Source organism: Juglans microcarpa x Juglans regia, chromosome 1D (assembly GCF_004785595.1).
Source record: "Juglans microcarpa x Juglans regia isolate MS1-56 chromosome 1D, Jm3101_v1.0, whole genome shotgun sequence".
Classification (NCBI taxonomy): Eukaryota; Viridiplantae; Streptophyta; class Magnoliopsida; order Fagales; family Juglandaceae; genus Juglans; species Juglans microcarpa x Juglans regia.
The window spans coordinates 33,019,068-33,163,246 of record NC_054594.1 but is presented as its reverse complement, the minus strand read 5'-3'; the positions used below and the strand labels follow the sequence as shown (position 1 = coordinate 33,163,246).

The window sequence follows — 144,179 nt, the reverse complement described above, 5'->3', positions numbered from 1 at the left end:
ACAACACTACACATCATACAACAGAGATACGCCCAACACTTCACTATATGGCACATTATAATTACTAACAGTACAGTCCATAACCTAACCAACCAACTAACATAAATAACGAGGGATAGAGGGTTATACCATAGTCGGGGTTGACCCATGCGTTGTTCGCTGACTGTCATGATTGATGACGTTGGAAGAGTCGTACGTGGCAGCTAACCCATGTACAGTGGCTGTTTGGGTCCTTAAAGATGGCTACGGGTGTGGATCTATTCGTAAGAGGGTTGGGTCGTAGTCTTGGGGTGGTGGTTTCATGGTGGTGCCGAGGTGGCACATGTCGGAGACACGGCGGCTCGTGGAAGAGTTTAAGTCGTGGGTCTCAAGGCATGAAAAATAGAGGGGGAGCTTGGCTAGTCGTGGCTGGCCAGAGAGGAGTTCAGGCAGTTGCTGGTGGAGCTATGGTGGCGAGGTAGAGGCGGCACGGTGGCCCACGGTAGTAGATCTAAGCCATGCGTGAGGGAGAGTTTGTGAGAGAGTGAGAGAGCTTGGGAGAGGTGGAGGGCTTGAGGGCTTGGCTGGCATGGAAGAGCTCGGGGAGAAGTCGCTGTGATCAGGGGAGGTGCTCGATGGGGCTAGAACCGACGCATGGTGGCGCTAGGGTCGTCGGTGGCGGTAAAACCTTGTGAAACCCATTTATGGGTAGTGTGTGTGTGTGCGACGGAGAGGGAGGCTTGTGGTGGCTGGGTTTGTGAGAGGTAGTCATCGGTGTGAGGTGGTAGAGGTGCGGTGGCCTGGGTAACCACGTACGGCGGCGCATGAGGAGAGAAATGGGTTTTACCCATTCGGTTGGCTTACCGTGAGAAGAGAGAGAGGGTTGCGCGTGGGGAAGGTCGGTGGTGGCTGGCCTAGTCGCCAGTGTGAGAGGGTGCAGGTGGTGGCGGCGGTGAGGTCGGGCGCCGGGCTGGGCTGAGGAAGAATCGGGTGAGAGGGAGAGAGGCGTGCGGCATACAATGGAGGAGAGGGAGGAGAGAGAAAGGGAAGGGAAAAGTGAGGGAGAAAGAGAGAGAGGGTCTGGGTTTTAATCCTAACCCTTTATCTTGGGATCTTCAATTTGAAAATGCGTAAATATTAACTTAATTAAAAGCACTGAGAGTAATTAAGGTAGAATATTATTTAAACTAAACTTTAGTTTATAAAATAATATTCATTCATCGAGATTTGGCACGCATAATGAGACTCGCAGTTGCTAGAGAGAAGGGCATAGTGTTACATAATTTTCGTTCTCGGAACTTGCTTACGTCATAAGGAATGAGCGGGGTGTTACATGGGTTACCATCAGTTGTTGGCAAAGCAAAACATAAGGCTTTCAAGGGTATTTTAGATAAAATTCGACTGAGATTGAGTAGTTATTTAGTGAAATTTTTATCCCAAGCGGGAAGAGAGATCTTTATCAAAGTAGTTGTCCAAGCCCTACCTACTTATACTATGAGTGTCTTTAAGCTTCCTAATTCACTCTTGAAAGACATTAATAGTGTTATACAAAATTTTTGGTGGGGACAACAGCAAAAGGAAAACAAAATTCACTGGGTTTCTTGTAGCAGAATGGGAAAGGCTAAAGATGCAGGTGGCATGGGTTTTAGGGATCTTGAATGCTTCAACAAAGTTATGCTTGCTAAGCAATATTGGAGATTAATTCCAATCAGCAAAGTTGGGGAGCTAGTCCTTCTTTTATTTGGAGGAGTTTCATTGCAGTAAGTCCAACTATCTTTGAGGGGTCAGTTTGGAGAGTAGGCACAGGTAAAGACATTCACATTTGGTAAGATGAATGGTTGAATGTTTCCCATCACAACAAGATTCTCAGTACTGCCAAAATAGCAGAACTAATTGACACAGACACTAAAACCTGGAAGAGAGATCTTGTGCAATAGATTTTTTATAGTGCTGAGGCAGAAGCAATCCTACGAACCCCAATTAGCTTTTTGAATAGCAAGGACATATTAATTTGGAAGGGCACTCATAATAGTTATTTTTCTGTGCAAAGTGCTTATCATATGGTGAAGGAGAGGGAATTTACAGATTAGGGTCAATAATCTTCCCGTGGTCAGTTTAAGAGGGTCTGCCATCAGTTTTGGCACTCCAATGTACCCCCAGGTGAAAAGGTCTTTATGTGGAGAGCTTGTCTTGAAGCACTTTCCACTCAGTCTAGTTTATTCAAAAGGAAAATTGTTGAATATCCTTTATGCCCCATCTGCAATTTGGAAGAGGAAACTGTAGTTCATGTTCTTTATGGGTGTGGAGCTGCAATGAATGTTTGGAGTCAATGCTAAAAAAAGCTTCAAAAGTGTTATCTGCCTCAACTTTCGATGCTGCAACTTGTTAAAGCCATTACTATCTCTATAGATCATTGTGTGTTACAAGAGTTCATGGTAGTTGTTGCTAAAAGAATCTGGTGGAGAAGAAACAATTTTATCTTTAACAAAGAATTTACTCATCTTAATTCTTTGGTTAAGGAGGCCAAGCATACACTAGAGTTGATTAGAAACGAAGAGCAGAAAACAGACTGCAGAGTCAATCCTGTGTGCACATCAATAGAGGCCTGGTCACCTCCTCCTTCCAACTGGTATAAAATCAACTGGGATGGGGCTATAGACAAAATTAAAGGTTTGATTGGCATTGGTATATGCATTAGAGACTATGAGGGACTGATTGTTGCTACTTTGAGGATTAATAAACAAATGTTCCCTGATCCATTACTAGCTAAGTCTTATGGTGCATTGCAAGTAATTAAATTTGATCTTGACTTAGGCCTTGGACATGTGGTTATTGAATGGGACTCAATGCAGGTTATTAATGATCTAAAGGCCACTGCAGAGGCTTGGTCCAGTGCAAGTATGTTCGTGAGTGAGGCTAGAGACTTAGTTGTTTTGCTAAGTGTAAAATTTCTTATGTCAGGAGAAATGGTAATATCATAGCACACTTGTTAGCAAAAAATACTCTTTCCATTTCAGATTTCATTATAACTATTCCTCCATGTATTTCTTCTTTGATTTAATGAAATGTAAGAGATGATTTACTTGCAAAAAAAAAAAAGAAAAAAAAGTCATGTATCTAATTTTAATATGGAGGGAAAATATTCTTTGACACGAAAATAATTTGATGCTTTTTATTCAACAATGGAGAGGAACCAATTATGATTACAAAATCAACATTTATGTACAAACTTAAACTTAGATTATCAAATGAGTGTTGGGAGTTAAAATCATGAGTACTGTTTTTCACCGCATAATTTGATATAATTATTTATTTGTTATGACAATTTGATATAGTTTTTTTCTTTTTCGCATAACCTAATAATTTTGCACACTCTTATATTTAATAATTAAAATTTTCATCTTTGACCCTCATGTATCCATACATCTTGACAATAACCTACAATTACTTGTATTTTCAAGGCTTTTTAATGTTGATAGGGACGAGTTAGTAGGAATTGAGGGAAGTTGTGGGAGGTAGGTCAACAAGAGTGGTGGTAATATTGGTAGAGTCACTCATTAAATAGTATATTAAAATGTGCTGCTCTTTTAACTATGATCAGGTCTCTAAAAATTGAAATCGAATTAGACATTAATAACCAATTATTTAAATTGGAGTAATGCTACGTACAGTCGTGGTGTGTATAAATACCGTGCAGTCGCTTTGAATGTTTCAATTTTAAAAGATAAATGCACTAGATTATAAGGTATGGTAATTGTATTATTTTGTGCAATCACAAATTTAATACAAAATACTAATTTATCTCCTATTTGTACTTTTTTTCTCTTCAATTAAATAAAGCAAACACATATTTGTATCCTTTTAATTTTCCACCCATTTTACTAATTGTATGTAGTTTTCTTGTATTTTCATATGAAAAATAATGAATCACATTTAAAATATGAGAAATGATATTTGTTTTTCTAAGATGTGGAAGTCTCGCGCACTTCTGTTGAAAAAAGTAAATAAATATATGACTTGTATGGAAAAAAAAATAATAGATCCCATTTTTTTCAAAACGAATAGCTTGCAAATATTAAAACTGTATCTAGCATTATTTTTAAAATAAAATTCAATTAAGACACATAATTCTGAATCTATTGGAATCGCTCTAAATTGTGTAGATCAATTTGAATCTAACCAATTTTAATTGGTTAATTAGTTTCTAACTAGAACGATTTAAATTGATGTAAAATTAGAAATCAATTCGACTCCCATAATTTTCTAGAGCCATGCCTTCCACCAATATAAGTACTAAAATATAAATGAAAGCTTGAGTTACAAGCACCTGCCTAGCTACCTGTTGTACCGAGAACCTAACTTTGCTGCACATTTATTTACGAAAAGATCAAAACGTCCATAAATTGTCATGCTTAAAGAGAATACAGATTATAAATTTTAATTTATGAATATTAAATAGAAGAGGGCCTATTTTTTTTCATTTCCCACTTGGTTTCTAAGTCCTTGGAAGGACATACAGCAAGCAAGCTACTTATCTACTAAGGCTAGAATCAAATCGATATTTTTTTTTTCAAAATAATAATAATAATAATACTACAAAAAATAATATAGATTCTACTAAAAAAATAACACAAGTTTTTGATTTGATAAAAAATTTTACTATACGTCAGTCACTATTTACTTCCACACCCCACGTTTGACAGTTTTTTTTTCATAGAGTTTGATGTGTTTTCATAGAGAGTAGAGTGTGGAGTAGTGAATAGTGACAGATAAGAAGAATTATTTTTTAATAAAAAAATTCATAACTTAAGATTATAATTTTTTGTTATTTTTTTTTTTAGCCCAATTTCTTAGATTCCTCCCCATTTCGTCCCGTTGGAATAATAAGACACAGCATAGTAGCAGCTTTTAGGCTACTTTATGCACCCTTTCTAACATATATTATGATAAAGATCATGATGTCATACTTTGCATCAATTGCGTACAGCTTCCAACCTTTCCCCAACTCCAAAAACAGGGAAAAGAGAAAAATACAAAAAAAGTAAGTCAAAAATGAAGAACTTTACTCATCATGTTTAATTCAGACATGCACTACTTTTCTTCACCACCTTTTTTTTTCCCTTCTATTTGGGTAACTTCTTGGTTTTCACTTTGCTATCTCCACTTTTGGAGTTTGAAATAGATATATTTTTTAGTTTGAAACATCGTGCAAGAGAGATTCATAATTTTTATAATATTTATTTAATATTAAAATTATAAATTTCTCTTTTTTAATTTGAAACTTAGGCTATAATTATTAAAAAAAAAAAAAAATTTTGGGGACGACATACGGTAGCATGCAGTGGGCGAGCTGATGTAGCCAGCCAACTTTATTGCGTTATGCCAAACAAGTTTCCTCGCATCACGGATTCTTCGAGGCTAAGCTACAATAATAATACAAAACCCTTATTCTCGTACCTAATGCTACGTGTAAAGTACGTAAACGTCGTAATTATTTTAAAAAAATATAAAATTTATTATTAAAAATTTAATTTTTTTTTATGTGAATCTCGTATTTATTTATTTTTTTCAAAAAAATTATATAATTTTTGTACACTCACGACTGTAAATATTATTTCTCTTACCACATATATCATATTGTATTTTTAGAAGAATTTTTAAATATATTTATTAAATTTGTTTATATGCTCCTTACCATTTGTTTAAAATCTCAAATTGCTGGTTTCATCTTTAATCCGCTAACTCAAAAGTGATAAATGCTGATATGACAAAAGTTTTTGATGAGATAAGAACAAATCTACTCTTAAAGGATATTCATGAGTCGTGTTTGTTTAATTATTGCACTAAAAAACATTAATTAAATTTTGTGATAATTAAAAAATTAAAAATACAATCTATATAGAAAAATCTAAAATTTTACTTAATAAACATAAATGTGGTACGTGAATTTCTTTTTTATTTATATATAATTATAATGTAAATTTGATATGCCACTTTAAATGACGTTAACTCATAATATTTTGTTTTTTTTTTCAAAAAAATAAAAAAATACAAAAGGCCAAGCCGTAGAAGACGTTGGATTTGAAGTTGAGATTTCCGTGAATGCGGAAGGACAACGGAACGTAGCGGGTACAACCGCTCAGAAAAGAGCCATCCCCCACGTAACCGACGCCACCATCTCCCTATACGCACTATTTCCACTCCTACTTTCTTTGCTTTCACTGCTCTCTCTCTCTCTCTCTCTGTTTTTCAGATCACCAACTAGGCAACTATAAACATCTCTCTCTGTGCAACTCCAATTTCGATTTCAAAGTGAAGAAGCATCGCAACACGTCGGATTCGTCTCTTTCTTGGTGTGAACTTTGAACTTTGATCCCCGTTTAAAGAAACGAAATCGGTGTGTTTTCTGTATGCATTCTCTGCACAAGCACAATTTTCCTCTGTATTAAGTGTATTCGAGTGTTTAGTGGTTGTTCAGGCGGTTGTTTTTTTTTTTGGACTTTGGCCTACCATTACAGTGCGAAACGGGTCTCGAAAGTTAGGGTTTTGGGACGTATAGGTTTGGATAATTTGGAGGAGTTCTATTTTTTTTTTCTTTTTTTTAAGAGTTAGAAAGAGTTTCGACATTAACGGTGTGTTTGGACTTTACATGAGACGTCGAGAACCAGAATGGCCTTGTTCTGCGACTTATTTGCATTCACAGGGCAATAATGAGCTTGTAATAAGAAGCAGTGCGACTGCAATCTCTGTACCAGATTTATGTGTTTTAATGAAATGCGGCATTTTAATTCATTTTGGGATGTCCAAACAGGCCGCAATCAATGGGTTGTAGACCTTTAATTACATGCCGAGTATAATTAGTTGGCTGTTTAGGTTATAGACCCGTACCTACAAAAAAAAGGTTATAGACCTGTAACTAAATGATGGGTGCACCTTTTAGAAAAAGGCTGCTCCCCTTGTATGTTTTATCATATGGCGAAATCAGTATTATCAGGCTATTCCCTCTTCTTAAGCGTTTGATACTGCATTCAATCCATTTTAAAAGACTAATTGGCTTGTTTTCTGCTGATTTATAGTCATGGCTACGGAGCTTTTGGAGATCCAGCCCCAAGTATTTAAATTTACTTGTAAGTAAATTGGATAAATGTTTTTTTTTTTTTTTTTTCTGTTTGGTTTAAACATATTTCATGTCTCAAATATTGTTGATGATCATCATTTAACCATGTTAAAGGATTGATATCGTATGAGCTGTATACTAAGGTTGTATGGTTTAAGGTAGTAGCTTCCACGGCGTCCTTGTAGTTGTTACTACTGCATATAGTTTGTGTCATTTAGATTTCATACTTTTGCCAGTTAATGAGCAGAGAATAAACTGATATTATGTTTGCATAAAACTTGATTACTCCTTGAAAGTCAATAGTAATTTTTAGTTGCAAGTACGGTGAACATAGCCTCAGATTAGCATGTGGAGTTGGGTTTGTTCTGTCAAATTTCCGTGATCAATCCATATTTTTTTGTTCACACCTTGTCATGCTGTCCCTGTTACGGAAAAGAGATATCCTTCATATTTTAATTATCACAGATATCCTTCATATTTTAATTATCACCTCCACTTTCCTACCATTGCTAGCCCATTGTCAGTGTGGATTTATCTGAAAGGGTGTGATACTGACAAAGCTCTCTCTCTCTCTCTCTCCCAGTTGAGGTGAAGAAACAAAGTTCATGCTCAATTCAACTTGGGAATAACTCCAATCAGTATGTTGCTTTCAAGGTGCCATGACCAGATGCGGCTCATGCAGTATTATTTATGTTTTCAGAATATAGTCATAATTTTTTTATCAACAAAAATCAGCCCCAGTTTTTAATGTGCTATTTATAATCCTTGTGAAAAGAATCCAAGAAATGAAAGTTCGGTTCGATGGAAGTGATTGATGGATAGTTATTAAACTAACAAAATTTGTTGGCAGGTGAAAACTACTTCTCCAAAGAAGTATTGTGTGCGACCGAATACTGGTATTATTAAGCCCAAAGCAACATATGATTTCACAGGTACGCTCGTTTCCTTGTGTTCTTAGATACTGCATTCTGCGGGCTTTTGCTGCTGATATCTTTGACTGATGTTCTCAGTTAATGTATAGATAATTATGTATTATTATGTTATATGTACGAAATAGAAAATCACTTTATGCATGTTAGTGGAAAGTTAGTTTGAATAAAGAAGCAGACAATCCAACTGAAAGATACCGATCTGAAACTAGAAAAATAAAATTTAAAATAAGCTTCTGGAAAGGTTGTTATCAGTGTATGAATAACATTTTCTCGTGTCATACCTTAAATATCTGCTACCATTTACAGTAGATTTTTCACTCTTCACATCTTGGTCAATGCAGTTACTATGCAAGCTCAGCGTGTCGCTCCACCTGATATGCAATGCAAAGACAAGTTCCTGATTCAAAGTACAGTTGTCCCCTTCGGGACAACTGAGGAGGATCTTACCTCTGACATGGTAAAATTTAAGGTTTCCATTTAATTAGGTTCACTCAGTTTAATTAACTAATTTCTTCTTTTGACAGTTTTCAAAAGATAGTAGCAAATATATTGAGGAGAAGAAACTAAGGGTGATCCTGATTAGTCCACCTCCTTCTCCAGTACTTTTACCATGTAATGGAGCCTTGAAGCAAGATCCATCTAGTGAAACTCTGGTGCAAAGACTGCTCAGTGGAGTTGAAAACATTCCTCCACCTCGAAAGGTAATGCATATATGTCAGTTTAAGCTACTTATAAAAAAACAATTGTCAGTTTAAGCTATCTTGAAGAAACTTTCTCTTTTGTTTTACTCTCTCTTTTCTCTCTCTCTCTGCAATTCATCATTATCATGTTACTGGGAATCTTTTATAGAGCTGTTACTTGTGTAGTGTCCTATGGCTCATATCCATGCCAGCCTTTTTGCACCTTTTCATCTGTGTCTGTAGAAAACAATTATTTTGGAAGGATAGAGTATTTGATGTGATCCCTAGCTTATAATGGAAATAATTATAGAATTCTGCCTATACTGATGATGATTTTCACAAACCATTTCTCATGTAATTGTGCCAGGTTGCTGAGGATGCCAAGTTGATTGAAACTGCTGAGGAATTGGATGAGTTAAGAGAAGCCAAATGTGTGGACTCAAGACCTTCTGACGATGTGGAGGGGTTGAAATCAGTGAAGAATGTTGTTGAGTTGAATATTGCTGAGGATTTTGAGGATATGAAATCAAAGCTAAATACTATGGATTCAAAACTCAGAGAGGTCAGTTTCCCATGCTATACATTTAGGTGCCGTTCGGATAGTGAGTTGAGTTGAAATGAGATGATATGGTTTTAGATGAGTTGAATAAAATATTGTTAGAATATTTTTTTTAATATTATTATTGTTTTGGGATTTGAAAAAGTTGAATTGTTTATTATATTTTGTGTGGGAATTTGAGAAAATTGTAATGATGAGATGAGTTGAGATCACTTCTCAATCTAACAGGGCCTCAACTTCTTAGTAGGGAACCTCAAAGACATACTGTGCTTGTACTTGTTTTTTGGTCCATGTGTTTGGGTTAGAAACTTTTCTTTTTCTTTTTAGTGGAGGGGAGGATGCATGAAGGGTGGAAAGGTGTATCATGTGTCAATTTGAATCTTATTTTAGGTAGTAAGAAGACCCTCCGTTATATGGCCCAATACCAAATTGAGTTCCTCAATTTTTTGTATGGCAGGAAGTTCCAACTTCATTATATTATTTTTAAAATCCACTTTTCCTGAATTTTCTCATTGAAGCACCTCAAGAAGAAGGAAGTAGTTAAGATTTTTGGAACTATTTGCAGGCTGAACTTACAATCACAAAGCTGACAGAAGAGAGGAATATGACCACTGTAGAGAAGGATACACTTAAGGATGAATTGGTGAGTAATTCACATGAGTAGATTTAATCACTTTTGCTGTAAGTTATGCATCAATTTCTCTGCCGCCACTTCCTTTTTTGAGCCTATGAAAAATGGGTGAGACAAGCAGACGAGCGAATTGAAACAAATAGCAATGGTCCTAGGTTCAAGTGACAACTCTTTCATACATAGATTAAATGAATGGAAAGGTAAATAGAAGAGGAAAAAAATGGATGGTTGATTGTTGATACCATTGAAAACGCTGGTTGATATTACAGAGCATTCCCTATTTAGAGACTGCAGTCTTTAATTTGAGCTTTTGTCCATTTTTGGCCAAGGTTACTTATAAAAGTTCAATTTTTTGAAAAGCTTCTTAGTGCTATAATTATTTTTAACTATGAGGGTTTAACTTCTTGAAGTTTCATCTAAAACTTCCCTCCTTGATGATTTAAGTAAACTACAATCTCTTTAGTGCAATCTTCTTTTTCATACTAATCTGATTGATGAGCAATTGATGTTGTGATGCTCGCAAGATGCATATAATCTCGTCTTAGTAAATAAATTGCGGCACTATATTGAAAATCTGAAATGACAAATAGTTTGGCTCTATGTTATTTAACATGTGGAAGTTTATACATCCCAATCCTTTGTTTTTTATCTTGTCGATGACCGTGCTTTCTTTGCCCCTCCAGTATTCAGCACAACTCCCATAAATGAATCTCCTGCATTTTTTTTTATGTCAAAACTAATAAATAGCATTATTTTCAGGATTTGTCATGAAATTATTGAACATTCAATAGTGTATGAATAATTAAGAAACACCCACATGCTAGAAATATGAATTAAGCACTTTGGGTTATAGAACTAAGATGTGCAAGCCCCATGCACTCCATTTGAAAAAAACTGAATTTTTCTTATGGGTTCCAGATTTGCCCACTTTTTTAAAAGGGAGTGTGTGAGGCTTATATATGCTATGACTATATCTAGTATTACTGTTTATTTCACTTTTATCATCATTGTAATTAAACTTCACTTACTCCACAATCCGAGTCTTGCTGCTTTTCATGTCATTGCTAACTAACTGTAATATGTCATATCTCTTTTACCACTAATATTAAACTGAAAGATTTATTCTAGTTGCCATATTTGTCATAATTAGAAGTTTAAAGACTTATTCTAGCTGCTATCGTTGTCATAATTAAAGTTTATTCCCCTTCTTCACCCCACCCCCCCCCCCCCCCCCCCCCCCCACCCCCCGCTCGGGAGTCTAAGCGACTTCACATTGGCTTTTTGGCTCTGCAGGAAGTGTTGAGGAAGAACAATGTGAGAAGAATTCAGATGGGCTTCCCCTTATTTTATGTGTGTATGGTTGCTCTTATCAGTGTGCTAGTCGGATACCTTATTCATCCATAAGAGAGAGCACTTTTGTGGCCCTATCACCAAGCATTTTAGAACGATAGATGATCTGAGTTGTTTTTTTTTTTTTTTTTTTTTTTTTTTTTGTTTTGGTTTATTATTAGAATGGGTCTAACACCGCAAATACCCTTTTTTTTTGTACGTGATATGTGATATAGTAACTTCTATTAATTGTGCATATAGAAATAACCAATTCGTTGGTGTTTACCAAAAAGAAGCCCATGTAATGGCATAATGAGGGTTGATATGTGCCACAGTGAATGTTGGTCATCTACTTTTGTGGGATATTTCTGGAGTGTTGGTGTTAGAACTTAATGTAAGTTTATTAACCTGAATAGATCTGAATTTGCAATTTCTTCTGCAGTGCCAACTTATTATTATTATTATTATTATTAATGAATTGTTAGACAGGAAAACTTAAATGTTAAATTTCTATCGACAAGAGGAGTAATGTCTTGATGGTATCCTGTTTCTCATTCTGGACATGGCTATTGATCCACAGTCTAGCTACAACAGGGGGGATCGCCCCTCCTTCCCCTTTCTCTCTGTTGTCTGATTTAAATTGATTCACGATGTTACTTTGTAATATCTGACTAGAATTTGTCCCGAGTACGTACCTGTATCCAATGTTTGCGATCCCCCCTTCCCCTTTCTCTCTGTTGTCTGATTTAAATTGATTCACGATGTTACTTTGTAATATCTGACTAGAATTTGTCCCGAGTACGTACCTGTATCCAATGTTTGATTTGACAAACTGTACCTTCTTCCTCTTGTTCACCATGGTTTGCTCACCAACCTGTTTGCTACTTTGAGACTTCTTTCAAATTCATATTACTTCACTTTAGAAATAAATTTTTAATTGACCCAAAAACCGTTCTTTTGATGATGCGTTTTTCGAGTTCTGTTATATACAGTTATTTTTATATACTCTTTATGTAATTCATTGATATGATTGGCTGTATCAATTATTTTTTATTAAAAAAAAGTAACAGTCAAGTACATTAATAGAGTGCTCAAAGAATACGCAAAAATGACTGCATATAAAATTTTTGTTTAAATATACAAATATAATTATAAACTTCTATTGAAACTTTTTTCACAACTCGAATCCTATCATGTCAACCGTACGAAAGATGTGTTTTGCACACGACTCTTCTTCACGTACCTTGAGGAAGTGGTTCATTTTGTTTCTATATTCAGTTTAGATTTCGTTTGCAATCATATTGGCGATATCTGATTTCAACATGCCGCTTGTGAGTGAGGATTAAACTTAGGGATTCTTTTCTTCCAAAATCTAGACAAAGGGAAGGAGGTTGGGAAAATCATGATTTCCCACGTATTTCGTTTGTCTTCATGACTCCAAGTTGTTCGGAATTTTCGAACGCATTCCACTAACATGCTCCAAATTCCCCCCTTCCCCTTTCTTTGCAGCAGAATTACGTTTTGCAACCACATATATGTATATATATATACATATATATATATGGCCAATAATGAAAATCATGCTTCCAGGGGAAGAAAAAAAAAAGAGAGAACACGAAAATTCCCCATTTATGCCTCATTTGTTTTTACAGATGAGATGAGTTAATATGGAAGTTAAAAAGTTAAATAAAATATTGTTAGAAGATATTTTTTTAATATTATTTTTATTTTGAAATTTTAAAAAATTATAACGATTAGATGAAATGAGATGAGTTGATATGAACTGTAAAAACAAACAGGGCCTTAGAATACAATCAATAAATATTATCTGTAAATCAAATTAAACAATCAGTCAAAAACTTGCAGAGCTACATATTGTCAAGGCCACAATCCCTCTCTTTTTTTTTAAGCAAATCAAGGACACAAACTCATTGACAACCAATGTTGACTTGAAAATTTGAATCACCTCACGAAAATAAAATTACTAGCAGCCCAGGCTGAATAAAAACGCTGTTACCACCCACTGTAAAATCTCTTTTAGTATTAATAAATCACACAAAGCCCCCTTTAATGCCCTGCCTTTCTTTTTATTATTTTTCTTTTTTACCTGTATTTCATGCCTTGCCTACGAGTTTCAGAAATTAGTGCTTTTAGTATCTTTCAGCTGGATATCCTTCTCAATGCCATTGAACATCTTCTTGTTCAGTTGGTGAGCCGGGAACAAAGGGTACAAAACCCCTCCCACCAAAGACAGGCCGCATGAAGGCATTATCGAACTTCCGCCAATAATGGTGGACTGTGTGAGAAGGGCTCAGAAGCATCCGTAGGCTGGTTGGGCGTGGCACATGTTGGCCGCCCTTGTCAGTCTCTGAATCATGTTCATTGCCTAGAAGTGGCAAAGTGAAGGATTTAGGAGAGGATGGCTCGGATGCAATCATGCTGGTGTTCTGTTTTGATTGAGGAAGCAAGATCCTCACAAGTGGTTTAGTCATCAACCCAAACACCTGCACAGATCAATTGATAAGAAATTAGTAAAAACTGATTCTGCGTGCGTGAGAAGAAAATAAATCTATAATGCACTTCAGTTTTCCATGGATTTCCCCAGAATACAACTACACTGTCAAAGTTGGACCATAGTCAACAAAAAGTTTTTTCCTGTGCCATATCAGTGTTCACCAAGCTGTTAAAATAAGATCTATTGCTGGGAAAAACAAAAGCAAGTTTTGATTCTGATCAAAACCAAGTGTGTTTTGCTCACTCTATAAATAATTATTGTCATGAAGAGCATGAGCAATATAATGTCCGAGGAGCCCAGTCCAAACCTCAAAGTGTTTGTTTAATAGAATATGAGAGTTCTAACTTAAAAGCCTCTTGGACTTGTGAACTACCAAATGGCAGTCAGACGGTCTGGGCATGTTTTAAAGTCTGGATACGTGGGCTTGATTGCAGTTTTGCCACTGGTTTCTCTAGAGAAATGAGGTGATGTCTTACCACTGTGCTGAAAAGAACAACTGTAATAGTACTGGTGATCATAAGTGCATTCCCATGCAATTGAGTATGGCCTGACCTGGTAAACTGCATACAAAAAATAAAGAGCTCATTGTCATCTTTATCATAAACTGATTCATAATTATAGTTCCTTGTCTACAATCCAGGCATCCACGAAGTATGAAGGAAGAGCATAAAATCCTCCCCATTATTCTACCATTAAGACAAGGCAAAGACCGGGAACTACAGGAGCAGCATAAACTGAAGTTGGTGACTGTTAATGTTTTCTAGGAGAAGCTCATCACCCAGTAGATTACAACTAATGCAATGCCACTTCCCATATAAAATGGAGAATGTTGATTTTTTACCTGATTGTAAGCAAGTGCCATAGAAACAGCTCCACGCATAAGACCAGCCCACCAAATTGTAACCTGCAAAACAAAGATTCATCATCCATGGAGACATGCAATACATCAATTTCTCTAAAAGCATTGAGACTGTGTAAGAGCATGGTTGCGAAAATCTCATACTTGTTGATTGAAGTTGATTTTTTCATGAGGAGAATTCTTAGCCAGATTCGATAAGAAGGATAATGGGAAGACAAAGGCCGCTCTTCCAGCCAAAACCAGTCCCATCAGAATTGAGCTCACCCCAACTGATTTTCCAGGGCTGAGGGGAAACATAAACAAAAACAAAGCAAAGTTACCTCCACACAAAACAAAAGTTAAACACTCTTTGTGACATTCCACTTATATTCTACAACCAAGGAAGGTGTTTCATGGCACTAATTGCCTTCATACTTATTAACCTTTTACCTATCACTTATAAATCTCCACTTCTCAATATCCAAGGCATCCATGCCAACGTAAAGGAATAGAAAGATCTCAGCACCAAATGACAATGTGGCAAAAGCATGCCTGCAATGATCGACAAAGACTACTGAAACATCAGTAACAGCACATAAGGTTGGATTTTCCTAAATGAAAACAGAATGAAAAAGAATGTGCCAGCTGCTCATGATAGTATTTTTTAAAAATTAACATACTTTGTAGTCACTCTTGAACTTTCAGTCACATTATGCCATGTGTAGTGAGACATGACAATTCCACAAAAGAATACAGTGAGAATAGCACTTAAATAAAATAGCTGCAAGACAAAAAAAAAAAAAAAAGGAGTTTTGGGGTTAGACTGTCAGATTCCTTCTTACGAGAGAGAGAGAGAGAGAGAGAGAGAGAGAGAAGCAATTATAGGTTTAAGTGGTGGAAAATCTTACTTCAGCTAGCATATATGAAAGGTAAGCCATAAGTATCAGAAGAGCAACTTCACGATCTGTAGAGTGCCTGTTTGTGTTATTAGAAAACAAAAAACATATGAAAGCACGACCTAGAAATGCTAGGAATACTCCCCCATCACATTTATTATAACAGCAGACCAGGTGACACTTCCAGCTCTGATTAAAGAATAATTAGGTATTTCCAATATATGACATTACCAACCTGCCAAAATAGAGCCTTTTAATCATATATGCACTAAGCAGTCCAGTCTGCAAGAGATCAACAAAAGGTTATTAAATAATATATAATCACAAGCAAGCACATGCAACAAGAGAGAGACTTACAAAAACTCCGAGCAAGGTGCTTGTGATAAATAGATACAAAAAGTTTCCAACAAACTGCAAAGCAATGCTTGAGCTAAAGTGAGACAGGTCAAAGCTCTGGATTGCATTGAAGAGCACCACTGATGTTGCATCATTTACTACGCTTTCCCCAAAGACTAGGCTGTATAACAAAGGTGTCTCATCCTGATTAAGCACCTGCACAAAAGGAATGGATTGTTTTGAAGCATCTTTTTTATGAATTGTGATAGTACCACAGCTTCATTGCCATTTGTACCTGCAAGGTGCAAACAGAATCGGTTGCAGAAAATATCGCTCCAATTGCTGCAATCAAGGGAATGAATATGTAAACAGGAAGGAAATTGTCCCAAATATAAAACAGAATGAAGAATGATATATATACACAAAGTGTAATAATGATTGTACCAAGAAAATCTCCTATCTTGAGGGAACCGATATTCATTTTCTGGAAGAAGTGTATAGCACCTAGGTCAAGGAAAAAGGGACATGAATATACAGTATAAACCCAATTAAAATCTAGCACTTATCAACCGAAATTAGTATATACATTCTTCATCTTCTTCATCATTAGAAATACAAGTGATGACGCACGTGTAGTCTTTGCTTTTGTTAACTGAACTCCAATTTTGTGAATGGTAACAATTGCATTGTGAGTGGTCACTTGATGACCCCACAAAAGAATGTTTCCATTGGCTGTGACTTCCATAACTTCAAAACAAGTTTGATTGTCTCCATTCAATTGGTCTTTATTCTAGTGTATTAAAAAATGAGCTAGATAACTGAACATGGAACAAACGTTTCATATCATCTGCATGACTGGAATCCCATCCCAGGATATGCATACAGCAGGCATACGCTTGGATCAAGATAGATATCTCCCAACTATGAGGGTAATCACAGTCATTATGGGGCAAATTTTAATGACAGCATGCACATATGATTGAAACAATTATTTTCACTGCATGGGCAGTCCCGCCCTAGTAAGCTTTTGTGATAGAATATCCCAGTAATATGATATATCCATGAACCTAAGCTAAGACAATTAAGGATATCGTGTTCTTGAGGATACCTAATGATACGATGGCGAAGGAAATCAGAGTACCAATTGCACCAAACAGCATTATGGTCATGAAATTGCGGAAAAATTGTTTCTTCTTCACTTGGAACCTGATTAGGAAAAGGAAGAAAAAGATCAATCACAAGAATGGGTCTATGTATCCAAACAATTGAGAAGTTTTTCTATTCGGTGTTCTTCTTTCTTCAATGCTTTTCTTGCGAAGTTAACAGTGTTGCCTACATCTAGGAAGCATTACACAATTACGACCTTTATGAAACTGAGGAAAGCATAACTCCTAGTGTCACATCGAGCATAAATGCAGAGCCTAACCCTTAACTATACTGGCTGCAAAATTCTATATATTAACAAGAAACTATAAATCACACTGGTCAAACAGCAAAAACCCAGCATCAATAACAATGATGTGTTCCAATGTAAACGACCTTATAAAAAATGCAAAATATGACCAAAAATACCAAACTCACCCGGCATTGAAAATAATCGGCGGAAGAAGATAAATAAAGAAAAGATCTTCACTAAATACTAATAAATGCGAGCTTTTTCCTCCTGTGGTGAGCAGTATAACAATTCCGGTACACAAACCCTGCCATCAAAGTCCAATTTTCTTACCCACATATACATACATCCACACATTATATATAAACATATATGCGTAATGTTTACACATGAACTTACAATAGCGAGTGCAGTAATGGATTCGTTCATCCAACGGTTCTCCTCCAGCAAGTGGCCCACGACGATACAAGCGCAAATAAGGGCGACAAAAAGGTTCATCGAGACCACTGAGGAGTGATCAGAGGTCGTCACCATCCCCAATCTCGTGATGAAAGCGCCTGCGTCCACTGCCATAACAGCAGCAGCAGTAGCAATGGTAGAAGCTACTAAGTGTTCCAACTAATTATGAGAGTTTTGGAGAGGGGCAAGAAGAAGAGCGACGAAGAAAACGAAAGTATTCTCTGGTTAAAATGAATTCCAGTTCAAAAGCTTAGACTTCGGATCTCTTAGCCGGCAGTCCAGAAGCTAACTGCTTTCAAATTCCCAGCAAAGTCTACCTGATGAAACGAGATATCAGGAACTAAATAAATAAATCCTCTTCTCCTTTTCTGCGGTCTGTCACTAACCAAACAGAGTTCTTTCAGCTCGCGAAAAAGAGAGAAAGCTGGGAACTTTAGGAGCTGAGACTCGCTCAGTCGCTACCGTCTGGAGCTTTTTGTGTCAAGAACACCGAATACGCTGGCTTAGAAAAATGGAAGAAAATCGATCAATCCTCTCGGTTTTAGGAAAAATGCTGGTTTAAAAGCACATCTGGGAAGAGAAAATATCGGAACTTTAGAGAGAGAGAGAGAGAGTTGGACGAGGACGGGGTTGAAATGAGAAGCCGCGGAAGTTATTTATAGAACAATTTTGAGCTTGAAAGTGTATTGATCGTTTGACTGACGGCATAGAGTGTGATGATGGGAGATCGAACGTCTCTAATTATCTAAGATTATTAGATTTTGTGACACTATTTATTTTTATATTTTATATTTATAGTTTTTTTTATAAAATATAAGAATATTTTTCATAGGCTGTCCAGATATTTTTCATAAGATATTTTTATAAGATATGAGAGAATATTTTCTTAGAAAATATGAGATGTGAAATAGTAAATATTTTTCCTTAGAAGTGAACGGAAGGAGCGGGGCTTTTGAGAGAGTGTGGAAAGGAAATGAAGAGGTCCTCCGGTATCATTTTGTCGTCTACAGAAGTATACATTTGTGGCAACTTTTTGGCTTTAATTAAAAAATAAAATAAAATGAAGTTGGCAAACCAAAAAAAAATAGACAGATTATAAATTAAAATTGATGAAGTTATCTGTACTCATTTCGGACAAATTCAATACTACGCTCACCAACAAAGACATCATCTTAATTTTTATTCATCAGTCTTTAATTATGCTAGAGGAAAAGTATATTACATACAAAAATTGAGTAACATATTGTATACTTATTACTGATTATTTTTTCCAGTGAAACGATATCTCTTAAGATGGGACTAATATTTGTTAAAGAAAATTTCTACCGTCATAAACAAATTTTATAAAATTAAATTTATAAATTGATGCGATTTCGTATTATATATTAGATTTACTTTATAAAAAAAATTTAATTTTACAATCTGATACATCATATCAAACCACGTCAAATTATAGATTTATTTTTACGAAATCTACTTATAACTAAAATATTTATTTTTGTCAAAGTCTAAACATGAACCCATGATTTTAGTTTTGAAGTTATTCATCAAGGAAACAAACCTTATAGGTGCTAACCATGCATGGTACGCAGTTTAAAGGAAAATATATTAATGCACGAGGGGAACATCTTTCAACTGGAGTTCCATTTAAAACAGTGCAATTCAATGATCTGTCCGCGTATACTTATCACTGCCCATACAATCACAGGCACGTGGGGCACAAAGTTGGCAACGACTGTAGTTGAAGTTGCCATGTCATTGGGGGCATCCAGATGTTGCCCTGCAAGAGTTGGAGAAAAAAAACACCAACAGAAATAATGGCACACTAGTCTGTGTTTGGCCGATGATATGAATTAGTCGTAAATAATAATATTTATTTTGATAATTTTTATTAATTTTTATTATTTAATTATTATAATTTTATTAAATTTTTATATAAAATAAAATATATAATTTAATATTTTTAAATTATAAATAAAAATAATATTAAAAAAATATATTTTCATAATATTTTATTTAATTTTTAACTTATTTTTTTTAAAAAAATAAAATAAAACAGATATTAATTTAGTTTAATAATCAAACACAGCCTAAATGCATCTCCTAGTGGTTGTCAAATCTCTGCCCTCCGTTATATATAAAAGTAGCCGGTGAAAAGGACCATGCATTAATTGAAGGAAAAATTAAAGGGTTGGGGGATATGTAGATATATACATACGCGTGGGAATGAATAACTTTTGATATGGGTCGTTAGTGCTGTGCAAAGGTGACCAAGAATATTATGGCAAATTGCTGTTGCTCGTAATTATCAGCAACAGAGAATATTGCGAACTACCGTTTTTTATTTTGGGAACAAAGTTAGTGGTATGTAATTTGTCTGCATGCTATACATCATCTTAAAACGTTGATGATCAGTTTGATGGAATGAAATTTGATTTTTCAACCTTTTATGCTTGGTTATTGTAGTCTTTAAATTGCTTTGAGAGACATTCTACTACGTAAATGTTAAATCACTAGTACTATCTTTTTTTTTTTTGACAATTTAAGATAGCATAGATAAACTAAGCGGTTACAATGATACAAGATTCAATGGGATAGGAGTCTCCGACAATCTTCCCAAAACAAATAAAAAGCAACACCAAAATAAAAATAAAAATAAAGATAAAAAAAAAAAAGAGTAAGTCAAAGGCTTGACAATCCAGTCTCACGAGGGGAAGCCGCTCAAAAGTAGTTTTGACATAGTCTGATAAATAGACTATAAACTTACGACTAAACGCTGTAGTCGAGAGGAGTGCACTACATTTTCTTGATCTGGTCCAACTGTAAGAAATTATCATGACCATATCATCTTGATAGCTGGTTAGGGAAAGCAGGAACATAAGAGAATAGCAACTAGAAGATCTAATACATCGGCAAAAGGCCACCACCGACGACAGTGACCCGTGTAAGGCACGCACCACACTAAGCAAGAAAGGAGCAGGCGGGTCTGAAAGATCCGAGGCCGCTGGCCATTGTGGTGCCGCACGTGACGGCTGTAAACCCCTTCTGGTGTGGTGGTGCGTGGGGTCTACGCGCACTGTAAGCCGCACGTGAGCCATACGCGCCACTGATCTGGACAGATTTCTACCTTCGTCCGACAGATCAGAGGGTGGGGAGACCAATGGAGAGGCGCGTGGCGGTCGAAAAAGGCCGGCAAGCAACAGATTGGAGCAACTAATTACTATCATCGGAAAAAGGTTCAAAAAAATTGGAAAAAAACCTATAAACTACGACTGGGCGATCGGAGAGGGGGAGGAGACGAAGCTCCACCCCTCCTCTGGGTGGCGACGCTGTGACAGTTGGCTTGGTCGAAAAATGGGAGAGAGGAAACGGGAGAGGCTATAACTTGAGACAAAAAACCAGCAGCTTGATATCACTAGTACTATCTATTTTATAAGTTTAAACTAATGAGAATAAATAAATCTCAATATTAATTAAATAAGATAAAATGTAAAGTCAGAACTCGAATTAAAGTCTTTTGATTTGATATCATATTGAATAATCACTTGTCTTCACTTTATATTATATAAAAAAACTAAAAAAATAAAGAAACTTATAGTTATGATAGTTAAGTGAATTGAGATGATTTGTGAATAATAATGAGATTATTTGAGTTAAGATGTTTTATGGGATTGAAGTTGAAGAAAATTATTATAAAGTTAAAATATTATTAGAATATAATTTTTTAATATTATTTTGATTTTGAGATTTAAAAAAATTAAATTAATTTTTATATTTGATTTAGAATTTTAAAAAAATTATAATGATTAAATAATAATTAAATTAAAAAATTTAATATTTAAAATTAAAAAATATTTATATTTATAATATTTAAATATTAAGATGAGATAGAATAAGACGAGCCCTTAATATATTCATAAGTATTTAAATTAAAACAGCTAATAGAATGTTTAATTCATTACATTTATTTTATAAAGTTGTCCATTTTTCGTCTACCGACTCTCGTGTGGAGAGAGACGCACGTAGACGACTCCCAATAGCCGTTGAAAGACGATTTTTGTCTTCCATTTTACAAATATCTAGGTACAATGGGCCCCTTGGTCATGGCTCTGAAATAGGAAAATTTTATTTACAGTCTTTACTTGTAGATTGTATAAATAGATCTTTTATTAAATGAGATAAAATATTATTTTAGTTGAAATATTTTTATAATTTTAAAATATTTTAAAGATAAAATTCTTTAAATTTATATTATAATCTCTAAATAAAAACTGTATCGCTCTTTGAAATATCAATTTAATTGGCGCATCAAGTTAATGACATACAGGCTTACCTCATAGCCTTAAGGCTAACGTGTCATTTCATGCTTATAAAAGAAGATGGTATCAAATTTTTATTCGAATTTAAACATTTTAGCTTTATAATATTTATTATAAAATTTGCTTTACCCGTTTACTTTACTCCATATAAGACTGAGCTTTGCTGTTTTAATAGGATTGAAATATATGAATTTATATATATTTTCATTCACATAAATTTAAAAAATAAAATAAAGGTCATCGATTCCAACCACATATTTAGGCCGGTTTGTAACTTAGATTTTTCAGTTTAGTTTAATTTTAAGATGATTCTAGTATTTAAACACTCAACTCTCAAATTATTAAATTCATCTCAACTCAAAACTTCTTTACACGTGAGATTTATAACATTTTTCAACTTAACACATCTTTATAAATGAGATCCATAATCTTTTTCAACTTCTTATAAATATATCTAAACTAATCTTAACATTCAAATACATTTAAACTCATCTTAAGTAGATTCCACCAAACTCACTCTACTATTTCAACTCATTACTATTTATAAAGAACTTAACTCATCTGAATTCAGTTCAACATCCAAATGAGACCTTAATTACACGGCTCGGAGTATAAAGAGTATGCATACATTTATTCATAAAGTCCCAATTAACTTTACTACAAAGTACTCAAACAAATCAACTTGACCATATATACGTAAAAGACAGCAATGGTAGAATTTTGAGGCGTCTATCTTAATATTGTACGTGGAAATAAGGGGACCCTTTTCTCATAACCACCCCAACCCATTGCTGAAAGCAAGCAATGAATTGGTTTCCATCACTCTGGATGGATGGTTGTTGGTGGAATTATAAGGGCCCGTTCTTACTCTCTTTTTATTAACAAAAAGTACTCTTTGCTTATGTGAAATATATGTTTAACGTGTAGAAATGGTACGGACTGTTGGTGGCTTTGCAGTACAAGGAAGGAGCACTCCTGGTGCTATGTTTTTTGGCCCAGCAAACCCATGATTACTCACCTGCTTAATCCCGACAACTTTTCTTTCTAATTTTATGCATATTTACAGGATCGTATGATGATGAATCCAAGGGTCCATATGATCAGAAAATCTCATGCCACGTGGCTAACTGGGTCGGTGGGGTCCTCCAAATTTTTTTTTTTTACCACTGTTCCGATCTTTATGAGTAGAACAAGTCCGGTCCCACCCACAGGACAGTAGTTGTAATAGTAACATGCTGGGTGCCTGCCTAGGTTAAACTGTGCTGACCCCTTTCTCAATTGATTTTGTTTTTTGAGCCCCTCGCGTGGATCTTTCCGCGATGATAGTGTCGATTACGGATTCAGCTTTGGTATCTTTCGTGTCTGGTTGCGTTGTCGCGAGCAGAAGGTTGCACAGAGGTTCTGTTTTAGCCTTTTCAAAGTTAAATGACCAATGTCTGATAATTGATATCACAAATAATCCGACCAAAAATCTACGAGGAATACGTGCAAAACAAAAAGATATCAATTATCTTGTTAGTTCAAAAACACAAACGGTATCTTATAAAAAATAATTATTAAGAGTAATATTAGATACAGTCTTATAATGTTCATGTTATACACAATGCACACCTTATTTAAAAAAAGAAAAGTAAGATTTACTATTAGAAGATACTTTTTTTATATAAGTCTTAAATTTGTCTATTTTTTTGTTTTATAAATCTCTAAGATGACAAATATCATTTCTATATTATTAAAATGTTTTTTTTTTGTTCGTTTCAAATGGACTCGGAATCTTTAAAATTGGCATGTTGGGTCAGAACCTAGAAGAGCCTAAATAAAGTCATTACGGGGGTCTGGGCCTATTTGAAACTTAAAAGGGAACATGGCGTCCCAGCAATTCCTGTGAGGAAGCACAGTGTCATGGTCCAAACCGATGTGCGCATAATAAATTATTAAATTGCAATGGCCGACGGTTAAAGACAATATGTAATTTATGTTAAATTTTCTTCAATTATATCTATTCATGTTGATATATATTCTAAAATGTTTGATATGCATGTTGCCTAAATGGACACTTACTTATTTAAACGCGGACTGAAAATGATGAAATTTAGGGCTCGTTTATTTTCAGAGATGAGATAAGATGAGATGAGATTAAAGTTAAAAAGTTGAATAAAATATTGTTAGAATATATTTTTTAATATTATTTTTATTTTGAGATTTAAAAAAGTTGAATTGTTTATTTTATTTTGTGTGAGGATTTGAGAAAATTGTAATGATGAAGTGAGATGAGATGAGATGAGATGTTTCCTGAAAACAAATAAGGCCTTAGAATAAAAAACAACATTTTTCTATATTTAATACATGATTTTTAACTTTCAATTTTTTTTTTTTTTTGGCTTGGCGAGGATCAAATTATCAATCATGGCAAGCAAAAAGGATAATATCAATATCAATGTTCATCTTAAACTTTGTTTCTTCCCAATCATAGCAAGTAATATGAGCCAAGTGAGGTGATTTATTAATAAAATTTGCAAGGTACTGTTGTTTCCTAACAAAAGAAAGCTTTTTATCTATATATTTGATGAGCCAACCATGGCTTGAAATTAGAGAGCATAAACTATAAGTCTGATCCCTCAATTAGGCTTGCTGTGCAGGTTCTCCCGTATTCGGCATGCCCGACCCATCTTATTTTTCTCTCTCCACACTCTTATTTCTTTTAGCCACCTCTCTCTCTCTCTCTCTCTCTCTAACCCGATGAAACCTTCTCTTCTTATTCCCTTAACACTTGTTTTATCACACTTTTTTTGTGATTGATATAATATATAATGCAACGTAGTACATCAAAGTGTAACTTGTTTTATAAACAACTTTTTGAAGTTGTTTATAAATATTGTACGTATTCATCAATGAAAGCAAGCAGATTCTATCTATAGAGTTGCAGAATATTTGGAGGTCTTTGGCTTCTCAAATTGCCAAAATTCTTTGTTTTATATTTATTGTTACTACGCCCATAATAAGTGGTTTCAGAGCCACATTCCTACGACATGGCTGAAGGGACTCGCAACGCACAACTCTCAAGAGTTGTGGCTAATCTTAAAGGGGAGACTAACCATATGAAGGATGAACAAGTTTGCCAACGATAATTGATGGAAAAAGTATTGCAACAGCTCAACAATCTCGCAACTAGTTATGATCAATTAGTTCTTACAGTGGGAAATGCTACTCCAGAGAAGGTTTTTCTAGGGGTGGAGGTAGTAATGTGAAGCTCAATGGAAAATCTCTATTTGAAAGACATGGAGGAAGTCACGCTCGTACCTTGAAATTGGATTTTCCTAGATTTGATGGAGCTGAGCCCATCGAGTGGATCCTAAAGGCCTAACAGTTTTTTGCCTATTGTAATACCCCTAATGATCACCGGCTCCAAATTGCACTATTCCATATGGAAAGAAAATCACTTTCTTGGTATTGCTGGCTCATGGATTCTAGTCTAGTCCACACTTGGGAGAAGTTTGTTTCAGCCCTCAAAATTCGCTTTAGGCCCTCAACTTATGAAGATCCAAAAGGAGCTTAGAAAAGCTCATTCAAGTGTCCACTGTTGAAGAATATCAAACCCTCTTATCTAATCGAATCAGTGGACTCATTGAAGAGTTTCGCATCAGCACTTTTCTTAGTGGCTTACATGATGATTTGAGAGTTGTCATCACCATGTTCAAGCCTACAACTCTTTTGGCAGCCTTTGGGTTAGCTTGTGTGCAAGAAGTCCTACAGAGAACTCCACACCGCTCCTTACCTAGCCCACCACCACAACCCAACCTGCCCAGCCTTCTTGCCCCAACTTTCTTATTAAGACTACCTACCCCTCCACCACGCCCAGAACCAAGAAATCAACCAAACCTCACCACCAACAACCAAAACAAAGGCTCCACCTTACTTCTCAAACGAATTTCCCTAGCTCAGATGCAGGAGAGAAGAGATAAAGGCCTTTGCTAATACTGTGATGAAAAGTTTCAACCCGGATATCAATGTAATAGGCCAAGAATTTATTTGCTAGAAGGAATTAAGGGGGACGCATCTCAAGAGGACATGGATGGCAATGCTACTTGGGAAGATTTTGGATGAGCTTTGGCAGAAATCTCCCAGACCTTGAGGGCAAGGTCTTTTGAAGGGGATGAGTGTGTTATGTGCTTCGTTCATGGGCTAGTCTCCGAAGTTCTAGGGTGTCAGTTAGTGGTGTGAGTTTCTTAGTGGAGCTAGTGGTATGGGTCTTGGCCATTGTGCTAGGATTTAGTTGTAAGTTATTTTATTTATTTTTAGTAGTGGCTTGTGTCTGATTATTCTAGAACAAGACTTAGTCATGGCCATGTTAGATGTGTGGATTTTGTGGTGAGTGGGTCAGTAATTTGCTTTAGTCCAGTAGCAATTATTTGAAGTTATTTATAAATATTGCAAGTATTCATCAATGAAAAAGTAGAAGACGACAGTCATGAGGAACATATCTTTGATCGACAGAGGAAGAGTGATAGGAGCTAGGGTTTTAGCACGAGAGAGAAAGAGAGGGAGAAGAAGACGACGAAGCCACAAGTGAGAAACTCGAAAAGAAGAGGAGAGAGAGAGAGAAGGTTGAGAAATGTAAATGCGTATGAAATACCTTGAGAGCCTTTAAGAACTCTGAAGTAACACTCTGTGCAATAGTTCCAAGACAGGCAATAGAGCTTTGAAGTTTGATGGGTAGAAGTGAGAAGAGGCTGCTACGTGCGAGACTTGAGAGAGAGAGAGAGGGGCTGCGGCCAGAAGATGAAGTCCAAAAGGGTTTTGAGAAGGGTTTCAACCTTTTTGATCCTGCAATTTTTTTTTTTAAAACTCAGGTTTCGGGTTTTAAACCTGGTATCCAGCCCAACTATATCTGGGCATCGGTTTGGATTAAATCCGGGCTAGAACCCGTAACCAGAACTCGGATAACTGGGTTCCGGACCAGGCTGAAAAAAAATATGACCCGGATGAACAGTCTTAAACACTAGGAGTGATTCCTTTTATTTTTTATTTTTAGAACTAAATGTGACCAACACTTCAAGGGCGTCAAATTGCAAGCAACCTTTAGTCATGCTAGGAGATTTTATCTATATTTTCTTTTCTGTCATTAAATATTATGGTGGATTTGGACAGAAATTTGGATTCATCTTTCTAGTTTCCATGGTTTTGTTTGGTGGGTCGTTTGTAGTGTGTGAAGATCATCAATGTGAAATCTTTAAGATATATTGCACAAAGAAGGTTTTTGGTATGATGTTAGTTACATTTATAAGTGAAGGTTTAAACAAAAAATCATTGGATCCTGAAATGGAAACAATTATCATAACCATAAAGTCGTGATATCCAAAAGAATAGGAAGACCCAATGCAGACATGATGGGCTGCAGCTTAGAGCAATCTCCTCCCCCTGTAAGAATAGGAAGGATGGTTGGGTTTAAGACCTACAAGGACGTCAGGGAAATGAGTGGGGTAGATTGTAATATCTCTCACAAGTCCCACATTGAGTGGGGGAAGTTTGATAGTGATCAATGAGCATGACAGAGGTGCATCGAGTGAAAAGTGTTACATTGCTTCCGCACTCGGTGGAATTGAACCAATTTGACACTAGCCCAATATCATTTATAACAACTCAAGGAAAGCCCAAAATACACAGGCCGGCATCAATGCACATTTATCATTCTCATTGACCTCTATCATATTTCCCCATCCAATGTGAGATTACTTAGTGGGAACTTAGAGAAAGCTTTCATAGTATAAAAATTTTATGTGTAGTTACTTTTACGGACTCTTTATATACTTTGTTGATGTGATTGACTGCATTATTTTTTTAAAATATAATAAAAACAATGCAGTCAATCACATCAAAAGAGTATGTAAAAGTGACTGTATGTAACAGGATTCTATGGTGTAATATTCCATGCAAATATTTCATTTATATATATATATATATATATATATATATGTATGATACTATGCGGCGTGGCTAGTTGAACCTCTTCATGCAATTTGGCCACGAGGAGTTTTTGATTAAGTGCATGCGATATATTTATTTTGTCAAGTAAACTTCTTGAACATGCTGCTACAGATTTCATGATTTGAGCATGGAGAGCAACTGAATTGAAACCATTACTATTCCCTGAAAAGCAGAGACATATATACACCTTGTCTTCTATACGAAGTCTGATCAAATTCTTGCACAAAGTTCAGGAGTATGCCTGGATAAAATTGGAGGTTTTCTTTCACCCATTAACTTCTCAAATCAGCTCCCTGTTGATAATGTTCTGAAGCCTGAGGCTGCTCATGTTGGATTGATAAGAATCAAATGTCTTTCTAAGCCTTTGTCTTTTGGAGGCGATTCAGGTCGTCCAAGGCTTACTACGGTTGCATTCATGAAATTCTTTCTTGATTACCTGCTAATTCTGAGTATTAGCTAAGCCGACAAATTAGACTGTTGGGGGGAAGTTTGGATCCCAATCCTAACTATAAGCTAAGCCCAAAAGCTAATAGAGTTAGGGCCCCTTGTATTTGGGAATGAGTTCACTTCATTTTGGCCGTAACTGTTCTAACCGTTACGTCCCTTCTACAACTTCACCACTGACAATATTTCACAAAGCTATGCAATGGCATCTATATGGTCCATTTTGCACTTGTTTTCTCTTTCTATATGATTTATGGTGTAAACGACCATGAAGCTAGGAAATAAATTGTATGTGTCGTGTCATGTCTTTGGTTTTGTAGGAAAACCACTGGGGACCATTCAGCAGCCAGATGGAAGTGTTCCTGTTTTATAGGAATCCTGGCGGGGGTTTTGCTAGGCGAAGGTGTGATTATAGCAATACACGAGGATAGGAATTAGAATCCCATTTTGAAATCGATAAAGCAAATCATTCAAATTGCATTAGAAAAAATTTTCTCAACGCTCCTATTCACTATTCCACATCCCACATCCCACAATCTTAAAAAAAAAAAAAAAAAAAATATAGGTGCAACGTGTGAAAGTGAATAGTAGCTGATACAAATAATTCATAATTACATTATAACCTCGTACCAATGTTTATAATCAATGAGGAATTTTATATTTTTATTTATCACCTCATTTGGATTGGAGTAGTAAGAGGGTTTCTACTCCTTTGGTGTTTGCAAGTTCAATTGCTAATAGCACATGTATCGCATGTTTTGATCATGTAGGCCTTTTTTGTTTCTAGATACAAAAAAGGGGAGGCACTAATATTTGGGAAAAAATCAGCCTTTTATAGTGCAACACCGAGCACATTGCCTTCCATATGAGTTAGATTTTTGCTTTCTCTGTTATAACTATTTTATATGGTGTTGGATCTAATGGGGTCTCATAATTGACGAGACCTCATAAAGGAAGAGCATGTCCTTGTCCGGATTTCAAGATCCTTCCAACTTCCCAACCACAGTTGACAAATCTGTACTTCCGGAAATGAGGCACCGGACGTGAGCTTCAAAATAAAATATTTTCCCCGTTTGGGTAAGTTGTGCGGGTAAACCATTCAAAGCTGCAGATTAATGATGATCGAAAATTGGTTCGGTGAGGGGAGTAATCCTCAGGGCCGGCCCCGGGTCCAAGGATAAGAACTGGGTTGGGCCGAGTAGGCCCAAGAAGAGAAGCAATTGGGCATAATACACTGACAATAGGACGAGAGGTAGGGCAGGATAGTCTAACACCACTACTGGCCGACAGTCAGGACATCTCCTGTCCTTGACCCTGTTGTTCAGACAGCGTAAAAGGATGGACGTGCCTGACCAGAATTACGCTGCATTTAATGAAACAGGGACGGACACCCCATAATAAGAGCCACACTGCATTTAATACATCTTGGGGGTCGACACGCCACAGCATGCCCCCTGGGGTGCCAGCGACAGCCGTAATTAGGCCTGGCAGGTTGCAAGGCAGCAAAGAGTTGGTAGGGAGACCTGATCCCAGTACGGAGCCACACACCCGCTTACCCCCACCTTGGGATTCACCTCGATCAGGTATAAATACCATTTTCCTCAACCAAGGGAGGGGTTCCCACTTTTGAATACGAAAACCTTCATCTTACTTGATTGATTATTTCTCTTTTTCTCTCATTCACTGAAACTAACTTAAGCATCAGAGGTACCACGGCCTCCCAACTCTCCATTCTCTATCTCGATAGGAACCAGGTTCGAGTTCAACTGCGTGGAGTTGCCCAGGCCTCGAAACACAACATCAACAGGTTCTCTTCATCCCTGTGAAGGTCCTTTGTTTTTTTCATGTGAAAAAGTTCACTTGAAAGATCTTTACGTTTGTATAATGTCATTGATGATGGCAGCGTTTGAAGGATAATTGAGTTGAAGGCTATGAAAATACGTCCTTTTTTGTATGTGGCTTTTCTAAGGGTTTGGTGGTGGTGCGGGACTTGGTGCTCCAATTCAATGAGATATCAAGTTGGAATCTTGATGAGGCGGGACCTGGTTGGTTGCCACTTCGCATTTATGCAAAATGAAGTGGAATAAGACTATGCGTGACAGCAACAGACTAAAGGAGGGGCAGCTTCTTGTCTTTGTGCTAGGGGGGGTCTGTGAATTTCTCGACTCTCAAAATTAAAGCAGGATACAAGATGACTAGCACATATTTCCGACTTGATTGATTTATTTTATCTTGCATTAAAAAGTTTACATCTAGGTCCCCAGAATGACAAGGCGACAGGGAAAGGTTCATGGCTGGCAGGCAGGCAGGCAGGGTTAGGGCACAAAGAGCAAGCTAATCGGCTGCCTGACATCTCACTCAAAAATGTTCTGCTGTTGATATTATTCTATCTGATTTACATTCTGCATAGCCTCTACTTCACATCAACCTGTGTTCTGACACTGATGACTTGTCTTTTTTTATAAGAGTGGGACTACACCCACCGCTCCCGTTAGGCCAATTCAAAAATTGTTTTTTTAAATTTTTTTATTACATTATTTTTTAATACTTTTAAATTATTTTTTTTAAAAAATTTATAATATTATTAAATAATATTTTCTTAACCCTTAAGTTAAAAAAAAATTTAAAATAAATAAAAAAAGGGAGCCGGAGCTTTAGTAGAATCCCTAACTTTTTTCTTTTTATAAAGAGAAAGTCTACTATGCCGCTCCACTATGACTGTTCAATTTGACCGCTGGTCAAAATAATTTTTTTTACTTAATGATTAAGGAAATGATTTTAAATGTATTGGTGTATTTTTTTTTATTTTTTAAATATATTTAAATATATTAAAAAAAAATACAAAACCACTGAGCGACATGCCCAGCTCACAGCCGCCCCACTCTTTTATAAAACCTTAAATACCCTCCTACTATTATGGATGCACAATAACCATCCACCAATAAATTGTAAGGCTATTATGTCCTTCCACGTAATTAGGGAATACTATTTGATCCCTATTTATTTCACTTGAAATGGACGCATTTTAGTATAAAACATAATTGCTTTGGTCATTGCACTTATTAATCTAATCCTTCTTAGAGATAAACTGGTCAAAATAACAGACGTTTTTGTACTAAATGAATAGTGTCTATTTAAAGTGAAATTGAGATATTTAGAGGGTGAGTGAATCAAATGAAAATTTTTTATTCTTTGATTACCTCATAAACCAGATGTGATGGATTTAAAAAATAAAAATAAATTGAAAAACAGATTGAAGAATGAGATGATATGAAAAATATGTTAATAGTAGTGAAATTATTTGAATAATATGTTTTATTGAATTTTGAGAAAGGAGAGAGAAAAAATTCAATAAAAATATTATAAAATTAAATATAATTTTTTTATATTATTTTTGTGTTAAAATTTGAAAAGGTTGAATTGCTTTTTGCATTTTGTTTAGAAGTTTGGAAAAGTTGTAATGATTAGGTAAATGATTAAAATGAAAAAGTTAAAAATTTGAAATTGAAAAGTGTTTGTATTTGAGTGATGTTTTGAAATAAAATTATGATAAATTTTGAGTTAAGATGAGATGAGATGATTTGAATTCTCAAACGATGCCTTAATGTCAAGTTTTAGTGTTAGTAATGGTTTGACTTTTTAATCGATGGGGGCAAATTGATATCAAAACTTGAAAATAAAGTTCCACTTAAAATATAACCGACCGATCCAAGGAAACAAGATTCTCTCCATTTATAGTGAAATAAGGAAAGAGAGAATCCCATTCCTCGACAGAAAACAAAATATAAAGGTCACTTACTATACACAAAAAAAGTTGTCTTCCTTTAGCTAAGCCAAATAACTCATAGGAGTTGGTTTTTCTGTTTCACCATTGGTTTTAGAAAAAAATTGCATTGAGCATTGCTACGTTCACTGAAAATGGGTCTCGAATAAGGATCCCAAACAGTGTATTTTACTTTTTTACTTTTATTTTTTTTTATTTTTATGTATTTTTTTAATCATCATAAACATTTTTTAAAAAAATAAAAAATTTACAATATCATTAAAAAATACTTCCTCAATTACTAAGTTAAAATAAAAATAAAAATCATTCGGGAAACAAATTCGGAACCCATTCTCGGGACCCAAAGTATTTCTCAATTGCATTTCCACCTTCCATTAAAAGGGATATAAAATAAATGAATTTGAGGTTCAAGTTTCACAGAATATTTTGATGAAGAGGGTTTTTAGTGTATTCTTTGTCCATTTTTTTTAATCTTGTCACACCCCTATTAGATGCTTCAATTGAGAGTGGATACTTAAAACAATATCTCTCTTGTTATATAATAACACCCATAATGGTATCTATCTTTCTCCAATTTGCTCGCCTTTGAGCAATTGAGTAGTGGGGGTGGGGGGACAAGAGAAGTTTCTTTCTTGCTTATTATCATATTGTTCTGGTGATTATTAATAAGGCTGGTATCTATCTTTTCCTTTGTTAGGAGTGTCATTTAAACCTTTGAAAAAGAAAGTCACTTTCCTTATAATTGGTATCCACTTGCATTTTTCAGAGCAAAATGACAAAAGGGGTGGAGATGAATGGTGTGGTATTGTTATCTTTCCTTTACCCGGAAGAATCATAGAGACAGATCCTCTGTTCTTCAAGTTGGGCTTCTATGCTTGTTTTTCATCATTTCTAATTGTGCTGTGGGGAACATTGAAATCTCTCTCTCTCTCTCTCTCTCTCATATGTGAAGAAGTATAACTTAAAGACATGACAGTCCTAACATGAGCCCCCGCGATCATGAGAAAGAATCCATAATTTAAGCATGTTGTTTATGGAATGAAGATCTTCTGGTCAAACACCTTCTAGAAGTTGAATATATATAAATACTAGAAGGGCTTTAATACCACCATAAGGGCTCGCGGGGTGCCACCCTAGGCCTGGGTCTTGGAGGCCCAACAAACCACTTAAGGCCTAAACACCCTCTCTGACCCAATAGGGCTCAGGTCGAATCATTAAAGGGAATGCTCACTCGATTTATCTTGGGACCGTTAAGATGTTCATTCATTCAAAACAAGTGGATAGCCTAAAGGAACTGGAATTCAAATTCCAAATAGTGGGCAAGGTCATTAATCCGGATGATCCTAAGAAGACAAATCCTCTATTTAAAGGGACCAGGTACGCTAATGAAACTCTGGAATATTTTGGCTCTTAAACTACTCATATCATTACTGACTTAGGCATTAGAGGGTCCCCTTTCAACCCCCAAGCCCCCTTATTCTTTGGTTGCTGGAGGTTGGGAGTGCATACCAGTAAAACACATCCTCAACAATTGGCGTCGTCTATGGGATATTCAGTTTTCTTGCAATTAGCATGCTTTTCACATGCCCACTACCACTCGATCTCAGGCAACTAGATATCAAGAGGAGACATTGCGAAACATGGAGGGAAGGCTTCCAAAAATGAAAGAAATAATGAGGAGGCTCACTACCAAGGTCAAATCGTTACAAAAGGAAAATGAGGTTCTCAAGGTAAAGAATGGGCCATTAGGAGAAGACACGACGCCCAATCAGGCTGACAGGATGGAGATGGAGGCTCACAGTGCGAGCATGGGTAAAACCCCTCAGGAGAACGATGAAATGAAGAAGATGCACCATGATCTGCGCAGCCTGATGGATAAATACGATGAAATAGCCAAGAAGATCGGAATCTCGTCTTCAGTTGATTAGCTGCTGACCAACACCAACTTACCATACACCTCGGAGATTATGGCGGTATCACTCCTACCAAAATTCAAGGTTCCGTCGATAGACATGTATGACGGTTCCAAGGACTCGGTGGAACAATTGGAGACTTTTAAGGCCCACATGACTCTCTATGGATTCCTAAGAGAGATCGCATGTAGAGCTTTTCCTTTGACTTTAAAGGGAGCAGCCTGAGGATGGTTCAGAGGACTGCAACAAGGCTCCATTGAGAATTTTGAAGAACTAGGCAGGCAATTCATCACTCAGTTTATGGCCAGCCGACGATAGAGACGGCCAATAGTGTACCTATTGAAGGTGCAGCAGAGGGAGGACAAGAGTTTGAAAGCATATTCGGTACGATTCAATAAGGAAAGAATGACTGTTGACAAGCAAGACGAGAAAATCATGTTGACAATGCTATTTGGGGGGATTTAGTCAAGGAGTCCTTTCATGATCGAGTTGGCAAGAAAAACTCCATCCACTCTGCGGGAGTTTATGGATCGGGCATATGGATTTGTAAATGCCGAAGATACGTTAATCGCCCTCATAATCAGGCCAGGATGAAAGGAAGAGAAGTACGTTGAAGGAAGGCCCTAGGAAGACTTGAGAAAGCAGTCTAAGGCCAAGAGAGAATCAGTATGAGAGGAAACGAGAAACACTCACGGGACAATATAACAATAGCCATGTTCACTATTCTAGTGTGCAAGACCAGGACAAAACGATGGGAACTAGGCATGATGGAGACCGCGAGTGATGAATGCAAAGGTACTGTATGTACCACAAAGCGAATGGTCACCGGACTAAGGATTGTCATACACTCAAATAAAAAATTGAAGAAATGAAGGGTAGCGGAAAACTAGAACGCATTGTTGCCGAAAACACTTCTCCACCACGACATTCAAATGACAGGAGACATGAGCGTAAGCTTAGGTGAAGCGAGAGCCCGATGAGGGGAGAATCACCTAAGAGGGCGAGGAGATCACAGGAACCGAGAAAATCACCGACCCAGGCAAGATACAGATCGGCGTAATCCGCATTTGGGAGAAATCCCTACCATAGCTGGGAGTTATTCAGGAGGTGACCCAACCTCGTCGGGAAGAAATGCCTATATGAAGAAATTTACAGCGTGGAGAGGCCTGTCAAACAGGTGCTGGTGTAGACCTTGCCCCCAATTTCTTTTGGCGATGAAGACTTCCGAGGGGTGGTATACCCACATGATGACGCATTGATGGTAATGATGCTGGTGGAAAATTACACGACAAGGAGGATATTGATAGATAATGGAAGTACGACGGATATCCTATTCTGATATGCTTTTACGAAGATGAGATTAAGTTTGAGTCAACTTCGCCCAGCACCAACCACATTGAAGGGATTCACGGGAGATGTAGTCCAACCCATGAGGTCCATTACATTACTTGTGTCGGTGGGAAATGACCCTTACCACACCACCATGTTGATTGAGTTCTTAGTAGTAAGAACGTAGTCAGCGTATAATGACATTATAGCCCGACCAACATTGTACGCCTTGAGAGCTATCACATCCACTTACCATCTGAAAATAAAGTTTCCCACGAAAGCGGGAATTGACAAAGTACGTGGTGAACAAGTACTTGCTCGAGAGTGTTATGTGTAGGAACTGAAAAAATGAGAGTAGGATGTAAAAATGGTAGAGCTGCGGGAACACGACGATGGCACCTACCCGCTGCCTCCACCTGAAGTTTTCATGACGGAGGCAGAAACAAGGAGAAGTTGATGAGCCATTGGACCTCGTGCCCTTTGATACGACTCAGCAGGATAACCACGTCACGATCGGAACTACAATGGTGAGGGAGGAAAGGACCCGGCTAATACAGCTCATCTTGGAGCACAAAGACATCTTCGCATGGAATCATCAAGATATGTCAGGAATAGCAAAGAGGTAATAGAGCACTGACTGAACGTTAACCTGGACACAAGGCCTGTTAAAGAAAGGAAGAGGAATTTCAGCACCGAGAAGTACAAAGCGATAGCAGATGAAGTGGATCGATTGTTCGCAGCATGATTTATCAAGGAGACTCAATACCCATAATGGTTGTCAAATGTCGTCTTGGTGAAGAAGTCCAATGGAAAGTAGCAGATGTGTGTAGACTTCACGGACCTCAACAAAGCATACCCAAAAGATGGCTTCCCCCTCCCCAGGATAGATCTAATAGTCGATGCCACGACAAGTCACAAGATGTTGAGTTTTATGGATGCCTATTTTGGCTACAACCAAATCAAAATGGGTCGTGCTGATTAGGATAAGACAACCTTCATAACCGACCGGGGCTTGTACTATTACACGGTCATGCTTCTCGGATTGAAGAATGCAGGAGTTACCTACCAAAGGCTGGTCAACAAAATGTTCAAGAATCAAATAGGCTAGAACATGGAGGTGTATGTGGACGACCTTCTTGTGAAGGGCATGGAGTTTGGGCAACATTTGGAAGACTTGAAGGAAGCTTTCGGTGTGATGTGATAGTACAAAATGAGGCTTAACCCAACTAAGTGTGTGTTTAGGGTTTAGTCGGGCAAGTTCTTGGATTTCATGGTGTCTGAGAGAGGCATCGAAACAAATCTTGAGAAACTTAACGCGATCATTGAAATGAAACCGCCCACGACTCTTAATGAGATCTAAAAACTGGGATGGAGAATAGCAGCCTTCAGCAGATTCGTATCCCGCTCAACAGACAAATGCATCCTTTTTTTCCAAGTATTAAAAACGACTCAAGAATGGGATGTGCGATGTGAGGAGGCATTTGTGCAGCTGAAAGAATGCCTAACCCACCTACCACTGCTTAGTCAAACCAAGCAGGGGGAACCTTTGTCACTATATTTGGCTGCCACCCCAGATGCGGTTTTCACTGCTCTAGTTAGAGATGAGGGTAAGGAGCAAAGGCCGGTATATTATATTAGCAAAACTTTGAGAGGGTCCGAGAAGAGATACCCAAAGATAGAGTTGATCGCCTTCGCTCTGGTGACGTCGGCACAACGATTACACCCTTTATTTCCAAGCTCATCCTATAAGGTTCGTCACTTCCACACCCTTGCAGAAGGTGCTTCAAAGGCCTGACACTTCGGGATGACTGGTGAAGTGGTGCATTGAGTTGAGCGAGTACAACATCAGTTATGTTCCCAGAACCGCTGTCAAAGGACAAATCTTGGCCGATTTTGTTGCAGAACTAACGAACTTCCCCGTTGAGACACTGAAGACGCCCGAGGAAGAACCGTGGCTAGTGCATGTCGATGGTTCATCCTGTCGGGCCGGAGGAGGCATGGGCATCCACATGATAGCAGACAATGGCACAAAGTCATTTCACACTGTCTGATTAAATTTCAAGATGACAAACAATGAAGCGAAGTACGAGGCAGTATTCATGGGATTGGCCATAGCTGAAATATCAGATGGAAGGTCGATAATAATGAAGGTAGACTCCTTGGTGGTGGTTGGCCAAATCAAAGGAGAATATTCGACAAAAGGACTTAAGATAATAAGGTACCTCCATCATGTCCAAGAGAAATCTTGTCCGTTCCAGTTTTTTCGGATTGAACGAATTCCCAATGGGGATAATTGGAAGGCGGATCGATTGACATGAGGGGTATCGGCAGGGCAGGAGCAGATGTTGCCATGGGAAGTAACCCTCAGGATAGTAGACACAGTGGCAGTAGGGGATGAAGTTTTTAGGATCAATGGAAGCTTGCCAGGATGGGCAGATGACATTACCAGGTACTTGAAGGATAGGGAGCTACCCGCTTCCTGGGAGGAGGCGAGGAAAGTTAGAAATAGGGCAGTTTGGTTCACCTTGATAGATAGAACATTATACAAATGAGAGTTTTCGGCTAAGATGCATATCAAATGAGGAGGTTGAATACGTGATGAAGGAGATACACGAAAGCGTTTGTGGGAACCATTTTGAAGGAAGATCATTGGCGGTGTAAGTCATGAGAGCAGGTTACTATTGGCCTAACGCCTTGCGAGACTCAAAGGAGTTCATGAAAAAATGTGTTGAGTGCCAGCTGTACACACTAGTCCCGAGCATGCCCCCTGAAGAACTGAAGTCGATAACGATCCCATGGCCATTTGCCCAATGGGGGATAAATTTGGTTGGCTCCATGCCCCCAGGCAAAAGGGGAACCAAATTCATCATCGTCGCCATCGATTATTTCACAAAGTGGGCAGAAGTCGAGGCAATGACAACGGTAACTGCTCAGAGTGTGACAGAATTTATATGGAAGACAATTGTGTGCAGATTCAGAATACCGCAAAACATCATCTCCGATAATGGCAAGCAGTTTGATTCAAAGCATTATCGCAGGTGGTGTTTGGAGCTTGGGGTCAAAGTCAAATACTCATATCTCGACACCCACAGGCGAACAGACAAGTTGAAGCAACCAACAAGACCATTGTATGGGTAGGCGAAAAGAAGGGGTGTGGACGGATGAACTCCCCGAGATCTTATGGGCATACTGGACAACGCCTAAAACGTCAACAGGAGAAGCTCCTTTCGCCCTCGCCTATAGAGCTGAGGCCATGATACCAATAGAAGTGGGAATGCCAAGCCATAGGAAGCTTCACTTCGATGCTGATGAAAGTGGAATAAAATTAGAAGAGCACCAGGACTTGCTAGAAGAAAGGAGAAGGAGTGCTGAGATAAGGGCCACCCATAAGAGGAAGATAAAGTAGTATTTCAACAAGAGAGTAAGACAAAGGTTCTTCAAGGTTGGCGACTTGGTGTTAAAAGAGATCAGGGTGACCACTGCAGAAGAAGGAAAGTTGGGCCCAAGATGGGAGGGGTCATACGTGGTCATAGGTACCAGTCTCCAGGGAGCCTACTACCTAAAGGATACACCAGGGAGTGAATTGCCTCATCCGTGGAATGCTAAATATTTAAGAAAGTTCTATGTTTAAAATATTGTTATATTGTTATGTCTAAGACATTTTTCATGAAATGTTATCATTGCCGAAGATTCTTATTTCTGGTAAGCTCAGTTATTCATATCGTACTCTTGTTCTTATTATTATCTTAAACACTTTAGGACACCCGCCAAGCTCATGCGGTCGAGCAACTCTCCCGCCATACTCCACTCTCCAAAGTTACGCAGTCGTGCAACTCTCCCTCTACACCTTCTTGCCAAGGTTACGCGGTCGAGTAACTCTCCCATTATACCTTCTCGCCAAGGTTGCACGGTAGAAGAACCCTCTCGTTATGCAAGTTGCCAGAATCAGGCAGTCGAACAAACTTCCCACCACACTCCACTCGCCTAAGTTATAAGGTCGAGAAATTCTTCCGCTGCACCTTCTTGCCCATGTTATACGATCGAAGAACTACCACACAACTGGACAGGCCATACAACTGAATTTTAGATAAGTTAAGTCCATCTTTACTCTTGGTTTCTTTGTTTTTATTTAACTTGACCCCAACTATAACCAGTTATATTCAAGCTCCATGAATAAATTCAAGTTGTCCTTAGGAATAAAATAAAGGAACAAAGTCTTCAGTTACAAACATTCATATTACTTAAAGTAAACCGCAGGTCAAAATATACAATTATTGAATAGTAGTTGCCCAAACTTTTACAAAATCAAGAAGTGCTAAAACAATACATCAAGGAAGATGAGGAGGGGGAAAGGCATTTGGCATAACATCTCGACCGATGGAATCAAAGTAATGGTAGGCGGTAGGGCTAGCTCGTATCTCTCACCATTTCAAGTTACAGAGATTTGTCCCAAGATGCTCAAGTAGGAGTTCCTGCAGTTGCTTAATCCTGAGCTTAAAACTGAGGCCAAAGCCACGATCTTGAATTGCACGGGCAAAATTAATTTGAGGAATAAGGCGACTAATCTGCTCCTGCGCGTGACCCAACTTCTTATTCAGCTCGAAGACTTTTGATTCAGAGGCAGCTAAATGGGCCTTGCAAGTCTCCCAACTCTTATTCAACTTCTAGAAGTGGCGATCGTGCTCCTTAAGAGATTCCTTAGCAGCGGCCAGATCCTAATTGGCCTTAGCTCTCTCGCCCTTAGCTATGCTCAGTTGGATATTGGTTTCCTGGCGTTCTGCCTCAGAAGTAGCTAGGCCATTAAGGTAGTCAGTTTTCGCCACCTGCGATTCTTCTACTTCTTTCTCTACCTCACTTAGGCGGGAGGCCAGGTTGCCTCGCTCAGCCTCCCTATTAGCAACATTAGTCTTATACAGCTCAGCTTCTCCTAATGTGCTCGCCAATTGGGATTGGAGAAAAGAGATCCTGAAAAGTAGCTTCGACTCGGGAAAGCTCCCCAACCAGCTTTCCTTTCTCCGCCTGAGCAAAGACAACGGCCCGTGGGCTTTACCAATGAATGAGCACATGGAGTCGTTTTCCTCCTCAAGCTCCATACGATCTTCCACTAGTACAACAACCAATTTTTCAACTCCCTACAAAAACCCAGTAAGAACAAAGAAAATAATAGCCTAGTGAAAAGGCTAAAAAAAAAAAAAGAAAGAGAGAGAGAGAGAGAATGAGGCTCACTAGCGAAAGGATGCTACGTAATTGAGAACAATAGAGCGAAATGCCTCGTCACGACGTGATATGAAGGCTTGGGAAAAGTCATCAGGCTGTGAAGAAGAGGAGGCACTGCGCCGAGCACTTAGAGTCTTAAAGGAGACTCTAGCAGCATCCTCTGTGGCCAACGACTCCCGAGTAATAGAAGGTGACGGCTCGTTGGTCATTAGAGCTGATGTCCCAGATGTTTGGTCAACTTGTTGAGTGGTGGCACCCTCCTCAAGTGAAGAACTGTCAGGAGGGCCAACTTGGAGATGACTGACAAGAAAAGTGGGACAAGGTTCCCCACCCCCTCTCGGTGAAGTGCTGAAGGGCGGGGAAGGAATCAACAAACTGCTCTCGTTGGTGAAGGACAAGTTCGGAAAGACAAAGGGCAACTCAGGAGTATCCTCGCCCGAAGCCGTCGAGGCAACAGGAGACCACTCACCAGCATCTCTAGGAAGAAACAAGTTGCCAAAGTCATCTAGCAGGGAAGGATGGTCGCCAACAGGAGGTGATTGAGAAAGGCTGGGTTCATAACAGAGATAAAGTCATTCCCCTCCTGAGGAGGGGCATCTTCGGGAGTGACTGCTCGCTTAGAAGTCTCGACCTCTCTCAAAGAAGGAGGCTCTGACCTCAGGGTCCCTAAGCTTCCAAAATAAAGTCCAGCTCGGTGTCCACCTGGTCCAGGATGTCATCTAACGAATTGAACCGAGGTACTGGAGGGTTTCCCAACCCCTTTCTTATGCTCACCGGGGGAGGTGGAACACCCTTGGAATTGTGGGACGCATCTGACGACTTCACCAATAGGCGATTTTTTTTTCTTCTTCCCCCCACCCCCCACCTATGGGGGTGGTCCCTTTTTTAAGTTCCCCGCTGGCGAGGGGGCACCAAGAGTTTCACGACCAACCACATGGGCCCAACTGGGTACCATAAAAAATCTATCGATATTGGTGGGCGTCAAGAGGGCATTAGACCACATGGACCTAAGGTTAGCCATCGTCCAAGATTGAACCAAGCAGATGCGAGCTTCCTCTGGGGCAGACAACAAAACCTCAATGTCACGTTCATCAGGAACAGGCAACCAAGACGCTCGAAGGGGGAATTTCCAGTGTAAGGTCTCATCCCCCAAAAATTCCCTCCCCCTTCCCAAAACAAAGACAAATTTCTTTGACCAGTCCTTGGCATGGGAATATTTACGATTGAGCTGTGCTAGTTTGCTACGAGATCTAAAGCTACACAATTTCTCATCCAAACGCCTAAACCCATGAAGGGAAAGGAACTCCCAAGTAGCGAGGTCAGGATAATCATCACCAATAGGCTCCAAGACCCACCTCCACAACGCAACAGGCCATCAAAATATGCCATGCATTGGGCACCAATTGGGCTAGTGCTAGACCTAGAACGTCTAAGACGTCACGAACAGGCCACATGAAGGGCAGACAGAGCCCCATTGAAAACATAGCCAAGTAAAGGACTACAGAGATGACCATACCTCTAACGTCAGCGGCTCCCTACCGCTAGCTGGGCAGTGACAACTCCACTAAATTGGGGACATTGAAATAATCCATGGCACCGTCCAGTTTGCGACGAGAAAGGTTGGAAACCCAGCAGTGGCCCTTGAAGATGGAACGAGAAATGTCCCCTTAAACGCTAGGGTTAGTAACGACACCTTCACATTGGCGAAAGGCTCGCAGGGTCGCGAAGGACCATCGCCTCGAGAGGAGCCTGCATCCTGGTCTTTACCGGAAGCCATGGAAGCACCTAAGACATAAAGCAACGAAGGAAGAAGGAGAAGAAAGCTGGAAGGCACGAAAGAGAAGAAAACAAAGCTTGCGCGAACAGGCAAGAAGTGAGGGAAAATAAAAAGTCCTACCCTGCCACAATAAATACTGATGACAGTTGATAAGGGGGAAGGCGTATCGGTTTTTGATAAACATAGTGGGGGGAATAACGAAGCAGAACCCCAAACATCACCCCAAAAATGGATTGCGCGTGAAAGGGACGAGGTAGCCAGAAGGGGCTTAGGCCCAAATCCCAAGGCCTAACACCTCATGGATTCAAAAGCCTCATTGCGTGGCACACGAAGAGAGGCTCGCGGGGTAACTGGATCATGGATTTAAAAGTCCCATCGTGTGGCACAAGATGAAGGGCTCACTGGGTAATTGGAGAGGAACAAATCTAACTGAGAGCCTAAAAACACTTAATATAAAAGTCTCATCACACAATATGTAATGAGACTTTGTAGAGTAACTGAAAGAGCTTTAATACCACCATAAGGGCTCGTGGGGTGCCACCCTAGGCCTGGGCCGTGAAGGCCCAACAAACCACCCAAGGCCTAAACACCCCTTGACCCAATAGGGCTCAGGTCGAATTGTTAAAGGGAATGCCCGCCTGCTTATCTCAAGACCGTTAAGATGTTCATTCATTCAAAACAAGTGGATAGTCTAAAGGAACCAAGATTCAAATTTTAAATAGTGGGCGAGACCGTTAATCCGGATGATCCTAAGAAGACAAATCCTCTATTTAAAGGGGTCAGGTATGCTAATGAAACATTGGAATATTTTGGCTCTTAAACTACTCATACCATTACTGACTTAGCCATCGGATGATCTTCTTTCAACCCCCAAGCCCCTTACTCTTTGGTTGCAGGAGGTCGGGAGTGCGTAGTAGTGAAACAATGGATTTATTATATTTAATATTTGAGTTCATACTATTCAAGGTCAATATTTATTATTGATTTTCACTAATATGAAATAGAGTGTAAAAGGTCTTTAAATAATTAAAAAAAAAACTGTCTATTTTGACGATTAATATCGAATAAAACATTACAAAAAGGTGAGGTGGTTCCCTTGACTTAAGTTGTTTGTGGTCTTTTATATCTCCCACACACACACACGACACACACACACATGACACAAGGAATTAGGGAACCTTCTTTGGATTTTATTCTGTCTGACCAAAATTTTGTAAAAAAGCAAGTTGATTAAGGAATTCTTTCCTATTTTGATTTCAAATTCATCAGCTTATTCACGTTTATTCTTTGTGAAAATTATTCAGCAGCCCATGTGGATTTAATTAGACAAAGATCCATATAAATGGAGACACGACTTCATCTCCCCCTCTTTCCACTAAGGTAAAGCTGCATATTCTTGTAACGTGCCATTTAAGATTAAAAACAAAAAAACAAAACAAAAGGAACCCTCATTTTTTCAATTGTATGACCGAATCCCCTCATGTCTAGCCACTTATATACGAACCATGCATTCACCTGTCTCGTAAACAATCAATTACTTTTGCATTTTGATTTTTTTTTGGTCTAATACATTATTGTCTTAAGCATCTTCAACGGTATAATCTAGGGGTGGGCAGTGGGCCCTAGACCTTATTGCGCCCCGCCCCGCCCATGCGGGGGAGGGGAGGGCCCAATCCCGCCCTGTCCTTATATATTTTCTTATATAAATATATATTTATACTATGCATATTTATAAATATTTATTATTTATAATATATATAAATGAGTTAGTTTACATATAGTCTCTAAATGGAGACTGCTCATGCAAGTTCATACAGTTATGTTTAAGAAAATTTTAAAATTACAATAATATCCTTTTTAAAATGATGTTTTTTCTCATTTTACCCTCATTCATTAATGAGACTGCATATGTAGTCCCCCACTCAGGACTGCAAATAGAATTTCTCTATATAAATATAGTAATATATATTAAGTATACTTTTTACTTAATATTTTGTGTAAATTTTAATGTAGTAGAGTGACCTTTTTATAAATTGCCAAGACAATACAAGAGTTCCGCATTACTTAAGTATGAGGCTTGTCTTGTGAAGGCAAGTTATAAAAATGCCACTCTACTACACTACAACTTATACAAAATATGCACTAACAAATTTAAAAACTACATAATTTTTAAATTATAGTCATATTTATAAATTTAAATTTATAATTTGGGTTTAAAAATGTTTTTTTGATCACTTTTAAACTTAGAAATAATTTTTGAGTCTAGTGAACTGTAGTCTATTATTAAAATGAGTAGAGAGCAGAGCGGATTGTGAATCTACCCCGCCCTTCAGGATGCAGGGCGGGGGGCGGAGGGTGAGGATGGGGCTACCCAGCGGGTAGCACCCCTAGTACTATAATCATTCTTATTGAAGGTTTGAACTAGAGAGGTTGCAATCAAGGCCTTTATAAATTATGATTTTGTGGTTTTGTTTGCCTTTTGTTTTATCATTTTATTTATTTATTTCTTGTAATAACAATTCTGCTAGATGCTCATCCGGAGGATAAAAATAATAATAATAATAAAATACTGCCGGAGCTTCCAATATCTTGCTCTCAAGATAAATTCAAAACTATATAGATTGTTAATTTAAAGATATATGAACAAGATTTTATAATTTTGATCTGCACCTTTTTGCATACTAACCTAACTTTTGGAAAAATAAATAATCTACCTACCTTCGTCTTGTTGATGGAGTCCGTGTTAATTATAAAATTAATAGAAAGATTATTTTTTATATTAATTTTGTCATCTAACGACTTTTTTTATTTATATACTAAAAAATTTAAAATACGTCACATCAATTAATACGACCGAAAATAACAAATAAATGTTTATTAAAAAACAACCAAGTCTAAAGAGAATGTCTTTCGTTAGGATGTGGTATAAAACTAAAAAACAACTTTCAAAAACAGCCCATGTTATCTTGTTTTTTAAAGAAAGAAAAATGCTAACAAGAAAAACTTAATTCTCCATATATTAGTTATTAATAAGATAAAAATTACAAAATTTGAATTTTAAAAGAAAATCGACAAATTGAGTCTTGTACGTAAAATTAGAAATACATGTAGCACTATTATAATAGAGAAATTTTACATGGAAGTCATACGCGACACACCTCTACTTAATCAACATGTAATTTGTCATTTTTATCATTCTATCTTAATACTTAAGAGTTATTCTAGTTAGAAGCCGGTGTGCAAAACACACTCTCTATTTTATTGACATGGTAAGACTTGATTTGTAAGATATTACCATGTCAATCAAATGAAGGGTGTGCTTTGTACACTGACTTCTAAATATAATATTTTAATGCATTAATATGTGTGTATTTAAAATAAAAATATAAAAATGACAAATTACATGTTGATTATATGAATGTGTAATATAAGGTTTTCTTATAACATTTCTCATTTGAGTAGTAACCTGTTTAAAAATGAGAAATGTTACAAAGAATTCTAACCCCACACACCTCCATATAAATAACATATAATTTATCATTTTTATCATTCTATCTTAATGCTTAAATATATGTGTATTTAAATAGAATGATAAAAATGATAAATCACATATTTATTAAGAGGAAGTGTGCGGTGTAAGACTTACTTATCTTAATGTTTAAATATGTATATGCTTAAATAGAATGATAAAAATAATAAATTATATGTTAGTTAAGAGGAAGTGTAGAGTGTAAGATGTAATGTAACATTTCTCAAAAATTGAAAAATCTACCACCGACCATGAGGTGGTCTGCTCACCCAATGGAAACGCATTGGGTGGCACGAACCATTCTGTAGTGGCCGGACCACCGGCCACCTAATGGGCAGCCCCTTGTATTTCACTTTTTTTTTTTTTTTTTAAAGAAAATATTGTTTTTAAAATTTTTAAAAAGAATTTAATTGTGTATTTTTTATTCTTAAAAAATATATATTTAAAAAAAAAAAAAAAAAAAAACGAATGTCTTCTGAACCTCGGTCAAAATATACAAAGTTTTTCAAAGAGGCAAAACGTCGAATAGATTGCGTTCCGGTTACGGCTACAATGCGGGCCGTGGTAATACACTTGAAACCTATTATCCATCCGTCGGCTGATGATGAGAAGAAGACCCTGCAGCCTGCCCCTAGGTTTCTTAAAGCATTCTTATTGGATTGGATAAATATATTTTTAAATTTTAATTAATATCACATAAATTAATATTTACTTATTCATTTAAATTTAATCTCTATATTAAATTATTCATTTACTCCTTATATAATAATAAAATATTATTATTTTAATAATTAATTAATTAATTAATTTTATTTTTATCACATTTTATAGTTCTATTAATTAAATGTTAATAATAATTATATTATAAATGTTAAATATTAATTATATTCTAATTAATTTAATTTATTTGCTTGGAGTTGGAGTGAGAAATTAATATTTTAATGTTTGATAAAGTAATTGTAGTTAGTTATATTTGGTGAAGCACTGTAACTAAAATCTAAATTGTTTTAGAGATGTCCAATCTAATGTGAAGTTTTTTTGACACAGATTATCTAAATTTTAGCCGTCCTTCAACTTTGACCAAGCCAATGAAAACGCTTTTATATGAGTAATGATATTCATCATTTCAACTTTTATCATCTTTCTATTATTTCCTTTTATAAAATAGTATTAATTGATTAAAGATCATTTATAATATTTTACTTGTAAATTTATTATTTAATGTTAAAAATAATAAAAAATAAATAATGAATAAATTTATTATTCTTAGATAACCTCTCATTCGTGAGGTAGGCCCCATCATTTTTAGAGATATATTTAAAGAAGTAGATATTATGGGGGAGATATTTTTTTATTTTTTCTAGGCGGGGTAGATACTGTTAAGGTGGGTCCACATCCTAAGTAACAAAGTCCTACCTTCTTTGCAAAGCCAAAAAGTTGGCTTATTTTGAAAAGAAAAATTTTTCATATTAGTAATTATTCTTCTTTTCATACTTCACATCTTATAAAATATATCTTCATATTTTATCAAAAATATCTCTACACCTTATAAAAAAATTATAGGTATGGGATGCGAGAATGAATAATAATTGATACATAATAAATCTCTTTTAAAAATAAAAAAACTCTCAATATTTTTCAAATGAGGCATATTTTGAAAATAAAAAATTCTATTTATAATTATTTTAGTATCATTGTTTCAATATTTTATAATGTATTAAATGATTAGTCTACAAAATAAACATAATAAATAATATCTAATAATTTAATATGTCATATAGGAGTAATTATTATGTAGTATTTTAAAAGTACGTGATATTCTTATGTAGTTTTTGGTAATGCTACAAAAATACCCAATACATGGAGATAAAGAATGCATGCCCCAAGCTGCAAAATGAACATTCATGGAAGTTCTTGTAGTGGGGTTTGGTTAAGTCCTACCCGCAATCAAATTGGGGAAGAATTTGGAGTGTGAATTAAGAAGAGATGCCGTGGACGGGCAATTCTCATCATCTAACCATTACTCCTCTTTGTAATGAAATGATGCTTGAATAAACCGTTGCAATGCTATAATTTTCCCTCATAGATAAGTATATTATATATATATATATATATTTATATATATATATATATATATATATATATATTGTTAAAGCAAAGAACAATTATGGAACTCGTGGCCCATAAGCTCTAACCTCACCTAACATGGCTATCTAAACATTTGAACATTTAGCCACCCTATCTACCTTTGGTCAATGAGACTAGAGAGAGAGAGAGAGAGAGAGAGAGAGATTACAGAGAGATTAGGTGTGTATTTTGGCTGAGAAATTAGTAAGCATTTAGAATAGGCAATATTAGACACTATGCAAAAAGGAAGAAAAAAAAAAAACACCGTTTTTAATTCTACGTTTTTTTTTTGGGGGGGAGGGGGGGGATGTGGGTGGGTACGCCAAGAAGAAACACGCTTCCAATGCTTTAGATTTCAACTACCATATGTTTATTTGTGTGGAATTTAAGGTAATCTATAATTATATAGTGTAAGAAAAATAAGGCAATTAATCCCAAGGGTTTGGCCCAAGTGGTGAACATCTTGTCTTGGGGTATCACTCTCTTTAAGATCTAAAGTTCAACACCTCATGAATGTAAATAATCCTTTGGGGTCACGCTTCCTGGTAAAAAATCAGCAATTTAATCAGTTTTATGTAGGAAAATTTTTGAGAGTGTAGTGTACGGGACCAGAGTTTACTCTGCATGAGTGAGTCCAAAGGACCCTGCCTTGAAGAGGTTTCCCAGCATTAAAAAAAAAAAAACAAATAAAACAAGCACCCAAAGTTGGTATAATCTTCATTTCTTGGGTCAGTCTTAAATGGCTAACCATGATGGGTATAGAAAATTAAAGTATGGTTCACAACACACTAAGGTGCCTACATGATAAAGTTATAATTCTCTACCAATCATATAATAAAGCCTACATTATGATGTGGGCAACAATAAATTGAGTTGCCAGGATTAATTATTTTATTTTATTTTATTATTTGGGCAGATAAATCAAAAATTATTTTGGATTTCATTACTTGGAGTTTCCTCTTGTAGGTTTCGTATTCTCCCAAAATCACAAAAAAAGAAGAAAAAGAAGTCACACTCAATTCAGCGGATTTGATACATCACCAAAATGATCTCTAATTATATAGTCTTCACAATACAAGCCAGATATTTTCTTTTTTCTTTTTTTATTTTATTTTAAGATTAATTACCATCCTCATTTTAAATTCCAAAATCACAAACTTTTCTGCCTCAATCTTTCACGTTCCTAACAACCAAAACTCATAATTCACACCCAAAATTATTGCATTTCAACATTTATACTCCACAGTTTTTAAACTTCTCTAGTTGAAAATAAAAGATAATAAAAAAAATGGAGTTTTTAATAATTTATTGTAACTAAGTAAATTTATGTTGACAAAAAGAGAGTTTTAGATGATTTATTCAAAAAATCTAAGATTTTTCCATTTGAGATTAAATTAAAAAAAAAAGTGCTACAACCACAAAAGAACTTTACAAAAATAAATTTATAAATTGATGTGATTTTATGTGATACGTTAGATCTATTTTATAATAAAAATAATTTTATAATTGGATTTACTACATCAAACCACGTTAATTTATGAATTTATTTTTATAAAATTTTTTTGTAGTTAGAAATGGTGACGACTTAAGACGTAATGTAAAGTGTAAGTTTTACTTTTTTGTTTACATATATGAGATGAGATAGGATGAGATGAAAAATTAAAATTTGAATAAAATATCATTAAAATATAATTTCTTAATATTATTTCTCTTTTTATATTTGAAAAAGTTAAATTATTTATTATGTTTTGTATGGAAGTTTGAAAAAATTATAATAATTATCCAAAACCCGTTTGGATACAGAAATAAGTCTCATATTATTATTACAATTTTATCAAATTTTCACACAAAATATAATAAATAATTTAAAATTTTTAAATATCAAAATAATAATAATATTAAAAAATAATATTTTAATAATATTTTATTTAATTTTCAATTTTTAACTTTTGTATACATCTGTCTTACTATCGAGGCTGGGGTGCGTTTAGAAATAGTGAAAACTTACATACACAAAATGAAATTTGGTAGTTTTGTTTTGTTTTGGATTTCCCGAGTCTCTCTGGATCACTGAACACTAGGGAGGCCTAAGAGCACGTCACCATCAGCCAACTCTATATTCCTTCGTGCCCCTCTCCAAAAGCAACCCGTTCCTACCCCAAAACACACACTCTCCCTGTCTCGCTCGCTCTCAATTTTCTCTCTCTCAAATTTTCTCAGACTTTCTGCACAAAACCTTGTCGATTAACCTCGTAATTTCCTCGTGTCTGTTTTTATATGCATATTTTTATATATCTTGGTGGAGGAAACAATGAGCTAATTCTGGAACTCGGGTTGGGTTTTTGGATCTGAAATTTGTAGAATGATAAGAGCTGCTGGGAACTGATTCCGTACCTCGATGACTATTATACGGAGCATAATACAGGACATGAGGTCGCGCTCGGGACGTGTGGTTCAGGACCGGTTTTCTACCGGCTCGGCGTCGGCTGTCGAGGTCAGCGACGGTCTGAGCCAGAGCTGCTGGGCCAACATGCCGCAGGAGCTTCTCAGGGAGGTGCTGGTCAGGATCGAGGCCTCCGAGAACGCGTGGCCCCAACGGAAGAGCGTCGTTGCGTGCGCCGGCGTGTGCCGCAGCTGGCGGGAAATCACTAAGGAGATCGTTAAGATTCCGGAAGTTTCTGGAATTCTGACTTTCCCGATCTCGGTCAAGCAGGTAGTGGAAATATGTTTTTCTGAATTTGAATTGGAGGCTAAGAGTTGGATTATTTCATTGGTTTCAAAAATTCAAAAATTATGTCTTATAAAACCAAATTTCATGGCCCGGAAAGAGAGAATGAAAATGTGACGCCATGATTGGGTTTAAATTGAATCAATTAGGAAGCAATTAAATTTAAACAAAAAAAAACACGAGCTAATTGTTTTTATTTGCTGTAAGTTTATACATTTTTCTTGTTTTAGGATTTGGTTCAAGTTTGGGTTGTCACTTCTGGATTTGGGTGCATGTTCTCGTATATAGGTGTTGTGCTTGTCAAGTTCACATTTTTACACATTAGAATTGGAAGGCAAGTCTAGAAGTCTGATAGTGAATTCGTGACTTTAATATTCTGTAATTCTTCGCCTAACGATTTGATTTTGTAGTTTGTTACAGATATTTATTTTTCTTTTCGGGTTAGCGACTGCATATCTATGCACTACTGCCTCTGGTTTGTGGATATTCGCTAATATAATGTGGGGAAAATTACTTACAAAAAATGTGGCGGAATTATATTTTTTTTCCTGTTTGCTTGGAGCCTTGAAGGAGGGAAATTAGCGTGTTCAGGATTAGTTCCAGAAGGAAGCTTAAACCATTTGGTCCATTAGACTTGGTAATGCACTGGACCACCTCAAAATTATGCAATTTTCTCAATCATTGCAAGATTGGAAATTACTTAAAAAACTTGCTTCAAAAGGTGTTGCAGACTCTTTAGAGGGGACCACTTTCTGCTTCCATCGTTGCAGCTCCACTGTGACGATTAGCTTTAACTTTTCTCCAGAGTCTCTCTCTCTCTCTCTCTGAGTCCCAGAAAAATATCTTGTTCCACTTTGCATTTTTCTAATCAACCGACTTTGAGTTGCCATGTAGTATAGAGTGGATCTAGTGAGAGTAAAAATCCTAAATATGATGCAAATATTGTTGTTTGTCGTAGTCATTTTGATTATTTGGACCTCTGATTTGGGTGCTTTTGAATTTGGAATTTCACGATCCTTTTTGTATAGTTTCTTTAGGTCTTCACTGCTGCTAAAGTTTTTGTGGTCCTTGTTTGCAGCCTGGTTCAAGGGATTCTCTCCTCCAATGCTTTATTAAACGGAACCGGTCCACCCAGACATATTATCTTTTCCTCAGTTTGACTAATGGTCAGCATCTGGTATCTTGAATCATGATTTCATAGCACTTCACCGCTCCAGCAATGATCTAGTGCTGTTTAATTTGTTTGTGTTCTTATTTACAGCTAATTGCTTGGTTTTGTTCTTTCAAACCGTTTGTTAATTTTGGAGGAAAATGAAACTATCTTTTTCTGGGGTTTCCTTTATGAATGATATGCTTTGCTTGTCTGGTCCCCATTGCAGCCCTTCATGATGATGGAAAATTCCTTCTTGCTGCACGCAAGTTTAGACGTCCCACCTGTGCAGGTTATATAATCTCTGTAGATGCTGATGATATGTCAAAGGGGAGTGGCACCTATATTGGGAAACTGAGGTTTGTGTAGAGGCAAATGATGTAACTAGGTTTTCATTTATTTCACTGGCTCATTAATTTTCTTTTGTCTGTGACCAGGTCAAATTTCTTGGGAACAAGGTTCACTATCTTTGATGGGCAACCACCTCATGCAGGAGCCAAGATAACAAAAAGTCGCTCCAGTAGGCTATTAAATTCAAAACAAATTTCACCAAGGATCCCTGCTGGAAACTATCCCGTAGCTCACATCTCATATGAACTTAATGTATTGGGTTCCAGGTAAGAGTAATCTTCTTCAGCTACTTGTAGTAATTTTGTGTGCAGATGAAAATAGATATTTAGGGCCTGTTTAAGGTTGTGTTAGGAGTCTTAAAAAGTGTTTAAATAGCCTTAAAGGCTCTTTAATGGAAACATTAGGTTGTTTGAGTGTTTCATATTAAAGTACTTTTTAATCTCAAATAAGCTAAAAAGTACATTTGGGAAAAAGCATCAAAATCGTGCTTTTCCTCAAACACGCTTTTCCGGATAATCTGGAATGTAGTTCAAATTTTAAAAAGATTTCCAATGGGCAAAAATACCCATACAACTTTCAGATAATTACAACTTTTAAATTTTTAAGGATATGGTTATAATCTTTAAAAAATCAAATGATCATCATTTCTACCTCATAAAACACTTTTAATTTGTTTCCAAACAAATGTAACGTGTTTGAAAGTTAAAGTGCTTTAAACATAAGGTTACCAAATAATAAATAACTTTTTAATAGTGGAACATATTGCTTAAAGTGATAAGTTATAAGCCCTAAAGCTATAAGCTATGCCGCTACAATCCCAAACATGCACTTAATAGATGTTAGCTTTATCTATTTTTCACCAAAGTTGGTAGATTTTTCTGCGTGTTTTCCCCACTTCTTGAAATTGCTAACTTTCATTGACAGACTTGCATATGCTTATAGATTTTATGTAACATAAGAAGCAGGGGTCCTAGGAGAATGCAATGTATCATGGATGCCATTCCCGCCTCTGCAATTGGACCTGGAGGATCAGCTCCCACGCAGACCGAGTTTTCTGTTGGCAACATAGATTTCTTTCCATCACTGCCTTTTTTCCGATCAAAATCACATCGCGTGGACAATTCCTTATCTGGACCTTTGGCCAGTCAGAAAGATGGATTGCTTGTCTTAAAAAACAAAGCTCCCAGGTGGCATGAGCAGCTCCAATGTTGGTGTTTGAACTTTCATGGGCGAGTGACAGTAGCTTCAGTGAAAAACTTTCAATTGGTGGCTTCTCCAGAAAATGGTCCAGCTGGGCCTGAACATGAGAAGATCATCCTCCAGTTTGGGAAAGTGGGGAAGGACCTGTTTACCATGGATTACCGGTATCCTATCTCAGCATTCCAGGCATTTGCAATCTGTCTCAGCAGCTTTGACACAAAGATTGCTTGTGAATAGCATGTTTGAACAGGTTTGTGTTTATTTGTTTGAAAGCTGAATTTCATGAATTGGAATGGGCTGAAATTTTAAAGTATTAGAACGCATCAAGGCAACTCTGCCGTACTCCACCTTGTATTTTCCTGAAACACGGACATATTTTTTTATAAGTACAAAACACAGATATAAGATATAGTGCTTGGATTTTCTAGTGGAAGAAACTTCTGTATAATCTGGTGTTTGATCATGGATGGATTAGAGTGCACCATTGCAGGACATGAAGGTTTAGGGCATGTTTTGGCAATAAGATGAGATGAGAATTCTGTGAATAGTAGTGAAATGGTTCGAGTTAAGATGTTTTATTGGGTTTTGAAAAATGAGAGAGAAAAAGTTGAATAAAAATATTATAAAGTTAAATTACTGTTATAATAATAATTTTTTAATATAATTTTTGTTTTGAAATTTGAAAAAGTTGTATTGATTTGTGTTTTGTTTGAAAGTTTGAGAAAGTTGTAATGATTAGATAATGATTAGATGAAAAAGTTAAATATTTAAAATTGAAAAGTATTTGAGTGATGTTTGGAAAGGAAATTATGAGAAATTTGAGATCAGATGAGATCGTCTCACTTCCAAAGAAGCCCTTAGTCTTCCAAAAACCCAAGCCCTCTTGAACTACCAAAATCCTGTCTTAATGAAACGTTAATCCATCCGGTTACCGTCATTCCACCATCACCAATACTATAAAAGATTATCACCAGCACAGCCTCCACTTGCTGTATACCATGCTACCACCCCCCCCCCCCCCCCCCCCCCCCCCCCCCCCCCCCCCCCCAACCGCCCGGTCTTTAACAATCTATCTCTGCTTCTCTTGTGGATATTTATTATCTAATGCATTCCTCGAGTATTCTTGGTCACATTATTTTTTTTGTTGTTTTTGTTAAACTAACACCATTTTTCTCCTTAAGGCCTTGTATGTGCTTTTGTGTATAACAGTGATAAAGTTACGATATATGCTACTTTTTTCTGACTGTAGATGTTGACAGTTTTATGGAAGGATCAAATTAACCAGGTTTCCCTTTGTCCAGAAGAAGCATAGCTGAAGGTCGCATAGCAGGCTGTAATAAAATAAACGTGTTTGGAGAAGGTAATTGCAAATCGTATCACAACTTTCACCTCTAGAGAAAAGAGACTGATTTCGGGGTTTTAAGTTTATTGTCTCGGATGTGGACTCTGGTCAAATTGGGGAAGGGAGATAAGAGATGAAAAGGTAGTCTTGAACTTTGGAAGTTATTCACCCTTCCAGGCTTGTATATTTTCTTCTGTTTGTGTACATAGTTTTTCTATACAATTTGCCTTTGCTTGTGGTTGTGTTGCTATTTAATTCTATGTTTCTGAATTTCACATACTAAAATGCAAAAATACTGCGGATATTTTAGGGTTTGGGCATTATGGAAGTGTATCATTCACCCATGCACTTTCAATTTTTATTTTTCCTGTTTTGCTGGGGCTATGCTTTTGCAAATCAACGTAAGCTTCTGGCTTCCAGGCCGATACGGTTGGACCAACACCCATAATCTATTTTTTAACATCCGAAGAATGAAACTTGCAAAGGCTTCTTCCTGGGTAAGTAAGTTGTATGCATTTACCTATAAAAATAAAAATTTTAAAAATTAAAAAAAAAAAAAAAGGTTTCTTCCAGTTGACCGGTCTGACTTTTTTGTATTTTTGAGTACTATTTGAGGAGGTCTCCTAGTCCTAGCCCTAAAAGTCTCTAAATGGTTGAAATCATGTGCCACGTCATCATCTCACCAGCAAAAGAAGAATTGAATTTGAAGATGTCAGTATTTTTTTTTCCGTTTTTCAGGAACTCTGGGAACGTCATATGATATAAACTGAAAGTTTAACAGCATTAGCATTTGTTTCTCAATATGCATATGTAAAGTTTAACAGCACTAGCATTAGATATCGATTTTGTATGTCAAAAAAAATTTTCACATTGGATTATGCATCTTCAAATGAAATAAGAATAAAATATTATTATTTTATTATTATTTATTTTTTTCTAATCTTTTTTATATTTTACAATTAACACCACTGAAATTTTACCCACTAGAATTTTTTTTTTTTTTTTTTTAAAGTTCCATCCGTTGAGAGGGAGGGAGGAGGAGAGAAAAAAAATAATAAAATAAAATTTGGAGAGTGAACAGCGCATCTTTAAATTTTTAGAAATACTATTCATAACTATATAAATTTTTGAATATGAATAATTCAATAGTCTAATTTAAGATCATATTATATAAATATGTAGATGTGCATAAGCAGATATCATCTGCACATGTCCATGGCTATGCAAATATTATCTCCTTTTTTTTGTCTAGGGTGAGAAAAAAAAAAAAAGTTCAAATTAAACCCTTTACCTATTTAAGAAATATCAGGGAACAAGACGCTTAATATGTGTGATTGCAGGCTTGAGAGAAACTGGGACGCTTCCCTGATAAAAGCATTGGTTCCTTTCAGAAAGAGCAAAGCAGGCAATTAGACAGTTTTCTATTCCAGTAAATCAGGATGGATGCACTTAAGCTAATTCACCTTGTTCTTTCGAATGCAACCTCTTCTTCTGTAACCCTCCAAAGGAATATCCAAGCCACATTGAGTATATAGTAAAAGGTCAATAATACAAATGAAGTTCCATTGAAACACTATAAAGAGTAAAAATTTTACATTCTTAATATGAAATCCCATACACCACCTATCCTTATTAGATATCACATTTTTTTCATACAATTCATATAATACATGCGTTGATCAATATATATACAGCAATATGTCTTAACTCTGACTAAACCGCTTGCATGTGAACGCTTGCTTCTGAACTTACATTCAGAGAGCCGGCAGCTTCTTCCTCTTGTTCAGGGAGATCATCGGAATGCAATTCTGGTTGGTTAAGACTCCGGACGAACCCTGTGAATGAAGGGAAGTGCTCTGGGGAGAAAAAATAAGCTCCCATTCTCTGATAACTGAACAAGTCCACAATATTCTCACCCAACAAATTCTTCTTTATCTGTTCAAATCCTCCAGGAGCCATGGAAGCAGAAGAATTTTGTCCACAAACCTCGACCCCGTGCTTTCTGCAAGCTTTCTTTATATCTGCAAGTAAAAACTCAGGGCTTGAGAGAGACTCATGAGACTGGTGCTCATCCGAGAGGTCCATTCCAGGCAAAATCATTTTGCATGAATTACGTGCAAACATCTCTGCGACAACTTCATAACCATCTCTTGTGGTTGTGTTATAGTACCCTGCAGTCAGCTCAGAAGGATGGGATCTGGTTTTGTACCAAGAGTGCATCAGGGGGATTTTCCCACATACTGTGGCTGCAGATTCACTGAAAGTTGAGGCGGCAAGCGAGAGGAGGCGATTTCCATGAGAAATGAGCTGGTTTGAGTACCAGGAAAGGAAGAAGTCACCATATGGAGAATCCCATGATCCACCATTGTCCCTGAAGAAGTTGTTTGAATTGGGTGACTGGTCATAAGTGGGGACATCGTGGGGACCACCAAGTCCCCATAAAGAATTTCCCGTTGCTTCAGCATGTTGTTTCAGAATGCCAAGCATGTTTTTATCGTAACACTGGAATTCCCCAACTCCTGGGATTTGATTACTTTTGGTTAGCTTGTGGTGTGAAGGATATCGAAGCTCACCATCTGGTCCTAGACCCATAGAGATGCCCTGGAAAATAGCAACATAGAACCATTGTCAGTATCAGTGTCCATGTTAATTAAAACTAGTACAGTTGCTGCTATATTATAGAACTTTGGAACCAAACTTCTCACCGTGAGAGTGGAACCCATGAAAGGTGAAAAAGAAGACTTGAAACTCTCACAAAACTCATGGTAGACTTGGATCGGAGTCCTGCCATCAAGCACTGGAAGATCATCAACAGCTAGTGATAGGCACTCTTTGTAATGCTGTCCTGCCCTATCAGTGAAGAAAATATTGGGGTCGGATTCACCAATTCGGGATACCCACTCAGGGAGAGGAATTTTTGGTTGTTTGGAAGCGTGGAAGCAAAGCGACACGTGAAGCTTGAGACCTGCATCCTGAACCATCTTGGCAAGAGCAAGATAGCCTGACCACTCATACTTTCTCATGGCTTCTTTCTCTACTATTCCCCACCAAACTGGAAGCTCTACGCCTTCCACTCCCAATAGCTTTAGAGCCTTTAGGCCAGCTGCAATTGCCCTAGCATGGTTTACAGTATTGCAGTCGGAAACAGCATCCAAGGGCAACCCAACAAACAATCTTACACCATCACGCTGTAATGAAACAGGCCAAGATAACAAGGTCATGTTCAAATTAGCATCAATTAACTAAATAAATAAATAAGACCCTCAAATAAAAAGAGCAGGAAATCTCTAAAGCATACGAAATCATTTCAGAAGGATTAAAGTAAGTCAATTGTCCCTTTTATAAAAATTGTGAAGTGGTTAAACTCATCCTTTGCAAATAATTACTTGGGACTTTTTTACTCAAGTGATAGCTCTCTAGAGTGATTAGAACTGTGTTCTTTCTCTTCCTCCTGCAACCAGGGTGTTTTATCCCATTGCAATACATCCGGTATCCTTGGGTGCGCCCATTGCACTTTAAACAAGATTAATTTTCTTAAAAGAAAAAAGAGGCTACGTTTAGATAGTTGGGTCATCTCAAACGATCTGTGAGATCTGTGAATAAGAGTGAAAAAGGAATTAAGATATTGAATAAAGTATTAAAAAGTAATGAAAAGTATAAAAATTAATAATAAAGTATTGAACATATCTAAAAACAGTTCTTAAAGTATTGCTTTTTAAATATTTTCAGATGACAGCAATGAAATAGTAATTAATAGTTTGTGAAAAGGAATAAAGTAGTGTGAAAATAACTAAAATCAGTTGTGTTTACAAATAAATCTTAAAAGTCCCAGTATTCTGGGATCTGTATATTTTCCATTTACTTCAAGTACATAATAGTTCGAAATATTGCAAAAACAAAAAACAACTTCAACCAAAACTCGTAGAGCCCATCCAATTATATGTCTTTCCCTATTACACTTCATCTATCTCTTTGCAACAAAACTGAGATTTATAATTTTCCATTTAATTATAATCACCGGTTCATGCAGATTTGCAACAGCAACCAGGAAAAACAAAAAGAAAAAACCTTGCGTTTAATTAATAATTTTTTATTTTTATAGCAACAGATAGAGTTCTAAGAAAGAAATATATAGATATAAATAAGAAGGAAAAAAAAAAGGGCATTCAGGGAATGAATTGTGACGCAACTAGTAGGTCATGCTTACTCCGACTTTCTACAATTCCATTCTCAGCAATCAAACGTATCAGGCCGGGAAAACCACTCACCGATTTGGACATTCTGGAAGAACCCGAGACTTTCTCAGATCGTACAGCTTCAGATTGAACAGCCTTCAAAGTGGATCGAATCCCAGCCTTTCTCCACATCGTGCTCGGACTGAAACAGACCCTGCTTTTAGCAGAAAACGCCTTGCTAACACCTTTCGGATCGAAACACCCAAGTTCCCGGTACGCCAACTCGGTTTTCCTAATCTTCGCCTGAGAGCTACAGATCACCGAAACCTCCATATCCGAAAACCCGAGGAACCACGAAAAAGAGACAAAAATTGCGACTTTTCAGTTCAAGGATCGCAGTCCCGAACTCAGAAATCGCAACCAATTTGAAATTTTGAGAATCAGATAAGAAAAAAAAAAACTATCTCAGAGAGGAAAATGTGAAATTTTTTTGTGTGTGGAAAAGTGTTTGGGAAGTTCGTGGAAAAGCGGAAGATGATCATATCATAATATAGGGGTGGGGGAATGGACGGGGAAAAAAGTGCTAGAAAGGTCTGTCACGTGTCGTTCTGTGGGGATGCCAAAGTTGAGCCGCATAAAATTACTGGGATTTATTTATTTATTTATTTTTAGTTATTTTGCGTAGACTTTTTTCCGGTTTGGTTGGTTGACGTGGAAAGTCAGAAGTCCACGTCACGCATCTGAATTTGCTCGTTATTTTCCTATTTGTTTAGTATTTCAATGATGGAGGTTTGGATTGGTATGAAACGTGGCGATGGAACAGAGGGTGGTGCGTCCATGCTGAGTCAGGTCCAGGGCAGACTGCTGCCTCGTGTTCCTTCTTTTGTTTGGTCTCTCTCTCAGATTCTGTGGACATTGATTGCCGACGACAGCATTCCACCACCCTGTCTTGCCGAAAGTTTTGTGGATAAGAAAGTTTCCACGTTTGAAAATCCTACCAGAATGAAAATCCATTTTATTTTTTGGATAATATTTTATAGTTTATAACGGATATAGTAGCGGATATATGTAATTAATCGTCTTTTATTATTATTTTTTATTAATTAGGAAGAGAAATATTAATCTTCTTTGTTCTAAATTTTATATTTTCTATTTCTACTTCTTGATGTAGTATATTAAAAAAATATATATATAATTTATGCAAGTCTTAAATAGATAAATTTTATACAAATTCTTGTAAAAAAGTGGATCACACTTTAAAAAATATAAAAATAATATTTTTTATTAGTAGGATTCACTTTTTTATATATATATATATAAAAAAAAAAAAAAAAAAAGCTCTTGTATGAGGCATACCTAACATTACTAGAAGAAAAAAAAATGATATTTACAAGTTTATATTATATACGTTTCATGCATTTACTTCAAAAAAGGTAGAATATTTTTGGCTTGACCGTTTATGGTGGACAGGAAATGATTTGTAAGTTTAGTTGAACGTTGAGTTCATCAAAACATATATAAATATATATATATATATATATATATATAAGTTTGATAGTTTTAATTTTCATCTATGTTTCAGAATTTATTATGCAAAATTTAGTGCGTACTCTCTTCTCTTCTTCCATTATCAATACCTTTGAAGGGAGCAAATTCCTTGAGTTGGGCTAAAGGCAGGGCCTAGTTTAGAACCCAGATATAAGGTCTGGGCTGGATCAGGCTGACGGCGAGGCCCGGATTAGAGCCCAGGTACAAGATATGGATTGGGCCAAACGGTAGCGCCTGGGTCAAAACGTGAGTATAAGACACGGGTCGGATCATGCTTACATCAGGAAACAAGACAGAAAATGTAGGAGAGGCTTAAGGAAGAAGGAATATCGCATTCAATGCTAGACGGGAAAACGTGCGGTGGTTCACGCCCAGCATTAATGAGATGGAAAGAGCCCAAGACAGAAAACATGCCACATTCAATGCAACCCAAGGCCCAAACAACACACAGTGACATTGAGCACTTCATAGCTCAACGAACTGACAACACAAAGATAGCTCGGCGAGTAGACAGTGTGAATATATGATCTCCTACTATGCAACACTCCACTACTGTGGAGACCAGGTCAGCAAGTATAAATAGACACTACCTGTAACACACATATAGGTAATCTTACATTCTCATCTTCAATATATAACTCATGTTCATCTTCAACACCACTATTGACTTAAGCATCGGAGAATCAACGGACCCCGAGGTCCCCCCTTGTTACTGCGCAGGTGATCGCAAGAGTTCTGTCCTCGCAGAATTGCCCAAGCCAGCGAAACACGACATCAACAGTGGCGCCGTCTGTGGGTCTCTATTGCCCATAATTAGTGTGTCCTTCGTATGCCGGCAACAACCTGCTCTCAGCGTTCGCAGCGTGAAACAACAAAGTCAGAAGCAATGAAAGGAAGACTCAACAAACAAACTGAAGTAATACGAAAACTCATGGAGGAATTGGAGACCCTTCAACAAGAAAATGTTGTCTTACAAAGGGGTGATGTAGAACCAGAAGCAGATCGACAGAGTCATCACTTTGAGGCCCGTCCTCATCCCAATACAACCGCTGTAAATGAAGAACGGTGTAGGATCAACATGCAGATCCAAATAGAAGTAGCTAAATAGATGGGCCAGCCCTCCACGGTAGATCAACTTCTCACCAACGCTGAACTACCATACATTGTTGAGATTATGGCGGTACCTCTACCTCCGATATTCAAAATTCCTCAGATAGAAGCATATGATGGATCAAAAGACCTATTGGAACACCTAGAAAACTTTAAGGCACATCGGAACCTCCACGATTTTTCCAATGAGGTAGCATGCAGAGCTTTTCCCCTCACTCTGAAGGGGCAGCACAAGCATGGTTTGGTTCCTTACGGCTTAGAACAGTCGTCAGCTTCAACGAGTTGGTATGTCTTTTCTTAACACAGTTCATGGCCAGCCGAATAAAGAGAAGATCAACGGCTTATCTTCTGATTATTAAACAAAGGGATGACGAGAGCCTCAAGTCATACCACTCTCAGTTTAATAAAGAACAAATGAAGACAGATGACCAAGACGAAAAAATCACCTTGGTTACACTGTTAGGGGGGTCTAGCCTCGTAACCCTTTCATGACGGAAATTGCTCGGAAAACTCCGACCACACTAAAGGAGTTTATGGACAGCACAGACGGTTTCATAAACGCGGAAGATACGCTTCGAGCACTAACTGCTCCCATGAAGAGTGACTTGGAGAGAGCAAACAAAAAGACAGCAGACCGGAATAAAGGATCGAACCGAGAGGACTACAAAAAGAGGATTTATGAAACTAAGGGCAAAGGAGAGCAGGTTCGACAGGGAAAAACTGGACCTCGTATACATTCTAACCTAACTGTGGAAGCTGAGGAGGACCCAAATAGAGCAAAGAAGGGGTTCTTCATGTCCCAGATATTGTTCCTATCAAAGAAGTGGCGGACATAATCCAGAAGATTGCTATACGAGGAAGAAAAAGGTGGAAGAGCTAGGGGTTTGAGTTGACCACCATGAAAACGAGAGGAATGGACCACAACGCGACTACCGTCCCTACTCTTGGAGAGACCGAAACCGAAGCCTCGTTCGAAGTAACTGGAGTCCTACTCATAGGAATCACAACCCAATTCGTAGAGATCAAGACTCTGCTTGGAGAAGTGGTACTTGAAGAAGTCAAAGTTCCATCAGGAGAAATAGAAGCTCCGACAGAAGAAGAACCACGAATCCACGCAGAGGGAGTCCGCATCAAAGAAACTTGGGTAGAGAAGAACCTTTGATAGGTTAAATCAACACTATAGCTAGAGGATACGTTGAAGGGGGGACGATCTCCTTGGCACGGAAGGCGCACGCAAGGAAGGCTAGATATGAAAAGGTATTTTCCGCTTACAAGCCATCCCTTAACAATAGGGACCAAACCAGATAATATCTCATAACTTTCAGTGAAAAAGATGGAGAAGGTTTGTCACGCCCCCATGACGATGCACTGGTAGTAATAGCACAAATTGCTAACTATCAGACCAGAAGAGTATTGATTGACAACGGTAGCTCTGCCGACATCCTCTTTTGAGAGACATTCACTAAAATGAGGATCTCTCTCAATCGATTGCGACCTGCACCTACGCCCCTCAAAGGCTTCACAAAGGATACAATCCAGCCTAACGAAGCAATCACTCTGTCCATATTAGCTGGAACAGCCCCCAAAACGACATCTCTTATGGTAGATTTCTTGGTGGTGAAAGCCTCATCCTCATATAATGCAATTTTTGGACGTCCATCCTTGAATCAAATGAAGGCTGTAACTTCCACATATCATCTAAAGGTAAAGTTTCTGACCCCATCAGGAGTGGGTGAAATATGTGGCGAACAATAGACTGCAAGAGATTGCTATACCCGAGAAATGAAGTCTAAAACAATAGTTGTACAAGCCATCGAGGAAGACCGTAGGAGAATAGTCTTGCCCTTGCCTCTGGCATTGACAGAACTAGATAGAGAAGTGAGAGACGAAGAGGCACTTAGGCAGGCAGAGCCCAATGAGCCATTAGTTTTGATACCAGTGGATCCCGAGAAACTGAAACGAACTGTGCGAATGGAATCTAAGATGTCTATTGAACTGAGCTAGTCAATGAGGCAACTACTCATTGAACATCGAGATGTGTTCGCTTGGAGTCATGAAGAAACGCCTGGCATCGACGTATCAGTAATAGAGCACTGCCTCAGTGTAAATCCTGAAGCGAAAAAAATCAAATAAAAGCGCGCAGCTTCAGTGCAGAGAAGTATGCAGCCATCACCGAGGAAGTAGATCACCTTTTGGCCGCGAGGTTCATTTGGGAAGTTCATTATCCCGAATGGCTTTCCAACGTCGTATTGGTCAAAAAGGCAAGCGGAAGGTGGAAAATGTGTATAGATTTCACCGATCTAAACAAATCTTGTCCTAAAAACAGCTTCCTTCTCCCAAGGATAGACTTAATAGTGGACTCAATGGCCGGGTACACCCTACTTAGCTTTATGGACACATACTCTGGTTATAATCAAATCAGGATGAACTCTGATGATGAGGAGAAAACAACATTTATCACGGATCGAGGCCTGTACTGCTACAGAGCAATGCCATTTGGTCTAAAAAATGCGGGAGCAATGTACCAACAGTTGGTCAACCGAATGTTCAAAAATCAGATTGAGCGGAATATGGAAGTTTATGTAGATGACCTTTTGGTTAAAAGTAAGAAATCGGAAAAGCATCTTGATGATCTCCGGGAAGCTTTCGCAGTACATAAAAAATACAAAATGAAGCTCAACCTACAGAAGTGTGTTTTCGGAGTTGAGTCGGGCAAATTCTTAGAATTCATGGTCTTCGAATGTGGAATTGAGGCTAATCCTGAAAAAGTCAAGGCAATTATAGATATGCCGCCACCTCGAAAAATCAACGAGGTTCAAAGACTCGCTGGAAGAATAGCTGCCCTGAGCCGATTCATAGCAAAATCAACTGACTAGTGCCTTCATTTCTTCAAAATCCTGCGAAAAGCGCTAGAATGGGATGAAGAGTGCGGAAAGCCTTTAGCGAGTTAAAGGAATACCTGGCCCATCCACCTTTCCTTAGTCAAACCACACCAGGGGAAGATTTGACTGCCTACCTGGCAATATCACCCAGTGCAGTGTCAGTCGTATTGACTCAAAAAGAAGAAGGAATTCTACGGCCCGTTTATTATATAGGCAGAGCTTTTCGAGATGTAGAAGCCATATGTCTCCAAACGGAAATGCTAGCATTTGCATTAGCAATCGCCGCCAGACGATTAAGGCCATATTTTCAAGCTCACGCAATAAAAGTGCTAACTAATGTCCCGTTGAGAAAAATATTACAAAAACCTGATACATCTGGTCGAATGACTAACCAAGCGGTCGAATAAAGTGAGTTTGAAATTGAGTACCTTCCACGTACCGCAATTAAATTCCAAGTACTGGCAGATTTTATAGATGAATTCTCAAACTTTCTGGAGGAGATAATCATTATGCCCTAGGGCAAGCCTTAGCAGGTCTACGTCAATGGCTCATCCTGCTGGACTGGAGGAGGAGTGGGGGTGCACATAATAATAGACTTAGAAGAAAAGCTTGACTATGTACTCAAGCTCGAGTTCAAGGTTACCAATAATGAGGCTGAGTATGAAGCAATTTTGTTAGGTCTAAAAATTGCTAGATTGTTAGGGGCCACCAAAGTCGAAGTAAAAGCTGATTCCCAGATAGTGGTGGGACAAGTAACCGGACAATTCCTTACTAAATGAGAAATTTTGAGGAGATATCTCCAACGGGTAGGAGAATAGCGTGACCTCTTCCAATATTCTTCCGTTCAACAGATCCCAAGAGGAGAGAACCAGGAAGCAGATCGTTTAGCAAAGGTTGCCTCAGGATAAAAAGAAATGCCCCTGCTGAATCATACCATAATTATGACTATTGACGTAGCAGTTGTCGGGATTCGAATGTCCACAATTCAGGTGTTACAAACCCCGGAATGGGCCATCGATATTCTAAAATTTCTTTAGGACGAAATCCTTCCAAACGACCGAGAAAAAGCATGAAAAATCAGGAATCGAGCAGCTCGCTTCATATTAGTGGAAGGAATCCTGTATAAAAGAGGCTTTGTCGAGCCCCTTTTAAGATGTATCTCTTCCGAGCAGGCCCAGTATGTACTAGCGGAGATACACGAAGGAGTTTGTGGGAATCATTCTGGTGAAAGGGCACTAGCAGCACGAGCTACACGGGTAGGGTACTACTGGCCTAACTCTCTCAAAGATGTGGAAGATTTTGTGAGAAAATGCCTCAAATGCCAAGAGTAGGCTCCTATTCCTCATAGCCCACCTGAAAAGCTCACTACTATTACTTCTCCATGACCCTTCGCACAGTGGGGATTTGACCTTATTGGCCCTCTCCCTACAGGCAAAAGAGGAGTAAAATTTATTGTAATAACACTTGATTACTTCACAAAATGGGTGGAAGTAGAAGCTCTACCAACGATCACAATGCGGGCGATTACAGATTGGAAATCTGTAATCTGCCACTTCAAAATTTCTTAAAGCTTCGTATCAGACAATGGAAGACAATTCGATTGCTCCCTCTATCGAGAATGGTGCTCGGAACTTAGAATCAAAACTAGGTATTCCTTTCTAGGACATCCGCAAGCCAACGGGCAAGTAGAAGCAACCAACAAAACACTACTTAACATCTTGAAGAAAAAGCTAGGAAGCCAGAAATGGGAGTGGGCTAAGAAACTCTTTTCGCCCTCATCTATGGAACTGAAGCCATAATACCAGCTGAAGTGGCAGCACCCACGTACCACGTACAACATCTCAACCTAGATAGCAACAACGAAGGATTGAGAGAAAACCTGGACTTCTTAGAGGAAAAGGGGAGGAAGTAGTAAGCCGAGCAACATCCAACAAACGGAGAGTTGAACAGTATTTTAACAAACGAGTCTGATCCCGCACTTTTAAAGTGAGAGACATAGTTTTAAAACAAACAAGAGTTACTACTAAAAAAGAAGGCAAGCTAGGCCCCAGATAGGAAGGTCCATATTTAGTAACAGCAACCGAGAGACCTGGTTCTTATCGACTTAAGAACCAAGAAGATCACGAATTGCCCCACCCATGGAACACCGAGCATCTAAGAAAGTATTTTGTATGAAAAACCCAAAGCCTGGTTCAAACAGTGTAAGGTTGTGATTTGTTAATTAAATTTTTATGTACTAATTTCGAATGTTGCATTGTCGTGTCCCCTACAAACAGTTCAAATCAAACAAGCCCAATCACTAGATCGGCCAGGAAGTATTAGCTAAGGACCAAAGCCATAAGCTATGCCCTTATAATAGCCATTCGGAATGTAAGTCCCAATGACTTATCGAGATTCGAGCAAGGTTACTACCTGCAACGCATTGGCTATGGAGCAGGGCCCTTAGGCTCCGCCAACCTACAAGAGCCAATCGGAATACAAGTCAGTCCCTAGATTGGACTTGCCGGACTTCACAGGGTACAAGTCAGTCCCTAGATTGGACTTGCCGGCCTTCACAGGGTACAAGTCCGGTCCCTAGATTGGCCACAAAGTATTAGCTAATTACCAGAGCCATGAGCTCTTCCTTGATAATAGCTATTCGGAACACAAGTCCCAATGACTTGTCAAGTTTCGTGCAAGGTTGTTGTCTGCGATGCATTGGCTAGGAAGCAAGGCCCTTGGGCTCTGCTAACTTACAAGAGTCAGTCAGAATACAAGTCGGTCTCTAGATTGGACTTGCCGGCCTTCGCGGGGTACAAGCCCGGCCCCTAAATTGGCCACGAAGTATTAGCTAAGGACCAATGCTATGAGCTTTGCCCTGATAATAACTATTCGGAGCACAAGTCCCAATGATTTGTCGAGCTTCGTGCAAGGTTACTGTTTGCAATGCATTGGCTAGGGAGTAGGGCCTTTGGGCTCTGCTAACCTATAAGAGCCAGTCAGAATACAAGTCAGTCCCTAGATTGGACTTGCCAGCCTTCGCAGGGTACAAACCAGTTACTTGACTGGCCACGAAAGAAGCAAGAGGGAGGATGGTAAAAACGGAATACAACACGGAGTCTTACAAACAGGTATACAAAAGTGTGTCATAAAGTCATTTTATTGTCCGAACAGGATTACAAGAAACAAAAAGAACAGTATAGAATCTCACAAACAAGATTATAACAAGAAAATTACATCATCAAAGATTGGAAGCCCGTTTTGTCCAGGCAGAAACTGGAGGATCAACAATATGTTATCTCCCTCAAGAAAGTGAGCGCCTAGTAGATTCGGGTTCGTCTGAGAAGAAACAGGACGCTCAGCAGTGCAATACCTTCCCCACACAGTACCAAGTAGGACAATCAGCATTGCGATATCTTCCTCCTTAGGAAAGGGGGAGTCCAGTGGAATTCCACTCAAATTCTCAGGAGGGCGAACTGGGTTCGGGGTCAACTGAGGTGGATGGCGTGAAGGACAGATAGATGTCGAAGCAACAAATGAAATCAACTCCAAGGACTTAATTTTCACCTTGAACCATATGTTCCTGCCCTCCTCATTCTCCACCGTCATGCCACTATCCTGCTCTTGCTCCGCTTAGAACTCACACGCAGTGAGTTCCAATGCAACAGCTTCGAGAGGCAACCCTCATAAGCAAAGGGGCAAGAACAAGCGAGGCATTGTAAGCAAAGGGGCAAAAACAAGTGAGGCATCATAAGCAAAAAGGCAAGGACAAGAAGTATGGGCGACTTATTTCCTCTTCGATATTCAAACCACCATAACTAACGACAGCCTAAACACCATAAAAGAAGGCGTTGCCCCTTATGATGTTTGAGACCTTCCTTATACTCATAAATTCAGGCTTTATCGCACAGGGCGGAGATGCACGAGACATTCCTTATACCCATAAATTTAGGCTTTAGTACGCAGGGTAGGAACATTTCTGAGTTGGGATTCAATAAGGTCCGCGCGGAGCCAAGCTGCATCTAGAGAAGACTCTAGAAGAGAAACCTTGAGTTGGAGTTGCCGAGCTGAAGCGCTTATCTTATCTCCTAACATGGCGATCCCCAGATACTTGTGGAACATTCGACAACGAACCTCAATGGCATGCCTTTTTTGCTTCACCAATGTCTCGATGGCTTTTTTGCACAGCTTCAGCTCTTCTTGGAGGGGCTCCAACTCAAACTCTAGCATCTGCACTTCGGTTTGGGCGCTTTCCCTTTTAGTAAGAAGAAGCTCAGAGTGGACTTGGAGATCCTCAATCTCCTTCTAGGCAGATTCCAACTTTTAGACCTTTGAAGCAATCTCCGTATTGCTTTTCTTGATCTCCAGGTCCCTCAACTGAATCTCCTTATCTCTGAGCTTGATTTCTAGAGCCATTGTTTCAACCTTATGCTATATTGCCTTCATCTTCTGCTCCATTACCTCAATCTCTTTCCGTTGACCATGAATTTTCTAATGACGAAACTCGTTGTCCTCCCTCAAGGAATTATTCTCCATGGTTAAATCGTGGAGGTCATCGCTCATTTTCTTCCCCCGCAAGTGCATAAAATTGTTTAATGCCTCTGAGCTCTAAACTCCTCTTCAAAAGCCTCCCACTCTCTAGAAACCATCTCAGTTAGTTGGTCTACGGCCTTAAAGGATAGGAAAGGATAAAATTTATAAGCAAAAGATAAAAAGCGATAGTCATTTTACATAGAGGAAATGCTTACATTAGCGAACAGGGGCCTGAACTTTCGAGCCTGTGCTTCAAATGATTCTATCCGTGCCTTCTTAAAACCCGGCCCAGTCTCCTGCGAATTTCCTTTCCCAGAAGAGGAAGAAGGTTCTACGCATACCAACGTCAAAATAGCTTCAACAAGCATAGGAGGCAGACTAGATTTCTCCTCATGTCAAAGGGGAACTTCAACTTGGGAAGCTTGAGGGAGCACAGACGGAGAACTTGGTCGCTCCTCAGCCCAAGCCAAACTCTCGCCCTGAGTAGCCCTAGAAAGGGGAGGACCTTTTCTAGATAATGGGGAAGCGGATGGAGAACTGTCCTCCACCAGAATAACATCTTCATGGAATAGATGAGTAGTCTCAGCTTGAGGGATTGTGCATTCTTGAAACAAATGAACAACTCAATATGAGATGCAAATATAAAGAAAAAGATAGGAGAAGGGAAAAAGGTTCGGGAAAAAGGTTCGAGCAAAGATGTAAGGAGCAAATACCTGAAAGATTGGAGGAGGGAGGGGTAACTTCTAGAACCATTGAGGGGACCAGCTCGGAGTCAGTTCCAACATTATTTAGGAGACCGGAACTTCAGAAGGAATCAGCTTCGTAGCCTCCTCGGAACACGATTCCATAATCTCAGGAGGAGTTAGCTCCTTGTCTCCAATAGGTGTAACCTCCATAGCCGTTCTCAAGGGTGAAACTGGAAGGGTGATGAAAACTGTCAAAATGGGGATAGTAGGAAAACTGGGGGGAGTCAGACTTGAGAGCTCCGGAAGTGAAATAAGGGAGTTAGTTAAGCACTCACCAAAGGAAGCTTCAACCTCAGCAAGTCTTTCCTCAAAAGGAGTTGGTGGCTCATGTCGTGAAACCTCCCGACTAAGAACCTCTTAAAGAAGGGGTAAAGCTCCCGTCACTAGACCAAAACCTCGAGACGTCGAGTGATCAAACATCGAGGAGAAGAGAACGGTAATGGTAGTGTCAGTCTCATCTCCCATAGCGAAGCCTAAAAAATAAGGCAAAATTTTATTATCTTTGTTTAACGAGAACAACAAAAAGGAGAAAGGGTTTTAGAAATCTCAAGAAATTACCTGTCGATGGGTTATTTGCCGAGACTCTGTGAGAACTGCTCACAGGAGTGGCTTGGTGAGAACTACTCTCTGGAGCGGCTAGTGAGAACTGCTCTTTGGAGTGGCTCAGTGAGAACTACTCTCAGGAGCTGCAGCAGCTCGGTGAGAACTACTCTCTGGAGCAGCTTGGTGGGAATTGATCCTTGGAGCCGCTCAGTAGGAACTCCTATTCTCTTTACGAGGAACACTTGGTGGAGGGGAACATGAAGGTTTCTCAGGGGCACCCTGGGTAGACACAGATTGAGCAGGCACAGAAACACCTTCTTTTGTGCGAAACCGCTTTGCACGATTACCTTTAGGCGGAGAAGCCGTGCGGCGCTTCTCCCTCGAAAGAGAGGGGAGAACCATTAAGAACTCCCGACCTCGCACATGCAAGCGATGGGGAAATACAATGTAACGATAAATGGTCTCATCGCTTAGCAATGAATCAGACTCAGAAAGGGTTGGATGAGCCGCTACCCAGGACATTACTGAAGCAATCCTGAATCTCTCTCTCCGATAACTTTATGGAGAGGATTTGGAAGTCAGAATCTTACCCAGACAGATCGAACAGGAAACTCCTTATATTCCCGCTCTCATTCCAGGAACTCCCAATCTAGGCCAGTTACAACAAAGAATGGTCGGTGCCAATCTTTTATTGAAAAATAACACCTCTCCAGGGTAGTGAAACATTTCTCAGAGGATTGGGATTGGAAACTATAAATGTTCCTAGAAAGTTGGTTGATACAAGAACTAGGGATTTCAAGAACAGTTTCAGAAGGGATAGGGTACTGTCTGCAGAATGTGCAGAGGTCATAGCTGGTCATGGCCGATGTCCACCGTTTCCTTGCAAAATAGCTAAAGCGGGGATCGTTCTCGCCTCATTTGGTCATGGTAAAAGTAGGCGGAAAGTTTAGAATATTTTTTGAATTTCAGGGAAATGAAGAAGGAAGCGAGATGGCAAATAGGAGAGAGAGAGAGAGAGAGAGCGAGAGAGAGAGAGAGAGAGAGAGAGAGAGAGAGAGAGAGAGAGAGAGAGGAAGAAATGAATAAAAACAGTTCGATGGAACAGCTAGGTGTTTGAAACGACGATATGAAGTACAAAGGGATACATCCGCCATGGAAATACAGAATGACATTTACCTACCACACACGTGCATGGAACGAACCAATCCCGAACAATGTTGATGTTCACACCAGGAAGCAGCTTCAGTTAATGAGGATAGAGTTAATGATTATTCATACTCATTAATGGCAGAGATCGGTTCGCATCCCATTAGATCTAGGGAAAACGAACGGATAAGTACACGTAAACTCGTTCATCTTCTATGTGCTTGCCCAAGTTAGAAATCTTCATAAGGACTCGCCAGCGAAGAAAAAAATAACAAACAAACAAACTTCTTCTTATAATTTTCAGCCCACAAGTGTGCTAAAAATTCACGGGGTACTTTGAAGAGAGAAAATCCCTTGGGTTAAGCTGAAGGCAGGGCCCAGGTTAGAACCCAGATACAAGGTCTAGGCTGGATTAGGCTGAAGGCAAGGCTCGGATTAGAGCCCAGGTACAAGATATGGACTAGGTCAAAACCTGGGTATAAGACACGGGTCGGATCATGCTTACATCAGGAAACAAGACAGAAGATGTAGGAGAGGCTTAAGGAAGAAGGAATATCGCATTCAATGCTAGACAGGAAAATGTGCGACGGTTTACACCCATCATTAATGAGATGGAAAGAGCCCAAAGCAGAAAACACATCGCATTCAATGCGACCCAAGGCCTGAACAGCACACAATAACATTGAGCACTTCATAGCTCGGCGAACTGATAGCACAAAGTTAGCTCGACAAGTAGACAGTGTGAATATATGATCTCTTACTATACAACACTCCACAACCGTGGAGACTAGGTCGGTAAGTATAAATAGACACTATCTGCAGCACAAAGGTAGGTAATTTTACACTATCATCTTCAATATAACTCATCTTAACCTTCAACGTTATTACTGACTTAAGCATCAGAAAATCAACGGACCCCGAGGTCCCCCCTTGTTACTGTGCAGGTGATCGCGTGAGCTCTGTCCGAGCGGAATTACTCAGGTCTGCGAAATACGACATCAAGAATACCAATTTAAAATGTTATCGAGAATGGATGATTACAAAATAACAATAATAGAAATCCATTAATTATATAGCACACCATTAATTAATGATGGAGGATGCATGGTAAGGCAAGCACGCGGGCCACCTGGTATGAGGCGGGCAAGACAAGGGACTTTGGATTCCCCCCCTTCCCCTACAAAAATTTGATCCATTATTTTTGTCGGATCTTTTCTCTTTTTTCTTTTTTTTTTTTGACAGAAAAACTAATTAAAAAAATTACAATTAAGTGATCTCTTCATTTTATATATGATTAATGAATATTAAGTAATTTAATTATATATATGATTATCCCTTGAATGAAAATTATATAATTAACTTATATAATTAATATATAAAATAGTGTGAAGATAAGTCAGCATTCAGCATCACTTATCTCTTCCAACAGATTAGAGAAGAATGAATCTACGTGCTAGGTGCTTTTCAGGATAGAATTGTAGTTGGCTTCATCTTGTGTTCATATGTATGATTATCCTTATCTCCTATATTTAAGGAGATTGTATATATCAGTTTGTTTCTTGTAAGTTCATAAATACAGTATACAAAGGCAGCATAATTTATCCTTGCCAGCTAGCCATCTATTTCATTGTTTCTTTCTAATAATATTATATATAATATTTAAATATACATTCAGTCAATTTCAATTTAAAAAAATCATATCCGATCGACCAATAAAACTATCAACCTAGTCGATTTTTACATCTCTAATGGATGATGAGCCAAAAAAACCACCCTCCATTTGGTTGGTCACAACATGATTAGGGCCAGGTAGGGGATGGGGTGAAAAATGACCACCCAGCCTAGGTGGGGCCGGGGTAGCCACCCGGTCCCCTAATACATGGAATGGTGGATGATGATAGAGCATGTGGTGTAGAAGTAAACAACGCGGCATGATAATGCATGTGAGTGAAAATGGATCCGTAACTTATGAAAATGAAAATGAAAATGAAAATTGATAGAGCAAGTGGTTGACAAAATGCCATACCCAATTGATTGTGTTTATGACACTCACTCAACGTACGTGATTGATTGGTAGGGTATGGTTTCATACTATCTAGGAAATTAATGGCATGCATTGCACCTCTTATCTATAAGTTTTTTTTTTTTTTCTTTTTAATGCCCATGTTTGAATTTTATCATTTTCAGCTTATACAAGAAAGGATTTATATATGATGATATGTGAAGGTTTTTTTTTTCTTTTTTTTTTTTTTTTTTAAAAAAAATCAAAATCAAAATCTCATTCTTTGTAACAGCTGATTGCATGCCGACCCAATCCAAAAGGAAAGCGAATTCATGACATGAAAATCCAAAACCCAAAGCTGCTCGATCAACAGCAAAGCTAGCTAACATGATGCAAGAACCGAGAAGAAATTGCGTGATCTGCCTTAGCAGCTTGCTTCGACGCTTCCCATGGCGGCCTGCATGCAAATGCAAAATACTACATTCAATTCTCTGACTTTTGCTTGAACGCAGCAGCATCGATCTAACTGTATTGTCTCATTTCAAATCATATATTAGATTATAATGAGCTCAATCCTCTGATATTAAGGCTTAGTTTGGATTAAAAAACACTCTCAACCTATCTCATCTTATCTCATCATTACAACTTTTACAAATATCCACATAAAACACAATAAACAATTCAATTTTTTTAAATCTCAAAATAATAATAATATTAAAAAATAATATTCTAATAATATTTTAGAGTTGAAAGTGTTTTTCAATTCAAACTTAGCCAGCCATCAAGGGCTTGTGGATAATATGGACCACATAAACTATACACCATTTTCAATATTTAGTGTATTTTTCGTTTTAATAGCATTTCCAATCCATCGGACAATCCCATTGATGTGTTTTGGTTGCCTACATAAATCATGATTAAGGGCAATGAAATGGTAGTTTAATGAAACATGATGAGCATGAAGCTGCATTATTATGAGCAAGGTTGGCAAACTTTGAATGGATCTGAGTGAATTATTTGTGCTCCTCATATGAAAAAGACTAATAAATTATTTATGCCATGATCATGACTGCATTTGATAACGACCTCTTGTATCAGTATCATCATATGGTCCCCTCTGAAGCATCCTATCATCATCACATTTATCTTTTGTTTTAATTTTCTTCCCCAGAAAATGCCGCCTTTACAGTACTGTGCACGTTTTTTTTTACCCTCACATGTCATTGTAAAGACTTGATTTTTGTAGAAAATATAATAAAATCGAAAAGGAGATGGGGAAGAGAGAATTTGAGGGTTACATTTTTTGTATTCTCAATTGCTATTAAATACATAACATCTTTTGATCTTATTTATAGGTGAATGGGCACTAAGGCTTTTCTCCTACGGGAAATTTTGTCCGAAATAGTCAAAATTATTGTCAGATTTTTTTTTTTTTTCCCGCTATTTCAAATCGTAGTAGAATCCCTAGAAATAACTAGTAATAGATACTACCAATAGTTACAAATTTAATTGCTATCTAAAATACTATCATTTCTGGCATATGATAGTCGTTGGAAATTTAAGCTCGGTTTAGATTCACAATCCATCTCAACTCATCTCACTATTATTTACTACTATTTAAAAGAGGAGCTTGCGCGTGAGAAAAGTTTATTGTGACAAATGATGTTGTCGAAAATGTCTATTTTAGACAATAAATATTGCAAGAAACGCTTTTTTCCCTCATGAAAAAAATATTTCATGCAATTTGTAGTCACCGGAAATAGTCTTTTATGAAATAAAAAAAAAATACTAGCAAAATAGTATCACAGGCTCACAACTTTATACCTCAAATACATAAAGAATGTGAACAATATATTACAAAAAAGAAAATATTGGAATACAAATAACAACTTCTAGGTATAGTTTTAAAAGAAAGGGGAAAAAAAATGCAAGTACTAAACATGGAAAAATGCAGGGAAGTGTGCACCAACTACTAAGATCTGCCCTAACGATCGATCAAAAAGTATTGCATTTGTGTCAAGCCCTCTGATTGCAATTATGTCCTAGAAAATAGAAAGAAATGCTTTTATCAATGCCAGAACCGTACTTGATCAATATGAACACTATCTAGAATGTAAATAATTGTTAGAGCACCATAGGAGTGTTGAATTACAAATAGCATAGGACTTAAAAATAAAACAACTAGACCAAATGAATCCAATGGAGAGTTTGGAACTCTCCAAGCTTCAAATACCTACCACAGACGTGGTAGTTCCAGCAATCATACAAATGCATTTGTGAAACGAACTCTTCAACTAGAATCTTAGGAAAAAAATAAGACAACAATATGGCAAACAAGTGACCAAGCTAAAATGTCCATAGGGAGATCCTTCATATGACACTAATCATAACTTGCTTCTAAGCTCCACTAGTATTATACAACATGTTAGTCCCATAAATTTTCAACAATACAAGATAGAAAGAATTCGCATGCAGGCTTCTTACCAAAGCAAGCCTGCACAATATAGTTGTTTTAGATCATTGATTAGTATTTGTCAAATAATCCACCTGGAGTGCTTTGTTAATGAGTGCTGTCTACTTCTCATAAGAGAAAATATATTTGTAACTGTGAATTATGTAATCGTCGCATAATCGCTTTGAAAAAAAATGAATAAAACATATAACTTACATAAAAAAAAAAATAATTTTTTAATAGTAGACTCCACTCTTTTTTAAAATATTACACAGTATTTATGTACTTTACGATTATATATAGAATTACTCTATATAAAATATCAATCAATGTAAAATCACAAACACGTCTTCCACAAATCACAAGCCTTCAGGACTCTTCTGCAGATAACTTCAACAAAACGTCTTCCAACAACATACCTTTAGTAAAAGCGCCATACCAACAACAAAGAAGAAAAGTCAAAACTCAGCATCTGAAACCATTATCTTCCCAATCCTGTTTTGCAAACTCTCAAATAAGACAAATAATTATAGATCACCGCGTCTAAATGTCAAGGAAAAAATTATAAGTATATTGGCTTTGGAGAAGCGCCAATTGATAGAAAAGTAATTAAAATTACACTTTGGTCCCAAGTTCCTCTTACTCTCAAAAAAACACATTCCAATTCTATAGTAATATTATATACCATACTCTCATTCTATTTTGATCATATTAAATAATATATGGCATATTTATCACCATTAGATGATAAAGAAGTATATAATAAATTATTATTTAATAGTGATAAATATGTCACATCATATTTAGTGAGATGATAATATAGTATATAAAATTTTCCTTATGCTATATATATACACGAGTGGGTCTTATCTGAGGTAAACAAGAAAGATGAGCTAACTGAAGACAACAATTCAAATATAGATGCGTGACAACAAGATATGCAGCATTGAGCTTTAGTCAAGATGATGGCCATTAAGAAGCCACAATATACATATTCCATAACTGGTGTCAGTCTTTGTTCTTTCCCTTGAACTGGTGTCATGTTCGTGTAGAGATGAAACATGCATATTCACGATTACGAATCATGTACTCCATTTTTATGTTACACATCCATAAGTTTTTTTCACAAGTAATAATTTAATTGATGACTTATAATAAATCAACGATACTAATTGACTTACAAAACTAACTAAATATGGTAAAATTAATCATATTACAATTCATATGCTAGATTATTATGAATATATTCTATCATAAGTATGGTAATATTTAACATTCCCTCAAACTAATCAAGATGATGATCTTGAGTTTAGAAATAAAATCAAGTTGCCAGCCAGGTAGATGAGATATGGGGATCTAACTGATGAGCCGACAGAAGGAGTCTATGTGGCACATGGTGCAAGTAGATGATGGGCAGAAAACTTCAGGCGGGGTGTGGGGGCATGTGGTTTACCAAAATTGAATTTTTTTGCACCAAAATTGAATATTTTTTGCACCAAAAAATATAGCAGATTACAAAGATGCTATATATGGTGGTAACTGGTTTAAATAAAACAACGATAGAAGTCGTACAAGGTGTGAAAGAAAACTAATGTATGAAATTATGACGAAAATGAGAGTAGTGAATCATTAAGCACGTAGGAAGCTTATAGAGGACGTGTGGTGAATGAAAAATAAGAATTTGAATATGAGACTTATCATGAACGAATAAAAAAAAATAGCAAGAGACAGGAAAATTGACGGCTCTTATGCCAAAATGTCGATGACAACTCATACAATCGATTAGTGGTCTGATATGAGAAAAACCAGATTGAAAAAGAGATGTAACTGTTAACAAATAGATGAAGCACGGACACAAACAACAGAAAATTAGCAAACGAGATGGAGAAGTGATCGGAGGGAGACATTATTTAAGAGCTAAATCTTTGTTATTCTGAATTATTATTGAATACATAATATTTGTTCTTATTTATAGTGAATAAAACTAGAGAAAGAATAGAAATACAATAATCAATGACAATAAGTGATACTAATTAATTTAAACAATAAACTAGATACGGTAGAAAATAAATCATATTACAATACATATGATACGCCTACAACTATTTTCCATTCTGGGTAATTATACGTCTACAACTAATTTTTTACAACTATTTTACAACTCATTTTAAATTACTCAATGTAATTGTGTCACTTCATTAAAAAAAAATAATTACAATTTTAAATAGAGTACCCTTCATCTTAAACAGAGCTGTAAAATAGTTGTAAACTAATTGTAAGTTTGTCATTTTCCATATAAAAATATTATAAATATATTCTATCATAAGTATAGTAATATTCTAAGATCTAAATTTATGAATTATGTGACTTGATTTGAACCTAGTTTTATCTTTATTTTTTAATGTATATGGGATGCCATTAAAAAAAAAGAATAAATAAAAAAGTAAATGGATTAATGCCATTGAAAATGGTCCAGCCAACAAGTATGAGATGAATCAGTTGGGTTGCATATTTCCAGAATATTTTGATTCGACTCACGTGCCCGTGTATGGTCTTTTTACGTCTAGTTTGTTTTAAAACTTTTAATTCATTTTATCTAATTATTATAATTTTTTTAAATTTTTACATAAAATAAAATAAACACTTCAACTTTTTTAAATCTCAAAATAAAAATAATATTAAAAAAATATTTTAACAATATTTTATTTAACTTTTTATTTTAATCTCAACTCTTCTCAAAAACAAATAGTCAACTCTCCTCTCGCCTGTAAGAGAATTAAAAAATTCGATTTGCAGCTGATCACGTGAAGGACGGACATCTTTTAATGTAAATGATCGTGATTTATGTCTTTGTATGTTCAGTGCATGGATATCTTGTTCGATCGGTCATTTATTACACAGTTTCTAACAATTTTAAGTAAAGTTTGCAACGACATGGCAAAGAAGGAGCTTTCAACAATACTTTGTTATATATTGTGTTGTTATTATTTAGGCGTACGGAGCAAAAAGAGAATCCGGAAGATATCAACTACGGATCAGATACAAAGAACAGATCTACCAGAAACTTATGTGGGAAATGACTTATTTGAACACACGCAATAGATTTCTTTGTTAGAAATCGTCATAAATATCTGGAATGATAAAGATGGATACTCTCAATAATATGTGAAATTACAACATTAAGGTGGTGGCGGTGGCGGTCCAGGTGGCCCCCCAGGAGGGCCTGGTGGAGGACTACTTAGGGGTAAAGGAGGCCCAGGAGGAGGTGCCCATAAAGGCCCAGGAGGCGGAGGTGGTCCAGGTGGGGGAGGTGTCCAAGCAGGCCCAGGAGGAGGAGGAGGAGGTGGTCCAGGTGGGGGAGGTGTCCAAGCAGGCCCAGGAGGAGGTGGTGGTGGTGGTCCAGGTGGGGGAGGTGTCCAAAAAGGCACAGGAGGAGGTGGGGGTGGTGGGCTAGCAGGAGGTTCAGGTGGACCACCAATGCAGTCTTGGAGCAACCAGCAGCAGCATATCCAGTAGAAGCTGCCGAACATAAGTAATCACTTGTTAGTTCTTAAATTAAACATTTTTTAAAAGAAAACAATGCTACTCTTCTCTTTGGGCTCAATTTTTTTTTTTTAAATTTACTTTACCCACCAATTCTTACCACTTTACTTTATCGCTCAGAAAAAAATTTTATTATATTTTTTATTTTTACTTAATAATTAAAGAAGTAATTTCAATTATATTTGTGTATTTTTTTATTTTTTAAAAATATATAAATATATTAAAAAAATATGAATAGAAAAATAAAAATAAAAAAGTTATAAAAGCAACTAGCGATAACGATGAGCGGTGCTACTCAGGCGGTAGAATAGTACCGCTCTTTTTTTTTTACTAATTGATATTTTTTAATAATATTATAATTTTTAAAAAAAAATTTAAAAATGTTAAAAAAATGCATAAAAAATATAGATGAAATGTACCGACAGAACCTTCACCGGTGGTTGTAGAGCCACCCAAGAAAAAAAAATGGGTTGACACTTCACTTTTTTGGATGAAAACTCGAGTTCACTTTTTCACACACTCTCTCTCTCTCTCTCTAAAAAAACATCTTTTCATAATTTCCTTCAAGATGGGAAAGCATAATAATAGTGATAGAAAGCAATCCACCGTTCAGCCAACTCGGAGAAAAGCTAAAACTGGTCACAACTTAAAAAAATTCGGCCCTATTTATGTCCCCCCAACACATATACACTCTTGATGGTGAATGAATTATAATATGGAATAATAGAATTGTCACATACCAAGAAGATATGGTGCTGCATAATCCACTGAACAAGCCACCCGAAAAGCCCGGTGGTCCAGGCCACGGAGCTGGAGGGCCGGGAGGTCCAGGTCCAGGTCCAGGAGGACCCCAGCCAGGCGGAGGCTCACCAGGACGCGGTGGTCTCATTCAGGCGCAGTACTGCTACTGTCACCGTAGAAACTTGCAGCAAAACCAAGTTATGAGAGTGAAGAGATCAGTTTGCTCGGGTGTGTGTGTTAAGGTTGGAGATAGCTAGCAAGCAATCAGTGGGAAAGCAAGAAACAAAGAATAGAAGATAGGGAGTGAGTTAGGGTAGTGAAGATGCAGTTCGGCCATTGGACACGTATATATAGAGAGAGGGTCGCTCTCAGATTAATGAACGTTTTCGATATGCTACATATATATATATATATATATATATATATATATATATATAGATAGATTTTGCGACAGCCAGAAATATGTAACGTGAGTCGTAAAGCAATTCTAGGAAGTTATTGTTAGCTTCACAACCTGCCTGTCAAACCCAGCAGCTGTTCCTCTTCCACCTAATTTTCTTTGACAAGTATAATAGAGTAGATATGCTAGAATTAGGAGATCAACAGATACGTGGCCACTAGTATTTCTAGTGGAGTACTTGCATGCACGCATTCATGAGAAAACTCGTGGGAAGACTCTTGAACAGCTACATCTTTGAATGCTTAGTAGAGCTTCTGTTGCCATTTGGAAAGTTTGTTGCTCTAGAACAATGGCTGCAGCATGAATAACTGGTAGCAGTTTAGGTCCTTCTGAGGATCTCTAATTCGTTGAGCTTCACGTATCTGTTCTCGTAACACTTTACTTCTTGGGGGCGGCTACTATGCCGCCCCATTTTGACCGCTGGGCATACCGCCCAGCGTAAATTTTTTTTTTTTTTTATTCTTTTTTCTTTTCACATTTTTTTAACATATTTAAATATATTTAAAAAATAAAAAAAAAATACATCAATACACTTAAAATCATTTCTTTAATCACTAAGTAAAAAAAAATAAAATAAAAAAATAAATTTTAACTAAGAGTCAAATAAAAGTGTTAAATTGAAGAGGCAAAGTAGACTTTTTCTTATTTCTTTCATACAGAAAAGAAGTCAGGAACAGAATAATTATAAGGTAAAAGAGGCAAAGAAAAGGAAAAAGATGGTATTTATACTGTTATTGTTATTTTGAACAGTAAAAGAGGGTAGGAATGGGAGTATTGCTTTTAGAACTGGCAATGTGGAATGGGCAAATTGAGTGCTTTAATTTGCTTTTAGGCAATTGTCAGCGTGCAATGTTCGAGGAAAACACTCAATTACCAAATGCATTATTATTAAGTGGATGATTGGATTTCGAGATTGATTTCGTGCTGGTGAAGCAAGCTAACGGCCCATTCCCATTAGAGAAGATTTTGTAATGGATAATTAAGTACTCGGGAATAATATTTCGGCATCATTCAATGGGGTAGATTGGTAGTTGTCACCAAACGCCCATGACTTAATTTGGAGACATTGTTGGATTATAAACTGCCTTTCTTTTCACTCTTTTTTTCAACACTCCCAAGTCAATATTCTTTCGACTCTCGTAATACCTCTAAATCCACATGCTGTACAGCTTGGAAACCTCTTTCTTTTTTCTTTTTTTTTTTTTTTTTGGGGGGGGGGGGGGGCTTGTCTGAGCAAGAGATAAATAGGAGTTCTAGAATAGTGCCATCTCTTATATCATGGGTGGGCAAACATTCAAACATTCGAGTCCAAGCTCACTTCTATCCATAGACCCCAACACTGGGAATAAGGATTGACTAAAATATTCGTTATATGAACAGCCCATAAGCAAGATAATAACTATATGAAAGTACTTCACTAAGAAGAAACCAAGATATACAGAAATCAAACACCACTAGGTAGGGTTTATTATAATTTCAACAGTTCGACTGACCTAATAGAGTATTTCAACTCGAGAGAAATAATATAAAAAAAAAATATACAATATTGAGAAGACTCGCAATACAAAAATAGAACAAGAAATGTGAAAACTGAATTACAAGATGTGTATTACCTCTCTTTTTAATTTAATTGGCTTTCCCGGCTCGAATATACGAAGACTGAGAGTGAGCAGCATTTGCAGCCTCATGAATTAAGATTATATGACATGACTGTTTCTCTTTAATCCGAGCAGAACCCTTTTATCTTTTCTTTGATGATTTTGACTGTGCATCACCAGATGTATGTTTCTTTCTCCTTGGAGCACCACCAGCAGCAGATTCCACCAATGGCCCAGACCAAGTTTGGATAGATGGTTTTGAATATGAGAAGTGTGTAGAACTGAATGGAACCTCAGGAGGATCAAAACCTGGATCCATATGATGTGCAGAACCCAAAGGATAGCCAAGCGTTCCATCTTGGTGTGGAGGAGGAAACTTCTCACTCTTGCTCTTTGCATTTGCATGTGTTATTAGCCGCCTCCTCTGGAATTAGAAGTGGCATAAAAATACAGTTATCATAACTAATCAATTGGAAATAGACTCCACTGGCTTCGTTTTTAAGTGGTACAGTAAGAGCCTGAAGAGGACTAAAATCTGCAGGAATGTGAAGCATTTATAACTTATGGATTCTGCATTGTAAGGAGGGAGAGAGAGAGAGAGAGAGAGAGAGAGAGGGCACCATTTATGAAAGTCTCAAATCAGCAAAGAGGCGTTCTAATCTATATCCTATAACTTAGCATACAGTGCTCTCTATAATTAGATAATTAATCGCTTGGCTCAGATACTAGAATGTTAGTTCACTCTATCTTGGCCCCAGCAAAAAGGTATGACCTGCTATCCATTATTAGTAGTTCATACTAGTAAATTGCTACATAAGTCCATACGTGTCAAGCCTAAGACATATATGAGTTCCCCAAGGTTTCAAGCATTATCAATGTCATTTCTCGACAATTCCACACACATCCCTTCCATCAATACTTCAAACAACAACACAGCTTAGCGCACCAATTTATTACTCATGATACAAAAGTCAGTTGTTCCTTTTTATTTCTCTTATGTTAAGGTAATTGTATGGCATTATTCACATATTGGCGCCGGTTAACCATTTACTAGCAAACAGGCTCTTTTGTTTCTAGGGAATTTGCATGCTTGAAAGTGCTTTCCTTGCGAAAAGCAGAGGGAGAGAAAAGGAAGACATCAGAATTATAGATAGAATTATACCATGGAGATCCACGGGCATCTCCACATGGATCTACCTAATCAGCCAATAATGGAAGAGTTTGAATGTTCCTAGCCTTTCAAGGTAACACTTTCTCGTCCAAACAACTTAATCCATTATATTTCACAGAAAGTTTATTGACAAAAAATTATCCTGTCTGTCCAAATGACCGGAGCCTCGGCAACTTTGTGCTGTTAACTTGATGCAAAACATAAGCTAGAAATTTATTATTTTTTTTTCCTGAAAGAAGCAACTTATCTGACATACATCAAGATTGGCTTGAAGCTCAGCATTTGCTTCTGGAGCAGGAATTGCCCTTACAGCTCGATCACGTTGGCGAGATCTTTTCACACCATCTGCGTTAGCTTTCCCAGCAGTTCTCAATCTATGGTCATGAAGCTCATTTAAGGTTAGAATTGGAGAGTCCTTTACTCTTTTTTTTTTTTTTTTTTTTTTTTTGGGGGGGGGGGGGGGGGGGGGGGGGGGGGGGGGTGGGGTGAAGAAAAATAAAATAAGCCATTAATAAGATGTTTAGACAATAACAGAACCGCTTGTCTTTGCAAAGAAGAGCAGGATGAAGATGAAGAAAAAGAATTTTCAAATGATCTAGAAATTAACTCATATAAGAAATGCCTAGCAAACTGGACTAGTAAAAGAGCAAAAAGAAAATAGTTCATCAGACGAGAAAGTCCCTATGACAAAAGTGCAATAGTGCTGTATGTACCGGATTTGAGTATTTTTGTTTTTTTTAATTAGGTAATCAAGAAGCACCGGATTTGAGTAATATATGGAAATTGTTAAATAATGTACTTTGTCAAATTCCCTACACAAATTAATTGACAATTTTTCAGATCTTTTTTTTTTTTTAAGGTAAAAGGAAGGAATAATCAAACACAAGTCGAGTTTAATGGAACCGGATCTGAGCTATTTTTCAGATTGTTAGATGGAGCTTTATAAAGAACCCTCACAACATTATACAAGCCTAAAAAGCCATGCACTAAATTCAACCAGTACCAAACTCGATTAGATGAACAAACAGATATAAAAATTAATTGCAGCAATCTACCTTCTAGCTTCCTCGTCCCGTAGCTTAGCATCCATCTCCTTGCTTGGAGGATATTTGGGAAGGCTAGAAGGCTCACATGCAAAAGGTTTAGATGTGAAGAACTGCCCAAAAAAAAAAAAAAAATGTAAAATCACATATACACATCAAATACTCTTCTATAAAATTAAAATATATATATATATATATATATATGGTTTCAGCTAATGAATATGCCATTTAGGCATGTGAAAAAACATAAGCTTAAAGAAATCCAAATGAAACCAAGCATGGACACTAGTCACACTACAAATTTAAAGCTCAATACAAGCTTGAACTAATCCCTTTTATTCTCTTTTTATAGATAAGAACTATCAAATTCTTGGCTAGGCTTGGGTCTGCTCATTTGCATCAAGCCATTGATCCATAACCTAATTTATTTACCTGTTTCAATTTGGAACAGAGAAAAGTTAAAATGGAGTCTTTTAAACACTGCTTGATGAAAAAAAAAAAATGTGTTTAAAATGAGAGAGAAAAAGGCACTCATATCTCCAGGCTCCAGCAGTAGTAACAAAGCTCCTGTCTGGAAAAGTCAAAGACCAAATGCATCCAGATCGCTTAAGACCAGAGTAAACAATACAAATCAAATCTTGATGTCATGGAAATCAGATTGCATTCAAGTAGCCAAAATAGTTTACAGAACCTTGTGTTCGTCTATCCAATACCAAAGTTTATCAGTCTTCATTGGAACTGTTTTGTAATTCATATTACATCTCAGTTCCCCTAATAAACAATATATGGAGTGCAGAGCTCTTAGCTATCAATACAAAGTTAACAACTGAAACAAACCTAGACAGAAGATGGCTAACCTTAAAAACGATGTCTAAAGAAACTTTGAAGAAAATTGGATGCTTCACCCAGATATTCTTAATCAAACCAGCCATACAAAGAGGAAAATTAAGAAGATTAAATATAGTAGTTGAATAAAAAATCTCACTTCACTCCTCAATGCAGCAGTGGCCGTCAGACGTTCAGCTGGGTCAATTGCAAGAAGGGTCTCGATTAGTGGCAACGATGATGGTGGAAAATCTTTGAAAGTCTCTGTGATGCATCGCTTGTATGATTGTTGGGGCTTAAATATGGTTGCATGTGGCAACTTTGACTTTTTCCAATACTCTTCAGATGGAGAACCACAGAGCTTAAATATCTTATGAAGCTGCTCCACCTAATTAACGTAAAAGATAAAATTCATCAGCAATGGCGGCAACAGAAGCAAGTGTTGGGTACACAACAACTTCAAGTAACACAGAATGCAATAGATCTCCAGAACCTCAAAAAATCAATTAGCCCACAAAGAGCATCATAAATACATTGAAGAAAGCAATAAATTAATTTATAGAACGCAATCAAACACAGAGTAGATACCTCTGTGCGACCAGGCATGATAGGCTTCCCTGCCAACAACTCAGCTAAAATGCAACCAGCACTCCAGAGGTCCACACCTACACCATAATCAGTAGCACCGAGAAGAAGTTCTGGAGGCCGATACCATAAAGTAACCACCCTACTGGTCATAGGCTGCTTGTGATTAGGATCGAAGAACGAAGCCAATCCAAAATCAGCAATCTTAAGAACTCCTTCATTGTCAAGTAAAAGATTTGACCCCTTTATATCACGATGCAGCACATTACGGTTGTGACAGTGTTCAAGCCCAGATAATAATTGGTGCATATAACATTTGACCTGCCACGTCCATAATATATACGAGATACGAGATAAGAAACAACAGGGCCTCTTCAGGATTACTGGCTCATAGACTAAAAGTTACCCAAGGCATATATCTCTCTTCAACTAAACTAATAAAAAACTGGAAAATAAGACTGCCAATACCTGAGGTTCTGTGAACTTGATTACAGGGCTTGCAGCAAGGCCAGCCAAATCATGCTCCATATATTCAAATACAAGGTATAAACTACAGGACATCCTCGAAGTCACCAGACCTTCCAATTTTACAACATTGGGATGATCTAAACGGCGCAGGATGAGAATCTCTCTGGCCATGAACTTTACGCTCTCAGGCTCCAAATTGTCAAATCGAACCTTCTTCAATGCAACAATCTTTCCCGTCAAAGCATCCCTGGCTTTGTAGACATTACTGTATGTACCTTGCCCAATCTAATCACGATGGATACAAGTATAAATTAAAAGACTGAGACATCCATAACCTTATTGCTTTAAGAGAATAAAAAGGTAGCCAAATTGATTATATTGGCATTAAATTTATTCCAGCTAACCATGCTTCAAGTTTGAGGACAAAACAACATAAATGAATCAAAAGACATATAATTTTGTTTCCTTATCTTTCCCCCACATTTTTCTCAAATACCAAACATAAATAAAACTACTTCAACTTTCATCAAAATAAAGAAAGTCGCACACATACTAAAACTGGAACTTGAGCAGTTGCAATCAAAAGGATTACCTTATCGAGCTTCTCAAAGGTGTCGGCTCGCCGGGGCGTCCAGCCATTGATGGCTTCGCCGGCGACCGCGGAGAGCCAAGAGGGCCAGCCGGCGGCCACCTGTTCTCCATACACGTGCTTCGGCGGATTGCTCAACCGCGGATTCGGCCTCGGCCTCGAAGACCTTCTCCGAGGCCGCGCACTCCTCTCCTCCTCCTCCTCCCCCTCCTCATTCTCCTTCCGATTTCCGCCGTTGTGAGCCTCCCCAACCTCAACCTCAGCTCTCTCAGCCCTAACCTTTTCCTGCTTCCTCTCCTTCTGTGCCTCACTCAGCTTCGCCGACACTTCTCTCCCAAACACACACCCCATCCCACTCTCTCATCGACTCATCCTCTCACCACATTTCCCGCAACTTTCTCCGCATCCAAACACAACCTCCCCAATCAACGAATCACACACACAGAAACACGCCGAAACCCTAATGGGATAAAAAAGGGAGTGCTGGATTGATTACAGAATGTGCATACGCTAATTGAAGAGGGCGAAGCTTTTTGGAGACAAAAGTGAGGAAGAGCAATGATTTGGAGTTTCCCACAAATCGTGGCACAGTCGTTAAATAAATAAATTAATAAATAACTTAAAATCGACCCCTCTATGGTCTATACACACACAACAGCAACAAGCAAACACTTGAAAAAGGAAAAGCACAGAGAAACAATTAAAAAAAAAAAAAAAAACTTCTTTTGTGTGTGTGTTTGTGTATAGAGTGAGGATTTTGGGATTTATGAGAGTGAGTTTTCAGTCGGACTTGCACAGCTCAGATTCAAAGATTTGTGTACTAGAAAAAAAGAAGGAATATTTATGGATCACTCTCTCTCTTGGGTCTTTGAGCTTTTTGACTAGCCTGACCGAAGCCATACATACAGCCTGGACCGTGAGAGACAATTTGTTTTTCTCAATTCGGTACTGCCCTTTGTCTTTCTCTAAAATTATTTTTATTTCGTTTTGATTATTTTAAATAAATTAAATAAAATATTATTTTTTAATATTATTATTATTTTAAAAATTAAAAAAATTGAATTATTTATTATATTTTATATAAAAATTTAAAAAAATTATAATAATAAGATAAGATAAAATGAGATAATTTCCTATCCTTAATTTTTTTTTGTTTTAGTCCGATGGTAAATCTCAAAATATATATATAATATATATGTATATATCAGAAAATTATTAAAAATATATTTTAATCAGTTTTTTTTTTTTAATAAGGAATAAAAAAATAATAATGAGATTAGAGTGTCTATTTCTAACTGGTGGTTGAGTGGACCTTTTTGTAGGGAAAGCTTCTGGTGTGTCCCATAGGATACCAATAACTGGTGGCCACGTCAACCAAAAGAAAAGGGATAACTTTTATTACCTTTCAATTTGAAATATCGCTTGTAATTTATCATTTCATTAAAATCAAATCATCGATAAAATTCACAAATAAATAGGCAACGTGGTACGATATTAGTAATTAAAAATCTTAAATTTTGGTATACTGAAAATTATCAGATTTTTTTTCTTTTTGTGATTTGTCAATAATAAACTGGTATCCAATGTCCTCTCAAGTCTTTGCTTGAATTTAAATTTCTAAAATGAGAAAGGGATTAATGCATAAAGTAAATTCTATATTATTTATTGCTGTCAATATAAATATTTCGAACAAAATAGTACTAAATTAACAATAAATTATGAGTAGTGTTACAGGCTACTCACTCTTTGTGCCACTTAATGTAAATTGTACCTTTTTTTTTTAATTTTTTTTAAATATATTTAAACATTTTTAAAAATATAAAATATCAATACATTAATAGTCACTTCTTTAATCATCAAGAAAAAAATTAAATATATAAACGGTCAAAATGAAGAAGCATAGTAACATTATTCATAAATTATATAAAATTACTTCACGTGTCACCCACTCTATTGAAATATTTGCTTGAATTTGAAAGAGAAGTTAGACTTTATTTGTTTTTATAGATGAGATGAGTTGAGATTAAAGTTAAAAGTTGAATAAAATATTATTAAAATATATATTTTTAATATTATTTTTATTTTGAGATTTAAAAAAAATTAATTGTTTATTTTATTTTGTATGAGAATTTAAAAAATTTATAATGATGAGATGAGATGAGATGAGATAAGTTAAGATAAATTATGAAAACAAATAAGGCCTTATAGTTAATATTGAGTGAGATTAATAACGGACTGAATTAGCATTTAACCATGTAATAAAGACTGAATTAGCTAGTGGAATAACGACAAAGACTTGGAAACAAAGGTTGTTAAGGTTGGTGAGCTAGATGGCTTCTTTCGACCATGGACAAACACGTCATATTTGTCGATGATGTCAGTTGAGATCGAAGTAGCTTGGTTCGATGAAAACGATATGGGAAGGACAATTAGAAGCTCATCTAGCCCTCGTTAGTGCAGCAAAACTGAATAATTAGTCATTTTTCTTAGCTCCTACGGATGTCGATATGGAAAATGCTAACTTATCTCGTGGTTTTGAATATGTTTATATATATATATATATATATATATATATATATTTTTTATCTAATAAATATTAGTGAATTTATGTATTTTTTTAATGTTTAAAGATGTTTGAAAGAAAGAAAAAATTACACTAGTACGTACTGAACAGTAAAATGCTGGGTAACACTGTCCTGAGCAATGTTTTGAATACCGTACCGGATAGCGTACCGGTCAAGGCACTGGAACGAAATATTTCGGTACCAGTACCGTTTCGAAATAGCGTTTCAGGATAACGTTTCGGGATAGTCGATCTATAAATAAATTATATATAAAAATATATATAAAAATTATATTCTAAAATAATAGTCTATATATAAATAAATTATATACAAATACATATATATATATAAATTATAAATAGTCTAGTCTGAATTGAGGGTTAAAAAATAAGTTTGTAGTTTGAAAAAAAGAAAAAACGAAAAAAAAAAAAAAAATACAGGCCGAAATATCGGCCGGTACCGGCTGAAATATAGGCCGGTACAGGCCGAAATTGAGGCCGGTATGATCGGTACCGGCCGGTACGGCCGGTATTTTGGCTGGTACGGAGCAGGTATAATACCTGTACCGGTCGGACGGCCGAAATGAAAAATTTCGGCCGTACCGGCCGGTACGGTACGAAATTTAAAACTTTGGTCATGAGGCTATTGTATGAGATTGATGAGAATGCTTTCAAGGCAAAATATAAAAGAATAGAAATACTACGTACAATCACTTTTACATACTTCATATATATTCGATTGATATGGATAGTTATTTTATATTAAAAAAATACAGTCAATTATATCAGTAAAATATAGAAAGAGTACATAAAAGTGACTGCACATAAAATTTTTGATAAAATAAAATTAAAAATAAAGAATCCTAAAACAATTAACACCATATATTCACACGAGAGAACAGAACTATTACTTGATTATACAACGTGGTTTCAATCTTCCATGAAATCTTCTAGTTTTGGCATATTTCTGTACTTTAGTTAATCCCTTCGGGAGGGGAGATGGCGAAGAAAATGGGACAAACTTGCGAAAGTGCTCTACAATATCTTAAAATTTACTACCCAATTTATCATATATGATCCTAAAAAATAATCAAATCTGTAAATAATATTTTGTCCTAAAAAATATAAATATATATTTTCTGAATCTTAGATTTCGTTTAGATTGAAAAGTGATCACAATTCATTTTATCTCATCATTATAACTTTCTCAAATTTACATATAAAATATAATAAATAATTCAACTTTTTCAAATCTCAAAATAATAATAATATTAAAAAATAATATTTTAATAATATTTTATTCAATTTATCTAAAATTATTACATCTTATTTCATTTTATTTCAACGCTATAAATGCATAAATACAGTGGAAGTTGATGTCCCACCTTGTCTAAAACATATTGAAAGGTCTTTATTTATTATGTTATAGGTGACGGTAGTTGATGGAGGTTAGATCATACCTAATAATAAGAACGGAAAAAAGAAAATGGGTGCCTCTACAGCCACCACCCCTGCGGACGCTACCGTTACTAGTTTTTTTTTTTAGTATATAAATATTTTTTAATAATTTTAAATATTAAAAAAATTACAATATTATTAAAAAATAATTCCTTAATTATTAAAAAAATTTAAAAAAAAAAACCGGAAGTGGTAGGTTTTTCCTATTACTATGACACAACTATTTAATAAAATATTATTTTTGTTAAAAAAAAAATTGATTTTTACCTTTGATTTGACGTTAGCTGAAAATGGAACTCTCCGCCATTACAACATGCAAGGTCGACGTAGAAAATCCATTGTGTAAGGGTCCGTAAATTGCCGTAACAAGGTCAATTCAATCTAAAAGCCACGTGTAGTACAACGATTGGTAAATATAAATATCCGATCTTTATCTCATACAGAAATTTGTCTGCAGAAGTTCGTAATACGCGCTGGAGTACTTACCCGTTTTATCCCTCGGAAGTCGTGATATATGGGAACCATTACGTGTGCCACACCCTCCGCCACCGCCACTACGACGACGGCTCAGACTCAGAGACTCATTGCACAGTCCTCAGAGCTTTCTCGTTTCCCTTTCTCATCAATCCCTTCCGTCTCGAAACGCTCGGCGTCGCTCCTCAAAAATCCCAATTCCATCAACAAACGCTGTTCCATGGCCACGCCTATCCAACTCAACGTTTCTTTCACCATTGGTCCCCCCCCCCCCTCTCGCTCTCTCACTTACGCAGATTTTCATGCTTCTTTTGTAATTGGTTTAAGACAAGTATTTCATCGCATTACATGATTTATGATTCAACCTGTTGCTACCCTGACTTAGCTCCCCGTAACCAAAGAGGGCGCACTAGAGTGAAATTTCCCTTCAATAACTGTGTTAGTCGTTAGAGAAGCCTTTTTTAATGTAGGTTGTTTGATTGATTGTGTGTTGAAGCTGCAGCAAACGAAGCAGTAGAGGCTGCTTCTTCTGGTTTGGTGGGCGAGAATGACCTGCTGATTGTCGGACCTGGTGTTCTGGGTCGCTTAGTCGCAGAAAAATGGCTGGAGGTATTATATAAGTACTATTTGACCTCTTTAATTCAGTGTTTATCTTTCTTTTGATTTACTTTTTTTTCAATATGGTTTTGCAACATTTATCGGCATGTGAATTTGTATATATATGAAATGATATTTGCCATAGTACTCTATGGAAGCGTCGCTCATTCCTTAAAATGAGTAAATATGGTGCCACGTGAGAAAATTAATTTTTTAAACAGTGGATCTCTCTTTTTCAAAAAGAGCGTGAGATACTTGCATAATCAGAACTATATCTAACATTAAAATAGATTCTTTTGTATGGTATTGGGAGAGTATTTGGCAATTCTGTGTTGTACATTTGGATATTATTTCTAAAAGTTGGTAGAAGCTGCTTGCGATTGTTCCTAGGTACATTACATAGGTGTTCTATGCTAAAAAAAAATGCTAAGTTTTCGGGGTGTTATATTTGAGCAGGAACATCCAGGTTGTCAAGTTTTTGGGCAAACGGTTTCCACTGATCACCATGATGAATTGATTAAGATGGGTATTGATCCATCTTTGAAGGGGACTACAGCGACACACAAGTTTCCGTATGTCATTTTCTGTGCTCCTCCTTACCGAACTTCAGACTATCCCGGTGATGTCAGGTAAGGTTTGAGAATTTCTGGGAAACTTTGAGAATTATTACCTAAGAACAGCTCAATTTAAACTAGCTTCCTGATATGACATGGATGTATTAGGATTTACCTTTTTCCGCAATTGTAATAGGATTTACTTGTAATAAAATGATTGCTTGTTAGGTGTTTATATCCAGCCAAAGAAAGGCCTATATATGGTCTATGGACCCATTGTGTTTATGATAATATCTTGTGAGAGTGTATATATGGTTTTGATGATGCATTTTTATGTAATACGGTTGTATATAATATCTTGCTCAAGAAAGGTCTATATATCTCTGTTTAATGCTCCTTCACAAGAATAGAGCTAACCTTCGTCACCCGGCTAAATATCCTATTATAGGCTGTCTAAAAGGGCAGTAAAAGGTAATAGAACCACACTACAGTAGGAGGCTCTATAGGGGCAGCTAGTCTTGGTTCCATGAATCTCTACTTAGCCAAAGAGTTGACCCAATCATTCTCTCTGGTTTGTAATTCATCCTACCGTCTACTCATCTGAAGTTGTGTTTTTGCCTTATTGGTTTGGGCTGTGTGCTAAACAGGGTGGCTGCATTGAACTGGAATGGCGAAGGTTCTTTCTTATTTACATCAAGTTCTGCACCATATGATTGCAACGACAATGGACCATGTGATGAGGTGTTACATCTAACATAACACACGGTTCTGCTGGTAACATTTTTCAGTTGTTAGAATGATGAAAGGGGTTTTTGTTCTCTGCATCGACTTATGAGGTTGCCTTTCAGGAACCTATGGTCAGCTTTCTTTTGTAATGTACTGAATGCATTGTGCATGTTGCCTTCTGTGACTTATGTGGTTTACAACTTATTTCATGTAGAGTGTTGTCATGTTGTAATGTGTTGACATTCTTATTGTGCAGGACACACCGGTAGTACCTATTGGGAGGAGCCCTAGAACAGATGTCCTTCTAAAAGCAGAAAATGTAGTGCTGGAATTTGGTGGTTGCGTTCTTAGATTGGCAGGACTTTACATATCCTTGTTGATACTTGTCTTGTGAAAATTCCATTTAAATTTGTAGAAGAAATTTCGGTGATAAGTTGTCAATAGGTTTAACTTAACTATGTACACAAAGCAGATAGAGGTGCACATGTTTATTGGTTAGAAAAAGGGACTGTTGAAGCTCGTCCAGATCACATCCTGAATCGTATACACTATGAGGTGGCAAATGTCTTCATTCTCTATTTATTATTCATGAATTATAGGCAGATTCCGTATCCTTTTCTTGTAATATGTATTTCAATCCTTGAAGGCTTGAGTTCTATTTTATTTTTTCTGTGAGTTTATCTTACCCTGCTTTCTGAATTTTGATTATGTTAAAAGTAAGAAGGAATCGCTTTTGAGTCCCATGATGCATTTGGTTTATCTTTGCATTGCATCTGGCATTTCCTCTAGCTTTAGTATTCTATGATGAGTCTTACTGTCTTGGTGCCGGGATGACATTAAAATACCGGTATTATTCTGACCGGTGTACTTTCTTACAGGATGCAGCTTCCCTTTCAGTTGCAATCTTAAAGAAGAATTTTCATGGCCAGATTTTTTTGGGTTGTGATAATCATCCTTTATCCAGGTATTTTATATTATTTTTTTACATTGCGAGTATATTTTAACTATGTGGCTCCTTGACGACACTTAAATCCAAAATTTCAACTCGATGATTTCAGCTTATTATCCTATCGTTTCCATGTAGCTAATGATATACTGCCAATAAGATTGTTCATGCTTGTCACCATGGGGCTTTCTATACATGCCAACCGTTATTTTTTTTTGGCAGGCAGGAAGTAATGGACTTAGTTGCTAAAAGTGGAAAATTCAGCAAAAAGTTCGAGGGCTTTACAGGTAAGCCCCCTGGCTCTCACCGAGACTTCAAAGTAATCCTATTTTTTTTTTTTTTTTATTCCTTTACTTTCAATATGAATCAATTGTTTGTGCTATTAAATTATGGGACTCACCTTGGTTGCATCTCTTGTTTTTGCAGGCACAAGTGATCCTCTGGGTAAGAGATTGAACAACTTGAAAACTCGTGAGGAAATAGGATGGAAGCCAAAATACTCAAGCTTCTCTGATTTCCTTGGAGCATCCGAGTAATTGTTGCATCCATCCTCATTGTTGGGACTTCAAGACACTGAAAAAAGATTGGCTTTAGGCACTGCATGCCCAGAGAACTTGGTCATGAAGCTTCTGGGCTGAAACCTGAATATCGATGTGCACAACTTACGTGCGAGAGCGAGAGAAAGAGAGAAGGAGAGAGAAAACTTCAGGGCATATTCAGATTGAGGCAAGTAGGATATCTCTTGTACGTACATGACGTTAGTTACAGGGGTTGTTTTAGTATCAAACTGATGTTTATGTCGGTGTATATTGCTTACTATATAACGGCTTTGCCATCTCTGGTCTCAGAAATCTTCTCTCTCGGAATTAAAAACATGCATCTGATCTTCCTAGTTGTCAACCTTGGATATTACTTGGAAATTCATGTTTTTTTCTGTTTTGTTTTAATGATTCAGCCAATTATTAACGTTATACAAAGTGCAGTGTCCCCCGATCGAGAACTCGAGAATCGACCATAAATTAAGCAGAAATCTAAAACCTCCATGCAAGTATATTCTACAACATAAACTTTATAAACATGATGTGAATCGATTGTAAGTTTTTAACCAAGTTTTTTTTAAATAAATAAATAAAATTGCCACGTTTATTTAGTTTTTCTTTTAGCGAAATTCTACCATTTTTACTAACAGAATGGAAAATTTATTGGGAATCATGTGGTTTCCTTGGTGTCTGATAAATGGGCCATGTGATGTGCCGGCCTTGTTACGTATGGTCTTGTGCCATGCCTAACTATCACGGTAGTTGTCGTCTTCATTGCCAATATACCGACGATCTTAGCATCATAGACTCATAGTCTCTCATGACGTCATAAAGAGCATTCAAGACATTAATGTAGGAAAAAATATATTGTTCGAAAATAAGCATCACCCTGCTTGCTCGGTCTGAAGTAGTTGATGTTAGTTAGGGAAAAGTGTAATAATAATTATAAAAAAAATTACAACTATTCAAATGGAGTCTTTCAGAGAAACCGCGTATTCAAATCAGGAAACTCTATAGGAGCTTCCACGACCTAACGCAAAAGCAATTGTCCAAGTCAACTTCTCCCCTTCTTATATTCTTTGATCTCCCCTTGCAAGCAAATTAAAAAGATATCAGAAAAAAAAACTTGGAAAAAAAAAAAAAAAACAGTTGTGCTGTGGTGATCATGGGGAAGTCATGTTGCATGGAATCGGACGAGGGTTTGGATCTCTCGGGCTTCCTCGTAGTGATTGTCCTTGTTCTGCTTCTCATGTTTGTATGCAGTACTCCGCCTAGACGACGGCCTGCCTTTGTTGCTGTCTATCCACGTTGCTGGTGACTGGATCCTCCTTCTCCGATCCTTAATGATACCGATCTTCTTCTTCCTCCTCTTTTTCTTGTTTTTTTTGTTGTTTTTTTTGGGTCAGAGGTATCCTTGTTAGCAACAAATAATAAGTGGTCATGAGTAGGAATTCTGTAGTACCTTTTGTCATTCTTTTTCATTCGAAGACCAAAATTGTCGTCGTGCAAGCTGTTGTTTAATTCAGAGGAATATGATTAATTGTGCCTGAACACTGTTGTTGCGTGTCCTGAAACCATGCATGTTGTTCAATCCAATAACATGAGTTCCTAACGTTGTGATTATCGTCGTTATTTTTGTTACTGGAATTTATAGTTTCAGAGCATTCCGATTGTTTTAGCTACAACTTTAATTGTTTTATGTATCTTTTGTTTTTGTGTTTGCTTTTATTTATTTAATGTATACTGGATCAGCCTTAACGAATTGTGAACTAGGTCAGAGGTGTTCCCCAAAGACGACATATTATATACTTAGGTTAGGTCTCACTATAACAAATTTGAGATTTTGGGACGAAATTATTTAGGGATGAAAAAAATTTCATCCCTAAAAGTCATTTTTTGAGACGAAATTTAAATTTCGTCCTAAAAAATCGATGAATTTAGAAAATCGTTCGAACGTCAAAATAACCGTTCGAACAGTATTCTCTGTGACGAATTAAATTGTCTTAAAAAAATTTTCCCGTTCGAACATGAAAAAATACGTTTGAACAGTAAAATTTGGCGGATAATTACTTTATCATGGCGGGGAAAGTTCAAAAACGTTCGAACGAGAATTTGTTGTGTTCGAACGGAAAATATTTGGTGGCAAATCCTGGCGGGAAGGTTTTTAAACCGTTCGAACGGAATATATTTAGTTAGAACATATTCAAGCACCACATTTATACATTCGAATGTATAATATTAATCTCGGTACGAAACTCAAAATATAAAAAATATCTATCATATATACAAATTCATTAATTAATTTTATGTAATTAATTTTAAAATATTTTAATGATTTCTTTTACGTTAAATAAGATTTTAATTAAATAAATATTATCAACCACATATATATTAATCAACCAAATAAAGCAAATTATCAAAATGCCATATATATTGTTCATAATTACAACAAAAGAAAATATAAATAAAAAATAAAAACTATTGTGATGCGAGGTCTCTACACACATCTTCGACTGCAGCTAATTGTATCTCTACCTGTGTCAGTCGAGTACTAATTGTGACCAGAGTTGCATTATTGGCATTAATCGCTGTACGTAACTCATAAACCTCTATACGTAACCCAGAGACGGTAGCCATAATCTCTGTACGCAACTCAGACATGGCAGTATGCACTGCATCAATCACTGCTGATGTGTGTACGCTGATCTCAGCACGCAATATGTCAGTCATCTCCTCGCGAATATATGTGCGTGATGTCTCAGCCTGTGTAGATGTCTCACCAGCCGATACTCCAGTATCTCCCGACTGCACATCTCTCTGAATCTCAGCCCTATCAGGAACAGCCCCACGAAAACGAAATCTAGAGTGTCCCGTGCTCCGTGATAGGGTGGTGCTGTTGATCGGTGCCATCGAAAATCGGGAACGCTCGGCAGGTTCGGACACAATCCCGGCATGTAGCAAAAATCGAGTGATGAGGATCCCAAACGGAAGTATATCTGTCGTAATGAACCGTGCCTCTGATCGAATTCTCTCAAATATATAACCAACGAGGTCGATTGGGATGCCACAAGAGACCCGTATCATAAATCTCGCTCGATCCATGCCGATCTCGGTCTTGTGCTGCCGTGGGTCAATATTATTGGCAATGATCAAATTCATAATCTTGAAGAAAGAAGATAAATCTGCCTGCCTAATACTCTTGGAGCCATCGTACACTGGAGCATCTGGACCAACAATCAAGTCTCTGACCTCGTGATCAGCAAGTGTATCGATCTCATCTGTGTAATCTAGTCCCTCGTCCTGAGACATAGCTGCATCACCTGAAAGACCAGACTCTCTAGGCGGCAGGTTTGGATAGGCATCAAGAAGCCTAGGAATACCCAGATATGCAGCGAGTCCGTCAGCTGAAAATATAACAGGAGCTCCTCGGACACAGATCCTATATGCCCCTCCATCGTCTGGGCTAGCAGCACCAAGCTCTTTATAGAACTCAGTAACGATCTCAATGAAGGAAACGAGCTCCATTCCTTCTTCTCGCTGATCTAAGATTGGTGCCCAACCACGATCATTTAATACTGATGGGAGGGAATAACCCTCCCATATAAGAGCGACGAAATTAGACAGTTTTACCTGTCGCTCAAGTAAAACGGTCCACTCTCGAACTGTTTGGATGGAAGGTTCTCCTGATCTACCATGTTTACGGCCCCGATAAGACATTATTATGATCCTGAAATTTTAAAAATAAAATATACATTCAAGATTAGTGATAAAATCTAATTACGACTAAAAGATTTACAAAATTATATACTAATAGCAATTTAATAAATTAATTGATAGAACATATAATCAATTAAACGATGAAAACAATTTAATAAGCTAATAAAATTATAATGGATTGAATTTAATAATTAGCGTTCGAAAGTCTAAATATATGGTCCAATGGACAATTAATAACGTTCGAACGTGTCGATCAAGTTCGAACGTACAGGTTTACCCGTTCGAACGGACTGGTTAATACCGTTCGAACGTAAAACAGATCTAACTCGGCCATGGCTGAGTCAACTTAGTGGCCATGAAAATACTCAAAAATTAATCGATTCCATGGTTTCTTCGACTAAAAACAAAGTACTCTTCATTTCTAAACATCCTATGATAGATTTATGATGTTCTACGGTAATTATTGATGAAAAAATACAATTTAAAAAAAAAAACAAATAAAACCATAAAATTATAAAATAAACGGTATAATGAGTTTGAAAATACATACCTTTACTTGGGAGGAAAAGTGATTGACGTATGTGCTGATCACGACGGCAGACGGCGGTGAATGTAGTGCGTTCAAATGTTTTCTCACTTTTTCAAACTATGGGGACGGCGGCGTGAGAGAAATCGCTGCCTGCGATAACTTATACGTGCATAACCGTTCGAACGTTAATAGTTAAAGTTCGAACGTTAATATAAAACCGTTCGCCCGTTACTATTTCACGTTCGAACAGAAGTTTTGTAAGTTTATTAAAAAATATATTAAATGTATACTATATTTATATACCTATAAATTGTTATAATATATATACTATTATAGTAGATTATATATACTGTAATATATATGTAATATTATAATATATATTATGATAGTAGAATACTTTAAATGAAAGCATAATAACTTATAAAATATTTTTTTATAGTATAATAGTAATATATCATAATACTTTACTATCAAAGTGTTATATATGAGATATTAATATATATATAGTACCATATAATAGCATGTAGTGCTATATGGTATGAGTTTATACTTAACTAATATATGTCATATTATATATTCCATTATACTTTACCTACTAAAGTTATATATGATATTATAAAGTTATATATGATATTATACAACATATATATATAGAGTATAGCTTACTAATATACTATCATCTTATAAATTTCTCTACACTTTATTATGTGACCTTAGTATATTTGAGGCTATATATATGTGAGTATATATTACTAATACATATGATCTTAATAATATATATGATAGTATAGGTCACTATATATATGATAATATATATTACTATATATACTATATATTTAGTATAGATTACTATATATATGATAGTATATATTACATTATATATGATAGTATATATAACTAATACATATGATGTTATAGTACTTTTCATTTAATGATGAAAAAAGTTATATTTAAACATAAAGGATATGTGTTCGAACGGTACTCGTAAACCATTCGAACACATATGTTAACGTTTGAACGTAAAAAAAAAACATTCGAACGGACAAGGCAAATGGCGGGAAAACATCTCGCCAATTAAAGACAGCTGGATTACCGTTCGAACGTAATTTGTTATAGTTCGAACGGATTATTACAGTGGTGGGAAAATATCCCGCCAATTAAACTATAGTATCATCTAATATGTCTATATATATTAATGTTGTTCTTTTATTCAAAGGTATAATGAAAAAAAAAATATAAATAAACATTTACAATACCGTTTGAACAGTTAGAAATTAAAGTTCGAACGGTTAATTTTCGAGCGGTAATAAATCAATAACGTTCAAACATACTTTTGTTACGTTCGAACGTGAAAATTAGGAGGGAATTTTCTCCCGCTTAATATTTTCACGTTCGAACGGTTAGTAAATAACCGTTCGAACATGAAATGTTCTTCAAAAACACGACAGAACCTCACAATTCTGTTTCTCTCTTCCTGCGCTGTCGCTCCGTGTGGTCGCCTGAAAATTACCCCTTCGCATATCAGAGGTATTCTTTCTCAAACTAGCCCTTAAGCTCAAAAAAATTGTTCATCTCACTCCATTATTCTCGGATTATTACTTGTAGGATAGTTTGTGATTATTCTCGGATTATTCTTGGATTATTTCTTTTTCATCTTCAAAAATTCAGGTATTTCTTTTAAAATAGAAATGTATGGTTTGAACTTAATATTTTGCAAGGTTAGAAAGTTGTATGCTTTGAGATTGTTGTTTGTGTTTGTTAGAGTTTGTAATTAATGGAGTTTTCGGCGTTGTTGAAGACGACTAGAATCTGGAATGAATACGTTCGAACGTGTTAGGATTACCGTTCGAACGTATTCATTTTGTTCGAACATAGGTTCTCATCGTTCGAACGGGTAATGACATTACATCAATAACGTATACAGAATACAAATAGTTTGGGATAGTTATAAATTATATGTACTACTAAATCACAAATAATTAAGACCAACTACCATTTAATATTGTTAATTCTAAATAAATAAAATTAATATTCAAATTAAAATACTACTAAATCTTTAAATTAAAATAGAAATAGTTAAGATTTAATAATACTTAAATACTTAAAGATAAATTAATAAAATTAATATTCAAATTAAAATACTACTAAATCTTTAAATTAAAATAGAAATAGTTAAGATTTAATAATACTTAAATACTTAAAGATAAATTAATAAAATTAATATTCAAATTAAAATACTACTAAATCTTTAAATTAAAATATAAATAGTTAAGATTTAATAATACTTAAATACTTAATTATAAATTAATAAAATTAATATTCAAATTAAAATACTACTAAATCTTTAAATTAAAATACTTAATTATAAACAGGTAAAATTAATATTTAAATTAAAATCTGGAATAAATCTTGAAATAATACCTACTAATTAAGTTTTTGTTGTATTGTTGTATAAATAATATGTTGTTATTGTTTGACATATATTAGCATATTTTGCATTGTTTATTCATCAAAATAAACCTTAGACCCGTTCGAGAGTTATCAATCCGGATGAATGCTTGATTGATAACTCTTGAATTATCCAGAGTGGACAGTTTGGGATTGTAAGATCATTCTCGCAAACTATAGAACTATATCTGTTATCGTCTAACATTATGATTTTGGTAGATTCATCCATTGTTCTCTGGATATGCAGTTTCGGTGATGGTGCAACGACATGTTAATCGTCAGTGCACACAACCAAACGAGCATATTTGGAGAACTATGGGGAGATGCTGCCGAAATTTTGTTGGACGTGACAGATAATAGATCATAGGTTGGCGACTATGATCTTACAATACCGAACGGGATAGGACCAACTACCCGGTGAAAGGTGGCATACTCATTAATTGATACATGATACATAGTTGTTTGCTAATGCATTACAATATTGTTTGTAATGAATATAGTCGGCATGGATAAGAGTTGGATGAGAGTTAGCGATCGATTGGGTCAGAATTACAATGTATATGCTGAAGGTGTTAAGAAATTCTTGGAGTTTGCATTGGGTACATGTGATAGTGATGGGCGTATCAGATGCCCATGCAGAGAATGCAGGAATTTGCGTTCTCATAAGATAGACTTGGTGAGAGAGCATCTGTTTGTCAAAGGTATTGATAAGGGTTATACTGATTGGGTCTTACACGACGAACCATATCCAACTTCATTTGAAGCTCCACATGAAGAAGAAGAGATCGATGAAGATGTACAACCAGAGATTGTTGGAGATGATTACGATGAGGATATGGAAGAAATGTTAGGTGACATCGGTGCGGGAATGTTAATGGATGAAGGTGACACGGACACATCAAGCTCAAATGATGGGGGCCATAACACTTTTGCACGCTTGTGGAATGATTCACAGCGTGAGCTATATCTAGGATGCAGAAGACATAGTAAGTTGTCGTTTACCGTAAGATTGTTTCACATAAAATCAATGTGTCGATTATCTATTAAGGCAGTCAATATGTTACTTGAGCTGTTTAAAGAGGCACTGCTGACAGACAATACTTTACCTCGTAACTTCTATGAAGCAAAAAAGTTGAAACGAGGACTCGGATTTGATTACAACGTAATACATGCATGTAAGAATGACTGCATATTATTTTGGCGAGAGAATGAGCAGTTGAACGAGTGTCCTATATGCCACGAGTCAAGATGGACATCGGACAAGGCAAATGTTCCGCAAAAGGTCATACGCCACTTTCCATTGATACCTAGATTACAACGATTATTTATGTCACGCGCAACGGCTGTAGATATGACATGGCACTCATCAGACAGAGTAAGGAACGATAATATTTTGTCACATCCTGCTGACTCCCAGGTGTGGAAGGAATTTGATCAGGAACACCCATGGTTTGCTGAAGAACCGTGTAACGTAAGACTTAGGTTGGCAACAGATGGATTTAATCCTTTTGGGAACATGAGTACTAGTCATAGTACTTGGCCAGTTGTACTTATGCCGTATAATCTACCACCGTGGAAGTGTATGAAAGATCCATATTTCATGATGAGTTTGCTCATCCCAGGTCCGAGGTCACCGGGAAATGATATAGACATACACTTACAGCCATTGATTGCAGAATTGAAAGATTTGTGGGAGAATGGGGTTGTCACATTTGATTCGTCAACAAACAAGTCGTTCAAGATGCATGCTGCGGTGTTGTGGACAATAAATAATTTTTCAGCTTATGGAAATTTGTCAGGTTGGAGTACTAAGGGGAAAATGGCATGTCCAACTTGTAACAAATATACCAAATTTGAATGGCTTACGTACGAGAGGAAATTATGTTTCATGGGTCATCGTCGATTTTTACCTGGTGACCATAGATGGCGTGGAAATTCTAGAATGTTTGATGGAACTGTTGAATGGGGCCAACCTCCACCATATTTGTCTGGCGAAGATGTACTTGCACAATTTATAAATGTTGGTTGTAATGAATTTTATAAAAAACAACGAAAGAGAAAACGAGCTACGAATGAGTTGAATTGGACAATGAAGAGTATATTTTTCGAACTCCCGTACTGGTCGAAGTTAAAATTGCGACATAGCCTTGATGTTATGCATATTGAAAAAAATATTTGCGAATCCGTATTGGGAACATTGATGTCAATTGAAGGAAAAACAAAGGATACAATAAACTCAAGGAAGGATTTGAAGCGGTTGGGAATAAGACGGGAAATGCAGTTGCAAGAAAATGGTTCGTCTGTCTACATGCCGATTGGGTGGTATACATTGTCAAGGAATGAAAGGGTTACATTTTGTGAGTGGCTAATGAAGATCAAATTACCGGACGGTTATGCCTCGAATCTAACAATGTGTGTGAGAACAAATGATTGGAAAATAACTGGATTAAAAGTCATGATTGTCATATTTTCTTACAGCGTATCTTGCCTATTGGTATCCGTGCGTACTTGACCAGAGATGTGCGCGTGGCTTTGACTGAGTTGGGTGCATTTTTTAAAGACTTATGTGCTAGGACGTTGAATGTAGAAGCTTTAGATCAAATGGAACGAGAAATTGTCATAATATTGTGTAAGCTAGAAAGTATTTATCCACCGTCATTCTTCGATGTCATGGTTCACCTAGCCGTTCATTTGCCACGTGAGACTCGACTTGCAGGACCAGTTCAATATAGATGGATGTATCCCATTGAACGATTTCTTGGAAAGTTGAAACGTACAGTGGGTAACAAGGCCCGTCCAGAAGGATCAATTGCAGAAGCATATATTGACGATGAGTGGCATACCTTCTGTTCCAAATATTTCCATGGAGTTGATACTCGGTTTGATCGGCCAGAAAGAAACTTTGACGTTGACCGAGCAAGACAACGGAATATATTTTCTGTGTTTTCCCCATAAGTTCGTCCAATTGGTGCAGTGCGTGGTTATGACTTGTGTGGAAGAGAGTTCGAGAAAGCTCAGTGGTACATGCTGAACAATTGCCCTGAGATAGAGAACTACTTGAAGTAAGTTATAATTTTTTCTTAATTTAAATTGCCTCATTAATTTTAAAAAAATACAAAATATAAAATATTTGTGGTAATCATCAATTTCAGTGATCATATTAACGTGCTCAAGGAACTAGGAGTAAATGATATAAACCAAAAACATGAAGAGGAGTTCCCGAGATGGTTTGAAGAACGGGTAATGAAATTACATATGCGTTACTCAATAACAAATGAAAAAATATTAATTTCAACTTTGATATAGTATATGCTTTACTCAATATGTAGGTTGTACAATTGCATGTGAATAATCCAAATGATATATCTGATGAACTGTATGCATTGGCGCGTAGCCCATCGAGACGCGCTGCTCGATTTTCTGCATGTATTTCTCGGGGAAGTAGGTATCACACACTGGATCGAGATTGTTATAGGAAAACCCAAAATAGTGGTGTCCTAGTCGAAGTAAGTCATGATGGAGAAAATATTGATTTCTATGGGGTTATTATCGATATAATTGGAATGAAATATTTGGGAGAGCTTGCGGTGTATCTGTTTAAGTGTGATTGGTGGGATTTAAGCAATCCTCGTACTGGAGTCTGTGATGATGAATATTTTTTGAGTGTTAATACATCACAAAAATGGTATGAAGATGATCTTTTTATTTTGGCTTCTCAAGCATCTCAAGTATTCTACTTAGATGACCCGAAGTTAGGAAATCAATGGCGAGTAATTCAAAAATATTCTCCAAGAAATATATATGATGTTATCCCTCAGGCGGAAGGACAAGATGAAGAAGAAGATGACCCTTCTACTCAAGAAGCATACCAAGAGAGTCAACCCGCCTTAAATTTGTTTGTGGATTTGAGCCAGTATGAGATGATTCCATTAAATAGAGAAGATATTGAGGCTGAAATTGTTGATGCAACAGTTGAGGAAAATGTTGAATCATCTGAAGTATCTACAGATGATTAGAGCGAATTGTCAAATGAAACTGATACAGATTCTGATTGACCAATTATGTGTTAACATTACACTTGATGACAAATATTTTACTTATTGAATGTATCAGTAGTTTGAAATTATGCCGCCAAAGAGGAAGAAAGTTCGCAACCCATCTCCACCTGTTCCTAGCTCTCCTTCATTGTCACCATTAGAGATTGATTTTACAGAACAAGGTAAAAATCTAATACTCATAAAAGTTATTAATTAAGGTCCTATAATAGAGATATAAATGAAATTGATTACAATGTTATATTTTATAGAATCTACAGTACAATCTCGTCAAGGTCGAGGCACCACTAGAGGAGTGACGTTGGAAAAATATCGGAAGGTGGGTAAGATCAAGGTTAATATTCCTGACGAACATACTGGGGGTGAAGGACAACCAGCAGCTTGGCTTGCATCACATGTGGGTGCTCTTACACGAACTTACGCACCTTTGGCAACGACTTTATGGAAGAAAGTCCCCCAAGATGTTAAAGAGCTTATCAAGAAGTGTTGTTTGGTAATGTTTAAAACATTGATTTAGTAAAATAAATTTCTATATTTTACTTAAATTTAGAATATTATAAATGATAATGTGTTTGTGACTATTTTTTAAGGATGATTTCGAATTAAATTTTGGTCGGAGAGAGGAGCGTAAGACTGTGGAAGAGCTTATGGGTAATGCATTCCGCAAATATAAGGCGAGGTGTCATGAGCATTATAATAAGTTTGAGAAGAAGGAAGATGCACGCCAACATCCTTTCCAGGATGTCCGACCTTCTGAGTGGAAAAAATTTTGTGACATGTTTGAGGATCCATCATATCAGGTATAATGAAATTTAATTATTTTACTTGTCCTATCTGTCATTTCGCTTCATAATATTTTCAATTTCTTTGCAGGAGTGAAGTTCTATAAACAAAACAAATAGATCAAAATTGAAGATTAATCATCATGCAGGCTCAAGATCTTTCCATCGCCTTTCTAAGAAATTGGTATTGCTATTTTTTTTATTGGATATAGTTAATTATTTGGATGAATCATAATGACTTTATATCTTAACACATTTATTGTAGCAAGATTCAGATACTAATTATGATCTGACAAAATTATATGCTGCATCGCACACTGATCGTAATGGAGAGTGGACTCATCCTGATGCCCGTGAAAATTATGTAAGTTTTATAACCTGTTTTAATTAAATATATTAGAATATTTATGACGATATTAATTCTTTATCTTATATATGGCTAGGATAAAATGATTGCCCTACGTGCTGAATTTGCGTCAGATCAAAATTTCTCAACAAGTGATATTGAGATTTTTACACAAGTCCTGGGTCAACGTTTAGGATATTTGAGGGGTTTGGGTCGTTGTGTAAAGCCTGGTCCCTCTTCCTCTTCTTCTGGGAATGCATCTATGACTTCTATAGCGCTAGAGAATGCGAATTTCAGAATCGAAGAATTGACTGCAAGACAGCATAAGTTAGAGGCTCAATTGGCAAAACAAGTAGATATAGAGATGGGCCTCAAACAACATGAAGAACAACAAGAAGAGTTCAGAAGACAGATGCAACTCCAAATGCAGCAGCTTATGCAACAGTACAGGCCTCCAAGCAACTCATGGATTTTGGGATTATCTATTTATGTACGAACAATGCCCATCTCGACTGTTATTTATTTAGTTTGCGCTTATTTTAACACTTTTGTGAGTGTTAAACAGTTTCTAATGTATTTTTTCAAATAGTATGAATGTCTATTTGGTTTTCTATTATTGATTTAAATTAAAGAGATATCGTTCGAACGAACGTAAAACGTTCGAACTCTATGTAACGACAATAGCGTTCGAACGTAAACGTAATGTTCGAACGAAATTTATGTTCGTAGAGTTCGAACGATCACACAACGTTCGAACGTAAATAATTTCAGTCGTGTTCGAACATAGCCTATACCGTTCGAACCCATATACCGTTCGACCTGACCATTTAACGTTCGAACACAAAGACAATTCATAACGTTTGAACGAATTCATGTGTGTTCGAACATATTTCGAAATCGTTCAAACACGTCACTACTGTTCGAACTTAAAATTTTTTCCGTTCGAACTATTTTCTAGGACAAATTTAAACTGTGACAAAAAAAATTTTCGTTCGAACGGTTTCCTTCAATTTCGTCCCAAAAGAAATTTTTTGGGATGAAATGGTGATTTTCGTCCCAAAATACCTTTTGGCACAGTGATATTGGAACGACTTTGGGATGAATTTTTTTCGTCCCAAAAATTTTTTTGGGACGAAATTGGGGTCTTTTGGGATGAAAATTTTCGTCCCAAAAGACCCTTTCTGTTGTAGTGTTTGGGCTTGGACTTGTAGGAGTCAACGGTCAGTCTTGTGAACTGACGTCAATAAAACCTTTCGAATATTCAATTCTTTCGCGCAGGGAATGCACACGAATGAAGTTTCATTTCGACGTCAACTATAACTAAAAAAATTAGAAATGACCAATTGCCTAACACGAACGGAATTGGGAAGGTTGAAACGCACAAAACACACCATCGTTCGTCGTTCCTTGCCATTCACGTAGAAGAACTGCAACCCATTTCGTCATTTCCATTTTGGCATTTCCTTGCCATTCACGTAGAAGGCCGCTTGTAGAAGAACTGCAACCCATTTCTACATTTCCTTGTCATTCACGTTTGTCTCCCTCATTTTATGAAACAGTGAGGATGTTGGATCGCAACCCATTTCTGAAACCCAATCGTCGGTAAGTGGGTTCATTTCCCCCAAATAATTTTGTTTCCATGAGGTGGCATTGGTCAGCACATATTTGTCATGGCTTACAATTTTTTCTATAACTCTTGGTGCCAGTGGGGTGTTTTCACTTTTCCAAACTGTTTCTATTTTGTCTTCTTCCCCACCCAGATTTCATCACAAATGTGTTAGATACGATGGCCTAAGATTAGTTTTTGAGGCTTTTTTTTTTTCTAAAAAGAATATTATTCCAATTTTATTAATGGATTCGTTCATGCGTTGTGGCAAACGAATATGGGCTCTATCAAAGTTGTCTGACCTAACATTATACTGAAATTAGCAACCCAAAGCTATAGTTCTACTAGGGAAAAAATAAGATACATATCTTTGATGCTAGCAGTAGGTTGCATCATTTCTTACTTGACAGCAATATAAGCTCCACATCCTTCAGTAACTTTGTTAAGATATACAATGAGTTGAAATTCATTGAGTTGAATTTCAATGAGTTCTTCCAATGAGTTGAAATTCATAAAAAAGATTACATAAATTACTTTCATTCTATTAATTAAGGCATCTATAACTTACCGGTCAGGACTTAAGATTGAAACTGTAACAATTTTTTTTTTTTTTCTAATCAAGTTTACTGAAATCCATCCCTATACTTGCAGCTACAACACATATTTTTTTTTATAACTTTTGTTTTAAATAAACACCAATTTGCTGATTTTGTTTACAAAAGAAACAATCAATATCCAAACTATTAGGCTGAATAAAAGTTTCAGCTTTCAACCCTGTTTACATTTACTTTTGCGCAGGGGATTAGAAGGTAACATGGTAGATGAACCTTGGAAATAACTATTTTGTTCATCACCGAAAAAAAAAAAAAAGCTATTTTGGTTGGGACACAAGAGAGTTCCCATTCGGATTTACAAACTCTTTATATTTAAATTATATCCTTTTTTATTTGAATTTTAAAAAGTATTCTGTGTAATCGGATTACTTTCATCTATTTTTTTGTTATTAGCCGCGTGGAAACATCCCTGGGGTTTTTTACTCTAGTAGAATCCAGTTTGGCGAACTAGTGATTGTGACTCAAGAAAGTGTACTTAATGATTCCATTTTGTTTCATCTCTACTTGATTTTGTTTCATCAATAGTTTATAACTGCTAAATTTTGTTATATTATCTTCACAGATGCATCTTGGGGTGGATGGAACACAACCGGATAATGAGGATGGAGCAAAGCCAAATCTTGGGGATTTTGGTTTATGATTTTGAGATCTATTGAATGGATTTTCTTTTTGGTACTGTGATTGTAAATTCATATGTGAGTGAGTGAGTGAGTGATTGCAATACGTGAATTGTGAGTAAGTGATTGTGAAAAAGATGATAAATATTTTGTTATATAAGATTTATCAGTTTTTACAATGAAAAAAACTTTTTTATGGTTCTATAAATCAACCCGTGTCTAGTGACACATTCTCATAGTACAACAACATTCAAAATAGTTCCATAATACACAGTAACATTCCAAATAGTTTCGTGATACACAACATTCCAAATAGTCCCTAACATACAATGTACAAAGTTCCCATTAAGCGAAGCTTCATTTTGATTGTATCAAATACATGGTTATTAATATGGTAATAACCCAATAGACACGAAGTAGTGTGCGTTCATGCCGAATGTCTGCTTGTTGTCTTCCAAGTTTAACTTATTTGTTGTGGACTTCCAACTCCCTCTTCACAATTTATTCCCCTCTTTTCTGAAGCTCTTCCTCTTTTAGATGCAAGTCAAATTCTATCTTTACCGGTTCTTTTTCTCTATCTTCACTACTATCTGCCAATTTCTTGGTGTATTTTATATTCTAAGTGGAGCTTTCTCACTACACAATTGGCCAAAGACTGATTGTGCAGAGGCTCGTAGTGTTAGTAGAGATAGCCACCAGTTGAACTAGTGTTCAATGTGGTAGATATAAAAGCCACGGAATAACTGGCCTTTATATAAGACTCGGTGCTGCAATTCTTATAAGAAGAATTAGCATGAAATAACTGCCACTTCACAAGAAGTTATGGTCTCTACACCCTCCTTATTCTCATCCTTCATGCTCTTTGCCTTTTTACAAACCACACAGAGAACTAACTAAATCATTCAATTGCCAAAAAATGAAAAACCAATAGAATGGGAAAGGTAAAATTAAGCCACTAAAACCAATAAAAAATATGGAGTCTAGGTGCATTTACAATATTTATATTATTTTTTTATCAATTATAAAATTATTGGAGTATATATTTCAAGAATTGACATTGTTTCTTTTTCCCAATATTTCTAACTGGAAATGATCCATCAAAATCTGGAAGAAGCAAATAAGTTGGACAGATCTGCATCAGAATCTTTGAATTTAGTCATGAAACCTCTATCTCCTTAGCAAACCAAATCACCATTCCTCCAGATAGATAAAAAGACAGATTGTGTTTCTTCCATTTTCTGTTATACAGAACATACTACCTCCCTTTCTCTTAAAAATAAAAACCTTGGATTCTATATGCAGACTCCTATCCATAACTTGAAAAGCTACTAACAAGCAACAGAATACACCCAATCTAAAGAAGAAATTGCACAACAGGAAGATTAGACATCATAACTCAGATAATCTGTTAAAATCAAAGTTCCCACTCACAGAGAGAGAGAGAGAGAGAGAGAGAGAGAGAGAGAGAGAGAGAGAGAGAGTACAAGAATGCTGTCAAAAACAATTGTCCAAAATGACAAGCCACAGAGCTCCAACAATTGTCCATATAATTTTGAACAAACAAAACAGAAAAGACCTAGATACCTTGCTATATTACAATGAATAAAAAGATGGTCCATTATTTACGTGCTAACTTTGCATGGGCAACATGGATACACCACAGCAATCCTTCTCTTTCTAAGATTGGCCAATATTAAATTCCCCTGATGCAGCAGTACATGTAAAGTGAAGCATAGCTTTATCCTTCCAAATGCTCTTTTGAAGAAGAGGGGTACTATGAAACCGAAACTATTATTTGACAGAAACTAAAACTATGAACCCAAAACTTTCTCAAAGCCAAAACTAAAGCATATTCAAAACATATTTGAAGCCAAAACTATGACAGAAACCAAAATAGGCAAACATGTAAGGTAGTGAAAAGAAGTAGAGGAAAGAGATGAATTGCAGAGAGGAATCGAAGTCTGGAAAGATCTTTTACTGTTATTTCCGTACGTCTCTCTTTGTACAAAGCAGAATGATACCACTAAATATAGGCACTGTTCACTAACAAATTAACAGAAACAGTTGCCCAAAACGACTACCAAATGCTAATTACAAAGAATGAAAAAAATAATGTAAAAAGTAAATAATATGAAAGAAATAGTTTACTATCCTTTATCCAAACGACATGTAGCATTTTTTATATTATGTAATAGCCCCCGGCAAGATGGAGAATAGATGTTTGCTATTCCCATCTTGGAAAGATGAGTCTTGAGAAGGAAAGAAGGTAGAGCTTTAGTAAATATATCGGCTAGCTGGCTGTGAGAAGGAACATGATAAGTAGTGATGCTGCCATCTTGAATCTGGTCCCGAACTAGGTGACAATCCATCTCAATGTGTTTAGTTTGCTCGTGAAAAACCGGATTTGCAGCTATATGTAATGCCTCCTGATTGTCACAATAAAATAAGGCAGATTGGGAATGAGAGATCTGAAAGTCAGCAAGCAAATATCTTAACCAAGTGAGTTCGCAACAAATAGAGGCCATGGAACGGTACTCAGCTTCAGCCGTTGAACGAGAAACAACTGATTGTTTCTTTGTTTTTCAAGAAACCAGTGAGTTACCGAGGAAGATGCAATAACCAGTGACTGAACGGCGAGTGTCGGGACAAGAGGCCCAATCGAAGTCACAAAAAGCCTTGAGTTGGAGCTGAGAAGTGGAGGACAGCAAAATGCCTTGACCGGGGGCAGCTTTGATGTATCTTAATACCTTGTGTGCAGTAGCCATATGTGTGGATGTAGGATGATCCATAAATTGACTCAAAAGCTAGATAGCATAACATAAGTCTGGCCTAGTAAGTGTTAAGTACAATAAACGGCCAATGAGTCGACGGTAGGGACTTGGATCAGCCAAAGGAACACCAGTTGTTTTGCTGATCTTAAAATTCTGGACAAGGTGAATTTTGAGAGGCTTGCTCCCAAGTGTACCCGAGTCCGCTAAAATATCCAACGCGTATTTTCTTTGACATAGATGGATGCCTTTGGATGAACGGGCAACCTCCAAGCCAAGAAAATAACGCAAGGACCCAAGGTCTTTAATTTTAAAGTGACTATTGAGGAAGACTTTGAGAGAAGCAATAGAGGAAGATCAATTTCTAGCCACAATAATATCGTCAACATATACAAGCAATGCAGTAAATGAAGTGCCTTCAGATTTAGTGGAAAGGCTATAATCAGCCTTAGATTGATTAAATCCGAAAGTAAGAAGGGAGGAAGAGAATTTGGAGTACCATTGTCTTGAAGCTTGCTTGAGGCCATATAAACTCTTAAGCAATTTGCACACTTGTTGAGGTCCTCCTTTTGTGTATCCCGGAGGTTTACGCATGTAGATCTCCTCTTCCAAATCACCATGGAGAAATGCGTTGTTGACATCAAATTGATGGATGAACCAGCCTTTAACAGCTGCTACTGAAAGTAAAACCCGAACAGTGACTAATTTAACAACGGGAGAGAAAGTCTCCGTGTAGTCAATACCCTCTTGTTGGGTGAAACCTTTGGCGACAAGCCTAGCTTTCAGCCTCTCAACAGTCCCATCAGAATTAAACTTTGTCTTGTATACGTATTTGCAATCAATTGCTAGTTTTCCAGGAGGCAGGTCAGTGATGAGCCAAGTGTTGTTTTGCCCTAAAGCTTGCAGTTCAGAATTCATAGCTTCACACCAGCCAGGGTCCTTAAGTGCTTGCTTGTATGTTTGTGGGTCAGAAATTGAAGAAATTGAAGTGGAAAAGGCAGTAAATGAGGGAGAGAATTTCTGGTATGTGAGATAGTTTGATAAAGAATAATTGTTACCTGAAACAGTGTCTTCCAGCTTGGACAGCAATGGTGGGGAAGTAGGGAGTATGGCCTGTTGGCAGTGAAAGTCTTGAAGATATTGAGGAGCTTTCCTTACCCTTGTTGTCCTGCGAAGAGGGGGTGTGAGGGAGGAAGGGGTAGTGGTATTTGTGGAAGGAGGGGAGGGGGAATTGTGAGGTGTGGTTGCTGTATTTTCGGGAGAGAGGGTGGGCTGTTCGGAATTATTTGGTGATGGCATGGGATGGGATTGTGTAGCTGTTTGGGGAAAGTCAAGCAGGTCTGGAAGTGGTTTGGTGAAAACAAAATCATTAGGTGAGGGTGGGGAAATGTTGGAAGTAATTGAGTGAAAAGGGAATATTGTCTCATGGAAGACAACATCCCGAGAGATGAAGGTTGATTTGGTGTTAAGGTCAAGAAGTTTATATCCCTTGATGCCAAAAGGATAGCCAAGAAAAATACACATGCGACCTCGGGGTTCAAACTTTTTCCTCCCTTGAGCAAGTGTTGTTACAAAACAAAGTGAACCAAAAATTTTCATGTGTGCATACACTGGTTTTGAGTTAAACAAAAGTTCATAGGGAGTTTTGTTTTGAAGAAGAGGGGTGGGGGTTCAATTGATTAAGTAAGCAGCGGTTAAAACACAATCATTCCAATATTCAAGTGGGAGGCCAGCTTGTATTTTTAGTGCTCGAGCTACATTAAGTAAGTGTTGGTGTTTTCTTTCCACAATGCCATTTTGTTGTGGGGTGGCAACACAACTTCGTTGATGTATGATGCCTTTATTCTTAAAAAAATCTGTCATTTGAAATTCACTTCCATTGTCACTTCGTAAGATTTTGATTTTGTGGTCAAATTGATTTTCAACCAAGGTAGAAAAAGAAGTGATGCATTTTCTGGTTTCTAATTTATTGTGGAGAAGATACAACCAAGTACTTCTTGTGTAGTCATCAATTATTGTTTGAAAAAACTTGGAACCATCATATGCAACAGTTGAGCAAGGCCCCCATAGGTCACAATGTATTATTTCAAAAGGTTTAGAGGTCTTATGTTGGCTGTGAGGAAAAAGCAAACGATGAAGTTTAGCCAATGGGCAAATGTAACAAGGTTTTGTATTAATAGATGAAACATCTTTCTTTACAATGGGATCTGTAATCAGATTAATACAAGGAAAAGAAGGATGACCTAGGCGACAATGCCATAAGTCAGTAACATCCGTATGAAAAATAGAGGCTGAACCAGTAAAAACAGCAGTGGAGAGGGTTGAAAGTCTGGTGACTAAAGTGGAAGGAGGAACCTCAATTCTCAAGAAATGATAGAGGCCACTCCGTACTTCACCCTTCCCAATCGTTGTCCAAGATAAAAGGTCCTGAATAAGGCAACAATCAGACAAAAAAACTAAGCAACAAGTGAGAGCAGTGGCCATTTTTTTTGCAGAAATTAAATTAAATTGGAAAGAAGGTATGCATAAAACTTCATGTAAACAAATTGATGGAGTGAGTTGGATAGAGCCAACGTGAGTGAATGGGGCCTTAGTACCATTTGGCATTTGAATAGAATAATTAACATGGGCAGTGATGGTTGTAAGTAGTGAGGTGCAGCAAACCATATGATCCGTTGCACTGGTGTCAATGATCCAAGGAATATTTGTGGAGTGAAGTGGAACGTGTGTGCATGTAGAGAGACAAAGAGGAATACCAGAAAGGTTCTGTTGCGGGTTAGGTATATTGGCAGAGGTGAGATTGGAATGAATTGAATGGAGGGGAGGTTGAGCAGCAGCAGAAGGTTCCCGTGGCTGGAGCAGAGCTAGTAGTTGCTGATACTGAGCTTGAGTTAAACCCACTCTTCCTTCACTAACCGTATCAAGGTTAGAAGCAGGAGACAAAACAGATTATGTAGCAAGAACAGCGGAATTGGTGTTTTTGTTGAAAAACTTATGGCCCGGCAGATAGCCATGCAGTTTGTAGCACCTCTCCATGGTGTGACCAGATAAGTTGCAGTGAGAACAGACAGGGGGTTCTACATTTCCAGCTTTAAAGCATGTTTCAAACGTGTGACCAGAAATTTTGCAATGTGTGCAATAAGCACGGTCTTTCTTGGAGGTATTTTTGAATTGATTTGTGGTTCTAGCAGGTTGGGTAAAAGGCCTGTTGATGGCTAAAGCCATAGAATCAGGGGATGGATTATGGGAAAGAAGTTGGTGTTGTTGCTCCTGTTATTGAATGAGGGAGAAAATTTTGCTCACGGGTGGGAGGGGGTCTAACAACATAATTTGGTCATGGACATTAGAATAGGTATCATGCAGACCCATAAGAAATTGAAAGACACAATCACGTTGATATCTATCCAAGAGTGTTTTCACAGTTCCACAAGTACACACAGGAATCGGATCATAAATTGAAAGCTCATCCCAAAGAGTTTTGAGCTTACCATAGTAGATACTTACATAGTCTGTGTCTTGATTAAGACTAACTAGAGTTTTCTTCAACTGAAAAATCCGTGGACCATTCTGATGGGAGAATCGGGCTTGAAGATCAAGCCATATGTCGCGCGCATCATTAACAAAAATCACGCTCGACTTGATTGAAGAACTGATGGAGTTCTAGATCCACCACACCACCATGTCGTTGCAACGCTCCCAGAGCTCAAGAAGGGGATCCATGGGTTCGGTTGGTTTGGGAATATCTCCAGAAATAAACCCTAATTTGTTTTTGGCACGGAGGGCCCGTCGCATAGCACGCGACCAAGTGATGTAGTTGTCGGTTGTGAGCAAATCAGTGACAAGAATAATGGCGGGATTGTCGCCGTTATCTAGCCGAAAAGGGTTTCCGGGATCACTCAGGTTAAGGTAGCGGGTCATATTGACGGCACGAGAAGTGGTTGGGTTGGGGTTAGAATGAACAGAGGTATGGATAGAAGAGGAATCCGCAGTTGATCTTCCATAGAGGTGCTTAGGCTCTCGATACCATGTAAGGTAGTGAAAAGAAGCAGAGGAAAGAAATGAATTGCAGAGAGGAATCGAAGTCTGGAAAGATCTTTTACTGTTATTTCTGTGCGTCTCTCTTTGTACAAAGCAGAATGATACCACTAAATATAGGCACTGTTCACTAACAAATTAACAGAAACAGTTGCCCAAAACGACTACCAAATGCTAATTACAATGAATGAAAAAAATAATGTAAAAAGTAAATAATCTGAAAGAAACAGTTTACTATCCTTTATCCAAAAGACATGTAGCATTTTCTGTATTATGTAATAAAACAAGGCAGCTCTTAATTGAGGAAAAATTGCTCATAATCTAGACCCAACGTGAATTAACTTTGACCCCTTCGGTCAAGAACAAAAAGGAATCAACTTGAGAGAGAGAGAGAGAGAGAGAGAGAGAGAGAGAGTACCTTCGCGGGATCAATGAAAAGCCTTGTTTGTGGCCGTCGAACGTTTCCGCAATGTTCAAAAACCCATCTCAGGTCGCGACAAGGTGGAGGGAGGGAGATGGTGGAGGTTAGGGTTTTTGGGTTCAGAAATCATCTCTAGTCTTGGCTACCACTTCGAAGATGGAGGAGAGTGAGAATGGAGGAGGGAGATGCGGAGGTTAGTTTTTAGAAACCCATATCAAGTCTAGGAAAGCTTCAAAGATGGAGGAGGGAATCCGAATGTTGGGTTCGTGTGAAACGCACCGTATCATTTTCCACGTAAACGTTCGTGCACAATCCCTGCGCCAAATCTCCTACATCCATCATTTTCAACATTCTCCCTTGGTGACACTACCGTTAGGCATAATTGATTTTTTTTTTTTTTTTTGTCTTTTTTACATCTATTTTTTTACACTTTTAAATATTTTTTTAAAAATAAAAAATCAAAATATTATTAAAAAATACTTTCTTAATCAGTAAATAAAAAGAAAAATTAAAAAATAAAATAAAATATTCCAACGATAACACCGAGCTATAAGAACTAGTGGTGAGAGTATCATTTTCCTTAATTTTAGGGTGACACTACAGCCACCGCTGGTTCCTGCTGGTTATTTCAGTATTTTGTTTAGCTTTTTTTACATGTATTTTTTTAACACTTTTAAATATATATTTTTTTAAAATTCACAACATCATTAAAAAATACTTACTTAATCACGAAGTAAAAAAAAATAAAAAATAAAAAAATACCAGCAGTAGCTCCCAACGGTGGAACTAGTTTTATCCTTTGAATATTCCCCCACGAATAGATGGGAGTAGGGGTGACAAGTAGTGTTCTCGGATTGTATTCGTGTCTTGTCAAGACATGCACATTATATTATATAGGTCAACACGAATACGACTGATTAAGCTAAATGTGTCAAAATTTCAAACCCTAATACGATCCATTAAAATAACGAGTTGATGCGACACAATATATTTTGACCTATTATTAATTAACTATAAAAAAGTAGATCGACACGACACGACCCATTTCGACCTGTTTCAACCCGTTTTATATTAATGGGTTGAACAGACCCGAATAACCCATTTGACCCAATTAACATAAGTTTACATAAAAATTAAAGTTACAATATCTCCCAAAAATATAAAAATAATTCCTAATGACCAATATCAATATTTTTCATATTTTAACATATAAACCAATATTACAAATTACATTCTAAACAATAAAAGCACAAAACTAAATTAAAATCCAATAGTAAAATCCAAATAATAAAAACACCAAAATCAAAATCCCAACGATCGATACCAAATATTAGTATAAGTCCAAAAGTTACAATCCAAACAATACAAACATAAACATATTATAATAATATTAACTTACAATCTCAATAATAATAAACACAGATCTAGACATCTGATTGGTTTATAGAAGTGGAGTGTCCTCCTTTCTCCTGAAAGAGCCACTTTAATGATCGTTCAATAGCATTAAAATGTCTTCACATATATAAAATACGGCCAAGTCTGCCTCAATGTTTATAAAACTCTAGTTCTCGGCTACAGTTGACTTTGACAAGCTCTTCCAAATTTTCAGCCCTGTCAAAATCAACATTGAAAATTAGCATACTGATGTCATCTTTACCAATATTATAATCTTACTTGATGTCTTTTACTTGAAAAGATTGTAACTGTATATACCAAGCAAGACATCAATACACAAACATTAAGTTTAACTTGTCAAAGATAGGATGTCTCCACTTATTTCATATATGTCCATACAATGACATCATATACTTAACCTGAACAAGAAATATACATTTAGCAAATTTAAGATGCATTGTTCTTATGAACAGTTTATCTAAAGATTAGAGAGATTTTAATGGAATACACTACTCAATTTAAACATACCAAAAAAGGGCTGAACTTAGATTTTTAAGTATAAAGAACTGACAAGAGTGTAGAAAGATATCTTACTCAATTATTTACTCTCTGCAAAACAAACTTGAAAGAAAAGTTTGATCATAGTGTTGGGGCATATTAGAGAAGGTAATCTAGCAAAACATCATTTCTAAGAGGTAAAGCAAAATGAGAGGAGATAGACAAAGGAAAGCAATAAAAATAATTTGGAGTAATAGAAATTTATGTACTTTTTATTTAGTTAAAGAGTAACGTAAATTTTATCAAAATGTTTTGTTAACATTTACCGATTGTATAACAATGCATTGACAAGGACAAATAGCAACCACTAAAGATGCACAAAAAACTAACTATGTGACTTCAAATCAGCTGATAGAACAGAATACCCAAAAGATCAAATGGAACATCTACACCCATTGGGACCTACAATCATATTCAACCCAATCAAAGATGCCAAAAGAGTTATTTTACCAGATTAAAATAAAAGTGAAATATAACTAACAAACATTCTTAATAAAAGTGGATTAGCATGCAGAGACAATCGTAACTAATGCACATAACAACAACAGGAAAAAGCTAATACCTTAGATTTCACAAGACAAGTTGGGACATTTCTCAAGCATTTTGATGCAACTTCTCCATAAGCCCTGACCAATCCACCAGCTCCAAGTTTAATTCCTCCAAAATATCTAAAATTTAAGAGATGTATGCAGTACGAGAATTACAACAATATACTAACCAACTAAAGCTCATGCAGATAACACAGCTAATTGAAAGCAGAGTCCAAGACATGAACTAAATGAAACAAAATGTATTGTCATACAAAAGTAAAAGTAATGGGTTTCTTAAAGATCCCATGAAGGGGAAACTTGAAGATCCAAGCCCTAAATTATCTAATTATTTTCCACATTTTCTTAGTTGCTAAACGGAGCATTACCACTAAAAAAGAAACAAAAAATTTTTCCTCTCGAGAATAACATTAAAATTTCAAGAGAAGGAAAAAATATAGTAAAAGAATATTCCGATGTTAACTATAAAACGTCACCGAAAAAATACACCTTCAAAACTTTTTCCAATGGGCATCCGCAAATCACTACGGAAAGCTTGATTTATCATAAGAAAAAGCTTGACTGTCGAAGAAGTTCAAAAGAAGCTTAGAGAGAGAGAGAGAGAGAGAGAGATGAGAGAGAAAGAGAGAGAGATAGACTAAGAGATAGAGGCTTCACCACTTGAGAGATTGGAACGTCTTCCGCTTGAGAGAAAGGGAGACCAAGAGAGACAATGAGACCGACGGCGATGATCATTAGAGGCTTGCTAGGGGCGACCGGCGACCAACGACAGTGAGATAGAGAGATGAGAAAGAGGGACAACGAGGGAGGTGAGAGAGCTTGAGAGTGAGGGGGCGGCGTGAATGGTGAGTGTGTGAAAATTTGAGATCGATGATGAGAGTCTCTCAGTTAGGGTTTTTTTTAGTTTTTAGGTTTAACGTTATAAGGTTAATTTTAACTCCCTAAACGGGTCCTTGAGTAATTATGTCTTAATAAGTCAACTCGTTTTAACTTGAACTCTTTAACATCAAATTCAAACTATAAAAAACACTACACACTATCAAAGACGAGATATTGTCTTGACTTTTCATGCAACTATATATATTTTAAAGAGTTTTGTTATTCATCATTTCTATATATCACATATTACACTTATTTTTATTTTTATTTATTCTTTTTAAACTAATTAAATTATTTTACTCATCATTCATACACTACATATTTTGTAAGAGAAAAAAATAAAAAAGAAGTATAGTGTTTGGAGATGAAAAGTAGAATTTTCTATTTTAAAATGAAAAATGCTAGGCAAATCGAGAGACTAGACAGACAATGCGACCGATGCCACGTGTCATGTTTTAAATGGCTCATACAAAATATTTAAAAATAAAAAACTATACAAATTTATCTCCTCTTCCCCTTCGCACACCTCCCTCCATCCCCTCTTACTCAGCTGAAACTGCAAAACCGAAGCAATCTCAAAGCTCCACTTCCATTTCCTACAAAAATTGAGCGACAAAGTTTCATTTTCGGCATGGGCCTAAAATGTCTGTGAATATGATATGCTTCTCTCTTACTCCCGCATGTCTCTCTCTCTAAGTGCCTGAAGTGGCCAAAGTGGAGGTTTGAAACCCAAATAGAAAAATACAGAGTTGTTAGCACAAAGCCCATGCCCGAAACTAGCTGGATCAATCTCTTAATTGAACAAGATTGTCGGGTGAAAATAATTTTCATTTTCTTATTCTAAGATCATCATATTCAAGGCAATCATAATTTGTAATTGCCACGTTCAAGACTAATACAATTTGTCATCTTTTTGACGTAGATCTTGACTGTATATGATCATTTGGATAAATGAAATTACCTTTATGGTCTTATAAAAAATAAGTAAATTACCTTTATGGCTATTACTAGTTGTGCTTTAGAATGTATTTACCAATGTTCAGATATCTGCGGCCTCATTCTTCATATCTTGTTGCCATTAAATAGGTTTTAATGAGCCTGAGAAGTATGACCGGAGGTAAACAAAACAACACAAAAAACTAGGAAACAATTTCGACAAAGAACTCCAGAAACTCACTGATTCCATACAAAGATGGAGGGATGGGGGAAAGGGTTATGGGTATCAAGGGAATCTGAAATTGGGGTATTCAGATCCAAAATGGGTTTTTCCCTCTCTCTCTTTTTTCTTCTTCTTTCTTCTTTGACTCCGTACCATTACACTTTTAAAATAAGAAAAATTATAGTCATCATCTTCACATTACACATCACATATAATTTTTTAATTTTTAATTTTTTTTCTTACTAAATATGTAGTGTATAAATTATGAATAAAAAAACTCAATTAGTTTAAGAAGAATAAAAAAAATTAAAAAATTAAAAATAAATATGATATGTAGAGATAATGAGTATCAAAACTATTAAAATAAACATGTTTTTGTAAAAAAAAATTCTACTCATCATCCCCACACATTATATATAATTTTTTATTTTTTTCTTATTAAATGTGTTGTGTATAGATGATAAGTAGAAGAACTCAATTAGTTAAAAAATAATAATAAAAAAATAAATAAAAGTATAATATATGTGAGAATGATAAGTAGCAAATCTCTTTTGTAAAATGATGCTACAAGTTTTTCCTATGATCTGCTCAACCTACGTACCTGAGCTAAAAAAAAAATGTTGCTTTGGTTCTGTTTCTCCTCCAACTTATTACTCATTCTTCACGCTCTGCCACAGATTCAAAGCTTCTCAACGCGTTTCTCAATCAAATCCACGTATGCCTTATGTTATATAATCTCTAAATTTATCCAAATCCTTTGAATGCAGCACCCAAAGACTCGACCCCTTTTCAAGTTCAACTGTCCCAGCCGTTGAAACCGCCCCATCTTCCTTCAGAAACAAAAACCCAAAAGATATTAACATCTTGGTGGTGGGTTCAACTGGGTATATTGGAAAATTTGTGGTTAAGCAGTTGGTTAGCAGAGGATTCAATGCTATAGCCGTTTCTAGATAAAAGAGTGGGATTAGAGGTAGAAGTAGCAACCAGTCTAGCTTGAGTACCGAGAATGCCTCAGGATTTTTAGAATATTTTATTATTATTTATTATTTTATTATATTACTTTTCAGTTATTATATATTATTATTTAATATCTTATTATTATCTTTTTATTATTATTTACTGAAAATCTAATAATACCAAATCCAAACACAAAACAGTTAGAAAGGGAGCAAATCTGTTTTTTTCTGATGTGACCCATTTGGATTCTTTGACAGTCATGGATCAACTGCATACTGTCGCCTGAGATCTTAGAAATCTGCATAAACTTGTGGCCATTTATGGTGTTTCTAATTCGTCCGCTCAAGTTTTGACGTTTTAAGGATACGTTAAAAAAAGAAAAAAGAATTCAAATGTTACCCAATGAGGAAGGCAAATAAAATAATTTATGTTTTACGTTACATACTTCATCAAGGCCACGGAGTCTGCAGAGTCCCAAACCGAATAAGTATATTGAGAGCGAAGCTGAAGCGATCTATAAAAGGAGAAGCAAGCAGCGAGAATAAACATACCTTTCTCGGCCTTTTGGCTAAGATCAAGTGTAGTATCTGTTCTTATCAGTTTAATATCTGATACGTGGTCCAATGGGCCACACGATATTAAATTAATTTTTTTAGGGGAAAGGCCCGCCACAGCAGCTTGCTGCTGGGGTCTTTGAGCGTCGCCCATGCGTTGCACTACTGCATGGGCCTGGCGCACCCCACCCAAATCCCAGTTCAAAACGTTTTCCCCAATACACGAGAATAGAAGCGAGCGTTGAGATTTTATCACAAATTCCTGAAGCCAAATCTGAGATATTGGTTTTGGCCTTTGGAGAGGGGGAGTGGTTGGTCGACTGTGAAGGGCTGACGGGTTTGTGTGAGGTTGAGGGGATTCGAGTGTTTGGGTCTATGTTTGTCAATCGGTCGGAGTGTTTTTTTTTTTATTTTCCATTCTATCTGTTGAGTGTTGAGTCGAGTGTTTGGGGAAAGGAGCAATGAGTCATGGGTTTATGTGTCAGTCGGTCAGTCCTTTTTTCGTTATTTTTCTCTTTCTTATCCGCAGTGGTTGGCTGATTTTTGTTTTATTTTTTTACGTAATTAAGTTTTGACCGTCGGTTTATATATATGATGCTAATACGTCTTTTGTTTTTTTTTTTTATTCCTGTGCCTCCTGTGTGTAACGTCTCTCTCTTTCTCTTTCAAGCTATTCTCCTCCGAAAATCAGGTTTCTTCTTAGCTGTTGACATTCACTCTTTTTTTTCCCCATCTTCTGTATTGGTTCTACTGTCCCTTTTTTTTTTTTTTTTTTTTTTTTTTTCCTGTTTCGTCGCTCCTTCGTATTTCTATGTTCGTTTATCTGTGTTTTTAAAGCCTTGGGTTGTTGGTTTCTTGCTTCTTTTATTTTATTTTTTAAACTTTTGTGATGTAGCGCTCAGGCTTAGCACAAAACCTGCGTTCTAAAAACTTTTGATTTTTACTTATAAAAAGCCCACTTGAGATTAACAATTAATTTTTGAGATAAGTTATGGATTTAAAATTTTATTTAGGAAGTGGATTTTTATTAGGCCTGGATCAAAATCATTTGATATTTTTTTAAAAATTTAGAGTATATAAATATGTTACGAGAAATGGTTTTAAGTTACAAGAATTAATTCTCTAGACCTCCAAGACTGAAGCGTTACAGTTGTTATCAGATGCAGATTTGAGATTCTGCAGACTATAATATTTGAGGTATTGGATATTTGTGGGCTTGAGGAAATAATTTTCAAATTTGAGCTATAGACATTTGTAGACCGTAAAAGATGATTCTATTTGTATTTAAGATTTTAGAATCTGGCAAGCTTTTGGGAATATGTTCTTGGAAATTTGAGGTGTTAGATTGTTTAGATTTTATGAGTTGATTTCATGACGATTGTAGTTTTAAATTCTATAGGCTCTCATTCTGTAGCCTTTACAAAATGATTTGATAAGATTGAAGTTCTAGATTTTGGAGGAAGGTTTAGATTCTGGAGGTATATTGTTACTACGCTTGCGTGCACATTTTTATATAGATACTTTTATAATTTTGAAGTAGTATATATATATTTGTTTTATGATTATAATTAGTTGAATATGTTTATATGAGCTCTATATTTTGAAACATTCATTAAAGATTCAAATTCTCATGATGCCACCTAGTATATATATATATATATTTGTTTTATGATTACAACTAGTTGAATATGTTTATATGAGCTCTATATTTTGAAATATTTATTAAAAATTCAAGTTCTCAGGATGTCACCTCGTCGTCGGGTACAAAACATTTCGGAGCTGAACGTAACTGATGATGAAAGAGAAGCAAATCTGAGTGCTTCTTAAGTACTTCGAGCTGCAGCTCAACAGTTAATAGAGGAGCTCACACAGAATCCCCCAAGTCGCAACTGCAACGGTAATGAAGGAGGTTATTGTACCTTGGAACAGTTCAACCGGATGCACTCTCCTTCATTTGATGGAAAAGGCAAGCCAATCCTTGTGGAGGATTGTGTTCAGGATATCGAGGAGATATTTCGGGTCTTAAACTACATAGATGAACAGAAGGTGTAGTACGCCACCTTCAAGCTAACCGGTGACGCGAAGCGATAGTGGATTTCAGAGAGAACCATCAAAGAAGTTGATGGGAGCGGAGTAGTTAGCTGGCCCTACTTCAAGCAGATCTTCTTTGATCTTTTCTTCCGAAGATCAGTCAGAGACACTAGGGTCAGGGAGTTTGCCAACTTAGTGCAAGAAATCATGACAGTACATCAATACGTTGATAAATTCATTGAGTTGTCATGTTTTGCTTCATATCTGATTGCTGATGAGGAGAGGAAGACTCAAAAGTTTGAAGAGGGACTGAATAACAAGATATATGAACGAGTGGTGGCCTTTCAGATCCAGAGTTTCTTAGAGTTGGTAGATAAGGCCACAATACTCGTGCAGTCTCTCATGAGAAGTGCAGAACTTCAAGATCAAAGGAAGAGAACTACCTCACAAGGATCTTCCTCTAATATTGGATCAAGGGCCGTGGAAGAAGAGAAACGAAGGGACCAGCTCTAGTCAGAGGCAAACGCAGAGAAATCAACCAAATGACCTCTGTAAGTTTTGTAATCGTGCACACACATGAGAGTGTAGAAGGGAGGTGGGGTCGTGTTTTTGATGCGGTAAGACCGAGCACTTTAACAGGGAATGCCCATTACTATTGGAGACAACAAGAAACCCAACCCACCTCCAGGTCCCCAACAGACGATACATGGAAATAATCAGTGTAGAATGGGACCGGCTCGAGTGTTTGCACTGACACTTGGAGATGTTGAGGACGACAACGATGCGATCACATGTACTATGCTCCTTTTCTACTTGAAAGCAATTGTTTTAGTTTAGTTGGGATTATTCATTCTTGCATTTTAATAGAATTTCACTAAGTGTTATAGCTTAGAATATTGAAATTGGGTTGAAGAGAATGTGCATAATTTCCCAAAGGATGACATAGACCACATAGGAATGTACAAGGGTGCGTAGTCTATAATTACAAGCCTAGTAAGAATTGCGCGAATCGACATTGAAAGGGATTAGGCCCAATAATTCATATACACGAGACTCTAACCTTAAGTGTTTGGTTGGTCAATGTGTATAATGGAAGCGTAATGGAAGCGTGAATTTTGAAAATTTGATGGTCTGAAAGTAGACCTTGTGAGGATTCACGAATTAGTGAACTGAGCTCACTTAGGACTTAACCTTGGAGCATTTTATCTTACTATTATTAGGAGGTTGAAATGTTATGTTGAGAGTTCTTTTTATAATTATAGGTGAAGTTTAGTTAAAAAAAATAAAGGAATTATAAGACTTGTAAGTCCATCGTTGAGGTTCATACTTTTAGGTTTGAACATGGGGTCGTGTCTGGAAATCGACACTAGGATTTGGAAAGTTACTGGAGCGAGAGATATTGGAAAGTTAGGATTTTGAAATATTAGGTTTGACATAATAATATAAGTTTAAAATAGGCATGGATTATGAGTGATAAGTATTTTAGTTTTACTTTAGATGCAACAAATTTTGAGGATGAATATTTTTTTATGGGGGGAGGATGTAACACTCGGGCCGGTACCCAGCCCACATTCTAAAAGTTTTTGGGTTTATAGGTATGAAAAGCCCACTTGAGATTAACAAATAATTTTTGGGATAGGCTATAGGTTTAAAATTTTATTCTTGTAAGATGTGGATTCTTATTGGGTCTTATAATTAGGTTAAAATCATTTGATATTTTATGAGAATTTTAGAGTATATAAATATGTTATGAGAGATCGTTTTAGGTTACAAGAGTTAACTCTCCAGACCTCCGATACCGAGGCGTTACATGTTTATTGATATTTTGATCTGTGCTTCTCTTCGGGCTTCTTATTTCAGTGCATGTTTGATTTCGGAAGCTTGTCTTTATATGTATATTTTTTTATCGGTCAATTTTGAAATATGAGTTTTATTTTTTTCCATGACATTGTGTTGATGCCTTCTTATTTTTTTCCTTTTAATTGATCCCATTTATTGGTTTGTTTCTTTTAGGGAATTTGGAGTTTCTAGTTTGCAGTTCGAGGTTTGTATATGGCTTTTAGTTTTTCACCCGGTTTGTATATTGTTTTCATTTTTTGAGTATATATTGTCAGATTTGTATATTTTGTTATTAATAGGTTAATAGATGTTCTTTTGTTTTTTAGTCTAAGAATAGTTAGTATGTTTGTATTATATATTTGGGCCGGTTTGTATGGTATTTGGTTTGATATTTTCTTTTGGTTCATTGTTTTAGGCTTTTAGATTTTTATCTGTTCATCAAAACTCAAGGGTTTTATTAAAAATAGAAACAGGCTTCTCATTCAGCTTGTATAGTATTGAGTTTTATATTTTTTTTGGGTTCATTTTTGTAGGGTTTTAGTTTTTTATCTTTTCTTTAGAACGGAAGGATTTTATAAAAAATAGAGACATGCTTCTCATTGCGTAAAAACTAATTGGACTTAACCAAACATGACTGAATCTGGTTTTGGTTGATGAATTTCTTGTTTTATTTATTTTTTTGTTTGTCATCTATATCTGTCTTTTAAAATTTAAAGCCTTTTTTTTTGGGAAATTTATATTTTTAGCATGTTGAGCATTTTTTTTTTCGTATATATGGTTGGATTTGTATATTTTGGGTTTATCATTTCTACTTGTATTTTGATAAGGTTTAAGAGATTTAAGGAAGTATTTGCAAAAAAGAAATAAAAAGAAATAAAATGGACTTAAGAGAACATTTTTATTTATTTATCTTTCAGAAAAAATATTTGACTTCCATTTTTTTTTTTTTTTTTTGGCATGTTATGATGCTATTTTGAGGTTTGTATGTATGTCTTTAAGTTGCATTTTCAAGTTTGTATATTTTGGTCAGTACTTTTTGGTTTGGAGTTCAGGCTGCTTTGGACTATGTATATATCTTTCAGTTTAATTTTTTCGGTTTCTATATTTGGTTGGCATTTATTTGAGCAAGTGGGTTCAAAATTTCTACTTCTATTTTGATTACCTTCGTTTGAAACTAAATTCATCTCAACTCATCATTACAATTTTTTTAAATTTTAATATAAAATATAATAAACAATTCAAATTTTCAAATCTCAAAATAATAATAATATTAAAAAATAATATTCTAACAATATTTTATAATCTCAACTCAACTCAACTCAGTTCAACATCCAAACGCAGCCTACTTAAAGACTCAACCGCATTTTAAGTTCAACGGTCCAGCCCGTTGAATCCGCCCTTATCTTTCTTCAGAAACAAAAACCCAAAAGATATTAACTTCTTGGTGGTGGGTTTAAACTGGGTATATTGAAAAATTATAACTTGAATTATTGTTGTTGGATAATAGTTGCAGTTGATCCAGCTGACGTGAATGCAATAACAGAGAGCTCTTGCAACCTATGTCACCCCTGCCTTGAAAGAGATGATCCAGAGCTCATTCATCATATTAGCAGTGGGCATTTCACCTCATTCAAGTGCCTATTCGTGAGCAAGAGCAACATGCCTGATGAATAACTCATTGCTGTTTTGCAATTTTGCTTTTGGAGGGTTACTGATGTTTTAAAGCTACGTATAAAAGAGTGACACAAAGCTAACATGTGCAGTATGTAATAGATCAATTAAAAATTAATATATTTTTTAATAATATTTACTAAATGTTATTAAAATATATAATATTGTATTACTATTTTAACTTTAAAATGACTAGTTCAATATGATTAATCAAGTAAAAGGTTTTAAATATAGTCAAAACTTAAATTCTAGTAAAAATATGTTATTAAAATATATAATATTGTATTACTATTTTAACTTTAAAATGACTAGTTCAATATGATTAATCAAGTAAAAGGTTTTAAATATAGTCAAAACTTAAATTCTAGTAAAAATTTGAATTTGATAATAATTAGACCATTGGTTAGAGCACTGGCATTGGACTCATCAAATGAGTCCAATGTCCATAATTTGAAGAATTTAACGAAAAATACTCTGCATTGGATTCACCTTTTCCTTAAATCTTAAACTTTTAGCTACAGTGAAATCTCTTCTATCACCAAACTTGGCGACCTACTATTCAACATCTATCCGGTTATTTTATTACGAAACAATTATTTCGCACGCAAAAGCCGTTTCTCTTCCCTCTCTATTCTGCATTCTTCCTCTACCCCCGAAATCCCCAATCCCTTTCGATTCCTCTCATTTCCTTCTTCCTCTCCTCTCCTTTTCTTTCTTCCCGAATCGACGCATCTCCAGTTCTTTCTTCCCCCTTTTCTCTTCCTTCTTCCTCTACCCCGGAATCCCGAAATCCTCAAACCCATTTCCGACTCTTCCTCTCCCTTTCTTTCTTCCCGAATCTGGCAAACCATTCGGTCTTCCCTCTCTTCTCTGTTTTCTTCTCCACCCCGAAACCCCCAAATATCGACTTCCCGTTTCGATTCTTCCTCTCCCTTTCTTTCTTCCGCTCCCTTTCTTCCTCTCCGTTTCTTCCTTCCGTTTCCTCCTGTTTTTCCCGAAGCTTGTATCAAAAACTTTGCCGAGAAAGTGACCCGTGAATCTTCGTGAAGTAGATGTTGAAGTGCGTACGAGGTGTTTCAGGTGAAACAGAACCTCCATCACCTCCATAGGCACACCGTCGCCGATCCTTTCTCCCTTTGCTCCGAACGTTCTCCATCTCCGTGAGTTCACTCTCTCATATATATATATATATATATATTAATCATATATGCATGTATGAAAAATTTTGCATGATCATTTATATGATTTTATATGACCTTTTTCTTGGGGCCGAATTGATTTTGTATGAATTTATATGATCTTCATGTTAGCTTAGATGGTGGAGGAGGGGATTCGGCCCCATTTCTGGGGGGTTGTCAATGTTCTGTTCTTGCCCAGATATATGCTGATTTTAGAGCTCTCTGTCCATGCCGTCCATGACTAGAACTTTTAGAGCTCTCTATACCTGCCGTCCATGCCTAATATTCAAGATATATGCTGATTGTGTATTAAGTTTTAGAGCTCTCTGTCCATGAAGTTTTATTAGTCTTTAGGAAATCAAATTACATTAAGTTTTGATTGTGTATTTTAAGCCTAGACAGAGTCTTTTTTCTGTGGGTCTGATGGCTTTATAACTGGCGATTCAGATAGCAAGGTATTGTTCATGCTTATCTATTTGTTTGTGTACTTTTGCACACATTTATCTATCAATGGTCATGTTGCTTCAATATTAGGAATCTTATCTTTGTTTTTGTCTCCCACAGGTTCTAATGTAAAACCTCTGTAGATGCATCCAATAACCATTTTTGTTCAATATTGGTTCTTGAAAGTTTTTTTTTTTTAAATTCAATTTGGAGATTTTTGTTGTCTTATTTACATTTGTGGCTCAAATGCTGTTAAGTCAGTTGTAGACTTGTCCCCTCGTTGGCCATTTGCAAAAAACATGTGTAATTGAGTTCTGAAGTGGTTGGGCAGTCACTTCAATAGTTATTTGCCAAGCCCTACAATGTTGTTGATTGTTTCTTGCAAAAGCTGGAACCACCTTGTTTTTTATTGAGAGTAAGAACTCCCGAGCCATTTATATTTCAAAATTTGAGGCCTTGTATAGGCAGTTATGCAAAAGGGTTTTGAAACATACAAATAAAAATGATTGAAAATAAAGTGGCTGGGCAGTCAACCTCTAGGGATAAAAATAAAGTGATTGAGAGTAAGAACTCCCTTAAATTAAGAAAGCCAACCTCTAGGGATAGTCTTAATCTACACGGATCCACTTGAGTAAAAAATAAAGTGCATCTTGTAATGTGAGGTCCGTGTGCCTATACTCGTGGAGTTGTGTATTTGAGTTGTATTTACTGGCTGGGCAACCACTATCTCTAATTAAAATTTTTTTGTTGTGTATCCAAGTTGTGTATTTGAGTTGTATTTAGTGGCTGGGCAGCCACTATCTCTAATTAAAATTTTTTTGTTCTGTATCCAAGTTGTGTATTTGAGTTGTATTTAGTGGCTGGGCAGCCACTATCTCTAATTCTGAACTTGCATTCCAGTATTTGAGTTGTGTATTTGAGTTGTATTCAGTGGCTGGGCAGCAGTCAAGCATTTATGTTTTTGTGGAATTGTGACTCTCTTTTGTGTATTCTGTGTATTTGATGTATTCATTCAAGCATAAACTCATTCTCTCTTCATGTTAATGATGTGTATAAACCAACATGCAACATGGTTTGATATTTTCTTAAAATATGCTTCCACTGCTTTATTTTCTTGTGCTGAGTAGTATCTTTTTATTGTACTGCCTTGTATCTAATTTTTTGTGCTTATTGTGCTGCCTTGTATCTATTGTTTGATTCTTAAAGGATGGGCAGTCCATCTGAGGAGGATCCCTTCTTCACCACTCTCTTACAAAGTGGAGGAGAAGGTTGCACTCCAACCTATGAGCAATATTCTAGTGTTATGATCCAAACAACTCCTCTTCACGGTGAAAAGAGGCCTCCTCCAAAAAAAGTTCAGAGAGGTGCATCTTTCACTGTTGAGGAGGATAACTTACTTGTATCCGGTTGGCTCAACATTAGCATTAATGCCATACGGGGTACCGATCAAAAATCCACACAAATGTGGGACAGAATTTCTGAGTTTTATCACGAGTATAAAAAACCAAATACTGCAAATCGTTCGATAGGGTCATTGATCAATCGTTGGTCCATGATCCAGAAATGCACAAACAAGTTTTGTGCATTTCTAGCGCAAGTAGAATCATTGCACCCAAGTGGTGCAACCGAGCACGACAAGGTATGTACCATTTTCCTTTAAATAATGTATTTTTTATCGATTATTTATTTTTTTGACAATATTCCTTCAATTTTTCAGATTGAAAAAGCTAAAATAATGTACAAAGAGATAGAGAAGGGGAATTTCACAGTGGAGCATTGTTGGTGTCAATTGAGACACCAACCCAAATGGCAGCAACACATGAACAATCTGAATACAAGGAGAAAACCACCCGATAAACGTCCAGCCAATGAGCAGTCTTTTGAAGTTCCCGATGACGTTGTGGAGGAGAATGTTGAGAGGCCTCCAGGCAAAAAACTTGAGAAAGATAACTTAAGGAAGCGGAAGGCTCAGGAAGCATGTGATGTTGACTTCAACAGTGCGCTAGAAAAAATGACCGCTGATAGGCGACTGTTCATGGGAGAGAGGAGAGCATGGGTGACGAAGGCTGATGAAGTGAAGGGTGCACAACTAGAACTTGATAAGAGGAAGTTCGAGGCGGAGATCATGAGTAAGGATCTTTCTAATATGACCGTCATGCAACAAGCCTATTTCCTGAATATTCAGAAGAAAATTTATGAGGACTCTTTAAATAATTCCGAAGGTACATTCGACACATCTCCATCCATACCTCATGGAGGTGTGTAACTGTTGGTTCATTTACAACCCAAAATTCCAGTATTTAGTGGCTGGGCAGCCACATGTATATCCAAAACATGTGGCTGGGCAGCCACTAGTACTACTGAATGTTAGTTTTGGATTAAATAGATGACTGGACAGTTAATTAATGTTTTTGTGGATTAGAGACTTTATTTTGTTGAGGCTGGACAGCCACTTGAAATTGGCTCATGTTAGTTGATGTTGTTGTGGATTAGAGACTTTATTTTGTTGATATGGACAGCCAGCAGTCTCTTGGCTCATGTTAGTTTATTTTGTTGATTTTAGAGAATTTATTTTGTTGATATGGACAGCCAGCAGTCTCTTGAATGTTAGTTGATGTTGTTGATTTTGGAGAATTTATTTTGTTGATATGGATAGCCAGCCAAACTTGAATGTTAGTTGATGTTGTTGATTTTGGAGAATTTATTTTGTTGATATGGACATTCTAGATGTCATTCTATTACAATGGCAAGATGGTCAAGTAGGCAGGTAAATGAGATAAACAACTTTTAACACCCAAATAGGCAGGTAAATGAGATATAACAAAAACGATAAATTCAATATGTCTCATTTGCACAGAAATAGCTTTTAACACCCAAATAAACAATGCAGAATTCATTTTTAAAATGATAAAATAAACAATGCAACAATGATAAAATTAAACATAAACAATGCAACCACAAAATGTGTGCATTGTCTTTTATATATATTTTTTAAGCATGAATATGAATTTGCAATATTCCAAATGACATTCATATTCCAAAAAGCTTTAAAATAATATTCCAATAAAAAGCTTTAAAATAATAAACAACGACACATCATAACTAATAAACTTATTTAATAATCATAAACAATAAACAACGGCAATAAACTTCATAACTCGTAAATTATGAGCGGCCATGCAAATTCCATAAATGCTCGATAAGGTCAGCTTGGAGTTGAGAATGAGTGCCTCTATCTCTAATTCGATGATGTTGCGCAATGAACTCCATGAATTCAGGTATATTATCGCGTGAAATTGGCTCATGTGGAGTATCATCATTGGATTCGTAAATAAACTGGTCAGCCCCGAGATATTGATGACGCTCATCTTCAACGATCATATTGTGCAAGATAATGCATGTGTACATAATGTCTTTTAGAACTCGGGGCTGAAAATACCTAGCAGGTCCACGCACAATTGCAAATCTAGCTTGGAGTACTCCGAAGGCTCGCTCAACATCTTTCCTTGCAGACTCTTGACAAGCAGCAAAATGTTTTTTCTTTTTTCCATGTGGAGCAGGAATTGTCTTCACTAATGTTGCCCATGAAGGATATATACCATCAGCAAGATAATATCCCATTGTGTATTCGTGACCATTGATTGTGTAGTTGCACGGAGGAGCATGACCTTCGGCCAACGTGGCAAAAACAGAAGATCGATCGAGTACATTGATGTCATTATGAGACCCAGGCAAACCAAAAAAAGCATGCCATATCCAAAGATCATAAGATGCAACAGCCTCCAAAATAATAGTTGGTTCATTTACATGACCAGAGTACATACCTTTCCAAGCACTAGGACAGTTCTTCCATTTCCAGTGCATGCAATCAATGCTACCCAACATTCCTGGAAACCCACGGTTTTGTCCGACTTCTAGTAACCTCGTTATATCACTATTGGTTGGAGACCTCAAGTACTCACCCCCAAAAATTGACACGATCGCCTTTACAAATTTCTTCATACTCAACCGTGCGGTGCTTTCTCCAATTCTTACATACTCGTCCATAAGATCTGCCGTAACCCCATATGCAAGCATCCTAATTGCTGCAGTTATCTTTTGAAGGGAGGACAATCCAAGTCTCCCACTGGCGTCTCTTTTTTGGACAAAATAATCATCGTGAGCTTCAACTGCAGAATGTATGCGTAAAAAAAGATTACGATGCATTCGAAACCTCCTCCTAAATACGTTTGGCGGATATATTGACGGCTCAGCAAAGTAATCATTCCAAAGGCGCTCATGACCTTCCAATGGATTACGTCGGATGAACATACGAGGTTGAGAATTACGACGACGTGAAGCAGATGCTCCCTCGACTGCATGTTGTTGTCTATGTAGGGCCATTGCTTGTATCATATACTCCTCGTGATCAAAATAATCTTCATCTTCTATATGATCAATACTCTCAAAGGGATCCATAGGGAATTTGGAGAATTGTGTATTTGATGGAATGAAAGAAGAAATATTGGTTTTTGATGAGTGGGAAGTAATGAGAGGATGGATCTATTTATAGAGCTTAATCCGAGACTATTAGTTATAACTAAAAAAATTGGTAAAAGAAGAATGGTTGGCACCATCTACTTGTTGGGTAGAAGAATGGTTGTTAAAATGTGTTTGTTGGATAATTAGGTTGAGAAAAAAAATTAATTCAAAAATAATAATTTAAGTATCAAATTAAATTATTAATTAACATATATTAGTGTAATTATAAAATTTATTATAAAAAATAATATTATTAAAAAAATAATATTATATTATTATTTTGATGAATCCAATGGCTAATCCAATGTGGAGTTATGGATAAGGAGATTTTAGATATATGAAAAATATGTACTTTTCATCAAATTTTGAAGATGAATTTGATGAATCCAATGCCAGTGCTCTTAGCAAAGGATTCAATGCTATAGCCGTTTCTAGATAAAAGAGTGGGATTAGAGGTAGAAATAGCAAGGAAGAGACCTTAAAGCAGTTGAAGCGAGCTGATGTGACCCATTTGGATTCTTTGACAGTCATGAATCAACTGCATTACTGTCGCCTGAGATCTTAGAAATCTGCATAAACTTGTGGCCATTTATGGGGTTTCTAATTCGTCCGCTCAAGTTTTGACGTTTTAAGGATACGTTAAAAAAAGAAAAAAGAATTCAAATGTTACCCAATGAGGAGGGCAGATAAAATAATTAATTTATGTTTTACGTTACATACTTTATCAAGGCCACGGAGTCTGCAGAGTCCCAAACCGAATAAGTATATTGTGAGCGAAGCTGAAGCGATCTATAAAAGGAGAAGCAAGCAACGAGAATAAGCATACCTTTCTCGGCCTTTTGGCTAAGATCAAGTGTAGTATCTGTTCTTATCAGTTTAATATCTGATACGTGGTCCAATGGGCCACACGATATTAAATTAATTTTTTTAGGGAAAGGCCCGACACAGCAGCTTGCTGCTGGGGTCTTTGAGCGTCGCCCAAGCGTTGCACTACTGCATGGGCCTGGCGCACCCCACCCAATCCCAGTTCAAAACGTTTTCGCCAATACTCTTTTTTGTGTTTGCTTTAAGTTGGATTCTGAAGTAAAGGCAAGGTAAGAGAACACAGCCAGCATCGACGCCGTACAAATCCAATATCGAAATGTTACAAATTCTATCAGACGTCATTAACAGACACCACATCGAAGTTAAGATAAAATCTCAACGCTTGCTTCTATTCTCGTGTGCACCAAATCTGACATATGGGTTTGGCCTTTAGAGAGGGGCAGTAGTTGGTTGACTGTGAAGGGAGAAAATGGAGAGAGAGCCAGCTGAGAAAGACAAGAACAACAAAAGCGAACAAGGAAACAGCAAGGGAGCCTGCTTTTCAAAACCCATTCAAATTTTAAAATAAAAATTATATTTTAATAATATTTGAATTTTATAATACTTTTGTTCATTTTTTTTTTATTTTCTTAAAATCTCATAAAATATCTTTAACTCAAATTATTTTACTACTTTTCACATGTTTTTCATTTTCTTTCATTCCCTAAACAAGGCAGTATGCTCCAATAGTCAGGAAGTATTAAGAGATTGATGTCTCGTTTGTTTTTACAGATAAAATAAGATGAATTGAGATAAAAGTTGTCAAATAAAATATTATTAAAATATTTTTATTTAATATTATTTTTATTTTAAAATTTAAAAAAATTAATTAATTTATTTTATTTTACATTTCTTTTTCAGTCGTATTGAAAATGACTTAGCGTAAATGTAGTGGAGATTTTCGTTTTTTGTTTCTTCATGTCAATATTATATTTTGACTCATTGAGAACCTATATAAAGCGCAATTTCTATTTTTTTTCTTTGAACTTCACTGTTTGTTTTATTTTTGTTGTTAATTTATCTGGGTTTCTTAAATACTGGGCTAAGAGCATTGGCAATGGCCTAGCTATTGCCTAGTCTAAAATTTAGCTAGAATTTCAACTTTTAACTATTTTATCAACTTTTGACTAGGTGAGTCCACATTAAACTAGCCATCACATTAAACTAGCCATTATAAAGTTAAAATGATAATATAATATTATATATTTTAATAATATTTGACAATTTTTTTTTATATTATGCAAATACACTTGATATATTCTAATAATATTTGACAAAAAAAAAAAAAATTATACAATTCTTGAATCTCTTCTGCTTCAACAAGAGCTCTTCTGCTTCAACAATTCTTAAATGGTAACTATTGCTTATTTTGAATCTCTTCCCTTTAAAATTTAACAATACTATGTATTATTGCAATGCATGCAGAGAAAACAAGAGCTCTGTCTGACTCTTGCTATGGCTCCCTATTTTCCTTGTATATCAGTCATACTTGTGGTTCCTTGTATATCAGTCATACTTGTGGTAGATATCCTTTCGAGGTGAAAGAGCTAGGAGGTTTAACCTGTATATGATCCGAAGAGCAATCAAATAAGCAAAAATAAGGATCTGCACTAGAGCACAGTACTGGAACGACCTTAACTCAAGCATTTAAGTACTACTCTTGAACCTGAGATAGAAAGGGTGTCACCAGTAGGCTACAACAAGGAGTGTCATGGAATACCTGTTTTAGTTCTTTGAACATATACTTACAGTCGCTGACTTAGTAAGTCATAAATATCTCTGAAGATCTTCCTTTCAAGTTATAAATCAACCAAAATACATCTATCACATGAGAACACTATGATGGAATAACATACTACCAATATCGCATATGCTAATACACACATTGTTCTCTTAACATTGGCCAAACATAGAATGAAGATGAAGAAGCAGCAGAGTCTGATTCCGGCAGTAAAATAGTATTATGGGAATTAGATTTTCAGGAAGGTGTTATGTACGTATGTACCTAGCTAGAGCCAAAAATCATGTGTACTCCAGATTAAACAAGCTGAAGGCTTGCAGTCAATAGATGAGACAGGAGAATGATAACAAAGTTATAGGACCAAAGGGTCAAACTTTTGAAACCCAAAAGAAAAATGTACCTAACCAATTTCTCTTCATGATGTGGTTTAAGACAAATGAAAAAATAAAAACCATATTAATGAGAGAGAGAGAAATGAAACTTACAATTAACATTCCCTTGAAATTGGGAGTTTCTGAATGCTGAAAAGCATAGACATGAGATGATATAACCCAACACAGCAGAAATAAAGAAACTACGACTCAAGATAATTAATGGCATGGCATTTTCAGTACACCTTAAATATAAATGTCTTAATTAATAGAGTAGCAATGATTATATATATATAAACTCGATCATAGTTTATAAATCTTGGAAAGAGCTTGCAACAGGTTTACTTGCAGCCTCAAATGCAAGATATAATCTGCAGTACGAAGAAAGAGTCGATCCGACTTCAAACGTTGCTCTCTCGGAATCAGACTCTGCAGCTTGAAAATTAGCTCACTGCATTTTCAACAAGTAACTAAAATTATTCTTCTCTCCCTCTTCTATTTTCAGAGAATGCACATAGATTAGGGAGAGAAGAATGTGAACAAATACCAATAACAATTATTCAAACTCAGAAATCAAATACTCAACATGGCTGAACAGAAAACAGCCACTTCAAATGGTAAAATAAACAAATATATAATAGACTTTGTGGCAACAAGATCAAAAGAAGATCAATTAAAATCATAAAGGAGCATTACTAGCAACTACTACTAAAACAATTAACATGCAATAGCAAACACAAAAAGTTTTTGAAAACTAAAACCAAACCTATATAATGATTTACAAATTCATGACACAAAAAGCAAGTGGTTGCCATGGATAGCCCCTTAGGCTTTGCATTCTAATAGTTTTTGAAATCAGACAAAAAAAAAAAAAAACTACTTCAAATCTGGAACAGAAAACTGGCATTGCAAATTTACAGTGTCTGTTACAGCTCATGAGGCTTATTATTGTTCCAGCACTACTCTTTGGTGTAAGGAAATAGAAAGGATGCAGTGGTTCCTTGGATTTCTAGCAGTGATGATGCTTAAAAAATGAAAAGTGAGGGGGATTGAAAAAGTTCTATCATATTGGGTTGCATGGTATATATTTTCTTATTCATTTGGGGGTTGGAGGAAGAGCCACTTAGGCTATCATATTTCACTATCCATGCGTACACACTATTCAAACTATTGCCTCACACACTCTTAAACTACTGTGGGTGCCTGATGCCTTTATTAGACTTAACAAATCAGTGTGATTTTCTAGTTACCTTTAGATAGTTAGAGTTAGTTAGCTCTTAATGCTGTATTAATAATTTAATACACCTTCATAGACTTTCTAGTTACCTTTAGTTAGTTAGAGTTAGTTAGCTCTTAATGCTGTATTAATAATTTAATACACCTTCATATGTACAGACCATACATTGCAATAATATCTTCCAACTTCAGCACATTCTCATTCGTTTCTTTGTTTTTCATTTGTTGAGTTACCGATTGTTTTGTGATTTGCCAAACCCCTTACATTTGATAGCACAACAACCCCTTAATCACAATCACAGATTTGTAATAACAGAATACCAATTCATCACAGGAATTCCAATAACAGAATACCAATCAACGCCTTTCAAAAACCAACAACATTGCACAAACTTTGAATCCAATTAATAAAACCCTTATAAATCTCTGGCAATCACGGCTATATATACATTCCCCAAATAAATATTGTATAAAAACTAGAGCAAACCAGAATTTCCATACCTAAACCTGAACGTGGGAATCGATTGGTTTCACGAGCGTGCCACACGGTCTAGTGAGGAAGAGAAATTTGAAACCCAAAAATTACCTCATGTCAAAGCAAAGAAATGAGGAAGAGAAATCTGAGTGTGTGTGCGTGTAAACAATTGGGGATGTGAGACCTCGTGAGTAAGACGGAGAGTGACTGAGAAAACTTACCACCAGCTGACACTTCCAGTAAGGAGAAGGCGGAGAAGACCTGCTATGTTTATGGAGGAAGAAAGAAAAGGGCGAAGAAGAGAAGAAGAGAAGGGATTTTCGGGAGAGAAAGAAAATCCAAAGAAGAGAAAGGAGTTTCAGGAGAGAAAGAAAAGGGCGACGAAGAGAAGAAAAGAAGAAGAAAAATCGAGAAAAACCGAGGGAAATAAGAGCGGGAGACAACGAAATTGATAAAATACTCATTTGGCCCGTATACAGTAGCTCACCAAACTTGGCGACAGGTGAAGACTGTAGCGGAAATGCCAACTTTCGGTATATAATTAGGCCAATGTGGGTATTTTTCTTTTCACTTATTTTTAATTTAGATTTATATTGACAAATGGTTAGATTATTACTAATGCTCTAATAGATTTGTGTGTCAGTTTGAGGAGATGGAATGAGTGTTTGGATCTATATTTGTCAATCGGTCAAAGTTTTTTTCTTTCTTTGTTTTTCTGATTCTTATCCGTTGAGTTGAGTGTTTGCGAAAAGGGGCGGTGAGTCAGGCTGATGGGTTTACGTATGTCAGTCGGTCAGTCTTTTTCTCTTTATTTTTTTTCTTCTTATCCGTCTGATGGGTTAACGTGTGTCAGTTAATTTTTTTTCTTTGTTTTTTCTCATTCTTATTCGTCGAGTGGTTGGCTAATTTATGTTTTATTTTCTTGGGTAATTACATTTTTGACCATCGGTTTATATAAATGCTAATGCGTCTTTCGAAATTCCATTTGCTCTTCTTTTTTATTTTCTTCTGTGCGTAACGTCTTTTCCATCCAAGCTCTTCTCCTCCAAAAATCAAGTTTCTTCTTAACTGTTGACATTCACTCGTTTTTTTTCTCTCGTCTTATGTATTGTAGGGGTGGGCTCCGACTCCAACGGAGTCGGAGTTATCATTTCCAACCTCCGACTCCGACAAAAGTTGAAGTCGGATTTTTCCTCCGACTCTAACTCCAAACGTAGTCGGAGTCCGATTCCGATCGGAGGTCGGAGCCCCAAACTCCGATCGGAACTCCGAACGGAGGTCGGAGCTCCGACTCCGAACAAAATTTCCGAACTCCTCACAAAATTTTGTTCTTTTTTTTATTATTATTTAAATTTTATTGTTCAATTTCGTTTCAAATAGTGAGCAACATATATATTTTTTTTAAAAGTGAAACGATCTACAAATATTTGGTTTATTCAAGAGTTTTCAATAATTTAAATATTCGTTCTGATTTTGTTACTGAATTTTGATTATATCTTTAATTTGTTTTATGTCCGCCTGAAATTTAGCATTAAAAGTACTCATGACTCATGAGTTGAAAATTACATAAATTTAAAATTTTATAAAAAAGAATGATGGTACGAATTTCTATAATTCGATTAATTTCAGTTGGATAATAAATTCTAAACGTTTGAGAGAGGATGAATAAGTACTAATAGAAATTATAGAATAAAGAGTACTTATCTCACGTCTTTGCTCGGGATATGACTACATAAATATAACTATATAAATAGTTTAAAAAGTAAATAACATGTATGATGTAGCCATAAGTTATAACAGTCTCATTTATAACGTAATAACAATATGACTATAATTTGAAATATAACTACAATTCGATTAAACACGGATTTCAGTCAAATACTTTTTGTTCCATTGGTCATGCCTGAAATGAAGATAGAAAGTAGCAATCAATAGATGAAAAAAAATTGATAGTAAAAAATTGAATACGGTAAAAGAATAATTTGATTCTTACCAAGAAAGGAGGTTCTCCCAACTCCATCCCAACTCTCAAGTAGCGTCCGTTCCAGACTCTCAATCATCGGTAATTATGTTAGGGTTCACAATTAGATCTATAAAATCATAAAAATTAGAAGTTAGAAACATTAAAAATAATTAAATCATCATTTAAAAGCATATAAACTTACCCGATTCAAGCATATAGCTCTCGGCATCAACGCCAACGGTATCTAGTCTAATAGGCGTTTCACTTATCCAATTCTGTGTGCAAACGAGGGCCTCCACGGTTGACGGTGACAATGAACTCCGATAAGCATCCAACACGCGACCTCCAGTGCTAAATGCCGACTCTGAGGCAACTGTAGTGACAGGAATGGCTAGCACATCTCGGGCCACACGGGAAAGGACTGGATACTTGGTGGAATTAACTTTCCACCAAGTTAATAACTGAAATACATCACTAGGTGCCTCGACAGCTTCTATAAAATATCGTTCAACCTCAGATATACAATGCATAATATTCCTTGTTGACATGAGTTGATGATACTGCTGTATAATACGATTGCCTCTAACCCCTACAGATGGGTCAGTATCACCTGAGGAAACTGTCAATCCTGTCAGCCTCGAGTGAGGAGCTACCAACTGCGGATGAAGGCTGAGCACTAGTACTGTAGTGATGATATAAGTCATCAACATCACTTTTTAGCAATTTAATAAACTCTGCAGCTTTCACTGCCCCGAGGACAGAATTTACCCAAAATTCTAGAACGGCCAACTTAACTCGAGGGTCAAGGATCACAGCCACAAATAGCAATCTATTTATCTTCTCAATATTCTCTCAATATTTATCATATTTGATCTTCATCCTCGTAGCCATAACAGATAACAATCCAGCAGAGTCAGTACAACTATTTTCCAACTGGAAGTGAAGCTCCGAGAGCTCGTTGAAAAATGAGTTCGCAGTCGTATATTTGGATCAAGATAGCCGCATGGTTATCTCATAAAAAGTTCTTAAAAATTCAACAAAATAACTCACACTAGTCTAATCATGTGCGTTCGGCGCACCGAGCCCCTGTCCTGCTGGCTCCAACAAAGCATACCTCAGGCCCCCATCCTCGACCTCCATCCGCTCGAATGCTTTTTGGTACTTCTGTGCCACATCCAACATCATGTATGTAGAATTCCATCGAGTCGGAACGTCCAAGCACAGCATACTAGAACATTCAATCTTCAGATCTTCTGCTATTGCCTTAAACTTGGCAAGCCTTTGAGGGGAACCCCTCACATATCATACAATGTTGCGGACTCGGGTTATGGAATCATGAACCTCTTTTAATCCCTCAACAACTATGAGGTTAATGATATGAGCACAACATCGAACATGAATAAACTCGTGGGCCCGAATGACATCATCTCTCACCGTCGTGTTCCACTTAAACCAATCAATTGCTGTTTCATTCGCACTGGCATTGTCAACTGTAATACACAGCACTTTTCGAATTCTCCAGTCCTTTAAACAATCATCCATCTTCGCCCCAATGGATGCACCTTTATGATCCACAATTTCTTTAAAACCAATAATTTTTTTTTGTGCAAAATCCACTCACTGTCAATGTAGTGTGCTGTGATACACATGTAGCAGACGTTCTGTATGGAAGTCCATGTGTCAGTCGTAAAACACACTCTCTGGCCAGTGGTAATAAACATCTTCCTCATCTCCTCCTTGTCCTTCGCATGCCTCTTCATACAATCTCACATCATTGTATACCGTGATGGAATGGGAAATCGTGGCTCAACAAAATTTAGAAACTTTCAAAAGCCTCTTTTCTCGACTGTGGTAAATGGCATCTCATCAGTAATTATCATCTCTGCAAGCATGTCCCTCAACATCTTCTCACTGTATTGAGGAATAACCAATTTCTTAGTCTGTGTACCATCAGTGGCTGTAGAAGTTTGGTAACTGAGGTTGGTCTGATCAGTGGCTTGCAATCCCTTCGCTATCTTATATCGTTGACAACCATTTAGATGTGCTATTAACACACTGGTACCTTGCTTCTTCGAATGGCATCCACAAAGTGATCCACAGTAATGTCATCTTGCTACTGGGTTCGCAATTTCACCAGGAATTTTGGTGAAATGCTCCCATGTCCACGACCTCTTTTTAGAAGGTCGTGGTGGTTGATCTTGCTCAATGGGCATCTCCTCCTCTTCGTTGAACATATCCTCATCCTCTATATCAACTGGGAGTGGGAGTCGACTACTCGCACAAGATGTAGCTGCTCTAGATGTAGCTGCCCTAGATGTGGCTCTAGGGGTGGAAGTACCCACCGGTGTAGGAGTTGTAGCATTGGCATCCGCCACATTCCTTTGTGGACGATCATCTCCACTATGTCTAGGATCCATATCACAATCAATGAAGCTGAAAAAATTAAATTAGAAGCAAAAAATTAGTTTAAAAATAAACTAGGCTATTGTATTATACAATAGGACATGTATTATTCTATCATAATATATTATTGTATCGATGTATTATTACATTGAGGTTCGGTTGACTTGCGCTCGACTCAGCGGAACCCATCCAGAGAGGTTCGCTCGACGTGTGCTCGACGTGACACTCGAGCAAAACCCATCCAGAGAGGTTCGCTCGAAATGCGCTCGACATGGCGCTCGAGCAGAATCCATCCAGAGAGGTTCGCTCGACGTGCGCTCGACATGGCGCTCGAGCAGAATCCATCCAGAGAGGTTCGCTCGACTTGCGCTCGACGTGGCGCTCGAGCCAATGTTCAATACAACGTGCGCTCGACTTGCGCTCGACACCTCACTCGAGCGCAAGTCTGCAATACAATGTAAAATTCAGGTTTTGAGCGCCGTGTTGGGACTATATTGAATATTCAATACAACCAATTCACAAGAATCACAACTGCTGACTCCAATTCATAAGAGACATGCTTGAATTAAATTTAGGGCTCACCGTAGGTGGAAGCTGAA

General features: G+C 36.7%; 8 protein-coding genes and 2 non-coding genes across 17 annotated transcripts; 5 read left to right on the top strand and 5 right to left on the bottom strand.

Moving 5' to 3' along the window:
- The first annotated feature begins 6,096 nt into the window (after window positions 1–6,096).
- On the top strand, window positions 6,097–11,727 carry LOC121242193 (vesicle-associated protein 2-2-like). The gene is made up of 9 exons (XM_041140089.1): window positions 6,097–6,376; window positions 7,056–7,106; window positions 7,680–7,750; window positions 7,947–8,028; window positions 8,370–8,485; window positions 8,553–8,729; window positions 9,076–9,270; window positions 9,833–9,910; window positions 11,192–11,727. The coding sequence occupies exons 2-9, from the start codon at window positions 7,058–7,060 to the stop codon at window positions 11,300–11,302; spliced, it is 879 nt and encodes a 292-aa protein (XP_040996023.1). The 5' UTR covers window positions 6,097–6,376; window positions 7,056–7,057; the 3' UTR covers window positions 11,303–11,727.
- Window positions 11,728–13,044: 1,317 nt separating this feature from the next.
- On the bottom strand, window positions 13,045–18,235 carry LOC121241800 (sodium/hydrogen exchanger 2-like). Of its 5 annotated transcripts, none has more exons than XM_041139656.1 (15): window positions 18,051–18,235; window positions 17,605–17,981; window positions 17,394–17,512; window positions 16,921–17,018; window positions 16,257–16,316; window positions 16,108–16,154; window positions 15,834–16,028; window positions 15,712–15,758; window positions 15,489–15,555; window positions 15,261–15,361; window positions 15,031–15,132; window positions 14,746–14,884; window positions 14,584–14,646; window positions 14,219–14,302; window positions 13,045–13,731 (listed from the first exon to the last, which is right to left on the bottom strand). In XM_041139656.1, the coding sequence occupies exons 2-15, from the start codon at window positions 17,776–17,778 to the stop codon at window positions 13,405–13,407; spliced, it is 1,623 nt and encodes a 540-aa protein (XP_040995590.1). In that variant the 5' UTR covers window positions 17,779–17,981; window positions 18,051–18,235; the 3' UTR covers window positions 13,045–13,404. The 5 variants fall into 5 exon arrangements, with proteins under 5 accessions (XP_040995590.1, XP_040995597.1, XP_040995585.1 ...); XM_041139663.1 differs by having other exon boundaries at window positions 17,605–17,977; XM_041139651.1 differs by having other exon boundaries at window positions 17,605–18,235.
- Window positions 18,236–50,156: 31,921 nt separating this feature from the next.
- Window positions 50,157–55,096, top strand: LOC121242064 (tubby-like F-box protein 3). Of its 4 annotated transcripts, none has more exons than XM_041139968.1 (7): window positions 50,157–50,340; window positions 50,450–50,801; window positions 51,895–51,982; window positions 52,196–52,325; window positions 52,404–52,583; window positions 53,277–53,767; window positions 54,819–55,096. In XM_041139968.1, exons 2-6 carry the CDS (start codon window positions 50,487–50,489, stop codon window positions 53,752–53,754), a joined length of 1,191 nt encoding a protein of 396 aa, XP_040995902.1. In that variant the 5' UTR covers window positions 50,157–50,340; window positions 50,450–50,486; the 3' UTR covers window positions 53,755–53,767; window positions 54,819–55,096. The 4 variants fall into 4 exon arrangements, with proteins under 4 accessions (XP_040995902.1, XP_040995894.1, XP_040995919.1 ...); XM_041139985.1 differs by having other exon boundaries at window positions 50,159–50,340; window positions 53,283–53,767; XM_041139960.1 differs by having other exon boundaries at window positions 50,157–50,801.
- Window positions 55,097–56,408: 1,312 nt separating this feature from the next.
- On the bottom strand, window positions 56,409–59,553 carry LOC121241866 (inactive beta-amylase 9). The gene is made up of 3 exons (XM_041139723.1): window positions 59,128–59,553; window positions 57,565–58,047; window positions 56,409–57,460 (listed from the first exon to the last, which is right to left on the bottom strand). The coding sequence occupies exons 1-3, from the start codon at window positions 59,365–59,367 to the stop codon at window positions 56,573–56,575; spliced, it is 1,611 nt and encodes a 536-aa protein (XP_040995657.1). The 5' UTR covers window positions 59,368–59,553; the 3' UTR covers window positions 56,409–56,572.
- Window positions 59,554–78,925: 19,372 nt separating this feature from the next.
- Window positions 78,926–80,651, bottom strand: LOC121242358 (basic proline-rich protein-like). Its single transcript, XM_041140236.1, has 2 exons — window positions 80,259–80,651; window positions 78,926–79,494 (listed from the first exon to the last, which is right to left on the bottom strand). Exons 1-2 carry the CDS (start codon window positions 80,405–80,407, stop codon window positions 79,155–79,157), a joined length of 489 nt encoding a protein of 162 aa, XP_040996170.1. The 5' UTR covers window positions 80,408–80,651; the 3' UTR covers window positions 78,926–79,154.
- A 1,504-nt stretch (window positions 80,652–82,155) lies between these two features.
- Window positions 82,156–87,870, bottom strand: LOC121241777 (probable serine/threonine-protein kinase At1g54610). Its single transcript, XM_041139627.1, has 7 exons — window positions 87,002–87,870; window positions 86,410–86,694; window positions 85,945–86,262; window positions 85,517–85,744; window positions 84,544–84,644; window positions 83,745–83,862; window positions 82,156–82,741 (listed from the first exon to the last, which is right to left on the bottom strand). The coding sequence occupies exons 1-7, from the start codon at window positions 87,347–87,349 to the stop codon at window positions 82,460–82,462; spliced, it is 1,680 nt and encodes a 559-aa protein (XP_040995561.1). The 5' UTR covers window positions 87,350–87,870; the 3' UTR covers window positions 82,156–82,459.
- Window positions 87,871–91,475: 3,605 nt separating this feature from the next.
- On the top strand, window positions 91,476–95,216 carry LOC121242122. Its single transcript, XM_041140033.1, has 9 exons — window positions 91,476–91,753; window positions 91,996–92,102; window positions 92,547–92,719; window positions 93,292–93,385; window positions 93,627–93,737; window positions 93,836–93,925; window positions 94,249–94,334; window positions 94,539–94,603; window positions 94,743–95,216. Exons 1-9 carry the CDS (start codon window positions 91,534–91,536, stop codon window positions 94,850–94,852), a joined length of 1,056 nt encoding a protein of 351 aa, XP_040995967.1. The 5' UTR covers window positions 91,476–91,533; the 3' UTR covers window positions 94,853–95,216.
- A 27,620-nt stretch (window positions 95,217–122,836) lies between these two features.
- LOC121243789 lies at window positions 122,837–123,032 on the top strand. Its single transcript, XR_005936281.1, has one exon. It is a non-coding gene; the product is annotated as a U2 spliceosomal RNA (small nuclear RNA).
- Window positions 123,033–133,045: 10,013 nt separating this feature from the next.
- On the bottom strand, window positions 133,046–134,537 carry LOC121242025. The gene has a single exon (XM_041139910.1). It carries the CDS (start codon window positions 134,462–134,464, stop codon window positions 133,172–133,174), a length of 1,293 nt encoding a protein of 430 aa, XP_040995844.1. The 5' UTR covers window positions 134,465–134,537; the 3' UTR covers window positions 133,046–133,171.
- Window positions 134,538–135,349: 812 nt separating this feature from the next.
- Window positions 135,350–135,544, top strand: LOC121243530. Its single transcript, XR_005936172.1, has one exon. It is a non-coding gene; the product is annotated as a U2 spliceosomal RNA (small nuclear RNA).
- The last annotated feature ends 8,635 nt before the right edge of the window (window positions 135,545–144,179 follow it).

Bases quoted from the DNA above. Each gene is read 5' to 3' on its own strand.
- LOC121241777 (XM_041139627.1), bottom strand. From the start codon at position 87,349: ATGGGGTGTGTGTTTGGGAGAGAAGTGTCGGCGAAGCTGAGTGAGGCA. The intron at 86,263-86,409 runs GTATTGGCAGTC...TGGACGTGGCAG, and splicing joins TCAAGTTCACAGAACCTCAG to GTCAAATGTTATATGCACCA. The intron at 84,645-85,516 runs GTGAGATTTTTT...TTTTTTGGGCAG, and splicing joins CTGCTGCATTGAGGAGTGAA to TTCTTCACATCTAAACCTTT.
- LOC121241800 (XM_041139651.1), bottom strand. From the start codon at position 17,778: ATGGCAGTGGACGCAGGCGCTTTCATCACGAGATTGGGGATGGTGACG. The intron at 15,556-15,711 runs GTTGGTAATGTC...TAACACAAACAG, and splicing joins AAAAGGCTCTATTTTGGCAG to GCACTCTACAGATCGTGAAG. The intron at 14,647-14,745 runs GTATGAGATTTT...TTTGTTTTGCAG, and splicing joins AAATCAACTTCAATCAACAA to GTTACAATTTGGTGGGCTGG.
- LOC121241866 (XM_041139723.1), bottom strand. From the start codon at position 59,367: ATGGAGGTTTCGGTGATCTGTAGCTCTCAGGCGAAGATTAGGAAAACC. The intron at 58,048-59,127 runs GTGAGTGGTTTT...GTTTCATTACAG, and splicing joins CTTCCAGAATGTCCAAATCG to CGTGATGGTGTAAGATTGTT. The intron at 57,461-57,564 runs GTGAGAAGTTTG...GCTATTTTCCAG, and splicing joins TCATGGGTTCCACTCTCACG to GGCATCTCTATGGGTCTAGG.
- LOC121242358 (XM_041140236.1), bottom strand. From the start codon at position 80,407: ATGAGACCACCGCGTCCTGGTGAGCCTCCGCCTGGCTGGGGTCCTCCT. The intron at 79,495-80,258 runs GTATGTGACAAT...TATGTTCGGCAG, and splicing joins TGCAGCACCATATCTTCTTG to CTTCTACTGGATATGCTGCT.
- LOC121242025 (XM_041139910.1), bottom strand. From the start codon at position 134,464: ATGGATCCCTTTGAGAGTATTGATCATATAGAAGATGAAGATTATTTT.
- LOC121242122 (XM_041140033.1), top strand. From the start codon at position 91,534: ATGGGAACCATTACGTGTGCCACACCCTCCGCCACCGCCACTACGACG. The intron at 91,754-91,995 runs GTCCCCCCCCCC...TTGAAGCTGCAG, and splicing joins CAACGTTTCTTTCACCATTG to CAAACGAAGCAGTAGAGGCT. The intron at 93,738-93,835 runs ATATCCTTGTTG...AACTATGTACAC, and splicing joins TTAGATTGGCAGGACTTTAC to AAAGCAGATAGAGGTGCACA.
- LOC121242064 (XM_041139968.1), top strand. From the start codon at position 50,487: ATGACTATTATACGGAGCATAATACAGGACATGAGGTCGCGCTCGGGA. The intron at 51,983-52,195 runs GTCAGCATCTGG...TCCCCATTGCAG, and splicing joins TTTCCTCAGTTTGACTAATG to CCCTTCATGATGATGGAAAA. The intron at 52,326-52,403 runs GTTTGTGTAGAG...GTCTGTGACCAG, and splicing joins ACCTATATTGGGAAACTGAG to GTCAAATTTCTTGGGAACAA.
- LOC121242193 (XM_041140089.1), top strand. From the start codon at position 7,058: ATGGCTACGGAGCTTTTGGAGATCCAGCCCCAAGTATTTAAATTTACT. The intron at 7,751-7,946 runs GTGCCATGACCA...ATTTGTTGGCAG, and splicing joins ATCAGTATGTTGCTTTCAAG to GTGAAAACTACTTCTCCAAA. The intron at 9,271-9,832 runs GTCAGTTTCCCA...AACTATTTGCAG, and splicing joins TGGATTCAAAACTCAGAGAG to GCTGAACTTACAATCACAAA.